The following is a 144,179-nucleotide window of genomic DNA, read 5'->3' as shown; positions in this document are numbered from 1 at the left end:
TAATGAAATCTGATTTGTGTTAATTTGGCCATTACTTAGTAATTTTATGTTAATTTTTTTTAAAAAATCAGTTTTGAAGGCAGTATTAGAATTTCATTTTCCATCTAACGTTTTAAAAATAAACAAGAAAAAAATTTTGATTCAGATGTTAAATAAAACGAAAGTTGTTTTACAAAGTAAGAATGCAGAATATTACTCAGAGAGAGTTTACGTAGAAATTTGTTTATAATAATCCAATTTTTAAAAATTCCATTGAACAATAGTCATGTCATAGAGCTGAATAGGGCTATTTTAGTCATATTTAAAATAGTCATTGCTAAATTCCCTTGTTGAAATCTCATCCACTCCTACCATTTTTATTTGTTGCAGAACATCATGAGGTTTGTCTTGTTACATGTGATGGTGAAGGTAGTGGTGGTGGCAGTAATATTTACATATATGTAAATCTATACATATTTGTATGTGTGTGTGTATATATATATATATATATATTTTTTTTTTTTTTTTTTTTTTTTGAGACGGAGTCTCACGCTGTTGCCCAGGCTGGAGTGCAGTGGCGCGATCTCGGCTCACTGCAAGCTCCGCCTCCCGGGTTCCCGCCATTCTCCTGCCTCAGCCTCCTGAGTAGCTGGGACTACAGGCGCCCGCCACCGCGCCCGGCTAATTTTTTTTTTTTGTATTTTTAGTAGAGACGGGGTTTCACTGTGGTCTCGATCTCCTGACCTTGTGATCCGCCCGCCTCGGCCTCCCAAAGTGCTGGGATTACAGGCTTGAACCACCGCGCCCGGCCTTGTATATATTATATATAATTGCATATATTAGGTCATTTATTTAAATAAAATCATTAGAAATCAAATTTGTTAAAAGAGAAAACATTTTTTTCTCTCTGAGCCATGCCAAATAAAATAAAGAAGATCTTCCTCGTAAGTTTGGTTTTGCACAGATAGATTCATGTTGAATATGAGCTTACATAAAAGCTAACAAACATGAATATTTTCTCTTTGATTTTTGTTGGAGTATAAAAAGAGTACAATAGAAGTTAAAGTCATTCCTACTCTTATGTGTATTATTCTTAAAATCTCATTTAACTTCATACAACTCTTTTTTCTCACACAGGAGTGGGATAATGGTAATTAACTCATACATCTCTGATGGGGATGTAATGAGCTAATATATGTGAAGTGTCTGGCAAATGGTAAAGATTAAAAAATGTTGGAAAGAAGTATCACTTAAATAGATAATATCCTTAATTGAGCACAGGTATCCCTTGCTTACATCTTTCAGTCCAGTCTCTATGTTTCAGCCAGAATGAAATATAAATCTGACTTTTTTTATGACCACTTTGCTTAAAATTCTGTTATGGATACATCTAGGATACAGGCCAGAATCGATGTCATGGAATACAAGGCACTTCACGTTTTGGCTTGTGCAATTTTCTTCTGCCACCTCTCTATTTTGGTGGTTCATGATTGTCAGTCTATCCACACTGAACTCTTTGTATTTACCTAAATGAATCATGATGTTGAATGTCCTCATGCCTATTTATATAATATTCTTTCCTTCTGAAAAGCTTACCCTAACATTGTTTGCTTGGGAATTACCTACTGATTCTTCTAGACTCTAGGATGTGATCATTAATACTCCTAGGTGAGTCATTTTATTCTCATTGTTCTCATAGTTGCTTTAATACCTCATACTTGAGAATATTACTGTATATAATGTATATTTATTTGCATATATCGCTCTCCCCCATAGACTCCTGGCATCACAGTGACTAGTGACATGTGTAATATATCTTTCTACACATAGTGCTTAATATCCTATCTAGCATTCAGTGAACTTTTAGTGACTATTTCTTAAACCTTATGTTGAAGATAATGCAACAATTGTGTTCATAAAATGATCTTCCAATAAGAGAAATTTATTTGAAGTACCCAAGATTTATTTATTATTTATTATTTATGAGCTAACATTTCTGTTTCTTAGCAGCTGTATTTTTATGTTCAATTTCATGAAATTCTAAATTCATCTTCATTCAATTATAAATATTAGAAACATTGCTTTATTTTACATAACACAATCTTTCTCATTTCCTGCAGTGGTGTCCATGTCACATTCACTCTGGTAAATTTCTTTTTTCATGGAAAGAACAGAATATATGGCAAGTTCATTTGGTGCTAATTAGGAGTTGGACATATTGATGATTTACTTCTTTCTCTAAGACAAAGTTAGAACTGCCGAAACAGTGACTTGTGACTTGTGAGTCTTTTTGCTGATTTAAAAACAGACACGGGAGATTAGAAAATACCCATGGCCCACGTACAAGTAGGTGAAAGATACTGAACTGCAATGTATTTAAGAACGTGAAATCCTAAACCTGATTTTTCTGATATTTACATTGGAATTTTTAGAATGGAAAATTGTATGCTGAACCAACATGCATTCTATTGTAGCTGAGGAAGACACCTTTCTGTGTGAGAAACCCCAGCGTTTCCCAGAGATTTGCACGTGTGTTCACATTGCTACAAAGTTGATTAGCACTTTATTATTAAGTATCTGCTGCATATATCATCATTTCAGTGAGACACTAAGGTTTTGGTTCTTATCTACTTTGACTGTTGGTGTCAAATAAAAGGTTTTCCATGTAATGTAGGGTGTTCTAACATTCCGAGGGGATAAGTGGCCATATTAGAATTTTTTTCTAGACAAATTATCATTTTCTAAAAGTATACAAACCACCTCTTCTTACAGCATATATAGATGCATTAAATGCTTTTTATTTATTTTATAAACATTCTAAATAATAAGAAAAAAATGGCTTGCTTTATCAAATTATTCACAAATTTCACATATTATAGTACACGTGTTTACCACTTTAGAGCACTTGCTAACTAAATGTTGAATCATTACAAGTTCTTTTCCTAGTTCACCATTATGTGACATTAAAACAAAATCAAACAAGTATGAGCTTGGGTGCCTATCGGGATTAAGATGTGTTGATCCAGTAACCTGGACTAAGAACCTAAGCAGAATAAGACCTGCTTATGTGTTTGAATGCATGAGATCGAGGAAGGCATTTCAATGATTGGAGAGTATTATTGGGGCATAAAGAAAACCAGAGTGAACTAGTCCAACTTCGACATTGATCTGAAGAGGCTAACGTATATAGGAGTACGCAGCTTATCAATTAAGCTGTATGAATAATAGCAAAAGAGGAAGATGTTGCCTCTGAAAGAGGAAAGATAAAAAGGCTTAGTTTTACTGTTTTGTGTTGCTTAGGGAAACACAACAAACATGTTTTATATACTCACATGTATATATTTAAAATATATGTGTATATATTTTATTACATATATAAATATACAAATAAATTTTTATATACAGAGGTTTTATATTATATGTATAAAATCTGACTAATGTTGTTACATCCTGATAAACCCAATATATGTTGAACATTATTAATTAATATATATTTAATTATTATAATATATATTTAAAGAGAGAGAAAGAGAGATTTATTGTAAAGAATTGGCTCAAGCAATTATGGGCTGGCAAGTCCTAAGATCTGCAGGGTGAGTCAGCAAGCTGGAGACCCAGGAGAGCCATTGGTGGAGTTCCAGGCCAAGTCCAAAGGCCTGAGAATCAGGAGAGCTGATGGTACGCTTCCAGTCTGGAGTCCAGCAGGCTTGAGATGCAATAAGAGATGATATTTTAGTTTGAATCATGACAGAAAAAAAGTAAATGTCATAGTTCAAAGGCTGTCAGGCAGAAACAATTCTCTCAGCCTTTTTTTCTCTATTAAGGCTTTCAACAATTTGAATGAGGCCCACACACACTGGGGAGGGCAATCTGCCTTACTTATTTTTCCAATGAAATGTTAATCACATCCAAAAACACAGAGACATGAGAGTAATATCTGGCCAAATATCTGGGCCTCTTGTGACCCAGTGAAATTGACACAAAATTAACCATCACATTTGTAGAAATGTATTTATGAAATCAGTGAATTAATAAATCACAGATCTCTGACACCTTGTGGAAATCAGACAAAATGGCCAAACAATTTAATTGAGCCTTAGACAGAGTTGTATTGGATCAAACTGAGTAGAACATTTACTGTGGCGGAATTGAACAGGTAGAATTCTCAATTGTTCAAGCAATGAGGCTCTCTCCCCATTGCAATGGCTTTATGATGAGAAAAAGAGGACACACATACTCCCAGGAGGAAGTAAACTATAATTACAAGGAGAGATACTTAGGGTCTAGTAGCTAATTTTACCCTGGGAGAAGGTCTTAGAAATTTGAGAGGGGGTTATCATGAAGTAAAAAAATTGGGAAATTTTCAAAAAGATTAACTTAAGCTAATGTACTCATAGTAATCATGTAAGACTGACTTTGTCCTACTAACTTCATTTGGTTGTATAACTGTATTATATCACCAAATTTATTTGTCAGTCTGTGAGGAAATTTAGAACTGGGGAAATACTGAAGCTTATTGTTTCCATATTCTTTGTAACCTGTTTTAAGATCAGGGACATTGTAGAATTTGGCGTCTTAGATTGCCCTTACCATTGCCGTTACTATGATTAGACTCCGTTAGGAGAGAGAGCAGAAATGGAATAGGGAGTCAGAACTGATAGGAAGCACCTTTTTCGAATCCAAAAGGAACAAATCAAGGTGAATAAGATTTTATAGTAGTGCAAAGCAATACACATTCAGTAGAAACTACTTCGAGTACCTACACAACCATTTCATTTTTCACGTTCAGTACCTTATGCAAAATTTACATGAGATATCAAACACTTTATTATGAAGTAGGCTTTGTATTGGATGATTTTGCCAAACCGTAAGCTAAAGTAAGGTAAGTTAGATTAAGCTATGATGTTCAATAGGTTAGGTGTTTTAAACACATTTTTCACTTACAAATTTTTCAATGTATAATGAGTTTATCAGGATGTAACAATATTACAAGTCAAGAAGCGTCTGTATTTGTTTTATCATAAAAAGTCTTAACTGACCTTTATTTAATCAACTCTTTAATTAGTTAATTATGTAGAAGAATGCCCATTGCATACTGAAGTCTTGGCTAAAAGGCCAGTGTGTTTGTACCATTTAAATTGAATCTTTGCTAAATAATTATCATTTTTTATTCATTTCCAAACCTATTCATTTCCATTAACATTGTCATTGCAATAATTAAGTACGCATGTTCAGATGAAATATGAGTGTGAAAAAGTGTTGATGCTTGTAGAAAAACAAAGTTGAATTAAAGTTAGGATAAATTTGATGAAGATAAGAGGAAAAGAAAATATGCTGAAAATAGGCAAAAATTGTAAAAAATGGGAGGAAATCACAAAAATCTGTGGACATTCTGCAATCACATTTTTTAGCAACTGTCTTAAATTTCGGTTCACCCTGAAGAAACTCAAGCTGAAATTCACACATTAGATCGTCATTTATGCAAGGAAGACAGCTCAGAACTTTAAACGTTTATAGATTTTAATGCTATCTTAAAAATAATTGGTTGACAGATGTGCATTTCACACTTTGTGTTAAATTTAAATGTTTTAGGTATTTATAGGTTTATAACTAATATAAGTAAATAATAATTCCGTTTTTAATCAATTAATTGACTAAGCAACTATACTAATATTTTTGGTTATGAAACATCTACTTTAGTTAATTAGTCTTTTCGGCATAAAATTTGAATGAATTCGTCATTATTAACTACATTCCTTGCAAGTTAACAATATTTGGGCCTTGTGGCTAATATAAATAAGCAAAACAATCATCAATTTCCAAGAAAATATTTGTATCCAATTACAGAGATGAGATTTTACTTATGTGATTCAGTAGACTAGAAAGTCCTCAGAGAGGAGGTGGGACTTGAATTGGAAGAAGCAAAATTAAAGCAGCATCACAGGAATGTGGGGATGGAAGCCAAGTTAGTTGAAGAGAAGTTTAAGGTATAAAAAAACCAAGAGTCTGTAATGAGAAGGAAAGCTTCAAGCCATGTCCTTGATGCAAACAATCTCACTGAAGAGTAGTAAATGATTAACCTGTGGAATAGAGATAAGTGGTGTCAGCTTTCAATGCCATGCCGAAATATATTATGATTTATATATGTGGATTTATTAAATTATTTAAAATAGCAAAAATGGCAAAGAGTAATCACCTATTTAAAGTCATATTTTATGTAAAATCAATCCATTATATCTAATGGTAGAAGGGGTAGAAAGATGAAAGATGAAAGATTTGGTAACCATTAAGAAGATTATTATGAACAAATCTGAAATATTTGGTCTTCAACACTAACTCTCCATAATTACTTACTAATATAAAATATGAAGTTTTTTTACTGATTTGAATGATGACTACTCTTTTATTATAATTATTTGGAGTCACTCATACTTTTCTAGCCTTTCATTTAAAATATTTTTAACTAGATTATTTTATACATATATACATATGCATATAATCTATTACGTAGTCATATATTTACTTTTTACTTTTATAAAACAAATATAATGATATGTTTTGAATGGTTTGTCCTGATTTGTCACTACAATAGTCTCTGTAATATTGAGACAGTTACAGATCAGCTGGCTTGATTCACTCAATTCCACAATATGAGTTGCTTGACCTTGATATATTTTCTAATGTTATTTCTATCTACTCCTCAATTTCTCTGATGTATATGTCTTCATTGTAACCCACGTTTTATCTCTCCTTAGCTGGTTTCATAAATCCTTCTCTTCTAGTCACCTGTCTAATGCTATCTCAATATACCATCTAATAGAGGATGCCCATTAATAGCAGTAGAAAACTCTAAACTGCAGTAAATTATATGACTAGGAATTTTTATCTAGGCTTTTCTCCTCATAAAATATGTGTTTTTTCCCCATGTCCCTCCTGAATAGGCTTCGTCAAATATGAACAGCACATACATATTTGATTTATTACATTCCTATCCATAGCACCAAAATTGAAATGCTAAACCTAAAGCACCATTTGTCATCAGGGTGGTAAATGTTCAACCAGACCATTTAATTCTTTTTCATGGGCATAGCTAGAACTAGAATTTATATAGCCAAACAAAACAAAACAAAATGAAACAAAAAGCTGAAAGCAATTACACAGGTTAGTGTTTTGCCTGAGTGAATATACTTCCCTCTCATTAAATGGCAAATATATAAAATAAACAACAATTTATTCTATTTCTAATCTCCAAACATCACTTTGAGCAATAAAGTCAACTTTCTTACCAAGAAAAACTTAACAGAGCTAACCATAAATATCACGTTTAACAAAAGTTCACATATATATATACACACACACACACTTACATATATAGTGTGTCCTCTATAAATTTATGTATAGCACATCCTCCTATACCTAACTCACTTCTATGAAGGGCCTGCTATGGATCTCATACTTGCACTCTGTGTGTTTTAGAGATGGATAAATGTATAGTAGAAGTACAGACATCTTCATTCTGTACTGTAATTGGATGACAGAATAAGCTATCCACAAGGCAGAAAATCGTCAATGGATAGACAACGATTTACTCCCTTAGCATTTATTGAGCTTTTACTATGGATTGTTTGGTCTACTGGGTCTGAAGTTACACATTTGGCTCCAGGTCACCCCGCACATTTGGTTTTCCTCTTACTTTGCTGTACAGTCCTTCTCTGATTTCTTTGCTGAATTTTCCACTCTTGCGTAGACTCTCACTGTTGGAGTATGCAAGGACTCATGCTTTGGTTTTCTTCTCTGATCTGTCTATCCTCCCTTTAATATCACCAACTGTCATGACCTTGAGTACTAGTTACGTGCCGATAACAATAAAATAAAATTTATATAAATTTTATTGTTTAGGATAGTAGTCTACAAACCTAGACTACTATCCTAAATTCTAGTCACATATCTAACTGTTTATGCAATATTTCCATTTGGAGTTGAGAAATAAAAATAAAATCTTAGCCGCTCAACCAACTGAACAAATCTCCTTTAACTGAAGGGGACCCAAGAGAAAACATGAAAACTGAGTTCCTGGCCGAGATGGAACACAAGGTTGGACATGCCTCAGTATACCCCTTTCTCTATTACTCTTTAACCAGAATTCCTTCCTTCCTATGGAGGAAGTAAAAACCATCTCTGGAAAACAAAAAGTGGATGACTCATTCCTTTAACACGTTTAGCCAATCATCTGAGGCCATGACAAGACTCCCCCTCCCTCCTTACAGTTTTGACATAACAGTTCACCAGTTATACAACGCATCCAATCCTAAAAACTGACCACTAACTCCAGGCCAGTTTTGACCATCTTATGGAGGATGCACAGTGAGGGATTTTATGCCCTTGGCTTCACTTTTTGATCAAAAACTTTACCCTTAGATCATGTTAATGCTACTGTAATCCATTGTTTGCCTGATGTACAGCAAAGTCACTATACTAAGACATCAAGGATTGTAGCTGTGAAAGGAAAATATCTTGGGCCCCCCAAATCACTAAGCTAAAAGGAAAGCTCAAGCTGGAAACTGCTCAGGGCAAACCTTACTCCCATTCTATTCAAAGTCATCCCTCTGCTCACTGAGATGGATGCACATTTTGATTTCTTCCTTTGGAAAGGCTTATCAGAAACTCAAAATGATGCAACAATTTGTCTCTCACCTGCCTGTGACCTGAAGACCCCTCCCTGCTTTGAGTTGTCTATGCCTTTCTGGACAGAACCAATGTGCTTCTTACATATATTGATTGATATCTCACGTCTCCCTAAAATGTATAAAATCAAGCAGTGGCACGACCAAATTGGGCACTTGTCATCAGGACTTCCTGAGTCTGTGTCATGGGTGCACATCTCCAACCTTGGCACAATGAACTTTTTAAGTTCACTGAGACCTGTCTCAGATTTTCTGGGGTTACACAGCAGAGAAAGAATAATAATTGTAAGACAGTCAAATGAGAAAATGAGAGGAAACCTCAAATCTGTCTCTTTGAGGAGTTTGTGTTTACGAGTTTTAGAGTGGGCTGAAGTGTTGGAATCTTGGAGTGGGCTGAAGTGTTGGAATTACAGATTGATCAGAGTGCAGGGTGAAGAGGATGAAGTCTTGGGATGGGGAAATTAAGATATTGCATTCTCATGCTGATTTAGTTCCTCTGTCAGGGTCTTTGACCTGGTTGACGTCAGTCATTCCACCAGAATTCAAGATCTAAAGAACATCTTAAGCAATTCTTAAACAAAAAGCCTTATGATTATTACATCAGTGACCCTATCTATGGGAATAATGGGGAAACAACTGGTCAGTATCTAGTGCTGTGTGACTTTTGGTTATAAGGAAGTGGGCCAAAATGAAGCTTAATTAATGCTTAATTATAAATAAATTTCCACCCAGAACCCAGCAAGTAAGCAAGTAATTCTTGTCAACCCTTTGAGGATGGCTTCACTGGCATTTTATTGAACATGCAACCCATGAAAAGACATGAGGCTCAATTATTCATGCACATATTTCTCCTTTCATAAATATTTATGACTGCTGGTATAGTTTATTAAATATGTAATTCAGCCACCACATTCAACATATCCTTTCCTCCTTCAAAGTACTTGATCTCAGCTTTTGCCAGAGGCTGTGCTTCCCAAACTGAAGGATGACCAGCATGCAGGCTGCAATCCTTTATGAGAAATAAACCTCTTCTTTTCAAATTTTTGAACCTTGTGATTCTTCAGTTGACAGAATCTATGATACTCTTTGAATCAATATGTCCAAAATCAAACTCCTGGCTTCTCAAAAACTTCCTTTATTTCTAACCTTCTTATTTCAGTTGAGGGAAACTCTATGCTTTTAGGTACTCAGGTCAAAATTGTCAGAGGTACATTCCTTGACTCTTTACTTTTTCTTATAGCTTTGCATCCAATCTGTTAGGAAATCCTGCCATCTTTCCTTTCAAATTATATTCAGAGTCTGACTCATTCTCACCACTGTGGAAGCCAAGGGAAAACTTCCCCTTTGCCCTCTGAAGGTTCACTGAAAATCAACAGACAAAAGGTAAATTAATAAAAGAAAAGGCATATAAATGTATTCGTGGGTATGGGAGTCTTACAAAATGTAAGATCTCCCTAAAATTGCCAAATAGTTGACACTTTCATATCTTCTTGAGAGTACAGAAGGAATAGTGGCTTGGAGCATGGCAAAACTGGTTATGTTGACAAAATAGGTTATGAGAAGAAGAGAAGACGAGGCCTGGCTAGCAAAGGTGGTCTTGTTATGTAGATGAAACATCACAGGTAGCAACCCTCATAAAGAACAGATGGTGTTTCTTTCAGAAATATTTGAAATATTTCAAATATTCTTGGGTAAATACTTTTGTTTCCTTCACCACCATTCATATCTAAACTACCATAACCTTCCACTTAAAAAAAATAAAATAAAATTCCAGCCAGAATTATGCTCTGCTAGAAGTGAGAATATGTTATTTTGCTCAAATGGAGTTGTTTGCAAAAGAACAAAGTCATTTTGATGGCCTGTAAGATCTGGTATAATCTGACTCCCGACTCCTGATCTTTCTTACCTCATTCCCTTTTTCTTTTCTTTTGCTCACACTTCCAGACGTTATTGGTTTCCCTGCTTTTCCTCAAACATCCCAGGCACACCCTTGCCTCAGGATATTTGCACAAGCTCTTCATTTCTGCCTGAAGTTGATACGGGAGAGTTAACTGATTCTCCTTGCAGGAAGTGTGACAGGAGTGTGGATCGCCTGCTTGGTTGCCCTGCAGCTCAAACCCCTACGGGAAGCATTCAGACAGGCAGGTACAGAGTCCAGGCAAGTGCTTTTGGGTTCCAGCCCACAGCAGCACCTAGGGGTGGTGTCTGACTCCTGAATTCCAAGTGACCATCTTTCAGATTTGCCATCTTCAGGCAGCTTGTGTATTAATCAGCTCAATGAACCCTCTGCCTTATAGCAAGGTAGGGGGACCACTGTGACAGTCTTCTGTATCCCAAGCTCTTACCCAGTGTCCTGAAAGGATCAGATCACATGTGGATTCAAATGATGGGCATAAGGTTTTATTGAGCAGTTGAGGTGGCTCTCAGTGAGATGGATGGGGAGTGGGAAGGAGGATGGAGTGGGAAGGTGGTGTTCCGTTGGAGTCAGGTAGTCCAGCAGCTGGACTCTTCTCTGTCCACACTGGCTGAACTCCTCTTGGTGTCCAGATGTCCCTCTTCTTCTCTCTTTCTCTACCGTGTTGTTTTGCCATCGCTGGTCTTCTGGCCTGCTGATCTTGGCGTTCAACTGCTTGTGTGTGTGCTCACTAAGGTCTCAGGTTTATATGGGCACATGATAGGGGGCCTGGCATGCTAGTGTGGTCTTGGAAAATGCAACATTTGGGTGTGAAAACAGGAGTGCCTGTTCTCACTCAGGTCTGTGGGGACAGGTCAGATGCTAGAGCCCTTGTCAGGGACCCTGTCCTTTTCTTGCCAGCACTTCCTTGCCCATCCCCCTTTATCAAAGTGATCAACCACCAAATATCTGCATAGAAAACCCACTTACTTTTAGTCTTTGCTCATATGTCATTATTGCAATTATTCCATCCTAACAACTCTGTTGTTACCAGCAGTGAATTTGTAGCACTCTGCGGCAAACTTGATCCTTGCTTCCTTGGGAGAAAAAACTTGTCTGAGGTGCAGAAGTAGGTTTAAGGTAGAGGGAAGGAGCAAGGAGACTTTTGGAAAAGGAGTGAGAGTTTATTAAATAGTCTTAGAGCAGGAGTGAAAGAAAGCAAAGTACACTTGAAAGTTAGCCAAGCGGGCAATCTGAGAGATCCATGTTCTCTCAGAACTTAGCTTTTAACTTGGGGTTTTATACACTGATATCACTCCAGGGTGTTTTTTTTTAATCCTCCCTTGATTCTTCCCTTGGGGTAACTGTTACCCAACTGCAGCATCTGAAGTGTCGGTTTGCAAGTTGGGATGGTGGCCACATGCAACTGAGGTTGTGCTCATGCTCTCTAGGGTCAATTTACCTCTACCGGTCAAATGCCCCCAGAGGAAGATCATACATCTGCCATTTTGCCTCTTAGTGCATGTGCTTGAGCTCGCTTGTCCAACTCCTGCGATCCTGTCGGGAAGCAGCCGATCTCCAACTCCAGGTGTTTTCTTTCTGTTGGGAGACAATCTTCCCCTGGCACTGGCTGTGACTAATTATCATTTTGGAAAGACAGTTTAACAACCACCTGACTATCACCTGATGGTTGCTTGACATTCCTGGGTGGGGGCCCTCTCCTGCCCTGCTCATGTGTGTCCGGCTACCTACTCTAACACTATTACGTGTTATAACCACCTCTCTTTTCTACTTTTATAGCAGATATAAATTTCTAACACACAATGTATTCATGTATGTGTATAGTTTTTTTATTTTTTTATTTTTTTGCCTTTTTTTCTTTCTGCAATGTACCCACCATGTGACAGGGAACTTATTTCTTTTTTTCACTGATACATACTAGGCCACCAAATCAACACTTGGTATATATCAAATTATTTATCTTCTGAAGTGTATATTTTTAAACTTGTTGAATATCTTTACAAACAAAATACACTTTATATTTGATAGTAGGTCATAGATCAACTGAAAAAATATTTTTATTTTTATTTGTGGATAAAATAATACATTATATTTTGCCATCTATGTGAAATAAATCAAAGTATTTTACTGCAAAACATGTGTATTTGACATATTTTGAGATGACTCTTCAGATGGCCTGCCAACAGAATTACCCCTGCAAAGGGAGATTTGCATCTCAAGAAAACCTGCAGTGATGCAGCCAGATTTTCTCTCAAACCCTCTCTTGGAGAGATTAACTGATAGTCTGACACCTTTAAAGGTCTCAAAGAAACACCACCTATTCTCTCTGAGGGCTGCTACCTGTGTGATTTTATCTACATAAAGAGAGCACCTTTTCCAGCCAAGCCTCCTTTTCTCTCCCCTCTCATAACCTATTTTGCCACCACAACCTGATTTACTGTCTTCCAATCCCATAATCTTTCTAAAACCTCAAGATAACATATGAACATCTGAACTTTATTAGGGGTAATGATTATTAGTAATCATTGTAATCATTGTATGGTTCTTCCCTGTGTGTTAATAAATTTGTATGCCTTTTCCCTGAATTATCTCCTTTTGCCGGTTGATTTTTCTCTGAACCTTCACTTCGATGTATAACATGTAAATTTTAATAAAACACGGTTGAAGACATTTTATACATATTTGTTGAATGAAATAATATGTGACTAAGAAAAAACAAAGCAAAGCTGTTTTTCCCTTAAGGTGTTTACACGCTAGTTGAGTAGAAATATTTGTAAAGGTGCATTTATAATAATGCACTCTGCAAACTGTCATAAAGGTAGTATTTGAATACAAAGGGATTTACTGTTATTGCTGAGTGAAGAATCGAAAAAGATAATCAAGGAAAGCTGTTGCCACCACCAGTAGGAAGGCAAGAAGTGTTGTTCATAAGGGGTAGAAAATGGTAGGTCAGAGAGAAAAGAAGCTAATTTGGAAAGTGATCTATGGGGTAACAGAGGATCATCTGCAATATATAATTATTAAAGTATAGAAGTTTTCCTGTTTTCTTTTTGAATACTTTCTTAAGGTTATTACAGTAAACCTTTGTCCTAATTGGGCATTGTATATATAAAATTCAAATGTATGTAGATTTACTTATATGTCGTCTTTCCTGATCATGAGGGTTTGATTCTGAAATCGGGGAAATATGATTTTAGTTATTTTCAGAATAATTAGAAAATAAGTCATATGAATTTGTGACTGTGTATTTCTCCAGGATGTCCTTAATATCTGGAAACAGAGTAAATATATATATATATGTATGTTCTTAAATTGAAGAGACGCCTGTTTCCTCACTTCATAAACACCTCTAGAGATGTTTGCAAAGCTTTTCAAAGGTTAAAGCTGAGATGGTATGGGTAAACCCAGGTCACAGAATTGCAACCTCAAGTGTATTATTAGAGAGAAAGAAAGAAACGGGAGAAAAGTGCAGTTAGGATTTTATTTGGCATTAAGTTGACTGTAAACAGTTTACCTTATCATAGCATGATAGTGTGAGGCTATCTTTGTTGGTGGTGGTGGTGGTGGTGTTTTGGTGGAGTGAAAGTGAGTTTGAGAAACATCTTTCTGCAGATAAAATTAACTGTCTAAATTACACCAAACTTTTAAATTAAGACTATCAGTTAGGCACATTGGAATTAGACAGAATATCAAACACATGTTGAAAATTTGGACAAAGAACCAAGCACACATTAAATACACAAACCCCTGACTTAATGTGTTAAATATAGCAAAAAACAAATTATAAATGTCACATAAATATGGGGAAAGAAAAATACTAGATATGTTCAAGGTACAGGAATAAAATAGTAAAATATCTATAAACACTAACTAGATTTAGCTTTAGTCAATCCATAAAAATAATGTGAACAAAGAAGTATAAGATATATTACAAAATATCCTTTCTGAAGAAGATGAAATTTCATCTAAATCAGTCATATAACATGAAATAATTGTTTTGACAAATCTAGATAGCCCACCAATATAGAGTTGACGATTGTTTCTTTTTCTTTTTTTTCTTTCTTTTTTTTTTTTTTTGTAAAACCTGAAGGAACACCTTTTGTATTCTAACCACAGGACAATATACTACATTAAATATGAAGTATATCTTCTTGTGAGAGCCTCTAGTTGACTGTAGTCTTCTTAAATAAAAAGTTGTTTATTTTATGTTATTGTTTATCACTGGAGCCCAATTATCTAGCAGTGTTTGACACATATTATGTATTATTAAATAAATATTTAGGAAATAAATATTGAATAATATCCTGCTGTTGATATAAGTTTTAATGAGGATCTATTTTGGAAATTTTGAGATTAAAGAATTAATGCCTGACATTTATCCTTAAATTCACCCTCACCAAAGCTCCATGTCCAACTGCTTCCTCCTACTACTGTGGGCCAAGGTATTGTCATTTTCAATAAGACGATTGCAATGATCTTTTAGCTGTTTTCTGCTTCCATTCTTGTGCATACTTCCAAAAAGTCTGTCTGTTCTCCATACAGCATTCAACATGATTATTTTTAAATTAAAATATGTTATTTCATTTACATTTAAGCAATAAAAATAAAAACTTCCAATGAATTCCCATGACATGGAGAAGAATGTGTAAATTTCTTACTACAAGACCCCAAGATCTGGCCCTACGCTATCTCTCCATTTGATCTTCTCTCCTGGCACTCATTCATGACTGGCACAGCTTCACTGGCCTTGTCATCTTTGATCTTGCTTAAATCTGCCAGAGCAACTGTTCCCACATGAGAAACTTTTCCACTGCTGCTCCTGCAATGCTCTTTTCTCCGATGTTAGTTTATTTTTATTCTCTTATCTGTTCAAATGATGCCTCACTATGGAGGTTTATCTTGACCGCCCTATTTGAAAAAGCATCCCCATGTTACTTCTTCATTTAATTTGTTTTCCATTTTTTGTCTCTATCTCTCTTTCTTTACCTAGACCATACTTATAGACTGAAAATAAAGGCATGGAAAAATACATGTTATGCAAATAAAAACCAAAATCATCAGGAGTAGCTATACTTATATCAGACAAAATAGGTTTCAAGACAAAAACTATAAAAAGAGAAAAAAAAAAACAAACAAACAAAGAGGTCAATTCAGCAAGAGGATATAACAATTATATGAGTATATGCACCTGGCCAGATATGGTGGCTCCCATTTGTAATCCCAGCACTTTGGGAGGACGAGGCGGGTGGATCACCTGAGGTCGGGAGTTCGAGACCAGCCTACATATATACACACACACACACATCTACACATATATACACATATACATATATACATATATACATATATATGTATGTGTGTATATATACACCCTTTTTTTTTTTTTGAGACAGAGTCTTATTCCATGACCTAGGCTGGAGTGCAGTGGTACAATCTTGGCAGTGGCACGATCTCAGCTCACTGCAGCCTCCACCTCCCAGGTTCAAGCAATTCTCCTGTCTCAGCCTCCCAAGTAGTTGAGACTACTGGAGCCTGCCACCACACCTGGCTAATTTTTTTGTATTTTTAGTAGAGAAGGAGTTTCACCTTGTTGGTGAATATGTGTTTGTATATATATATGTATACATATATATATGTGTGTGTATCTATATGTATACATATATATGTGTGTCCATATATATGTATACATATATATATGCACCAAACTTTGGAGTACCCAGATATATAAGGCAAATATTATCACAGCTAAAGGGAGAGATAGACCCCAATACAATAATAGCTAGAGAATCTAACATGCCACTTTCAGCATTGGACAGAAAATAAACAAAGAAACATCTGACTCAATCTTCACTACAGACCAAATGGACTTAATAGATATTTACAGAACAGCTTCAGAACACACATTCTTCTCCTCAGAATATGGATCATTTTCAAGGATAGACCATATAATAAACCACAAGTCTTAAAAATTCAAAAATATATAAAGTATTTTCTCTAACCACAATGAAATAAAACTAGAAATCAATATTGCTAAAATGTGCATACTACCCAAAGAAATGTACAGATTCAATACAATGCCTATCAAAATACCAATGGCATTCTTCACAGAAATAAGAAAAACAATCCTAACATTTATATGAAATCACAAAAGATTCAGAATAGCCAAAGCTATTTTAAACAAAAAGAACAAAACTGGAAGAATCACATTACCTAACTTTAAATTATACTACAGAGCTATAGTAACCAAAATGGCATGGTCCTGGAATAAAAACAGACACATAGACAATGGAACAGAATAGACAACCCAGAAACAAATCCACACACCTACAGTGAATTCATCTGTGACAAAGGTGCCAAGGACACACACTGGGGAAAAGATAGTCTCTTCAGTAAATGGTGCTGGGGAAACTGGAGATCCATATGCAAAATAGGGAAACTAGACTCCTGTCTCTCATCATATATAAAAATCAAATCAAAATGAATTAAACAATTAAATCTAAAACCTCAAACTATGAACCTACAAAAAGAAAACATTGAGGAAACTCTCCAGGACATTGGAGAGGGCAAAGCATTCTTGAGTAACACCCACAAGCACAGCAACCAAAGCAAAAATGGACAAATGAGAGTCACAACAAGTTAAAAAGCTTCTGCACACCGAAAGAAATAATCAGCAAAGTGAGGAGACAATCCACAGAAAGAGACAAAATATTTGTGAACTATCCATCTGACAAGAGATCAATAACCAGAATGGATTATATACAGAGTAAAAACAGCTCTATAGGAAAAAAAAAATCTAATAATCTAATCAGAAAATGGGTAAAGTATCTGAAGACACTCCTCAAAAGAAGACATACACATGGCAAACAGGTATGTTGAAAAATTTTTAGCATCACTGATTATCAAAGAAATGCAAATCAAAAGTACAATGAGACGTCATTTCACCCAATTAAAGTAGTTTTTATCCAAAAGACAGGCAAAAGAGGATGCTGGCAGGGATGCGGAGAAAAGAGAACCCTTGCACACTCTTGATGGAAATATATCTTAGTACAGTCACTATGGACACCAGTATGACAGTTCCTTAAAAAGCTAAAAGTAGAAGATCCATAAGATCCAGCAATCCCACTGCTCAGTATATACCCAAAATAAAAGAATTCAGCCTGGGCATGGTGGCTCACGTCTGTAATCCCAGCATTTTGGGAGGCCAAGGTAGGCAGAGCAGGAATTCAGGAATTCAGGACCAGTCTGGTTGTAGAGACATGGTGAAACCCCATCTCTACTAAAAATATAAAAACTAGTCGGGCGTGGTGGCACACACCTATAATCCCAGCTACGCAGGAGGCTGAGGCAAGAGAATTGCTCGAACCCAGGAGGTGAAGGTTGCAGTGAGTCCAGATCGCACAATTGCACTCCAGCTCTGGGTGACAGCAAGGCTCGGTCTCAGGAAAAAAAAAAAAAAAAGAAGAAGAAAAGAAATCAAAGAGATATCTACACTCCCGTGTTTATAGCAGCACTAGTCACAATATCCAAGATTTGGAAGCAATGTAAGTATTAATCAACAGATAAATAGATAAAGAAAATGTGTTACATATGCATAACGGAGTGAAATTCAGCCATAAAAAAGAATGAGATCCTGTCATTTGCAACAACATGGATGGAATTATGAGACATTACGTTAAGTGAAATAAGCCAGGCACAGAAAACTAAACTTTGCATGTTCTTACTCATTTGTGGGAGCTAAATATTAAAGCAATAGAACTCATGGAGATAGAAAGTAGAATGATGGTTACCAGATACTTGGAAGGGTACTGGTGGGGCAGGGATGTGGGCATAGTTGATGGGAACAAAAATTTAGTTAGACAGAATAAGTAAGATTTAATATTTGATAGCACAACAGGATGACTATGGCCAACAATAATTTGCTGTACATTTTCCAGTAACTAAAATAATATAATTGAAATGCTTGTAACACAAAGGAATTATAAATGCTTGAGGTGATGGATACCTCATTTATCCTGATGCTATTATTATTCATTGTATACCTGAATCAAAATATCTCATGTACTCCATAAATATACATACCTATATTTATATATATTTTAAAATATATAAAAAAGTTTCACAGGCAACCAAAAAATTGATAAATGTTCATTTATACCTAGAACTGTAAATTATCAATCATGGATCAGTTTGAACCAAGTCAAGTTTAAAACTTGTCTTTGCGATAATAACAGTAAGGAATGTAATGATCATGGGTACTAAGTATTAGCACCTTAGTAACTTATTAGGTGATATATTATACATAATCCCAAGATGATATATTATATAGAATCCCAAGATGATATATTTTATAGAATCCCAACATTTGTTGGCTAAAATAAAAACAAAAATTTTCTGACCATTTCTGTGGGCCAGGAATTCAGAAAGATTTTGCTGAGTCCCTTTGGCTTAGGTTCTCATGAAGTTGCAGTGATTATGTCATCAGGGCCGAGTGTCATTGGAAGACTTGATTAGGATGGAAAGTTTACATGGTTTTGGCAGGAGGCCTTGATTTCTCACCACAAAAACCTCTCCATAGCCTCACTTCCTTTAAATGTGAGCCTTTGTTAAGAATGCTCCTGCCACAACATCCAGCCTCCCCTAGAGCAAGTAACGAGAGAGAGGGGAAGAGAGAGAAAGAGAGAGAGAGATGTCTTCTATAATCAAGTCTCTAAAATGACAAAAGACCACTTCACACTTGATTCTATTAGAGGCCAGCCAATAATTTCAGTCCACACTCAGTGGAAAAAGTAGTTAGGCTCTACCTCTTAAAATGAGGAGTATCAAAAACTATGTAGCTGTTGTAAAACTACCACAGGTTTCTTAACATATGTGTCTTCAAGCCTCTAGGGATTCTCACTTCACTATTGTATTTTGGTATTGTCACAACTTGCATAGATTTTTAATTACATAAATAATTCAAGGTAATTGAAGGAAAGGTAAGTAGTAGTGATAGCAAAAATTAAAACTTTATAAGCTATAGGGAGTGAGTAGAAAGTAAAATTGAAAATACATATGACAGAGCAAACAGTAGACAGATCAGTGTTTTAAAGCAGATAAAGACAGATTTCAAGAGAAAAGTTATCTAAGAAAAATTTGTCCTTTGATACTAGAAGAAAAGATAAGAATCGTGAAGATATAAATGTCTTAGGAGGGGTGGGGGAACTAATTATGTTTTGCTTAATTATGTCTATTTTCTCAGTGAAGTACAAATAAAGATTCTTTGTTGAGAATTAGAAGACCACTGGTTAGTAGAAAATGTGCAGAGATGGGAGGACTTTTTTTTTAACAATGTCATAGGATAAAGGAAAGTTCTAGAATTAAAAATTAAACACTAGAGAAGCTTTCAAAGCTCGGTCGATGTTATAATTCACATATATGGTGGCATTTAGCATTTCAGGCTGTCATTTATTGAATGTTTATTTTGTGCAATGTACCGAACTAAGTCCTGTGCAGATACTAGCGTGTTACTGTCATCACAACCATTTGAGGTAGGTGTTATTGTTTTAGAATAAAGGAAACTGGAAATCCTGGAGATAATTTGCTTTCCAATGTCAAACAACTACATGCAGCGTAGGCAAAATTTAAACCCAGGTCTATGTGACATAAATATTTATGCTATTAACAACTACCTTGGGTACCAGGAGGTAACTTGCTTCAGTTTAGGAGGAGGGATGTGGAATCAGTCATCTGGAGCTAGATGCTATTAAATTTAACCAAGAAAGAAAGAATAGAAAACAAGGCAAACAAGGATGCTGATGATAATGTCATTTGGGATATTGATCATGAGGTTCAAGTTAGATCAGAAAAAGAAATGAGAAGAGGCTTGATAGACTGAGGAAACACGGAAGGGGTCAAGAAAGCATCATCCCGTTTCCTGTTAAGTTGCTGAAGCATCAATGAATATTGATTCACACTACTGCACACATGAGACCCTGCTTTTCTACCTCGAACTGTCAGAACTAGAGTTATCCCAGAGGTCATCTAACCAGTTTCATAATTTTTGAAATAAAAATCTAACATTCAGTAATATTAGAGACAAGATTGTTGAAACTGAGGTTAAGTGGAATTTTTCTTATTGCTTCATAATTGATACCTGAGTCTGCACTGGGACCTGATTAATCCTAAACGTTCATACATTCTTTTTTTTTTTTTTTTTTTTTTTTTTTTTTTGAGATGGAGTCTCGCTCTGTCACCCAGTCTGGAGTGCAGTGGCGTGATCTTGGCTCACTGCAACCTCCACCTCCTAGGTTCCAGTGATTCTCCTGCAAATGATCCACTCGCCTTGGCCTCCCAAAGTGCTGGGATTACAGGCATGAGCCACCGTGACCGGGCCTAGGTTCTTAAATTCTAAGGACACCTACAGTTGAAGACTGATGTCCAAGTGCATCTTTCACAAGTGTACCAGAGCATAAAACTAGCACAGAGAGAAGATAGAGTAGGATGTTCGATGGATCCAGGATTTATGAGACCGGAATTCATATAGTTTTGGAGTCCCACTTACAAATATACAAATACTTTTACTATTTGCATATTTTATAAATTCAGTAACTATGTGAATATAATTCTAGATCTTATCTCAAGACCTTTGTAAATAAGGGGTCCAGAAACTTAATCTTCAGGAATTTATGGTAAATTATTTCTTAGTAAGGAATCAGCCATATTCTTATGAGTTTAAGATTTGTAATGAGAGGTGATGTTCTGCCATTTCTTGGTGAAAGAAAGAAGCTTCATTGTCTACGTTCAAACCAAATGAGAAGAAAGTTCAAAAAATATGTTCCATAACTTATAATAATGTAAGCAACAGTACTGTTGATTTGCCCTGTATTTGGGGGTGCAGTGAATGAGAGTTAGGGGGATCCCAGTTTTTTACATGGGAATGACAGTGCATTCCATTGATGTATTGGAAGGTAATTGGGTTAAAACTATCCTGCGAACATTTATTTCAAGAGGGGCTTTCCACTTGGTGAGCAGACACCAGCGGGAAGAGACTCTGAGATGAACCACCTTAAGACCCTCCAAATAATTCATACATGTGCCCCAGTGAGGTCCTGTATTTGGATGCTTGATACAAGGAGGACACATATTGACAAGAATTAGAGAAGTATCTAGGAGCAACAAGGACGGTTTTATATCTGTGACCTGAATAAAGAGATACTAGTGCCTTTTCTTTAATCTTTCTGTCTCTAGACACAGAAGAGTTAAGGGAGGAAATAAAAGAGCTCCTCAAAATCTCCTCTTTATGTCCTCTTTAAATGGCCTTATTTGTCACAAAGAGATAAGTAAAAGGGTTTCACTAAAGTTCAGTAGAAAATAATAATGAGAGAAACACACACACACACACAAATTGTATCCCATTTTATTAGAACTTCTATGTAACCCATGTTGAGACCTCAAAAAATTGTACAATTAGAATGTGCTAGTATTAGGTGTAGAATTCAGGACTCCAAATCTGCTTTCATCTTTCCATAAAACTAAGCTGCTGACTTTGTAACTTGAATTCATATATCAACTATAATCTAATCACACTTATTAAATACATGGTTTTATGAAAGATAAATATTTCCTTTTATATTATTAAACTATGATGAAGTATTCACTGAGTCTGACACTACTCAAAAACCAAAGATGGATGGCCAAGCTCAACCTCTCACCTTTTCAGTTCTTCCTATGCAAATCAAAAAATCTCCTAAGCAACCTAAAATAGGACAGCTAATATAAATGTTCATTGCTCCAAAATCTCCATTTCTCTGTCTTTACCTTCCTGGGTTCATGTTATATTCATTTTGTTCATTTCTCAAGCCATTACCTTGTTTAATAACTTAGAATGGCATCATTGTGCATCAAGCAGTCTAACCCTGAATTGTTAATCTGGAATTAATTTCTCATCTCAACCAGCCTCATCTCATCCATCTAGTTATTGACCCCAGTTTTAATCCTCAATATTACTCTTCACAAAAATTACAGTCATTGTCACATTCTTCTTCTACACTCCAGGGTACTTGAAGAGGTGCTTTAAATCAGTATCTGCTTCAAATGAGTGTGCTTGGAATTTTTAGCGTCATGTTGGCACAATGTTTTTGCTTGCTGAAGAAATCTGGAAATTTGAAACTTAGATACATTTAAGCCTCAAAAAGATCATACATATAATATTAAATCAGCACTAGTTTTTAGAAAACTAAATTAAGGAGAATAAATTAATCTTTATTCTTATGTAATAGAAAGCCATGCTATTTATGAAACCATTTTACTTTAACTTACCAAATATTTACTAATCTCCTATTATATGTAAAATGTCAGGGGTACTATAGTAAATGTATAAGACAAAAACCCTTATGTCCACAGAACTTAAAGTTTAATTGATAGTGAGGAACAATAGGAAACATAAGTCAAGTGGTAGGGATTTAGTAGGCAATAATTGCTTTGTAGAACATTAGAGAAGGAAAGAATGATGGAGAATATGAGGCAGAGTGTTTAATTATAAGTCAAGGAATGCATCACTGAAAAGAGGACAGTGATAAAGGCTTAGAGAGGTAAGGGAGTGAGCCTGAAACTATCCTGGGAGAAGCATTCCAGTCAGAGAGAACAGACAATGCAAAGATTCAAAATGGTATTGGACGCATTGTGTTTTATGATTCATAAATTCAATTCTGGCCAACTTACTGATATGAAGTTTGATATTGTTGTTCTCAAGAGTATATTTTAAACACTTCATATGATGGTTAACTGTTATGCTGACTGTTTAGGGGACTATGTCTATCCAAAATTTGTACATGGATGTTCTAACCCCTAGTACATGAAAATGTGACTATTTGGAGATAAGGTATTTAAAGAAGCAATTGAGAGTAAATAGTATCAGGAAGGCATAAAGACATCCTCTACCCATTAAGCAGAGAGATCGTAAAATAAACAAACTTGGTAACATTTGATCTTAGACTCACCTCTAGCCTTCAGAACTGTGAGGAAATTAATTTCTATCATTGAACCCACAAAGTTTGTGGTATTTTGTTATGGCAGCCCTCACAAACTAATACATTCACCATTTAACAATTCTAAGATATAAATGAATAATTTTGCAAACCAAAAGTACATCTTTATGGGATACTGTTGTAGGACACGTAAATAAGTTGTTTTGCTTTCCAGAAAACCTATTAGTGCTATGGTGAGATATGGGGAATCATAGGAAGTACAAGTCACTGCGCAGTTATGGTTTATTGTATAGTCTGTTCTGATCATATTAGTCTGGATTAATAAGAATAAAAGTTATTCTGGAATCTTACCAAGGTCGACCTTGGTTACATAACACACAGCTGTGGAAATATTAATTTTCCTATAATACTGGATTATATTATAAAATCAAGCCAGTCAGAAAATCAAGATATTGGAAACATATTTCATTCAAATCTCTGCCTCTTTCTTGTAAGAGAGTCTAGTTTTTAAAGCAGTGCTTATAAAAGGCATACTTGGCAAGCACCCTGCACAATGACAAATATGCTTACCTCTTCAGGAGGACGTGACAGCCAGCAGGTGCTTTGGAGAGCCTGCAATTTGTGAGCGGGTAATTTTTTTTCACAAACCTTATAACCCATGAAGTAAACCATGCACAGATAATCTGCCTGTTCTCCAGGCTTCTTTTGATTAAGTGCATAAAAGAGCAAAGATTTATGAGGGGATGTTGTTTCTGCATTGACCTCTTGTGGTGCTCCTTTCAGAATATGAAAAATGGCACCACCTGATTCCAGAAGGGGGATACAGGACAGTGTTCTCATCAAAACCATTTTAGGGGTGAATTTGCAGATTCTTGCTGATTACTCTTCCAGGGAGCTTACACTCAGCAGAAATAGACCCATCTTGACTTCAGCTGTGCCTGTCATTAACACCTTCTGTGGAAAGAAAATTCCAACAAGTGTCTGTTAATTCCAATTTGTACCAAGAGTTTTCAAGAAGCTAGTGATGAACCTAGCTGGGTTCGGCATTGTATCTTCACCTGCAATGATTCTACAGCCTAAAATAGCTTACAGGAAATCAAGAGGAGAAAGCATCAAGATTCTGGATTGGTAGAGTTCATCCCTTGTACTCACTCTTCTTATTGCTAATGTGCCTAAAAATTATCATGATAATAGTAGCTGCTGCTTTTGAGATTGCTTTTAATTCTGCATATGGCATTTACACTTATCATCTTAAATGCTCAAAACACTTGTCTGAATTAGGACCTCTAATACTCTCACTAAGGAGATGAAGGAATTGATGTACAGAGAAGCTAAATAATTTGTGCAGTGTCACACAAATCAAGAGTTGATGTAGGATTCAAACCCAGACAGTTTAACTCCAAAATTTGCTAGCTTAGCTCCTAAAATATACTAAACAGCTGATATGCAATGGATACTTGGTACCTTTAAGTAGCTCTGTCTTTTCCAAATTAATTTTCTTCTTCAGAAAAACTATCAGAATTGACACATCTCGCAACTTAGTTCTAAATAGTTACATGTTCATTATGAAAGGATGACTTTGTCTTCTGATTTACATGCTGAATGTTTTCTTCTTCTCTCTCCCCAGGCCCCCACTTCTCATCTCTCTACCTGTATCATGTCCCAGAAAGATGACATAATGGACTACATGAAGAGGTTTCTTCTTTCAGGTTTCTGGTGGATAGCCATTGGGGGGTCAGGCAATACACTGGAAAAGGAGAATGAAGTAATAGTCCTTATTACTATTTTTCCATCCTTGTAATCCAGCCAGGATCCAGTTGAATCTCTTGACTATGTTCATCTTAAGAAGATTTCAACTCCTTAAGATGAACTTTCCACAAAGACTTTTCAGTCTTCAAACAGACCCCTTTCCGGTTCGGACCATTGGGTAGGAATGGTGCTCCACTCTTACTAACTGTAGGGTACTGTGCCATCTTTTGCACTTTTCCTTGTGTTTTAAAATTTGTATGTTATCCTTTACAAAACCCTCCTTGTCATAATTTGTCATAATTTGTATATGCTGTTTCTTTGGTGACCTGAATTGGTAGAGTTTGAAAAGTTGTTTGGCCTAATATGGAATGTTAAGCTTAAGCATGCTTGTCCATAGCCTTCAAGCATTTTCTGAATCTCTCTAAAAATCCATCTCTGCTGGATGCCTTTGACTTATGAAATGCCAGGGTCCAAATTGATCTAAAACTAAATTTGTGATTTGGGGAAAAAAACAAAACTAAACAAAAAATAAAAACAAAACAAACAAAAAACTCACAATGGCCTACAATTATGGATCTTGTCCTCTACATAGGAAAAAAAAAAAGTGCATCTCTATTTTCAAAATTCTCTAGTGATCATTAGTGTTTAAAATAGACTTGCCAGGGTGAGGCAAGAGAATCCCTCGAGCCCAGGACTTCAAGACCAGCCTGGGTAACATGACAAAACCTTGTCTCCTTAAATCATAAAAAAATTTTTAAAAATCTGGGCATGGTGGCACATGCCTGTGGTCCCAGCTACACGGGAGGCTGAGGTGAAAGAATTGCTTGAGCCCAGATGACTGAGGCTGCAGTGAGTCGTGATCACTTACTACACTCCAGCCTGGGCAATATAGTGAGAATTTGTCTCAATAAATAATAAATAAATATGAAACAAAATAGGTTTGAATATTTTTCAACCATATTTAATGTCTTAAAATTTTTTGGTTTTGAATAAAACAAGAAGATACAGATTATTCCTTGGCTAGAAAGCAAGAACTCCCCCAAAACAGTGAAATATTGATCAACTGTGCATTAGAATTATAATCATTATATTGAAGGAATATTGATGTAGGCCTCAATGAGTGTGCACAATAGTTTCTATGTTATAATCCATAAAGATACATATTGCTACCAAATGAAGCTGTTTGTAGTATGCCTTGCTCCAATCTCAGCCATATTCCCACTTTGGCATTTCTGGATTCTCTGTCGATTCTATTTCTATTTAGATAATTCTGTCAGATTACTGTTGTTATCTTCATTGTTCTGGCATTAATGCTGCCCACTTCATTTTGAACTCTTTAATATCAGTGTTAGAGATATCTTACATGAGCCAAGACCTGACTCTAACTAGGTTAATTAATTGGAATATCCATCTATTTGGGCCAACATTATATTTTTTAAATTTGTGCTTACTACTTCAACTTGTTCAATGGCCATGATGAAATTTCCAAGTAATGCCAAGAACCTTGCAAATGTGGGTCTAGTCTTGTATTCAAAGAGGAGGAGGGCAAGTGGGTAAAAGGACTCTAGCCCATTGCACAAGAGTAGGGAAAACCCCAAATGCATACCTTCTACTGATTGGGTTTAATTATACCACCTTTGTACTCAGAAAACAAGTTAATAGGAACTGCAATTTAAGATTTCTTACCTCAAAGTTGAATCACCACTCAAATTGCTTAAAAGTTACCTCACACATATATATCTATCTATTTATGTAGAACATTATTGAATTTCACATATCCAGGTAGATAGCTATGACACCAAGATTTTCAAGGTTGCTGAAAAGAAGCGAAGGTAAGGGTTAGTGGTTTTCAGACACTAATCACAGAAAAATCTGCTACTTTTATAACAGAAACAAGTTTGACCCTTAAACTACGATTGTTTTCTTTCAGTAGTGATAGAATTGGAGACTTGGCTCCATCCCCAAGAGAACACAATTTTATATTTTCCCTTTAGCTCAGACAAAAGTAATTTTCTTCATGCCAATATGTTTTTTTAGTTGGAACATTTTATGACTAGCTTACATTACCTCACCTTTGTACTATTCCCCCTTGAGAATAATAATAAAAAAAACTTTAACTCAAAATAATTTTTTTTTATTTTTTTCTCTTCTTTTTTCCTCTGTTAGTAAATCTATTTGAGAGAAAATGAGAATTGCTTAGACAACTCTAATGATTGCTATCATTTCAGAATAGTTTCTTGACTATTGATTAAATTGCAATGCTACATGTGAACACAGTTGTGATCAGATTTCAAATAACAGAGTTCTGATTTTGCTTTGGTAGACTATAAGTTACTTAAGGCAGTTATTTACTTGAAAATAAAGCCCAAGTCTGTCAAGATTTTTTTCTTTGCATATTTATACACAGCAAACAATAAAAACAAAATGCATTGTTTTCTGTACATTGTTAAAGTACCTACTCAGAGCAATATGACATACCTTTAGTGGCATGTGATGTATTCAACAAGATCAACTAGTTTCTTAAGGTTTGGGAGAATGTAAAGTGCCAAATCATAGTGTGGTTGCACCAGTCAAATAACAGTGATGAATGGGTAAGTTGTATTTATACTGGATCTTTTCTATTTTCCTAATGTACTCTCGTTTATTCTAAATTTATTTCCGTGCAACATTTTTCTCAAAAACTTGATCTATTAGTCACTAAGTCTAAGGACAAGTGAAAAGTTATCTCATACAAAAAGAGAAAGAAAAAGTTTGGAAATATCACCACCAGTGAAGTCCCAGGAACACATAAGAAATATATTACGGTGTTCTCTAATTAACTTGTGAGAAAAGAATTAATGCATAATATGAAAGAAATGTATTTTAATTTAGCATGTATGAAAATTACAAGTATATACTAGCTGTGCTTTAATTTAACTTTACCACTTAAAATTTCTGTCTAAATAATGACAATATTTAGGGCAAAAGAAAGAAAATGGTGTAAGCTCTGAAATTAACTAGAGTAAAATAAATAAACAAATGTTATAATTTGACCAACACGAAGAGGAAAAGGATAATTGACAAAGGCGTATAAGGTATGATTGCTAAGGTCCATCCTCTAAATTCTATCCTCTCATACCATGAAGAGCAGGGAAGACTCTCTCATCATAGTCAAAGGGAATATTTTGTCTTATTGAGAGATTACAAAGTGGTTACTATGATGGGTTTGATATAAGAAAGGAAGAAAGTCACTGGAGTACGGATAAGAAGCCTGGCTCTTCTATTACATGGTTGTATAAATCTTCAGAAATCATTTCACCTCTTTGTCTTACTTTCTTCATCCAGTAGTATACAGTAATGATTAAGATTGCTTGTTTAGAAAGCAATTTGCTAAGGTAAAAATTGCAGTCCATCATTCATGTGTGATGTTGGGCAAGTTTCCTAATGTCTCTGGAACTTCTTCCTCACTTTCACAATTAGATCATTAAAGTACCAGCTCATAGGATTTTTGTGAAGATTAAGTGAGAAAATACATTTCAGTCATTTAGATTGCTGTCTAGTCAGTTGTAAATTCTTAATGAAAGTTGCTTTTAACATTTCATGATACTGTCACAAATTAATTAAACTTTTAAATTTTATTTTGATTAACATTGTATTTTATTAACATACTGTATTTATTTAAGATTTGAATATTAAATGAGAACAGGGACTTCTTATATTTGGCTAGCTTGTTTATATGAAATTCTGCATTAATAAATGTTTTGCCAAAGTGTAAGGAAGAGAATAAACCATTTAAGGGATAATACATCTGGCTCAACTCAGATAAAAGCAACTGGACATGTGGGACCATCAACGCTCCTTCTTCCTTCTGACTGACCTGGCAGCCACTTTGCAAGATTCCATCAGCAGCAGAAATGTGATAAGTTGAAATGAGGAGGTTCTTGCGGTGCCCAAATAAAAGAGAAAGCTTATTTGCTTTAGAGATTAGCTTTTAATTCCCCAAAAATGTTTCACATAAAAGCTGTTTTGAAAATGGTCTTTGGAAAAACTAGGACCTGTGCAGAAAAATCTGGGCCTGTGAAGTAAGTGGTATTATGTAAGCCGCAGTTGTGGTGGTATGTTGTCCTTACTACAGGAAATCTGTAGAGCTCCAGAAACATAGCAGGGACTTGAGAGAGAGAGAGAGAGAGAGAGAGAGAGAGAGAGAGAGAGAGAGAGAGAGAATTAATTGTGATAAAATACACATAGTCTGAAATCTACTATCTTATTTTTTGTTTTTGAGACAGGCTCTCTGCTGCCCAGGCAAGAGTACAGTGGCATGAACATACATCACTACAGCCTTGAACGCCTAGCCTCAAGTGACCCTCCCACCTTAGCCTCTCAGGTAGCTGGGACTACAGGCGTGTGTCACCATGCCCAGCTAATTTTTAAATTTTTTGCAGAGACAGGGGTCTTGGCTCATTTCCCAGTTCAAAACCAAGTCTTGAACTCCTGGTCTTAAGTGGTCTTCCTGCCTCTACCTTGCAAAGCAGTGGGACTAAGGGTGTGAGCCCCCTCACCCAGGTTAACTGTTTTTCAGTGTACAGTTCAGTAGTGTTACATATATTCACATTGTTTAGGAACAAATGTCCAGAACTCTTTTCATCATACAAAACTGACACTCTATGCCCATTAAAGAACAACTCCTTATTTACCTCTTCCCACAGCCCTTGGTTACTCTTTCTATTCTCTATCTTTATGAATCTCACTATGCTAAGTACCTCGGATACATGAAATTATAAAATATTTGTCTTTTGGTGATGTTTCATTTTGGCATACTTTTTTAAAGTTTTGCCCATGTTGCGGCATATGTCAGGATTTGCTTCCTTTATAAGTTTGAATAATATTCCATTGTATGTATATACCATATTTTGTTTATCCTTCCATTCGTCAATAGACTGGACTTTTTCACCTTTTGGTTCTTGTGGATAATGCTTCTATGAACATGAGTGTACAAATGTCTCTTCAAGATCTTGACTTCAATTCTTTTGGATGTAACTTTACCCAGAAGTAAATTTGATGGATTACATGGTAGTTCTATATTTAATTTTTGGAGGAACGTACATACTGCTTTCAATAGCAGCTGCATTGTTTCACATTCCCACCAACAGGGCACAAGAGTTCCATTTTCTCCACATCTTCACTAACATTCTTTTTATGTTTGTTTTATTTTTTTTAAGTAGCCATTCTGATAGGTATGAACATAGAAGGAACTTTAAATTTTTCTTTCTTTTTCTCTATATTATAAGCTCCTCAAGTCAAGTCTCATAAGTGTCTTGTTTATTTCTATAACCCCTATACTTCATACAGTTCCAGAACTCAATAGAGCTTCCATAAAGGTGCATTAAATATAAGAATAAACGGAGCACCTTTTATTATGAGTTTTGGCACCTTGAGGGTTTGCAACTCTGTGATATACCAGGCAGCAGCGTTTCAGGCAAGGTGATTTTCCAGCAGATCAGAGGTGATGCACCTCTCTGGAGAGATTTATGAGCAGCAAATATCAACCAAATGGCTGCTAGGGAGGAATACAGATAGACAGGAATTTCTGTAAGGATACAGGGATTACCTGAATGCTTTTGAGAGCCTCTCTGGGACTCACTCAAATTATGAAGGGAGATATTTGACTTATGAGAGCTAAAAAGAAAGGATAGTACTGACTCTGACTTCTTACAACTAGGATAAGCCAACGCATTTTAGATAATATAGCTTAAATGACTATAATCTGGTTTAAGTTCTAAATAGTTATACTCTCATCCCCTTGATTGGCTAAACTTTCTATATTTATGATTTAGTATTTCTGAGTAAGTAGCTCATTATATCTTCACGTTATAAATAAATTGGTGGTAATACTATTTCTGGCATTACTAAAAATATTTGATGATAAAGAAGAATTGATAATGGACACCACCTATTAGCTTTCATGGCCTTGAAATGAGGTTGGTTTGACAAAGACTTCCACTAGATAATGCTTCTTTACATAAATAGGGTTTACTCAAAATATAGATGCACACAGATGCTAATTAACAATTGACAGGACATAAAGGAACGAACACAAGTTGTATGATTATCTCCAGTGCTTTGGCTTATTGTATCCTTTTATGAAACAGCCCAAACTTGGAGCTAAGTAAACTAAAAATGTGAAATTTGTTAATTGAGAATAAAGTAGGGACAAAAATAATAGAAGATCCAGAGAAAGCTGAAATTATGCGAGAGTAGAGGCTGTAAGTTTGCAGAGAAAACAAAGCAGTAAGGAGAGACAATAAAGCAGATGAGTGACAATTGATAGACAAAACAGAGAGGTTTCCCATGGTTCCAGAGAGCGGAGGAAAGAGTAGGTTGTGTGTATGGTTGACTCATTTTGTAATAAATTTTCTGTTCAACTTCAGCCTACAGGTGTCATTAAAATCATCTCACTTTTTCTTAAAGCAATCTGAGTCTCTATTTCATCCTTTGAAATGAGTCTAAGAAGAGAACAGTGTCTCCTTGGGAAACCTGATCCCAAACCTACTTTTATCTGCTGATAACAGTTTCATTGTCCATTAAGCTTTAATTTGTAAATTGATTAAATGCAATGGAAATTCAGGTGAAAACGTTTTGCATATCTTCTTATTACTCACTATATTATAAGTCATCTGCTTTTATCATGGAAAATTAATGCTGGAATTACATAGAAGTGCCATGTGTTGAGGACTTTTATGCAGTAGGCATAGAACAAGGCAAGTAAAGATTTAGACTTTGAAATAACTCTATAAAATAGGTCATAATATCTTATTTCAAATATTAAAAAAATATGCCTTGAACATTTAAAGATTTTTTCAGGAGTTACATTCAGGTCTATAAATAATTCAAAAACAAAAGCTCTGAAACATTATGGTAGAATAAAAGAAGACCCTTCCAGCTTCTGCATAGAAGAGGCTAGCTAAATCATGCCAAAGAAACATTTATCTTTAGTTTTCAAACATTCATAGCGTGTGGAACTACTAATAATTGGCATGGCAGTGAAAATTGAGAAGATTTTTAAAGATAGCAATAGGTTTTCATAAGTTTGGAAGGTGAGATCCTGTGAAGAGTGCCCGTAGAGCTGATGAAAGACAATGGCCTTGTTTGCCTCTATTAAAAACCAACTCTCTTCAGGGTTACCCAATGAATAAAACAAATTCTGACTTAAGTTGCTTTCCCTGAATTTGATTACAATTCCACAGACTACGTATCTTTGCAAATACAGATCAGTACATTTTCACTATATGTATATATTTTTCTATTATAATTGTTGCACTTGAAATATAATGACAGGATTTCTGTCTTCTCCCATTGTTCTCTTAGCTGATCTCCCTGTTTCGTAGGAGTCTTCACTGAAATCATTTGCAAAGTGCAACCAGGATGATCCTTTAAATCATTAACAGAAATATATCTACACGTCTACTTAAAACTCTTCGATGGCTATAGATTTTACTCGAACTACTGTGTCAAAATTCCCAGCATGTCCTAAAGGCTTCAATGTGAGCTTGTCTTGCTTTCCTTGCTGTTTGCTTGTTTTTAAGCCTCTGAATCCCAGGCTTTTTCTCTCTGTCTGGAACACTAGTAAGAATTTTCTTTATTCCCTGTGGGTTTTTTTCCCCCATATTTCTATTGTTAGAGAAAATGTTTCTGAACAAGACATTCAATATTTGTTCCAAGTTGCGTCCATCCTCTCCACTTCTACATATTTTCAAAGAGTAGTTGTGTTTATTCCAAACAACCTGACCTTCCCGATACAAGTAGTTATGGACCAAGATGGTCTCCTATTAAGTAACAGTCATTTCCTGAGACTTTGGAAGTGGGGCCAAAAACATTATGTCCTAGCCTTAATTTTCCAGGATTTAAAAATAAATAAATAAATAAACCCAGAAACGGAGTGGATTTCATTTTCTTTTAGGTGAACCAGATGTGAGGAAATTTCATTTGTGCTAAGATACATGTAAGTAGCAATACACAAACAGAAGCTGTCTGTGCCCACGCCACTGCTCCCCCACAGAAACTTCCTAGGTTTCCTTCAGTGCTTCTTGCAGTCAATGGTTCTGACATCTGCCTGAGTGCCAGCTGCACTCCTGATTTTATGTTTCACAAGGTACCATGGTATCCTAATCATCAGTAATATAATGGATGCCCTATTAAGCTACTTGCACTTTACTGATTCACAAAATTAAACGGCATTCTCAATTTCCTCTGAAAATCATATTGTATTGACTTCTCATTTCAGTCATGGCTGAGTATTCATGGCTAGTAAGATCCTGTCTCGTATCCCCCACTCACTCCTGGTCCTGCATTTCAGTTCAGTGCTTAACTAGAGTCAGCCTTGTTTGTGCCCCAATATGCCAGCTGATTGTTATTAAGTAGAATTACTCAATTCAATTACCTCTTTTGAAAACCAATAGAATTTGAGCACATAATTATAAACAATTGTCATTGCCATAAAAACGGAATTGAATATTTTGAAAAGAAAGAAAAAATATTTTTAGAAGTACTGGGAAATTAGGCATGGGCAAGTTAATTCTAAAAGGTTGAGGAACAAATAATATTCCATTCATATTTGGCTTTATATCAATATTTGGCAAACAAATATACACTTTTATATTTAAGTTGAAATAGAATATATAAGTTTTAAATGTGTTTTTCTCCCACAATTTAAAGTGGATTTTAATTAGTCTACCATTTTCCTAAGCCGTCTTGCATTGTATAATAGCACTTTTACTGACCTCTTACTGCTTAAAGCTGAACTAAAGTGAGTTATTAGTCCCCCTTTCCCTATCAAAAAATCCAAAAGCAATCCAAAAAACACACTTCCCCCCGCCCCGCCCCAAGACAGGGCCTTGCTCTGTTGCCCAGGCTAGAGTTCAGGAGTGGCCTGATCACTACTCTGCAGCCTTGACTTCCTGGGCTCAAGCAATCCTCCTACCTCAGCCTCCCAAGTAGCAGGAACCACAGATGCATGCCACCACATCTGGTTAATTATTTTATTTTATTTTTTTTGTAGAGACAGGATATCACATCTCACTATGTTGCCCAGGGTGGTTTCAAATTCTTGGGCTCAAGCAATCCACTGGCCTCAGCCTCCCAAAGTGTTGGGATTACAGGCATGAGCCATCATGCCTGAAGGAAAAAACAAAAAACAAAAACCAAACTACTTAATTTTACAATTTCTCATGGATTGTCTGATATTTTTGAATAGAGAGGCCAAGGTGAGGCAGAAAACATATTGGGAGGAGGTGTGTTCAGAGGTTCAAGTTTGCTAAGTGAGATTTGTTTGTTTTCTTACAAGAAGTGAATTCACTATTTAAGTAAGGAACATAAACCAGTGTTACAATGTCTCTTTTTATTTTAGTTACTTCTGCATTTATATTTCACCTTTTACTAAAAGGATTTAAAGCGGCTTATAGTAAAAACAATTCGCTAAGACTGAACTATTAACAGAGATTGTTGTTATGTAACGTTTATTCCATTCCAATTCTATGTTGTATTTGAAAATGTCCTTGTTTTCTAAAGAGATTGTAAACAGCTTGAAAGAAAAGTCAGCTCTATAAAACTGCATATGTATTTTCCTTTTTTCCTTCTCTTCACCTTTTAGTAATCTCAAAGAACAGAAACTTTATGATCGATGTTACAAACCTTCTTAAATCCATGAAGAACTTACCTCTAATAATTTTTTAACACATGATCTGATTTTATTTTGTTTAGATGTGTACACATATATGTGGGTATGAAAGGGAAGGTGACTGCTTTTAAAGATGATTTTGTGATACAGATTTTATCTTTTATGTGTGGCTAGAAGACTTATAAAAATAAAATTCAGGCCGGGCACAGTGGCTCTCGCCTGTAATCTCAGCACTTTGGGAGGCCGAGGCAGGTGAATCATTTGAGGTCAGGAGTTTGAGACCAGCCTAGCCAACATGGTAAAACCCTATCTCTACTATAAAATACAAACTTAACCAGGCGTGGTGGTGGGCACCTGTAATCCCAGCTACTGGGAGGCTGAGGCAGGAGAATCGCTCGAACCCGGGAGGCAGAGGTTGCAGTGAGCGGAGACCACCACTGCACTCCAGCCTGGACAACTGAGAAAGACTCCATTTCAAAAAAAAAAAAAAAAAAACCATAAATAAAATTAAAAAGTAAAATTCAGGGCTTGCCTGCTTATCAATTTCCTAATTTCAATCTGAAAACGTCATCACTATTTTTTTTGCCACACTACACCAAAAACGATGCCAGTTTAATAACTATAAATCTTTTTGTTCAGTTTTCTGCAATCGTTTCAAGGCTATAAAAATTCAACCACATTACTTATGGGTCTAATTTACTGACTCTGTAAATCTGCCCAAATGCTTGATTGACAACAGTGAATTCACTAATTTCTGGCAGACATTTTGTATGAAAGGGTAAGCTCAGTTCTCCTATTCTTGGATGAGGTCGCTGTGATAACCCTATACATACTTTAATCTGAGCTCCAATAGTGGCAATCTTGTCGTGCCCCTTAGTGTCCAGTAGAACCAAAAGAGATTGATTTAATATTATTTCTATAGTTATTACAAGTGTCCAATCTCTGTTGTAAAAGAGAGAAAAATTTCAGAATTTTAAATTTATTTTGGCCCTTGAGTCTAGTTCTGTTGAATCCTCAAAAATATCCAGTGTTTAGATCTGATTGATCAAAATAAAGAAAACTGTTTTATTAAATATTTGATACAATTGTGAGATTTTCAAAAACCGAATGCAAACACAGAGGAGCAAATATCTATTTTGCCTAATAAAATGTCTTTTAAAAAAAATTTGTAGAGGTTCATTATAGTTCTGATCTGCTCATTCCATTATGGAAATTATTAAAGATCGCTTCAGGATGTGGCCAAAGTAATGAAGTGCTCAGAGTAATAAATGTCATTTTTACAAATAATGGCTTCTGAGTAGCCATTTTAAACATTAAACCATTTAAACTTATCTTTTTGCATACTTATGATTTAGGGAAAGGCACTTTCTACTTATTGTGTGTCCTCTTCTGCATTTGTATGAATACATGTTTACCTGTATGTTTATTTGTGCAGGGCATTGACACTGTAACCCAGTGATTCAGGTTGATTCTAATTCTATCAACGTGCATTTGAATTTGGAACGAATAAATATTACTAAAATGTAACTAATGTCATACTTCTGATAGCCTTCTTTAATGTATTCTATTTAATTATCTTCAGGTTTTGGCAAAAAGGTCATATCCAAATAGAAGAAGTGTATATTTCATGGGGGCAGGGACCCATAAATATTTTGCCAGCCTTTGTATGCCCCCACTTTCAAGGAGGGTGTCTGGGGTATATTTTGGTCTTAAAGGAGCAAACTCCAGAGTAAGTATGCCTGAGTGGGAATCTGGTATTGCTACTTGCTTACTGTGTGATGTTTGGCCGGTTATTAACTGGTTCGTGCTTTAGTTTCTAAAAAGAAAAGAGAATAGATATGTTTTCCCTTGTACATGTAAGTAGGCTGTATCTACTCCGCTTTTTAGAATTAGTTCAGTTCCAGCAAAATGCTACATGCTTGACTAATTAGATAAGAAACTCAATCTTTTCATTTCCTTCCTTGAATCCATAGCCGATTTGAAAATTTTCAATTGAAATTGACCTCAAATCCTTTTCACGAATACTTAAATAACTGATCTTCTTATTTAGTGCGGGTTTTGCGTCACCCTTATTTTAAAATTTTTAATGTCCTCATAGTAGTATAAAAGTAGTTGGATCTTTTGAGTCAAATAGTGTGTATATTTGCGTTTGTACATGTGCATATGTGTGTGTATTTGTATCATATATGCGAGATGAAAAACAGTGACTGTAGTTTGTATGATGTAACAATGCTTTCCCTTTTTCTAAGATCAAGATGGGCATCTATCTGCTCCAACAAAATATCTTAATATCTTACATTTACTTGACTTTCTCAATGCAAACTCACATAATTCACATTATTCTTCAAAAAGATCTTTAAAAATCACGCCTTAATAGAAAGCAGTATATATTGCTTTCTGAATTAAAATATAAGCACTTTTTTGTTCTTTCTTTTAATTTTATAACATTCTCTGTTTCTCTGTAATTGGAATATTTATATGTCAGTTAGAATGGTGATCATTAAAAAGTCAGGAAACAACAGACGCTGGAGAGGATGTGGAGAAATAGGAACGCTTTTACATTGTTGGTGGGAGTGGAAACTAGTTCAACCATTGTGGAAGACAGTGTGGCGATTCCTCAAGGATCTAGAACTAGAATTACCATTTGACTCAGCGATCCCATCACTGGGTATATACCCAAAGGATTATAAATCCTTGTACTATAAAGACACATGCACATGTATGTTTATTGTGGCACTATTCACAATAGCAAAGACTTGGAACCAACCCAAATGTCCCTCAATAATAGACTGGATTAAGAAAATGTGGCACATATACACCATGGAATATTATGCAGTCATAAAAAAGGATGAGTTCCTGTCCTTTGTAGGGACATGGATGAAGGTGGAAACCATCACTCTTAGCAAACTATCACAAGGACAAGAAACCAAATGCCACATGTTCTCACTCATAGATGGGAACTGAACAATGAGAATACATGGACACAGGGCGGGGAACATCACACACTGGGGCCTGTCTGGGGGTGGAGGGCTGGGGGAAGGATAGCATTAGGAGAAATACCTAATGGAAATGACAAGTTGATGGGTGCAGCAAACCAACATGGCACATGTATACCTATGTAACAAACCTGCATGTTGTACACATGTACCCTAGAACTTAAAAGTATAATAAAAAAAATAAATACTTCTCAGAGGGGCTGTGTGTAAATTTAGTTTTAAAGGATGAAGAGAGATTAACCATGTGAAGGAATAAAGATGAAGAGGGAAGGAAATGCATGACTGTATGGGTGAGATGAAATCTCCTAAATTGCAGTGACACAAATTGGTCATGGTTTCACTTCCCTGCTGTGGAGTCCTGGTGATGGGGTGGCATTTATCTACATAGGCCCTCCTAATAATGGTTCCATCAACATTATTGACAATCAAAGGCTGAAGGGTTCACCAAAGTTAGAGACTGAAAAGTATCCATTAGATTCGACTATAAAGAGATTACTACAGCCCATGCAATGGAGTGGTGTGAATGTTGTACTATTATCTGAGCCTGATGGCAGAGGAGTAAGAGGTCAATGGGCAATAAACTCATGGTGACAGTACGTAGAGATTCTTGCTATAAAAATGATGATCTATGGACCATGGCATCAACCCCATCTAGGAGATACTTGTAAATGTAGAATCTCAGGTACCTCCTCACAACTATTGCATCAAACTCTGCACTGTAACAACATATTCATATGATTGCTCAGAACATTAATGTTTGAGAAGCATTGGTGTAGACATCCATTTTTAAAAGACTGTTTACAAAACAAGAGACAAAAATAAGGCAGTGGTTAGAGGAAGATAGATAATTTGTTAATTTTATTATTACTATAAAATAGATTGGGCATATGGAAAATGAAGATGGATAAGGTTTAAAGTGTATGATTTACAGGTAAGAGCAAATCAAATTTAAAAAATAATTTGTTATTCTCAGTGTATAGATTTGGAAAACAAATTTCAGAGAGGTTAAGATATAATGTTTTGTCAAAGTTATACAATAGGATGGATAACCATATTAAAATGTGAGTCTGCCTGTCTCCAAAGCTTATACCCCCTTTTCCTGAGTAGGTTGATTGTTAATGAGAATAAATATACTTAATTAAGCAACAAGTAAAAGCTATGGTGGTTGTGATTTTTAATTTTTGTATTATAATTGATGGTACCAAAGGGTGTCAGATTTACTTAATTTATTCATTTCCCAGTAATTTTATCTAGCAAATTTAGTAAATTTGGTTGATAAAATAATCAACAGCAATTTTTAGAAAATATTTTGTTAAATAATGGACTGACAACAGATACAGATACAATTGCTACCTATACGGACAGGAGACAGGGAAATACTGGATAGAAGGCTGCGGTTCCCTTGGCAAAGGCTCCATTCTAAAGCCTGAAGACCAGTGGTTCTAAATGAAGACAGGCATTTCTGTTTTTGCTCCCAAAAAGTTGCCTTATGGCTTGCCATGCCACCTATCCTGTCCCCATATAGAGCTCAAACCCCAAGCTCCAGAAGAGACCCACAAACAAGGAGACAAGGAGGCAAACAGAACCAGCACCAGCGGGCCAGCAGACCAGTGGACCAGTGATATTGAAACAATGTGGCATTGAAAGGGAGAAGAGCTGAGGGGAGTTCAGCTGTGGGTGGTCAGTCAGAGAAGAGTCGGGCCGCTGGGAGGCCCAACTCCAGGGGAAAGTCACTTCCCACTCCATCCCCTCTTTAAGCTCCCCATCCATCTCACTGTGAGCCACCTCCACCATTCAGCAAAAGCTTGCACTCATCCTTTGAGTCCAGGTGTGATCAGATTCTTTTGGGACATTGAGCAAGAGCTCAGATACAGAACACTGTCACACTGGCCCTCTGCCCTTGCCATAAGGCAGAGGGTGCATTGAGCTAATTAACACACAAGCCGTCTGCAGATGGTAAAGCTAAAGGAGCACACTGCACATGCCCACTTGGGCTTTGGGAGTTGCAGACACCCACTCCTAGATGCTACCCTGAGGCTGGAGCCCAAAAGCACTTGCCTTGGTTCCTGCACCTGCCCATCTGTGTGCTCCCCCTCCCATAAAGGGTATGAGCTGTGGGGCAATCCAACAGGCAAGTTGCACCCCTGTCGCACATCTTGCCAGGTGAATCAGGGAACTCTCCCATTTCACTACTGTAGTTGCTACTATTTTTGGAAGCTAAATATTGTGAAAAACTTGAATTAAAATGTAATTTTAGGCTGGGTGCAATGGCTTAGGCCTGTAATTCCAGCACTCTGGGAGGCCAAGGAGGGTGGATCACTTGAGGCCAGGAGTTCAAGACCAGCCAGGGCAACATGGTGAAACCCTGCCTCTACTGAAAACACAAAAATTAGCCAGGCATGGTGGTGTGTGCCTGTAATCCCAGCTACTCGGGAGGTGGAGGCATGAGAACCACTTGAACCCGGGAGGCAGAGGTTGCAACGAGCAGAGATCCTACCAGTACACTCCAGCCTGGGTGACAGAGTGAGACTCCATCTCCAAAAAAAAAAAAAAAAAAAAAGTAATTTTATACACATATATTCAGTCTCCCACCGGGAAGTCGATGGATACCATGGTTTCTAATCCTAGATAATTTTCATGGTTGAGACACTCTATCCTTTAGCCACAGAGCTAACTACTCTTTAGGAAGTACCCTTAGCTAAAGGGGTAATTTCTCACTGGGAAGCCCCCACTCAGTGACTACAAGGTTACAAAGACCTAGTCCCCTTACTTCAATTTGGTATAATATGGAAAGCATCTGATCTTCCAATGCCATGTTGGATCAGCTGCGGCCTCTGTTACAATTGCACTGCATTCCAATTCAACAGTCTGGGACAAGAGAAAAATTGTTGGATTTCTTTAGGGAAGATGTTTCATCATTTTGGTTTCTAATCTTTACTGAGCTTGAGGCAGACAACAAACTTAAATTCACATTTTTGGCATTTGCATGCCTTTGTTGTGGAATGGTTATGGGAGATTAAATAAATTATAAAAATGATATTTTAACAACTTTATCTTCTTATATCTTATCTTAAGATAAAGTTCCAAAAGTTTGTGTTTCCTGACATCTCAGCTGTTATAAGGTTGGACATAGCTCTCTAATTCAAAGGATTAAGTTGGTTTAAACAGAAAAAGTCAGGCTTGCTTTTCTTTCACAAATTGCCATGGGAACAAGAGTGCTGCAAAGCTATTATAACTCTCTTCTGAGGCATTCAAAAAATTTAGAATATCTCAAATAATGGCATTCAAAACCTCCCAAGCATGATCATCTAGAATATTAAGGTTAGAAAACTGGACTATTTTATAGTTAAGTACTATTCCAAATATTCCAGTGGCACTAAATTAACAAATCATGACTTCATTTGGAAGAACATTTGAATTAGTGGTATTTTCTAAAGGCCTTAATTAGCATAGACTATGTATGGTTGAAATGTAGCAAACCCAAAGATAAGATAACAAAGCACTAGGTGGGGCAAAACACTAGCAATATAATAGTTTTTCCTATGGTCACACAAGCATTAAAAACTTATTTTGGAAAAGAAGCCCATTGAAATTTTTTTCACTTTTTCTGCCACTGCTTAACAGAAGAACTAAAATTAGGTCTTTTTTTTTTTTTTTTTCTTTCAGGATGAAGCACAAATTTTATGATTTTCACCAGGCTTGTTGCTACTGCTGTCATAATAAAACTTCTATAGGCAAGTGTTTTTTTTTTTTTTTAATTGAGATATATTCATGTTTATTCTTACTTTAACTTCAATGTTGCTGAGAGTAATTTCACTTAAGATGAATAGAGAGACAGATTTTATAACAACAACAAAAAATCAAAACTGTTTCTTTTAACTGTCTTTTTTATATTTAGACAAAATAGCTGCTATTGACTGAATGTGTGTGTCCCCCAGCAAATTCATATGTTGAAACTCTACTTTTTGATATGATGGTGTTACAAGGTAGGATTTTTCAGAAGTAATTAGGATTAGATGAGGTCATGTGGGTGGCACCCTCATGAATGGGATTAATGTCCTATAAAAGAGATTCCAGAGAGCTCCTTTACCCCTTCTACCACATGAGGGCACAGTTCATGTATCTATGAACCAGTGAATGGTCCCTCACCAGATGTCAAGTCTGTTGGTGCCTTGATCTTAGACTTTCCAGTCTCTAGAACTGTGTAGAAATAGAAACAAAAATAAATTTCTGTTTTTATAAGTGATTTTTATAAGCCACTCAGTTTGTGGTATTTTGTTTAACAGACTAAGGCAATGACTATCTGAATACAATTCAAATGTCATGAGGCAAACATTCTCTCATGCAACCTTGATTTTTCTATTAATTAACCAGCTAGTTTTATTATTATCTTCCCTTGTTATTTTGTGAATACTTAAAGTTATTACCTTATCTTTAATAATCCATTGTGGACTATATTTTCAGTTTCCCAGTGCATAGGTAATATATATCTTCCCATTCAACTATAACAAAATGTATCATTTTTCTAATGATTTTAACACATTCTCTGACTTATGAGAAAGAATACCTGTTTCTCCTAAGTCAAAACTATATTTTATCTCTTTCTTAAACCTTTCACTTTTTCTACCTAACCAGGGCGAGGTTCCTTATGCCTTAAGAATATACATCTAAATGTTGGGTTATTCATTCTTACTGTAATGATCACAAACATTTCCTACAACGTTGCATCTTCCTCAGAGACAGTAACTGGAATTGTTTACAATGCTGTAGATAAACTGTAACTGAAGGATGCAGGGAAATCAGTCAGAAGAAACATAATATAAAATGTAACAACATGATTTATTTTATTTTGTCCTTAAAAGGGGAATAAATGTGTGAGGATAGTTACACTTTCAGCAATTAAAAAAGCTTGCATAAAAATAATTTTCACTTAATAGGAAATGATTCAGAATAGATACCTCATTGTTAGAAAAAGAAAAAGCTATTTCTGAGGTTTTTTTTTTTTAATCACAATCCAATTATTGTAAAAGACAATGTTGAAAACATTTTTATTATTTTTCTTCCTTGAAAACCTGAGACAAGGAAAAATTTGTGGTTGTACTTTAATTTTATTGCTACTGAATCTTTCCTAAAAATGAACTGGCAGATGCCATTAGTAGGTTAATTGATTTAATAATGTTTCTATGAATAAGCTAGCATTTCTGACTTGAATTACTTTCTCAGTTGATTGGTGCTCTATAATAGGATTCTATAAAATATACAAAAAAGAGCAACAAGGAATTTAGCTCTGGATTTTTCAGCTAATTCACCAGCATTTCGTAGTCCAGGAAATTATTGCATTTTCAATTTGCTAAATACACTCATTTGTTAGTAGTAATTAGGCACATGTATTACTTTTACAAAAGCTCTTTAAAAATGCAGTCTTATAAAAATGACTCTAGAAAAAAAAAAGTGTGTTAATAGCTCAGTAGAGTGTTTTTCAGTTGAGAGCAAGTAGTAGTACTGTCCAGGAATATATAAGATGGAAGAAGTCAGAGAATTGCTTAAGGTAACGTTCAGGGCAGCCTCAGTCCAGGGAAAAAAGGAAGAAAAGAGACTGCCGTGGAGAATAAGTAAGATTGGTGAATCCAGAGGAACAAGAAGGACCACTTTGGCTGTAATCCATTTTCAAAACAACAACAAAAGCACTGAGGTTTTGTGAAATGACTGCTACCTATTTTAGAGTTATTTAATTCAAAATGTAGCCAAAGGTCAAATGGTCCCATGTTGAAATGTATTTCCTTATTTGTTTAATTATTTTAAAATGATTAGATTATTTAATCTTAGTAATAAATGTATTGTTAATGTTAACTGACTGAATTTCAGCATATCAAAAAAATGCAATTTTTAAAATTTCACTTCGCAACTACTATGCTTACCTATATTTGAAAGAGATACGGAAATATTAACAAATATCTGAAGAATGTGCTTTGTTTGGTGTAGATATTGTTGCGCTGATGAAATATCATGGGAACCTATGTAACACAAAGTCCCAAATTAAGCATAGATGTATTTCTTCAATGCTACCATTTCCATAAGAAATTTCATTTGTCATTAGATATTGTCACTTCATTGTTGAAGTAAATTTATCCATTGTCCATTTTAATTAGAAAAATAACTAATCTTCTTAGGACTTATTTATTCATGAAAAGTTTATTGAATCTGTTTCATGTACTAGCCCCTGTTTCTGGCATCGGAGATAAAATAATGCATAAAACAGAATTAAGACTGTGTTCATAAAGCATATATTCCAGGAGATTTGATGAGTCTTGACCAATCCCTGCCTCTTAAGAAGTCCAGGACTAGGGCAAGGAGAATGAAGTACTCTCCACTGGTACAAAATGTAAAGAAATTCCCAAAACCTCAGTAACAAAGACAGGTAATACTTTAATACAGTAAATTTTCAAAATTAATGTAAGTAATTCATGATGAAGAAGAGAGAAACATAAGGAGTGTCTTGAACAGACATATTGCAGCGGAAGCAAATGAATAATGACACAAATTTCACCTTTCGCTGAGAGAGTGACGTGTACATACAAGGAGAAAAAAAAATATGATATACATGAGCCATCTTCCAGAAATTCAACACTGTGGTATTAGTTTTCTATTGCTGTGTAACAAATTACCATAATTGCAAAATACCCATTCATTAGTTCACAGTTCTGAGGTGCGAATTATGGCACAGCATGACTACATTCTCTGCTCGTGCTGAAATTAAGGTTCTGGCCAAATTTCATTCTGATCTGGAGGTTCTGGGGAAAATCCAGCTTCCAAGCTCATTCCTGTTTGCGGAATTCACGTCTTTGCTCTTGTAGGACTGAGATCTATGTTTCCTTGCTTGCTGTCAGCTGAAGCACACTCAGTTCCTAGGTGCCACCCTCTTTCTTTGACACTTGGGCCTTTCTGTCTTCAAGCCAGCAGTAGTGTATGGCATTGTTTTTATGCTTCAGATCTCTGACTTCCTCCTGTGCTAATAATGGGAGACAATTATCTGTTATTAAAGGGCTCATACAATTAGACTAGGGCTACCTAGATAATTTTTCCTTCTTAAGGTCAACTGTGTCATATAACATAACCTAATATGGGAGAAAAATTCATCAAATTCACAGTCTCACAGGATGGAAAAATCTTGGGAGCTGTCTTAGAATTTGGCCTACTACACTTCTGCATCTTAACAGTCCTAATAGGGAAACTTCCTATGAGTGCCAGGTATGTGGAAAGCTTTCAAGAGGTACCTTGCACTTCGTGACCTGCAGTGGGTCCTTTGTAGTGTCCTGTCACTGCCAGAGCCTGTGACAGAAGTCATATAGCTTCTACCAGCTGCCAGAATGAGTATCAGCCACCTAATGTGCTTACATTACACCTCAGTATTGCCTTTCTCATTTCCTAGACAAAACCGTAAGTGGTCTGAACTCTCTTTGAGTCCTCAGTAACAGGTGTAGCCATGGATATGACCCAGCCTTGGCCTAGAGGACCTGAACTGGGGTTCACTTAGACCTTACAGAGATCTCCCTTCTTCATGGACATGGCTGATCCCATACATGATGCTCCCAACCCTTCCAAACCAGAAATTACCTACTGCCTACTGCCCTAGATTATGTGAAGCCAAATGGCTTAAGCCATCTTTGATCCTGGGGTTTCTACTCATTGTGTGAGATGGATTCAAAACAGAATTGGGTACTTCCGACCTGAAGGGAATCGAAGACCTTTTGTGGGGACCCCTGTCTTTTCTTCAGAGAAGATAGCAGAATGGTAGGGAGTAGGCCTAAATTTAGGTTTGAACTCATTTGCATTGCTGTCCAACATCTCCTTGGAGAGAGTGAAGACCTCTGTGGGCAAGTCTTGTGGTCTCAACTTCAAGACTACCTTGATCCCAGAGCTCATCCTGAAGAACTGTAGTCATGACAACCTCAGCAGCTCCTGGAACAGGAAGAATTGGGTCTCTTGTTCACACAGAATGTGCTACATTCCTCAGCAATGCTGAGAAGAAACTGTCTCCAGGGCCTGTGTAAAGTCTAAAACCTAGTAATCAGGTCACTGAAAGTAAGATACAGTGACCTTCCCAAGACGGACTTAATATTTTACTAGGAAACAAGCATTCCTTAAACAGTCAAATATGAACTAGTAACTATAATAATGGTTAAAGGTGGCATCCTTGATGCTATTCACTAAGACTATACTTAATTCTCTACTTATCAGTACCTCTGGGTCTGTCCTCTTGTCTGTCTCCTGGGGGATGAGATCATCACTACAATCAGCTCTTACCTTGTAGTGGAGGGATCCTTTTCAGTCTGCTCCTCTCCCTTTATACTGTTACAACTAGCCTTAATGTATCTATTCTCCTCATTGTCACGGAGTGAACCTGAAGTCTGAGGGATGGAAGAGTAATGAATTGCTACAGTGCAAGGTCAGCCACTTCCATCTTAATGCTGCCCTGTGCAGGAAATGATCCCCATGTGGCAGCCAAGGGGACATTGTTTTTTTAAAAAACTTGATCTCTAGTCCTGTGGCTGCCATTTTTCTTCAAGAACCGGACTTCCATGCCTCTGTGCCCATCTCCATCTGGGACTACCTGGGAGTCTGGTTCCATTTCAGAGGAGACAGGCAGGGTTATTATAGTTTAATGTAAAATAACCAGAAAACAGAAATGACAAACTCTCTGTTGCCACAGGTGGATAAACATACTACTACATCCACATCATGGAATTCTAGTGGCCATTAAAAGTTATTCATACAGGAAACCACATGGATGCATTTTAAAAGCATTAAGTAAGTGAAAGGGGCCACGTACAAAAGATGTGAATCTTTAAAATTTTATTAGTATGAATTCTACTAAAGGCAATTTCACAGTGATGGAAATCTGGGTCTGGGCTTGAATGAGGGGATTGATTGCCAAGGCCATGATGAAACTTTATGTGATCACGAAATTGCTCTGTAACTTCATTTTGGCAGTGGTTTTATCAAATTCACTGACTTATACAGTTAACACTGGTGAATTTCCTCTCTCTATGTTTGTATGTGTGTGTGTGTGTATATATATATACACACACATATATATATGCTTTAATAAGGCTACTTTTAAAAATTAAAAAAAAATGAGTTTATAAAACAGATAAATATTGTATGTCTTTATACAATATAAAGAAAAAAAACTATGCATGATCTTATCTTCAATGGATACGTATAAAGTTACCAATAAGCATATTTTACATAAACAGCTTGAAGTAATTTCATACATGACAAAAATTTTCTTACATAACATGAAAATGAATCTTGCATAAAATTTCCATTATGCTTGTCAAGCATTTAAAGGAAAATGAGAATCTGTAACTATACCTTAAGTAAATTATGAATAAATAGCAAATATTTTTCAGTTGACAATGAAGGCTAAGTAACAGAGACAAAAAATAATAAGTAGTCTTGAAATCTGAATTTCCGTAAAATCTTACAAAAGCTCTTAGACTAAAATTTTGAGTACCTAATATCATTTAAACAAATTTAGAATTTAGAAGTTATTAAGCATAGGCAAATACAAACATTTATTTTGCACCCTAACAAACTCTTGCTTTCCCTTGATAAAATCAAGTACAACTATCTATTAATTAAATGAAACAATTTCTACTAATAAAAATGAATTATAAGCCTTGAAAAGAATGTCACCTGTTCAATTGATATGGTGAGTCATTTTTAATCAGAGCTTCTACTCAAATGGTTCAGTTTTTTTCATGTGTACAGAATGAAGAAATTGTTAGAAATTGACCTAGGTAATTAAGTTCTAAAGATGAAAAATTTTAGCAGTGACAGGTTGACAGAACTGAATGATTAACAAAGGAAAAACAAAGTTTATAGGAACTTACTGTACTTGAAATTTTCTCATTTGTAAGCTTGTCAGTTTACAACTTAATGAGAATTATTGTTCAGGAAAATAGAATGCTGTATGATTTTTCTTACTGTTAAAATGGAAAGAGATAACTACATATACTGAGATTAGAGAGTATTTGTACATTTAAAACTGGGTCAAGGAAAAGGAAAACGATGGGCACTAATCAGAAGGAGAAAGATATAGGCAAGGTGTTACCAAATTGTAAATAAAAATGGGGAAGAATTTGCATATCGATTTAACTGAATACTATTTAGTCAATATCTGGATTTTTTTATGGTTTTAAAAAGCATAGCAGAAAAATTTAGTTACAAACTGTACAATCTGCCAACTACTCAAAATATGTATGACACCTTAAAAACAAAAACTCCATGCTAGTTTTGAGGATAAGCCATCTTAAGTCACTTAGGCCAGCATTTCAGTCTACTATGTTTCCATAGGAATTCCTGAACGGAGGGTTTGAAATCACTTTCACGGAAATCTCTTGGAGAATAAGAGTGGGCAGGACTGTGACAACTGCTTTTCAGAACCAAAGACACTGTGGGGGCCTATCATGCAGAGCTTTGTAGTTCTTTTTCATTCCAGCCGCCTCCCAAAGCACCTTTCTCTCCTAAAAGTTCCAAGCCACATTGACACTCCCTGGAGAAGTGCTAATCATTAGCTAATCATCATAGCAGTCATTATCTGTAAACCTGGGCAATTTGAATTTCACTCCAACTTTCCTGGAATCAGCCAGTTATCTTTTCTTTCCCAAAGGAACCATTCCAGTCTCTACACTTCCTGCTCTCACTCCAGAATAAATCCCTTTCAATCCACACCGAGAAGTCCCAGGAAGGGCCAAGCTTGTCATGTAACTGGGTGAGTGAGTTGGTGCTCCTTTGTGCAATCTGTGTGATTCTGCACATAGGAGGAAAAACAAAATTATTAAATTAAAAACTGATTACAGAGTTTCTAGAAGAGACCTCTCTTTCCCTTTCTGTCTCTGGGCGAGAATGATGCTTAATGGACTTGTTTGGTGGAAATGGGCCCTCTAAATATGACTTGGAAGCTCAGTCACAAGTCAAAAAAAAAAAAAAAAAAAAACTTTTCTGAAAAATATTAAATGAGATTTTAGGGACTGGGATCAGGAATATTAGGGAGACAAATGAAGGAGGTAGGTACAGTTATAGGAACTATAACAACATGACAAAGGACTAAAGGTTGCACAGAAGAAAATTGCAGTGACGATTTTCCATGGGAAAGAATACCCAAGACACTTTTAACAGCACAGTTTATAACACTTATGCGCAAGCCCTTTTCCCCATCCAAGTCCCTGACATGCGTTGTAAAGGTGGAGAAATAAAGAAATTGAGTAGTATGTGGAAATTTAATGCAACTTTCTCCATCCTTCTCAATAGTTAGTTCTGGCTCATGGTTCCTCTTCCAGTAGAATGGCTAAAATCCAATAAACTGGCAATACCAATTACTAGTGAATGAATGACGCAACAGGAACTCTCACTCACTGCTAATGATAATGTACAATGGTAGTGCCACTTTGAAAGTCAGTTTGGCGATTTTTAAAAAGCTAAACAGAGCTCTACCATATGATCCAACAATTGCACTCCTGGGTGTTTACCCAATTTATTTGAAAACTTATGTCTGCACATGAACTGGTTTGCAAATGATAACATCTTTATACATAATTACCTCAAACCAGAAGCAATCAATAGGTCATTCAATAAGAGATGTATAAACAAACTCTGAAAATTGTAAAGTGAAAGAAGCTAGTACAAACGTGCTACAAAATACATGATTCGATTTACATAAAATTTTCAAAAGGTAAAGCCATAGAGAAGGTGCACAGATCAGTGTTTACAGGATTTTGAGTGGGGAAAGGTTAAATAGGTGAAACAGTAGAATTTTAGGATAGAGAAACTATCTCGTGTAATAATTATCGTAGCTCAGAGTGAATCCTACTTTACATAAATTTAAAAAATAAATTAGGAGGTCATGAGAACCTAGGGTAGAATGCTGACTGTGAAAAAATATATAACTGTAGTACAAACGTGTGAAACAGCCTCCCTCTTATAGGAAAAAGCATTGGAGAAAGCTACTGACCTTGAAACTGACCCAACATTCACATAGAGTTTTGTTTGTTTATTTATTTATTTTTTAGATAAACATAGAAATTGGCCATTTTGGTCTTGAAACTTACATTCATTTTATCTGAGTTCCTTCCTCAGGAAAGGAACCACAGGCTTCTCAAAAAGTATCAAAGAACTGAAACTCACCAGATTATTTCATCCAGATAATGAGACGCCAGGTCCCTCATTCATTCTGATTCCTTCCTTATCTCTCCCAAGTTCCTGTTCTCCTATAGATGGCTACATTTCTTCCCTGCTATATAAACCTCTTATTATAGTCAGTCAGAGAGAGGAATTTGAGGCTGTTCTCCCATATTCTCAGCTGCAGAACCCAATTAAAGACTTCTTCCTTGGCAACAATCATCTCAGTGACTGGCTTTCTGTGCAACAAACAGTGTTTCTAGAATTCATATTCATTTTTCAAATAAATAGGATATTCCAAATTTTATTCATTTAGAAATGAATAGAATTATAGGACTAAAAGAAAAGGGAAGTGTACATAATACTGTATTATAGTTGATAAAGTTTCACATGGGGTACCGATGAACAATTCTGAAATAGGTGTACACATATCTGCAATTGAACAGGTAAGTAAATGAATAACAGATAATGGGAGTGAGGTTTCTCACTGTTGAAGTTATAGGTTACAGACCAGCAGGGACAGCAGTCTAGAATGACTGATGCCATATAAGATTAATCTACAGGGAAATCATTACATAGGGAAATCATTACAGATATGTGTATACACATGGGATCATATACACACACAAATTTCCTTGCTCTGTCAGTTGGGGAAACCTAGAAAGAACACCGCAGCAGCAAAGAATACACAAAGTGACTAGATCTTGATTTCTAGTCATTCCATTGGAATTCTTGGAGAAATGGCTTATTAAAGACTGTGGCAGTAAATATAAATGAGTCCGGAGCAACTTATAATACCGGAAAACAGGTAGTGCTATTTTTTTTTTAAACCCATATACATAACAGTAAGGACCTAGAAACTTTCCTACTAAGATCAGAAACAAGGTAAGGATGTTCTCTCTTACCACTGCTTTGCAACATTACACTGGAAGTGCTAACTAAGGCACTAAGACAAGAAAAATAGATAAAAGGTATACTGAGTTGGTAAGAAAAATAAAATAAAATTATCTTTGTCTGTAGATGACAAACTTGTCTATGTAGAAATCCTAAAAAATATCTAAAAGCACTCTTGGAAATATGAGCCATTATAGAAAGTTTGCAGGCTATAAGGTTAATATACAGAAGTCAATCAATTTCCTACATACCAACAATTAACAAGTGGAATTTGAAATTAAAAACACATTTGCGTTATCATCCTCTCAAAATGAAATACTTATTTATAAATCTAACAAATTATATTAAAGATATATATGAGAAAAACTACAAAACTCTACTGAAATAAATAAAAGAAAAACTGAATAAATGGAGAGAGGTTTTGTGTTCATGGAGAGGTTTTGTGTTCAATCCTATCAAAATATCACTTCTTCCCAACTTGATCTATAAATCTAATGCAATCCCAGTAAAAAATTTATTTTGCAGTTATCAACAAACTGATTCTAAATGTAACATAAGGAAACCAAACCAAAAGAGCAAATATAGTTTTAAAGGAGAAGAACAAAGTTGGAGGACTGATGCTACCTAATTTTGAGACTTACCATAAAGTAAGTACAGTAATCAAGGTAGTGTGTACTAGTGAAAGAATTAACAAATGATTCAAAGTAACAGGATAGAGGTCAAAGAAAGTGTCCCACATAAGTAGACTCAAAGGACCTTTACAGAGGAGCAAAGGCAATACAAGGAACCAAAGAAAGATTTTTTTCAACAATTGTTCCATGTGCTAGAACAATTTGACATCTAAATGCCTAAGAAAAAGTATTTAGGCACAGACTTTTTTTTTTTTCCTACTGATTTGAAATTGCACTGTAAAGCTATTATAATCCAAAGTATATGGTATGGGCATGAAAGCACACATGGAATAGAAATCCCGGAAATAAACCCAAGTATATAATGAGGTCAACTAAACTTTGACAAAAGTATCAAGCGTATATATTGACATAGGATAATGTCTTCAATAAATGATCCTTGGAACACTGGATATCCACAAACAAAAAAAACTTAAATTGGAATTTGATCTTTGCTCCATACACACACACACACACACACACACACACACAAACAACTCAAAATGGAGCAATGACTCACATGTAAGATCTGAAACCGTGTAACTCCCAGAAGAAAACCTAGGGCAAAAGCTCCATGACATTGGTCTTGGTAATGGATTTTTTTGTTTGTTTGTTTTGTTTTGTTTTTAAATTTTGATTCAGATAGTACATATGCAGGTTTGTTACAAACACATACTGTGTAATGCTGGAGTTTGGGCTTCTATTTAACCTGTCACCGAAATAGTGAACACAGTTTCAGAGGCGTTTGAATGAAAGCAACTCCATTTTGAGTGAGGACTAGAAAAATAAGGCTGGGACTTGCTGGGCTGTATTCTCAGAAAATTAGACATCCCTAGCCTAAAAGCATTTATGGTTAAGGGAAAAAATTAATAATGTTTACTTAAAAGATCCAGACTTGGGAATGTCCAAATATCCTGATAACTGGGGAACAAAGGCATTCCTAATTTTGCTTTAAAGATAATGATATTGATTCTCACAAAATACAGTAATCAAGAAAATTAATCCTTTTTCACAAACTATTGTAGCAGAACACTTCTCCCTGTATAAACAAGTATTGTGCCTAGGGTGGATGCATTTCTCCTCTTATTTTCAGGAACATCCTACTCTGTCTATGGACTAGCTGTTCTTTCATTACTTTACTTTCATTTTATTATTATTTTTAAGTTATTGTAAGTTATTATTATTGTTATATTATATTATTATAAGTTATTATTATTGTACTTTAAGTTCTGGGATACATGTGCAGAACATGCAGGTTTGTTACATAGGAATACACATGCCATGGTGGTTTGCTGCACCCATCAACCTGTCATTTACATTAGGTATTTCTCCTAATGCTATCCTTCTGCTAGCCACCCACCCTCTGACAGGCCCCAGTGTGTGATGTTCCCCTCCCTGTGTCCATGTGTTCTCATTGTTCAAAACCCACTTACGAGTGAAAACATGCAGTGTTTGGTTTTCTGTTCTTGTGTTAGTTTACTGAGAATGACAGTTTCCAGCTTCATCCGTGTCCCTGCAAAGGACATTAACTCATTCTTTTTTATGGCTGCATAGTATTCCATGGTGTATATGTGCACATTTTCTTTATCCAATCTATCATTGATGGACATTTGGGTTGGTTCCATGTCTTTGCTATTGTGAACAGTGCTGCAATAAACATACTTTCTTAAATAAACTTACTTGAACTTTGCACTGCAGACTGGCCTGAATTCCTTTGTGCATAAGATCCAAGAACCCTCCCCTGGGGTCTGGATCAGGATCCTTTTCCTGTAACAATAGTACCCAACATGTAGTTTTACAGTTCTTTACCCCTATCTTTCATCCCCACTTTTGGAGTCACTTGAGTTTATTTTCTCCATCTTTATACAGATACAGACCTTGTTTTCTTCATAAAAGTTAAACCCCAAATAGATCACAGACCTCAACATAACATGCAAAACTATGAAACACCTAAAAGATAACATAGAAGAAAATCTAGACAATGTTAGGTTTGATGATGTCTTCTTAGACCCAACAGCAAAGGCATGATTAAAAAAAGAGAAAATAATAATAATTAGGACTTCATAAAAATTAAAATTTCTGCTCTGTGAAAGACATGGTAAAGCAAATAAGAAGATGAGACATAGACTGGGAGAAAATATTTGCAAAATATGAATCTGATGAAAGATAATTTCCCAAAATATATAAAAAACATGTAAAACTCAACAAATTAAAAAGAAATCTGATTTAAAAATTGGCCAAAGACTTTAACAAAGACCTCACTTAACAAGATATACATATGGAAAATTAACATATGAATAGAAGCTTCACATTCTTTGTTATTAAGAAAATACAAATTAAAACAACAAGATATGGAGGGACGCCCAAGATGGCCGAATAGGAACAGCTCCAGCCTCCAGCTCCCAGCTTGAGCAACACAGAAGATGGGTGATTTCTTCATTTTCAACTGAGGTACTGGGTTCATCTCACTGGGGTGTGTCAGACAGTTGGTGCTAGTCAGTGGGTGCAGCCCAACCAGTGAGAGCTGAAGCGGGACGAGGCATCGCCTCACTACGGAAGTACAAGAGGGAAGGGAATTCCTTTTCCTAGTCAAAGGAAATAGAGAACACAACACCTGGAAAATCGGGTAACTCACATCCTAATATTGCACTTTACCTAGGGTCTTAGCAGCGGCACACCAGGAGATTATATTCCACTCCTGACCCGGAGTCCCACACCCATGGAGCCTCCCTTGTTGCTAGCATGGCAATCTGAGATCTAACTGCAAGGCAGCAGCGAGGCTAGGGGAGGGGCACCCGCCATTGCTGAGGTTTAAATAGGTAAACAAAGCCGCCAGGAAGCTCAAACCAGGTGGAGCCCATCGCAGCTCAAGGAGGCCTGCCTGCTTCTGTAAACTCCACCTCTGGGGACGGGGATAGCTAAACAAAAAGCAGCAGAAACCTCTGCAGATGTAAATGTCCCTGTCTGACAGCTTTGAAGAGAGCAGTGGTTCTCCCAGCATGGAGGTTGAGATCTGAGAACAGACAGACTCCCTGCTCAAGTGGGTCCCTGACCCCTGAGTAGCCTAACTGGGAGACATCCCCCAATAGGTGCAGACTGACACCTCACACCTCACATGGCTGGTTACACCTCTGAGACAAAGCTTCCAGAGCAAGAATCAGACAGTAACACTTGCTGTTCAGCAATAGTCTATCTTCTGCAGCCTCCGCTTCTAATACCCAGGAAAACAGAGTCTGGAGTGGACCTCAAGCAAACTCCAACAGACCTGGAGCTGAGGGTCATGACTGTTAGAAGGAAAACTAACAATCAGAAAAGACATCCACACCAAAACCCCATAAGTACATCACCATCATCAAAGACCAAAGGCAGATAAAACAACAAAGATGGGGAAAATGCAGTGCAAAAAAGCTGGAAATTCAAAAAATCAGAGTGCATCTCCCCCTCCAAAGGAATGCAACTCATCGCCAGCAACGGAACAAAGTTGGATGGAGAATGACTTTGACGAGTTGAGAGAAGAAGGCTTAAGTCGATCAAACTTCTCAGAGCTAAAGAAGGAACTACGTACCCAGTGCAAAGAAGCTAAAAACCTGGAAAAAAGAATGGAAGAGTGGATAACTAGAATAACCAATTCAGAGAAGTCCATAAAGGAACTGATAGAGATGAAAACCATGACACGAGAACTATGTGACTAATGCACAAGCTTCAGTAACAGACTCGATCAACTGGAAGCAAGAGTATCAGTGATTGAAGATCAAATGAATGAAATGAAGCAAGAAGAGAAGTGTAGAGAAAAAAGAGTAAAAAGAAATGAACATAGCCTCAAAGAAATATGGGATTATGTGAAAAGACCAAATCTATGTCTGATTGGTGTGCCTGAAAGTGATGGGGAGAATGGAACCAAGTTGGAAAACACTCTTCAGGATATTATACAGAACTTCCCCAATCTAGCAAGGCAGGCCAACATTCAAATTCAGGAAATACAGAGAATTTCACAAACATACTCCTCAAGAAGAGCAACTCCAAGACACATAATTGTGATTCAACAAAGTTGAAATGAAGGAAAAAAATGTTAAGGACAGCCAGAGAGAAAGGTCAGGTTACCCACAAAGGGAAGCCCAGACATAGACTCCCACACAATAAAAATGGGAGACTTTAACACCCCACTGCCAACATTAGACAGGTCAATGAGACAGAAAGTTAACAAAGATATCCAGGAATTGAACTCAACTCTGCACCAAGTGGACCTAATAGACATCTACAAATCTCTCCACCACCAATCAACAGAATATACATTCTTCTCAGCACCATATTGAACTTATTGCAAAATTGACCACATAGTTGGAAGTAAAGCACTCCTCAGCAAATGTAAAAGAACAGAAATTTTAACAAACTGTCTCCCAGATCACAGTTCAATCAAACTAGAACTCAGGGACTAAGAAATTCAATCAAAACCACTTAACTACATGGAAACTGAACAACCTGCTCCTGAGTGACTACTGGGTACATAACAAAATGAAGACAGAAATAAACATGTTCTTTGAAACCAATAAGAACAAAGACACAACATACCAGAATCTCTGGGACACATTTAAAGCAGTGCATAGAGGGAAATTTATAGCACTAAATGCCCACAAGAGAAAGCTGGAAAGATATAAAGTTGACACTATAACATCACAATTAAAAGAACTAGAGAAGCAAGAGCAAACACATTCAAAAGCTAGCAGAAGGCAAGAAATAACTAAGATCAGAGCAGAACTGAAGGAGATAGAGACACAAAAAAACCCTCCAAAAAATCAATGAATCCAGGAGTTGGTTTTTTGAAAAGATCAACAAAATTGACAGACCGCTAGCAAGACTAATAAAGAAGAAATGAGAGAAGAATCAAATAGACGCAATAAAAAATGATAAAGGGGATATCACCACCGACCCCACAGAAATACAAACTACCATCAGAGAATACTATAAACACCTCTACGCAAATAAACTAGAAAATCTAGAAGAAATGGATAATTTCCTGGACACTTACACTCTTCCAAGACTAAACCAGGAAGAAGTTGAATCCCTGAATAGACCAATAGCAGGCTCTGAAATTGAGGCAATAATTAATAGCCTACCAACCAAAAAAAGTCCAGGACCAGATGGATTCACAGCTGAATTCTACCAGAGGTACAAGGAGGAGCTGGTACCATTCCTTCTGAAACTATTCCAATCAATAGAAAAAGAGGGAATCCTCCCTAACTCATTTTATGAGGCCAACATCATAAAACATAATATAAAACATGTATCTGTGTATCCAGATTAATATGAATAAGTGATTGAAGAAACAAACAAATGGGGAAGAATACACAAATCTCCAAGGCAGAAGACTTCCAAATAATTTGTGAAATACTTCACCCACAAGGAGGTAGACTATAACAGCCCACCCCTTAAGGGTGGGCTGTGTGTAAGCCTTACTTTCTAAAAATTTCAGTATGGAGAAGAGAAAAAGAGAGTAACTTTACCATGGAGGAATTTGAAATATTCTGTCTCAGCCAAGGTGTTGAAGTTTAACAGTGATAAGTCATATTGATAGTAGGCACCTTTGACCTGATGTAAGGAGATGAGCACTTGACCCCTGTGGTCTTCCTCCTCAAAACCGATTACAGTAGATCTAATGAGTCTCAAGGGGCATTCTATGAAATACCTGAGTCATACTCCTTAAAATTGTTAAGATCTTTAAATACAAGTCTGAGAAACGGTCACAGTCAAGAGGAGCCTAAGCAACATGATGATGAAATATGATATGGCATCCTACATGAAATCCTGGAGCAGAGGAAGAATGGTAGGTGCCGATAAAGAAATCTGAAGAGCATAAGGACTTTACCTCATAATAATGTATCAGTATTCCTTCATTAATTGTGACTATTGCTCTATACTATTGTAAGATGTTGACAAGAGGGGAAAGTGAATGTGGGGAATATGAAAACTTTCTGTACTATCTGCAAATTTTCTGTAAATTTAAAAATATTTTAAAATTTAAGAGTTCACAAATACATTAAATGTTTAGTGCTGAAATATGAAAATACCTTTCTTATAGTACTTTTCTAGATCCATAAACTTGTCAGTAAATATATAGACTTCCAATAGAAGCTGTTGAAAAATATTTTTATTAACATAAGGGTTGAATATAACAGATCCTGCTGTATAACTTAAAACATAATGTGAGCAAAATATAAATTTCTTTATACAGCTCAAAAAGATAGGATCAAGTCATTTTGCTACCAGTAAAATGTTCAGTCTCATATCTCAGTAGCATTGAAGGAGAAATCTTATTATCTAGCACCTATTAATCAACTTGGTGGGAAATACACACCAGAAAACATTAGTGTGATGAGGATTTTCTTAAGTATTTTAGAAGTCATCTTGGTAAAATAAAAATTTTGTCACACTGCTTGGAGGAAATGACACTTAGATTTCACTGCCATTATCATCAGAGGCAAGTCTTGTTTGGTTTTGTTGACAATTTATTTTGTTAGAATATTAATTGTTATCAGTCTCCTAAAAAGGAAGAAAGATCTATATTTAGGGAAAAGCCATTCGAGACAGAAATATATGTGACAACAGAGATGTAAAATCTCAGGTGGAAAACATGGTATTTGATTTAAAAATTTGCATAGAAACTGTGCTATTAACTTTGAGCATTTCAAATATAATCATTAACTCCATAAAGTCTATTTCTTACATTTTATTTTAATCTCAAACTTAGTTGGAGTATTCAGTATGAAATAGACAGTACACTTAAACACTTACAATATCTGTATAATTGTTAGCAACCTCATTATTACTGGCTAGGACTCTTTGTGTTCTTGATCAGTTATTATTTTTATGAGAATATTTTAAGATATTTTATTATTCAGTTCAGCAAAATGAAATGGTAGTGCCACCCTCTCAAATAACCACCACACCCACGCACATATCTAACAGACTGGAAGACAACAAAATTTTGCAATAAATAGAATTTGTGCTACTTCTTGCTACACACATCATGGTGAGAGTAAAAATGTTTCTTTGTACTCTTCTAGGTTCTTTGGCTGATCTATGAACTAAATCGACATAGAACTGATTAACAGAAGAAATACAATTTTAATTATGTATGTACACACAGGAGTCCCACAAATATATCAGGCCCAAATAGGAAGCCAGATAATTAAGGCTTACATCATCCTGAGCTACAGAAAGGAATAGGGATTTGGGGTGTTCTAGGAGTGCTGCAGGCAAATTATAGGAGAGGAAAGAAAGGGAATATGGTGAATAAAGTTTGCCTTCTTCTTCAGAAAAGTCTCTCAGGTGATGAAAGATGTCTCAGGGCAGCTCTCTTACTAATGAAAATTTTCTTTATAGACATAAATTTCCTTTATAGAAGGGGAGTTTTATACTTTATTTTAGGCAATTGAGGGGACTATAAAGAATGTTTCCTTTGCTGCCTGGATCTGTTTCTTTTAGCTCAAAGTAAGCAATATGCTAATGTTACATATTTTGAGGTGGCGTGTTCTGATCTCCTACAGTAATATTTCAGGGAAGCGTGTCCTGAATCCCATCAAAGGTAACATGATTTTATAATAAGTAGCATTTTTTAGACTTCTTGCTACATATAAGGGTTAAAGGAACGTTAGTAGAAGAATGTAGTCTGGGGAGAGGCAAGTGACTTGGGAAAATATATCTACATTTTAAAAATAGTATCTCTGGGGAAAAAGACCCCATTTATTAAAATGTTTGCATTTTATTGCTGTTTTCACGTTAACATCAATGGATATATACATAAAATCTTAATGATTTCAAAATAATATGACTTTCCAAGACATTGGGATTATTTTTGTGATTATAACATGGCAACTCAGTGTATAGAAACACATCTGTTTTTCCAATTATACCTGTTCCTAAACATTTCCATCATGCTAATTTCAGTTGCTGAGTGAGAATAATTGAATTTGCCTTTCCTTTCATTTCATATTTGTTTAAGAAAACACCTGGGAATTCCTGCCTATAGGGAGTAATAGAATGGGATGGTTCAAAGATGCAGCTTACAACCAAATCTTGTGTTTTCATTTGTTTTGCTGTTATTTACATGAAATTCAAATGTCCTTTTTCTTTCTCCAGAATCAAACTATTTATTCTCTTCAGCTAGATGCTATTGGTGATAAAAAAATGGAATATTACAAATTAAAAGACTTATCCAGAAAATAACTTTATTTTATAAGTAGAAGCTGAAAAGCAGCATATTTCTAATAAACTCATTTTTCCTATTAGTTGTTCAAATTCAAGCAAACTCATTATTTCCATTTTGATAACTTCCTCCAATGCCTCAGTGAATCATATTATCAGTCAGAGAATTTCAGAGCTTACTCTTTTCTCTTTGCCATGGTACATACTGTACATGACATGAATTTTGTTGTTATTGAATCTATAATCTATTTGAGGAGACGTGTTCTAACTGACAAACATATTGTTGCAGAAGGTGGGTACTCAGAAATGCGCAGCGTAGGAGAGGCCCTTCACCCTACCAGGAATGTCAGGCGACCATCAGGTAATGATCCGGCAGTTGTCACACTGTCTCTTTAAATTAATAATTGGTTGCAGCCCCTGCCAGTGAAAGGCAGTCTCACAATAGATAAAAACACCTGATTCTAGGTGATCAGCAGCTTCCCAATATGAACTCAGGAGCTGGGCAAGTAGGGTCAAGTATGTACACTAAAAGGCAAAAGGGTGGAGTTTTTACTGGTGTATGACCTTCTAGGAACATATGATTTGTAAGGGAAGAGGGTCTCAAGTGAGCCTGCATATAACTCTGGTAAACGCGCTGCATATGCTCCCCTCCCAAGCGCTATCAAGACACTGCACACCCCCAAAGGAAAAATCAGGGAAGCCCGGAAGTATGCCAACATATAAAGCCTGAAGTCAAAGGTCAAGCAGTGCATTTGATCTGTCAAGTCTCATGCTTGGTCCTCTTCCTTCTTCCTATAGTGTAGTTTACTTCTTTTTATTTCTTCTCTAAAGTTTTTAAATAAACCACTGCTGCTCTAAATTTGCTTCAATCTCCCCTTCTGCCTTATGCTCCTCAGTTGAATTTTTTCTTCTGAGGAGGCAAGAATTGAGGTTGCTGCAGGCCTGTGTGGATTTGCCACTGGTAACAATACTAGACAGTTAATACTATTACCAATAATAATCAAATATATCACATTATCTACATATAACTATATGACAGTGTTAAAGATTAGAGATATAAAGCTTCAAGAAAAAGATAGAATCATACATGAGTTTTAAAAACTGAGTAAAATTAAGACAGATTCCTGAGCACTTAAAACTATATTTCAAAAAATTAAAAAAATAGGAAGGCAAAACATGGCCAGATATGACTAAAAAGCTGTACTTCTACTTTGATCTAAAGTTGAAAATCAGTGATACAGACAGGGACTTTAAAAGCTTTCACATATATATATGAGGAATGTTAAGTGGAGTGTGAGGTAGATATAATTATGCTAGAAATAAACAAGTAAAAACCCCATTTATGCCCAGTAGAAATTTTAACTTTACTCAAAGCTGGAAATAAATCACCTAATAAAGGAGAATCAATCTTCTGTGACCCATTTCACATATTCCTTCTTATTTTCTCTTTAAAAGTGTCTATTTCCTTTTATTTCATGATTAATTGTCAGGGTGACAGTGTAGCTTTTTCCTGAACACTATAAATGTCAGTCACTGTAGGCATGGACTTCTCTTGAAACATGGTTGGCACCATTTCTTAGAAGCAGACTCTCTGACTCCAATACTGTTGTTCACAGCCAGAGAATTATAAACTATCATCCAACAGAGCAGCAGGGTCAAGCTTGTTGAGAATATATTTCCAAAATTAAGTTATACATGGTAGTTGGTATTTTGTTGTAGAAGTTGGCACACTAGTGAAAAGTTGCTAGAACATTTCACAATTAGGCTATTTTCATCCTACTTAAAATAACCCTTTGATGAACCAGAAAGCAGAAACTTCATTCCATTTGAGCATATTGGAATATTAATTCAACTCCAACCCCAAAAGTAATTTACTTAAGAAAACTATACACTACTTCTGTTGTTTAAAATGAAAGTTTTGATGCTGTGCTATAACACCCAGCCAGTGTAATATTCCCTTCAGGAATGAAGAGTCTATTATGTAAGCCACTGAGTAATACTTTTCAGTTATCCTCCCACTTTGAAGATTATATTATCTAAAGAATCACCTGAACTAAGGCCACACTTTCTTCTAGGGTAACAAGGATCCAGTGACTGAAGAATGCAGTGGTAAAGGCTGCTCCTTGTTTCATTCTGAAGTAATTATAAAGGACCTCCACAACTCTAGATCTCCCCGCTGGGGTGAGCAGAGACCTTTGCTGGAACTGAATTACCACTCAACCTCTCCCTCTGACTGATTTTGCTTCATTACCTATCATTTCAAAGATACTCATGCCAAGCATATTTCCTGAAAAAAAATTATCTTGCAGAGTGAGCTTCCTATGTATTCCAAATATTTATATTATGTTATTATATGTACCCAACATTTCTTAGGCAACTATCAAACCCATATTCCCATCTTTCCATAGAATCCTTACTTGAAAGTCCAATATTTGCTTCAAGTTCTTCATAATCAAAATGGCTCATCTCTTCTTCTTCTTCTTCTTTTTTTTTTTTTTTTTATTATACTTTAAGTTCTGGGGTACATGTGCAAAACATGCAGGTTTGTTACATATGTATACACGTGCCAGGTTGGTATGCTGCACCCATTAACTCGTCATATACATTAGGTATATCTCCTAACGCTATCACTCCCCCCTCCCCCCACCCCACGACAGGCCCTAGTGTGTGATGTTTCCCACCCTGTGTCCAAGTGTTCTCATTGTTCATTTCCCACCTATGAGTGAGAACATGCGGTGTTTGTTTCTTTTTGTGATGGTTTGCTGAGAATGATGGTTTCCAGTTTCATCCATGTCCCTACAAAGGGTATTAACTCATCCATTTTTATGGCTGCATAGTATTCCATGGTGTATATGTGCCACATTTTCTTAATCCAGTCTATCATTGATGGACATTTGGGTTGATTCCAAGTCTTTGCTTTTATGAATAGTGCCACAATAAACATATGTGTGCATATGTCTTTATAGCAGCATGGATTATAATCCTTTGGGTATATCCCCAGTAATGGGATGGCTGGGTCAAATGTATTTCTAGTTCTAGATCCTTGAGGACTCTCCACACTGTCTTTCACAATGGTTAAACTAGTTTACACTCCTACCAAGACTGTAAGGGTTCCTACTTCTCCACATCCTCTCCAGCGACTGTTGTTTCCTGACCTTTTAATGATTGCCATTCTAACTGGTGTGAGATGGTATCACATTGTAGTTTTGTTTTGCATTTCTCTGATGACCAGTGATGATGAGCATTTTATCATGTGTCTGTTGGCTGCATAAATGTCCTCTTTTGAGAATTGTCTCTTCATATCCTTTGCCCACTTTTTGATGGGGTTGTTTGATTTTTTTCTTGTAAATTTGTTTAAGTTCTTTGTAGACTCTGGATATTAGCCCTTTGTCAGATGGGTAAAGTGCAAAAATTTTCTCCCATTCTGTAGGTTGCCTGTTCACTCTGATGGTAGTTTCTTTTGCTGTGCAGAAACTCTTTAGTTTAATTAGATCCCATTTGTCAATTTTGGCTTTTGCCATTGCTTTTGGTGTTTTAGATATGAAGTCCTTGCCCATGCCTATGCCCTGAATGGTATTACCTAGGTTTTCTTCGAGGGTTTTTATGGTTTTAGGTCTAACAGTTAAGTCTTTAATCCGTCTTGAATTAATTTTTGTGTAAGGTGTAAGGAAGGGATCCAGTTTCAGTTTTCTACAAATGGCTAGCCAGTTTTCCCAGCGTCATTTACTAAATAGGTAATTGTTTCCCCATTTCTTGTTTTTGTCAGGTTTGTCAAAGATCAGATGGTTGTAGATGTGTGGTATTATTTCTGAGGGCTCTGTTCTGTTCCATTGGTCTATATCTCTGTTTTGGTACCAGTACCATGCTGTTTTGGTTACTGTAGCCTTGTATTATAGTTTAAAGTCAGGTAGCATGATGCCTCCAGCTTTGTTGTTTTGGCTTAGGATTGTCTTGGCAATGAGGGCTCTTTTTTGGTTCCATATGAACTTTAAAGTAGTTTTTTCCGCTTATGTGAAGAAAGTCATTGGTAGCTTGATGGGGATAGCATTGAATCTATAAATTACCTTGGGCAGTATGGCCATTTTCATGATATTGATTCTTCCTGTCCATGAGCATGGTGTGTTCTTCCATTTGTTTGTGTCCTCTTTTATTTCACTGAGCAGTGCTTTGTAGTTCTCCTTGAAGAGGTCCTTCACATCCCTTGTAAGTTGGATTCCTAGGTATTTCATTCTCTTTGAAGCAATTGTGAATGGGAGTTCACTCACGATTTGGCTCTCTGTTTGTCTGTTATTGTTGTATAAGAATGCTTGTGATTTTGTATCCCGAGTCTTTGCTGAAGTTGCTTATCAGCTTAAGGAGATTCTGGGCTGAGATGATGGGGTTTTCTAAATATACAATCATGTCATCTGCAAGCAGGGACAATTTGACTTCTTCTTTTCCTAATTGAATAACCTTTATTCCTTTCTCCTGCCTGATTGCCCTGGCCAGATGTTCCAACACTATGTTGAATAGGAGTGGTGAGAGAGGGCATCCCTGTCTTGTGACAGTTTTTAAAGGGAATGCTTCAGCTTTTGCCCATTCAGTATGATATTGGCTGTGAGTTTGTCACAAATAGCTCTTATTATTTTAAGATATGTCCCATCAATACCTAATTTATTGAGAGTTTTTAACATGAAGGGCTGTTGAATTTTGTTAAAGACCTTTTTCTGCATCTATTGAGATAATCATGTGGTTGTTGTCTTTGGTTCTGTTTATATGCTGAATTACATTTATTGATTTGCATATGTTGAACCAGCCTTGCATCCCAGGGATGAAACCTGCTTGATCATGGTGCATAAGCTTTTTGATGTGCTGCTGGATTCCGTTTGCCAGTATTTTATTGAGGAGTTTTGTATCAATGTTCGTCAGGGATATTGGTCTAAATTTTCTTTTTTTGTTGTGTTTCTGCCAGGCTTTGGTATCACGATGATGCTGGCCTCATAAAATGAGTTAGGGAGGATTCCTTCTTTTTCTATTGATTGGAATAGTTTTCAGAAGGAATGGTAGCAGCTCATTCTTGTACCTCTGGTAGAATTTGTCTGTGAATCCATCTTGTCCTGACATTTTTTGATTGGTAGGCTATTAATTATTGCCTCAATTTCAAAGCCTGCTATTGGTCTATTCAGGGATTCAATTTCTTACTGGTTTAGTATTGGTAGGGTGTATGTGTCCAGGAATTTATCCATTTCTTCTAGATTTTCTAGTTTATTTGCGTAGAGGTTTTTATAGTATTCTCTGATGGTAGTTTGTATTTCTGTGGGATCAGTGGTGATACCCCTTTATCTTTTTTTTATTGCATCTATTTGATTCTTTTCGCTTTTCTTCTTTATTAGTCTTGTTTGCAGTCTATCAATTTTTTTGGTCTTTAAAAAAAAAAAACAGCTCCTGAATTCATTGATTTTTTTGAAGTGGTTTTTATGTCTATCTCCTTCAGTTCTGCTCTGATCTGAGTTATTTCTTGCCTTCTGCTAGCTTTTGAATATGTTTGTTCTTGCTTCTCTAGTTCTTTTAATTGTGATGTTAGGGTGTCAACTTTAAATCTTTCCTGCTTTCTCTTGTGGTCATTTAGTTTTATAAATTTCCCTCTACACGCTGCTTTAAATGTGTCCCAGAGGGAAAAAAGAAAATCATCTCTTCAAGATGTAAATAACATTTAGTGTTCATTCTTCTTTTTTATTCCTAAAATTTGTCTTTGCTATGGTTCAAATGTGTTCTGTTTGAAATCCAGGTGTTGTCAGTGTGATAGTATTTAGAGAAGGGAACGTTAACAGGTGATAAGTCCTGATGACCTATCCCCTTTTGAATGATATTAATGCTCTTATAAAGGAATCTTCCTCCACAGCATTTTCAGTTAGCTTGCCCTTCTGCCTTCCACCATGTGAGGATATAGCATCCTTCTCCACTGGAGAACACAGCAATAAGGTGGCATCTTGGAAATGGAAAACAGCAGCCCTCACTAGCCAATTGAACCTGCCAGTACTTTGATCTTGAATTTCCCTGTCTCCAGAATTATAAGAAAAAATATGCATCTTCTTTGTGAATTATCCATTCTGTAGTATTTTGATACAGCATCACAAATGGGCTAGGACAATCTCCTTCCTAAATATCTATATAAATGATGACTGCTAACTGAATGAGCCTTCTGAAAATGCTGCTCATGTGATATTGGACATAAGATGATTTGATAGTCAACTATCTAACATTATTCCTCAATAGTTCAGGAGCAGTCAACAAGAAATGTATTTCAAGAAATTACATAATTATAGATTCATTTTTGGTTTACATTCCAAACACGACCTTGCCTGTCAAGGTGAGTTTTGCCGAATCACACTATACTAGTTTTGGCAGAAAGAAACTATCTACTAATGACATTCCTCACTTAATATTTATTCAACAATATTCTTACTGAATTCTTGTAATGTTTTGGTAAGCATTATAGTATAGTGAATAAAATAGATATGATCTCTACCTTATTAGTGCCATTAAGATAATAAGATTGGTAATTGGTAAAGGTGTACTTGGAACTGACTTACTTAGGAAGGCTTCAATGAGAAAGTGCCATTGAACTAAGATTGAATCATAAGGGATCAGCCATGTGAAGATCTGGAGAAAGCATGTTCCAAGGAGAAGTAAGAATATATGTAATGTCTCTGGATGTGGGATTGACTTTGTTTATCTGAAGATTTTTTTTTTAATGCAGTATAGCTACATCATGTAAACAGTGTATCTTTAGATCTCATTCCCTAGAAACAGACCTTGAGAAGAGATTATTATGCAAGATATTTAAAAAGTATTTGCAGAACACAGACAAGGTAAGAGGGACCTGAGGGAATCAGGGTAAAGTACAGATATTATCCTCTACAGAGGAAAACTAGGATGTGAATAGAAGACAGAGGATAAGAACATAATAAGGAACTGGATGATATTTCATTTGATGAGATGCTTTTGAAAAGTTTTGAGCATAGGAGTAACATAATTAGTACTTTATAATTATTACTCTGAAGACTGATGTGCCAAAAAAAAAAAAAAAAGGATTATACAAGGGCAAATCTGATATCAGAGAAGTTTGTTGTAAGTGATGGAAGTGGCTCAAGAAAGAGATGATGTTGGTTTGATCAATGCACAAATGAAGATAGGTAGCCAGATTCAGAACATATTTCACAAGTTGATTCCATATAGTTTGTTGGAGTTTAGATGTAGGGCGTACAGAAAAGAAAAAACAAAGAAAGAAATTAGGATATCACCTTGGATTTTGGCATGAATGAGTGAGTTGTGGTATTTGCTAAGATAAGTCATCCTTGCAAATGAATAGGAAAGAGAGAAAGAGAAAATCAAGAATTTAATTTGAAAAATTGTATATATCAAGTAATCAAAGACATCCAGAAGTTTGAAACTCCAAGAAAGGCTTGGTCTGGTAAATATATTTCAGAGTCTGGCATAGATGAAAAATATTTGTGATTACTTTATTGAATGAGATTACATAGAGAGTAGGGCCAAAACCAATAGAACACTTCAACATTCAGAGGGTAGGCAGAAGAAAATTGCTGATGAGGATGAATGAAAAAATAAGATGCATAAAACACTAAAAAAAAGCCTTTGAGGAAGAGCACAGTCAACAGTGACAAATGTTATTGAATGAACAAGAAAAAATGAATATTTGGACCATTAGCATTTTGAAGCTTCTCAGAAAGATGCAGAATATCAGAAACAGATCTATTACATGTCAGTGTCTATACAGCAAAAAAAACTTTTGTTTGTGCAGTGACCTCTGTTACCATGATTCTAATCAAAGAGAGCAAAAAGACAGAAGATTCTTGATATGTTTTGGCTATGTTCCCACCCAAGTCTCATCTTTAATTGTAACTCCCACAATTCCCACGTGTTGTGGGAAGGACCCAGTGGAAGGTAACTGAATTATGGGTGTGAGTCTTTCTTATGCTATTCTCATGATAGTGAATAGGTCCCGTGAGATGTGATGCTTTTATAAAGGGGAGTTTTCCTGCACAAACTCTCATCTCTTGTCTTCTACAATTTGAAACATGCCTTTCACCCTTTGTCATCATTGTGAGACCTCCTCAGCCACGTTGACTATTAGTTCATTAAATCTTTTTTTTTTCCTTGTAAATTACTCAGTCCCAAGTATGTCTTTATAAGCTGTATAAAAACAAGCTAATACAGTAAATTGGTACCAATAGACTGTGACACTGCTGAAAAACTAACTGAAAATGTGGAAGTGACACTGAAACTGGATAACAGGCAGAGGTTGGAACAGTTTGGAGGGCTCAGAAGAAGTCAGGAAAATGTGTGAAAGTTTGGAACCCCCTGGAGGCTTCTTGAATGGTTTTGACCAAAATGCTGATAATGAAATGGACAGTGAAATCCAGACTGAGGTAGTCTCAGATAGAGATAAGGAACTTGTTGGAAATTGGAATAAAAATGACCCTGGCCATGTTTTAGTAAAGAGACTGATGGCATTTTGCCCCTGACCTCGAGATTTGTGGAACTTTAATCTTAAGGGAGATGATTTAGGATATCTGGTGGAAAGTATTTCCAAGCAGCAAAGCATTCAAGATGTAACTTGGGTGCTGTTAAAAGCATTCCATTGTAAAAGAAAAGCAGAGCATAAAAGTTTGGAAAATTTGCAGCCTGACAATGCAATAGGAAAAAAAAAAAATTTTTTTTCTGGGAGAAATTCAAGTATGCAGCAGAAATTTGCACAAGTAATTAGAAACCAAATGTTAATCACCAAGACAATGGGGAAACTGTCTCCCGGGCATGTTAGAGAGCTTTGCAGCAACCCCTCCCATCACAGAGCCAGAGGTCTAGGAGGAAAAATGGTTTTGTAGGCCAGGCCCAGGGTCCCCCTGCTGTGTGCAGCCTAGGGACGTGGTTCCCTGCACCCCAGTTGACCTAGCCATGACTAAAAAGGGCCAAAGTACAGCCCAGGCCATAGCTTCAAGCCTTGTCAGCTTCCACGTGGTGTTGAATCTGTGAGTGCACAGAAGTCAAGAATTGAAGTTTGGGAACCTCCACCTAGATTTCAGAGGATGTTCAGGCAGAAGTTTGCTGTAGGGGTGGGGCCCTCATGGAGAACCTCTGCTGGGGCAGTGCTGAAGAGAAATGTGGGGTGGAAACCCCAAAAAGAGTCCTTACTGGGTCACTGCCTAATGGAGCTATGAGGGGAGGGCCACTGTCTTTCAGACCCCAGAATGGTAGATCCACTGACAGTTTTAAACTTATGTTTAAAAGAGAAGCAGAGCATAAAAGTTCAGAAAATTTGCAGCCTGATAATGCGATAGAAAAGAGAAACCCATTTTCTGAGGAGAAATTAAAGCTGGCTGCAGGAATATGCATAAGTAACTTGGAGCCAAATGTTAAAGATGGAGACAATGAGAAAAATGACTCCACAGTTCTTCAGAGGTCTTCATGGCATCCCCTCCCATCACAGGCCAGAGGCTTACAAGAAAAAAAATAGTTTTGTGGATCGGGCCCAGGGTCTTGCTGCTTTGTGCAGTCTCAGAAGTTGGTGCCCTGAGTCCCAGCCATGGCTAAAAGGATCCAATCTAGAGCTCAGGTCATTGCTTCAGAGGGTGCAAGCCCCAAGCCTTGGTGGTTTCCACATGTTGATCCTGCAGGTACACAGAAATCAAGAACTGAGGCATGGGAACCTCTGCTAGCTTTCAGAGGACGTATGGAAATACCTGGATGTCCAGGCCAAAGTTTGCTACAAGGGCACAGCCCTTATGGAGAATCTTTGCTAGAATTTGGAAGGGAAATTTGGGATTAAAGCCCCCACATGGAGTCCTGACTGGGGCACTGCTTAATGGAGATGTTGAGAAGAGGGACACCTTTCTCCAGCCCCCAGAATGGCAGATCCACCAACAGCTTGCACCGTGCACCTAGAAAAGCCACAGATACTCAATGCCAGCTCATGAAAGCAGCCATGAGGGAGGCTTTACCCACAAAGCTACAGGGGCAGAGCTGCCCAAGACCATGGGAACCCAACTCTTGCATTAACATGACCTAGATGTGAGACATGGAGTCAAAGGAGATTATTTTGGAGGTTTAAGATATGACTGCCCCGCTGGATTTTGGACATGCACGAGGCCTTCAGTCTCTTCATTTTCGCCAATTTCTCTCATTTGGAATGGGTGCATTTATCCAATGACTGCACACCAATTTTTTCAAGGAAGTAACTGGCTTGCTCTTGATTTCACTGGCTTATAAGTGGAAGAGAGTAGATTTTTCTCAGATGAGACTTTGGACTGTGTATTTATGAGTTAATGCTGAAATAAGTTAAGACTTTGGGGGACTGTTGGGAGAGCATGATTCATTTTAAAATGTGAGGACATGAGATTTGGGAGGGGTTGGAGTTGAATGATATGATTTGGTCATACCCCCACTCAAATCTCATCTTGAATTGTAACTCCCACAATTCCCGGGTGTTGTAGGAGAGACCTGGTGGAGGATAATTGAATCCTGAGGCTGGGTCTTTCTCCTGCTATTCTTGTGATAGTAAATAAGTCTCATGAGATTCTGATCGTTTCATAAAGGGGAGTTTCCCTTTACAAGTTCTCTTCTCTTGTCTGCCAGCGTGTAAGACATGGCTTTCATCTTCTGCCATGATTGTGAGACCTCCGCAGCCACATGGAACTGTGAGTCCATTAAACTTTTTTCCTTCTAAATTACCCAGTCTTTAGTATATCTTTATCAACAGCATGAAAATGGACTAATACAATGCCTAATGACAAATTATTTGTCACACCTTCTCCAACCTTTAATTAGAGAGTAAATTCTAATGGACATGAGTCATTGCAAATAATGTCTCTTCACGATATCCTGGAGATAAAGAATTTTAAAAAAGGGAATATTTCCAGTCTTACAGTATCCCAAATATTCTTTTGCATATTTTGGTACCTTTATGTGTATTTCTTTTCCTCACAGAAGAGCAATAGTATAGTGTAACACTAGTTAGACAACCAGAATTCCAAACTCCTTAAACACACTTTTGAGTTGTATGACTTGTGCCTCAGTATCTTAAATGCAAAATAGGGGAATAACAATGACTGCCTCCTGGGTTATTGTGAGGATCTGTTGAATGAATATGTGAAAAGCCTTTAGGACTATTGCCTGGCATAGGGTATTTGCTACCATTTTATTATTGCCTGAGAAAAATCTTATTAATTTTTTTCTAGATTCTCGTCTAGGAACTATTTTCTGATAGACTTGAACAGAATTAATCATTTCACCTCTGTGTGTCCACTGTATTTTCACTTATACTTTGCTGCTTTTTTGCTGCAATTCTTGCCTGGTTATCTCTCCACTACACAATGAGCTTCCTGAAGGCAAGATTATATTTTACATATCTTGAATTTCTGCAACAAAATGATGTGCCAAGCACATACTGCACCAATGATTATCACCCTTGGCTGCCTGACAGAATCACTAACAGGGGCTTTCGAAATATGCATGCCCTGAGATTTGGATGCAATAGGAATTTGGATTTTTTTAGAAGGCTCATGGATTTTCATATTTGGGCAAGCTGAGATTCTCTTTGGTAGGCACACAATAAAGAGGTAAATGAATGAGATATAGTTTATTTTTGCTCACTATTTACAACAGGAACTGTTTTTATTTTTCATTCATTCTGAATGCCTTGTCAAAAAATTTTAATATATTTCATATTTTTGTGTATTTATTAATAAAAAAACAGCTATACATGATATGTTTTAGGTAATAACATTTTTATCTGTATGTATGTATCACTTTTGAACTTTCTCTGGCAATGTCTAAATAATCAAATATAATGCCATTAGGTTTATTTATGAGGGTCTCTGAGTCTTCCCATCTTACACAAAAGAGAGTATAATTGTGCGGGGAAAAAAAAATCAAATATATATGAAAACAGTATCTAAACTTTGAATATGATTCTACTTTCAGGAAGTTCATTATTTGTATTATGGCTATTAAAATTTGTATAATGTTTCCACTGGCCAAATTAGCTAAAACATATACTACATCCCTCATTATCTCTAAATTTCCAAAATAGAGAAGAGTGTATGTCAATACATGAAATAAAATAACTTATTTAGGAATAACAGTGAAAAATAAACAGTAAATGAATATACAATGAAATGTTTAATTGAAATTGTTCAAGCTATTTATTAATGTATAGCATTCATTACCATGAATTCACTTTGTTGTTGAAAATACAAATACATTTTGATAGAAGTATATAATATTATTAATTGATTTTGCTAGTATTTTACTAATACTAGTTTTCTTATTACAGCCAGATTCATACAATATTTTTTCTTGTTGTTGGCAGAATTTCAAATTTTCCATTGCAGATTTTCAAAGGTTTTGAAATGGAAATCTATGCATCCATGTGCACACACACACAAACAAACACATTTGTTTGCTTTTAAATTTGGAAACAGTATATGAAGAGATATTTAGCAAAGTGCCAGTTGATGACCAGGTTAAAGTAAATGGATCTGTATCTGTGTAGTGGCCTTGGAACTTAAAGATAAAAGTGAACCAATGTGTCTTTCTGTAATCCTAGAACAAGTGTACTTTATCAAAAGGCACATGGTTGGTTAGAAATATATCACCTGCATAAAGAACATGAACGATAGCTTACCACTTCTCTGAACTGTAGTTAATACCCTAAGCATCATTTATTGATTTATTTGGCTGAAATTTTCATTTACCTTTCCAATTACTTGAATATTTAATTGATACCTATTGTTTTATGTTATGTGTTTACATATCTCTGGTATTTCTAATAGTCTATCTTTTCAACATTTAATAATTGCACAAAATTTTTGGAGGAAAAAAGACATCTAATAATATGGTCCTTCATTTGAAAATTGCTTGTATCATTTAAATATCATATTTTCTTTATCAAACTTAACATGCTCATGAACACATAACATTTTTCTACAGGACTTCTAGGTCATTTAGCTTGATACTTTGGTTTTCCACAGATATTACTGTAAAGATGTTTAAAGGATATTTTGCAATGTGTACTTGAAATATATTGATTTATTTGGTCTTCCGAATTTTTTTAAATGCCAGTTACAAGGAAAAGTCACTGAATTTTGGAGGCACAATGACGACTATCCTTGAGTTTTATTCAAACCTTCTATAACAGTGGTATTTCATCCCTTTCTTTCATAAAGCTGGAAGCCGATTTCCTGGAACTGTAAATTGGAAATCTACACTTGGAAGATTGATTTTCTCTTATACTCCCAAGGAGGATTCTTTTAAATCTTGATGCAACAGGAAATGTCTAAATAATTAATGATTATGAGCATACAACCCCTGCTCTAAGCCAGGATTGTGTCTTTGTTTACCTTGTCGTTTACTTTTGAATAAGGTCTCAGATTTTGAAACAATAGAATTCCAAACCATTTCTGATCAACATAAAAATAATCTGAGGCTGGAAGCAGTGGCTCATACTTGTAATCCCAGCACTTTGGGAGGCTGAGACGGTCAGATCACTTGAGGTCAGGAGTTTGAGACCAGCCTAGCCAACATAGTGAAACCCTGTCTCTACTAAAAATACATAAAATTAGCTGAGTGTGGCGGCTCACGCCTGTAATCCCAGCTACTGAGGAGGCTGAGGTGGGAGGAGCTTGAGGTGGGGCTGAGCTTGAACCCAGGAGGTGGAGGATGCAGTGAGTTGAGATCCTGTCACTGCACTCCAGCCTGGGTGACAGAGTGAGACTCTGTCTCAAAAAAAAAAAGGAAAAAAAAAAGAAAAAAATGCAAATGTTACATTATTTTTATTATTGTTAACATTGATCAGTTTTGTATCTTACCTAGTTTCCTAGTTCCCCAAATATCTAGTTTCTCAAAATGCTTTTTGCACTATTTTTTTTCATGTTTCCCCTTTAACACATTGAAAAATGTATATCATTTTGTATTTGAAAACAAAAAGGTCATGAGCATACTACTAATCTTTATACACCTTATTTGAGTAGGGCTGAACTTTGCTTATTTCACAAAACAGTTTAATGTTACTGTGATGTGCAGGCCACAGAAAACCTCAGTAGACTGTCGTAGAGCCAATGAGAGAACTCAAAGTTGAAGTGCTTATTTTCAAGACCAGTCTTTATGCTAAAATTTTATGAGTGATATCACCCTTTGAGTATCTTTTTAGTTAGGAAGTATAATGAGAAGATGCTGTTCATGCTAGTGTTTTTCCTAGTGTACTCTGGAAATTCCAACTCATTTACAGGTAATGGACTCCTTCAATTATTTTCCCAATGGTGAAAACTGGTAGGTCTAGACTGACACTGGAAATCACGATTGTACTATACTATCTCATAAATGAACTTAAAACATGTCTCACCCAATTTCACAATATTACTAGCTAATTGTACCAGCATTTTAAGATACTTTATATTTGAATTTGGTGCTAAGAAGAAGTAAAGCAACAATAATTAATTGCTATTCTTCTATACATTATTACTGTCACAAATTTTGAGCTATGTTTTGAAGATGAATGAAGCAACACTTAATTTTGAAATAAAGAATTGATTTTCTTATTTCATAGAGCTGTATAAGGATACGGGTATATGCTTATTTTCCTGAGTGCTTGCAAATTACTTAGATGTCCTTGGAAGAAGGCAGTTAACTTGGGAACAAAAACAAAACCCTAAGAAACATTTTCAGTCATCCGAGAAAAAGTAGGATAAAATCTTGAGTTATGTTGCAGGGATTAATCAACTAGAGTCCACTGCTTTTTAAAAAATATATTTTAAAATTCAATGTCCTTGTATTTCCTTTTATACTGCTCCTCGTGTTTGAGTTATGCACCATTGGTAGTGTTTTAAACCACAGCATCTACAACTGGTTTTTATTGAATACTTTATTGCATACTTAAACAGCATATTTCAAAGCCTGGAGGTTTTTCGTATTTGCTTTAGTGAGATTTATGCAACAGAATTTGTAGAGTCAGAAAAAGGGAACCAAGAAAAGAGGGTTGATGACTCTATTTAATGTAACCTTTGACTGCCACAGGCTAACTCAGACCTATGGAAAAAAATCAAGTATTCAACTTAAACCAATGAAGCTTTAATTTTTTTTTTCTAAGTCTACATTGAAGTTTCAGTTCCACCAAGTGACTGCTTGTGATGCCAGAATGCCTTCTGGTTTATTTTCCTCTTTTAATATCAAGAGCAACTTATATAAGGAAATATGCTCACCAGAGTTATAAAATGTCCCCCCAAAGTATTTACTGAATGCAAGGGCAATGGGAAAAAACCTGACTAGTCCTCAGGCTGTATAATTCCCTTAAGCAATGGAAGAATATCCTTCAGTATCTGAGGCAATCAATAAACTAGGATTGCCTCCACTGAGAGCTACATATTTTTTGGGCATCATAACAGTATAACATAAAGCAAAAAGGTTCCAAAACCAAATAGGCATAGATTTTATTTGTATTTATTTCCTAATGCTTGTATAATTGCAGAATCAAAAAGGCATAGATTTTAATCCCATCTCTATGTGGCTGTGGACACGTTATTCGACTTTCTGAATTTTAGTTTCCTCTTATGAATAAAAGAGACATGACCTTTGTATTTTGCTAACAGATTAAAGGGATATAGGGCATCAGGCACATAATAGGCATTGTATAATAACTATTAGTAAAAAATATCAAAACCCATATGGAAAGAATTGTCTTCTGTTCTAATTGTTCTTGGATAGTCTAACTGATTCTTGTTCTTGCCTCACAGGGTAAGGTAAGGAGTTGATCATGTATATCATGTTCTCCTTCAGTGAGGAGTTTATGTCATGTTCTCCCGGGAACTGGAACAGGAGCTTTTGTGTCAGGGCTTCATGCCAAGCTAAGACATTTTCTCTATTGGTCTGCCTCATTTTTCGTGATCTGAAGTCTTGTAATCAAATCTGTGCCTAACCAAGCTGTAAGGAGCTGGAAGTACAATGCTGAGTAAGATATAGGGTCCACATATTGCGGATCTTATAATCTCCCAAACCACTAATTCTCAGCCCCCCTTTAGAATGCTCAGGGCAGAGACCTTGGAGACCCTAAATGCTTCTAGTATTTTTAGTGAACTAATTAACATAAATTGAGATTCTCTTAATTTCATTTTCTCCCTATTAAAGTAAATTTTTAAACTATTAAAATAAGTCATATGCTACCATACAATTGACTATTGAGAACTTACTTTAGATTTTAAACCCAATATACATCGTCCTCTCCATCTCCCAACATGTACACCCTTTAAACCACTGTTGCAAAGGATTAATAAGCCATTTATTATTTAAGTGTTTACTGGGAGGCTACTGACAGGCTAGCGATACAGCAGTGACTAAAATAAGCAATATTCTTTCATGGACCACGCATTTGAGTCTGGGTCTTTTATGGAATGTGTGTGGTGGGAATAATTTTCTTAGAAGCATTTCCTTCTGTGTTCTGCAATTGTTTTCTTTAGAAATCATCAGTCATCTGCCAATTGGGCATCAGTGCAGGTAACGTAAACATTCATCATCAGAAATTTCAGATCTTATGGTTTCTTTTTTCTCTCAAGGGATAGTCAAGACCTAAAGTCCTATTTAGTCCAGAATAACAACTCCAGGTTAGAATTTCATCCACAACATTTATTATTATTTTATTTTTGAACTAGAAAGCTGGACCAGAGCTTATTTTGACAAAGGAAGAATATGAGCTTTTATTTTCATTCTGGCCACGAGACATCAACTTCTTTTCTGCCCAAAGCCATTTACTTGCTTGATTTAGTAACCTCCTCAGAATAACCAAAAAACAAAAATATTTCAAGATTAAAGTTATGAATTATTTTATCAGATATTTAATAATCTGGTCAGTAGGAGATGGATCCACTATAGCTGCGAAAGCTGTTTTGCATAAGAGAAGGAGAGAGCTCTCCTCCTTCTGTTAATTTCCCTCCTTTTCATTTTAAGTCATGTGTCACAGACATGAGTTAAACTATTGGCTTTGTCACCTGGCTGCCGTGTAGCCTTGGATAAGGGTCTCCTCTGCAATAAACTAAAATTTTCACATCTGTTGGACAAAGATGTTAGTTACCATACAGAATGTGTGGGGGGAAATGAACGCCACACACAAAACAACTAATACTGTGTCATGAACATGGTAAATATTCAAGGAGTGGTAATTATTCTCACTATTATTATCTCATAATTATTTTAGATAAGAGAATCAGAATTTGGAAAAAATTAAGGTGAGTAATATTGTGGAAATTTAGCATGAGATGTGGTATACTTGGTGACCTTGAAAAACTGGATCTGGAAGGAGTTTTCAAGATTTCTCTACTATTAGAATTTGCTTCTCTCTCAATCTGTCAGAGAATGTTGAGGACATCTTTGTTGAAGAACTGTAGTAGAGTATTCTCCACTTTTAATACTTATACTTACAATTATATTTATATATTTATATTTATACCTTTATTTTCTATATTTATAAAAATCACATTCAAACTTATGAAATCACCAGTTGGCTAGAAATTTTTATATGCAAAAATTGGTGTAGATGAGAAAAAGTTATGTAAATTAAGAGAAACAATAGTCTCAAAACATTACTATGTCATGGAGAAACTCCATCACTCACTTGTTGCAAAATATTGCAAGTGAGTAGTGGAGTTTATCCATGATATAGTAAAGTTTTGAGAATATGTATGTTTGCATTTATATTTTTATATTATACATCTTTATATTATACATTATTATATATCAAAATATATTTTAATATTACATTATATATTTATACTTTTAATGTATATATATGTAAATCTTTATATTATACATTATTATATATTAAAATATATTTTAATATTACATTATATATTTATACTTTTAATGTATATATATGTAAATCACATTCAAACTTATGAAATCACCACTTGGCTTACAATTTTTATACGCAAAAATTGGGGTAGATGAGAAAAAGTTATATAAAGAGAAACAAAACATTACTTTCTCATGGTTAAACTCTATCACTCACTTGCAAAATGTGATACATTTTTCAAAATGCTAAATATGCACATTTAAAATTAAATTTAATTTTTGGCTATTACTGTATAAGAAAAAAGTAATATTGATTAAAGTATTTCTCTAAAGAGAAATACTATAGGGTTTTACCCTTAAAGAAAAAAAAAAATGCCTTGAGACCTACCTCTTCTCATTTCACATTCTGCAAAGTCCACTTCAAAATGCCCAGTACAGCTTCCATAATTAAGAACAAATGACATTTTAAAATATGGTACATGACAGCTGAATGAAAAAAATCACAATTAGTAATCTTTAAGGATAATTTTTCTGTGTGAAAAGAGAAGAATCTAATGAGAGTTCCATTAATGACCAAGAGGTCCAACGAAGAAATGATCTTACAACCTTTCTCTGTTAACTCTACATTATTTTGACTTGGTTATGTAAGACAAGCTTTGCTTTGTACCGTAACATTTTACTCCTCTTATTATCATTTAGTGCTTCAAATCATTTATAAACTCGTGGAGATAAGATGAAATATAATGCCTGAAGGGGATAGAGAACACTTTTTTTTTTCTCTAACGTAATCTTGTTTTCTTTTTTCCCTTCAGTAGGAAGCTAAGTACTGCCTTTACCCTTGGGCAACTGGGAGCTATGCTTAAGCCTCTAAATTTAAAAATATCTTGTTAGTTTTCTATCTGTGAAAATATTAACAACTGTAAATGCTAAAGCCAGGGGGTAAAAAATGTTTTATTGAAATTCTTGTTGATCAAGGGTCTGTGGCTAAAGGAATCTCACTTTTCAAAAACTCTCTCATTGATCAAATCTTAGTTGGACTCCTCTGAACCCTCTTCTGGACTTAACCTTACCTTGGCCCCAGTACTTACTTGACCCACGTAATTAAGTCTTAGTAAAACTCCTGCTAGGCCAGTGACATGGTTTGGCTGTGTCCCCATCCAAATCTCAACTGAAATTGTAATAATCCCCATGTGTCAAGTGTGGGGCAGGTGGAGATAATGGAATCATGGGGGCAGTTTCCACCATACTATTCTCATGATAGTGAACAAGTCTCATTAGATCTCATGGTTTTTTTAAATGAGAGTTCCCCTGCACAAGCTCTCTTACCTGCTTCTATGTAAGAAGTCACTTTGCTCTTCCTTCCTCTTCCACCATGATTGTAAGGCCTCCGCAGCCATGCTGAACTATGAGTCAATTAAATCTCTTTCTTTTACAAATTACCTAGTGTCTGGTATGTCTTTACTAGCAGCCTGAGAACAGACTAATACAGTAAATTGGTACTAGTAGGGTGGGGTGCTGCTGCAAAGATATCTGAAAATGTGGAAGTGACTTTAGAACTGGGTAACAGGCAGAGGTTGAAACAGTTTGGAGGGCTCAGAAGACAGGACAATGTAGGAAAGTCTGGAAATTCCCAGAGACCTGTTGAATGGCTTTGACCAAAATACTGATATTGATTTGGACAATAAAGTCAAGGCTGAGGCTGTCTGAGATGGAGATGAGAAACTTGTCGGGAACTGGAGCAAAGGTGACTCTCTCTTCCTATGTATTAGCAAAAAGACTGGTGGCATATCACCACTGCCCTAGAGATCTGTGGAAATTTGAACTTGAGAGAGATGATTTAGGGCATCTGGTGGAAGAAATTCCTAAGCAGTGAAATGTTCAAGAGGTGACTTGGGTGCTATTAAAAGCATTCAGTTGTATGTATTCACAAAGATATGGTTCGAAATGGAAACTTACGTTTAAAAGGGAAGCAGAGCATAAAAGTTCAGAAAATTTGCAGCCTGATAATGTGATAGAAAATAAAAACCTATTTTCTGAGGAGAAATTAAAGCCAGCTACAGAAATCTTCATGAGTAACTTGGAGCGAAATGTTAAAGATGAAGACAATGGGGAAAATGTCTTCACAGCCTGTCAGAGGTCTTCATGGCATCCCCTCTCATCAAAGACCTGGTGGCTTACACAGAAAAAAATAGTTTTGGGGATCAGGCCTAGGGCCTTCCTGCTTTGTGCAGTCTCAGGACTTGGTGCTCTGTGTCCCAGCCATGGCTAAAAAGGTCAAATCTAGAGCTCAGGTCATTGCTTCAAAGGCTACAAGCCCCAAGCCTTGTGGTTTCCACATGGTGTTGGGCCTGCAGGTATACATAAGTCAATAACTGAGGTTTGGGAACCTCCACTTAGCTTTCAGATAATATATGGAAACACCTGGATGTCCAGGCCAAAGTTTGCTGTGGGGTGAAGCCCTTATGGAGAATCTTTGCTATGGTTTGGAAGGGAAATGTGGGATGAAAGCCCCAACAGAGTCCTGACTGGGACACTGCCTAGTGAAGATGTTGAAAAGAGGGACACCATTCTCCAGACCCCAGAATGGTAGATACACCAACAGTTTGCACTGTACACCTGGAAAAGCCACAGACATTCACTTCCAGCCTATTAAAGCAGCCAGGAAGAGGTCTGTACCCTGAAAAGTAACAGGGAAAGAGCTGCCCAAGACCATGGGAACCCACTTCTTGGATCAACATGACCTGGATGTGAGACATGGAGTAAAAGTAGATTATTTTGGAGCTTTGAGATTTAACCACATTGCTGGATTTTGGACTTGTATGGGGCCAGTAGCCCCTTTGTTTTGGCCAATTTCTCCCATTTGGAATTGATGTATTTACCCATTGCCTGTACCCGCATTATGTCTGAAAAGTAACTAACGTGTTTTTTATTTCACTGGCTTATAGGTGGAAGAGATTTACCTTTTCTCAGATAAGACTTTGGACTGTGTACTTTTGAGTTAATGTTGAAATGAGTTAAGATTCTGGGGGACTGTTGGGAAGGCATGACTGGTTTTGAAATGTGAGCACAAGAGATTTGAGAGGGGTCAGGGGCATAATGATATGGTTTGGTTGTGTCTCCACCCAAATCCCACCTTGAATTGTATTAATCTCCACTTTTCAAGGGTGGGGTCAGGTGGAGATTATTAAATCATGGAGGTAGTTTTCCCTATGCTGTTCTCGTGGTAGTGAATAAGACTCACTATATCTGATGGCTTTATAAATGGGAGTTCTTCTGTATAAGTTCCCTTGCACAGGGGAACTCCTCTTGCCCAATACCATATAAAAGTCTGTTTGTTCTCCCTTTGTCTTTGCCATGATTGTGAGACCTCCCCAGCCATATGGAACTGTGAGTCAATTAAACCTATTTCCTTTGTAAATTTCCGAGTCTCAGGCATGTCTTTATTGGTAGCATGAAAACAGACTAATACAGCCAGTTTAGAGATAATTTCTTCCCTCCATATCTGATTAAATTTCTCATTCTTCACTTTTGATTCATAAGTCCTAGGCCTGCCTTCAGCATGAATCCTGTTCAGTCAGTTTAGCAAGAATACTCCCTACCCTTGATGTCTTCTTTTAGTGATTTTGATCTGCTGACCCTTGAATCTGCTCTTTGGCTATATAGCTATACATCTCCACTTTCTGTATTTGCATTTGGAGTTTATTAACAAAATATCATAACATCTGCAGAGGAAAGGGGGAGAGCTTTATTTTCCATATAAAAAGAAATCTGCAGATTGGTAAGACTCTGCTTTTGGTACAAGGCACTGTCTCAGTAAAGTCCATTTGTGCAAATGAAGGACACAACCATGTTCAGTTATGATTGGTCAACATAGTCAAGCTCTCATTGGATAGTTTCCAAGTCCCAAAATATTAGTCTCTGTCAGGTATTTCTTTCAAACAGCTGGTGGGGGTAGGAGTGGTGTTCCAGCTACAGTTTTGCTTGACATGGACAACAAGGACTGATTTGGCTTGGTTGTAAAAAGGGAGGTTTCTGTGAAACTTTTACATTATAATGTCTGTCTGAGGAAAAAGAGTAAGTAATTGCTCTCTCACCCATTCATGACCTCCTGTCTCTGTTTTAACTTTTAGCATCTCTGTTGGCCACAGGTATCCATTTTTGTCGACTGGTCAGGACACTTTAACAAGGTGAACCTGATTTGTCCGCCCTATTGTTACAGGCTTGACACTTATCATGATAGCTCTGAGTAAATTATTTCTTGCCATTTCAATGTGTCAAAATATATTTTTTCTGCAACAATGGTAAAACCAAGTATGCAACCAGGTTCGATGAACTCAAAATCTTAGTTCCTTCCCTTAGATTATTATATCTCATTATTTGATACTTTTATTCATTATTATTAAATTTACATTTTCTTAAACCAGACAAATTAAAATATCTTTAATAAAAAAGTAGCAGACAGGCAATTCTATGCGTGGTTAGTAATGACCAAGAGGCACTCAAGAGATTTTCAAAACCAATTTTTTCTTCATGTAATAAAGTATTTATAATATGACCTTTACATATATCTATATAAAGTATATATATATAGATTCTATATATACACATACATATGTAGTATATAGAATATACATATGTATATATATAGAATCTATGTATATATAGAATTTATGTATATCCTTTATATAGATATATATACACATAAAGATTATTATATATATATAATAATCTGTGTAGTCTCAGAATGTCACATATCGTCTATGGGCCCAGCAGTTGCTCTAAACCATCCAATAAACTTACCTGTTTTAAAAAGTATTTAATATTAACAAGAAGATAATTAGCAGAGTTTTTTTTTTTTTTAATTCAGATAGGGTCTTATTTTGTCACCCAGGCTGGAGTGCAATGCTGCCATCTCAGCTCACTGCAGCCTCTGCCTCCCAGGCTTAAGCAATCCTCCCACATTAGCTTCTCAAGTAGCTAGAACCACAGACATTTGCCACCACACTTGGCTAATTTTTCTCTATTTTTTGGTGGAGGCAAGGTTTTGCCATGTTGCCCAAGCTGGTCTCAAACTCCTGGGCTCAAGTGATCCAACTGCCTTCACCTCCTGTAATCTCCTGGGATTACAGGTGTGAGCCATCACAAATGGCAAGTAGAGTATTTTTTTATTGACTTAACTTTTTAGAACTTTCATAGTTAAGCCTGAACATTAGCTAATATGTTGCATGGGATTGGTTTGCATTATATTCATTAATTAAAGGTTCGATTAAATGTTGAACAGTTATATGAAAGTATGCTTTCAAATAAAGTTTTCAATTGAATTAATACATCCATTTATTCATTAAGTAGTCATATCTGGTACTATTATTCTTATTGCTAACACAGAAAATATAACAAAAATTCTTATTAGAAAATTTTTTATTTTTTTGAGGTAGCTCTGATTTCTTGGTTTCAACACAAGTAAGTATACAACTAGAGGTGATTTTTAAAATTCGAGGTCTTACACATTGGCTGTTTTTAAAAAGGACTTTTTATTTATTACCTAAAGAAAAGAGACAAGAATATTTTTCTTTTCCTTCATAGTTGATGCTTTCCTTCTGCCTCATCAGAAACTTTAACTTGCCTGACGTTATTGCTGTATAATGGCTGCACTACATTGTCTTCTGCCCTTAATTGCTCATCTGCATTTCATTACCTGTATAAAACCACACCAGAATCTGTTCTTTGCTATGTTACATGAACAATGAGTTTTTAAAGACTTTCTTATTCACTTTAATTTGTTTTTTGGTCAACTTAAGAAGAAAATTACATAAACTAGCCATCTTCAGTCACAAATGTTTTACTCGTATTATTTTTGAAATTCTATGAAAAGTAACATTCATAATACCAAATAAAATAATTACTGGTGTCCTAAAAAGATATTATCATTTTAACAGCCACTTCATGAAGTACTTAATTATAACAATGCTCAAATTTCAATTTGAAAAGTTTAATTTACTTCTCTGAATTATCATAAACAGTGAATAATAAAGCCTGGACCCCTATTTTTAACTCCAAACTTAGAGAATTTTCTACTCTTTCTTACAAATTTTCTCTCTAAGTCATAGATAGATAGTGTTGGCACTTTATTATGGTTTTTGTATCTAGGAATCTATTTCTATACACTTCAGAAATGTTCTCACTGTACTTTGAAGAATATTAAAACTGAAACTCAAATGTTGCAACAGTAAATCCAAAAAATATTTAGGTTTAATTTAAGGGTATCTATTTCAACATAGAAAAAAGGACATTTTTAATGTAAATTTAAGTGTATATTGATGAAAGCTAGTCCAATATCAAAAATCTTCCACATATATGTACTCTGTTAGAGAGTCGTTTGCTTTAATTATTTTGAATATTTACTCTCTTTTGGTTATTAACATTGTGAGATAGATACCGTATCTTTAAAATCATTCTTAAAAAATCCAGGTTTATAATATGTATATTTGATCTGCCAAAAATTCATTCAGCCCACCCCTGATTATCAATAGCACCCCTTAATCCATACCTCCCAGTGTTCCTTGTTCCAATAAGCTAAGGCAACACTAGCATCTGCAACAAATATGCTCAGAATTCGCTAACAGATTCTGATGAAAACCAAATAGGCAAAGAATAGAATGTGAAGACTGAAGTGTTTTAGATTTCTTTTTTGGCTTGCTACTTCATTCTTGTTAGCCCCCTGCCTGACTCCCATCAAGCTCAGCTCAATTTTATTTAAGCCTTTTGTGTACAGACTGCATTTGTCATCACAACTTATAAAAGCAGAATTTATATGATTTTACTGATTTTGCAACCTTTCTACTGAACTCAATTTGAAGTCAAATCTATTACAACGTATGAAATATGCAAAGAAATACGGCCTCAAAATACAAATTTATAGCATTTGGTATTAAACATCTTGAGTGAGAATGAGCTGTCTTACTGGGTAGAGTTGATATTAGTATTGCAAAAATTCATAAGGCATTTGGACTGGGCCCAAGTTATGTTCAGCACTGCATTTGGGCCTGAAATCTCCATTTCAGCCTATAGCCAGCCTTACCTGTGTTTATCATTTGTTTTTTTAAGTCTCACTGAAAACAACCTCAAGTTTCAAAGATTAATCTTCCTGAAAATTTTCAAAGCAGATTTTATCATAAAATATTTATTTTTATTCACGGTTGAATGGAAAGCAAATAAACCACATAGTGCTTTTCAAGTAAATGACAAAGACGCTGTATTCCAAGAATGTACCATCCAGATTAGATCCACTGTGTAATCCAAACATTGGCTTACTAATGAGTGATCAAGTTGGCTTCTTTTATACTTCTTTTTTTTAAATGGTTCAAAAATGCTATGAAAAACAAAGTAGTAGAAAAATATATTAGATACTGCATTGTGAGTGAACGGTTGTATAAAATAGAAAAATACATTGAATAGTTAATGTAGAAAAGAAAAATAATCTTGAAGGAAACATATCAACACTTTTAAGTGGTTGCTAATGAGAGTTCTTACATATTTTACTGTAAATTTATTTGACTTTCTATTTTCCTAGGAAATATATTTGAGATACTAGAATTATTACTTTTCTAACAGATATTTTGAGCTGCTTTTATAAAAATTGATGAGTATTAAAATCAAATTGACTGGCAAACAAAATGTTAAGTGTTGTGAAGGTGATCAAACTAACACTTGATTTTTATAATAAGTAAGGGTTGGATTTCCAACAACCCTATTGCCCAAACTACTAATGAGAAATGCTGTTGAAATCCTTCATGATTACTCTTGTTTAATTTTCATTTGTATCTCTAAAAATATCTGAAAGATTGTTGACAATCAAATTTTGAATGTGTCATAATGTTAAACAGTCAATGTCAATGATATGGTATTAAAAAATCCTATATAAACTGAAGTATTTGTTTTTACCCCTTCCCTTCCTCCCTTCCTCCCTTCCTCTTGGTCTTTCTTTCTCCCTTCCTCCCTTCTCTCTCTCTCTCTTTCAACCTCTCTTCTTCCTTTCTTCCTTCTTTGTTTCTTTTCTTTCTTTCCACTTCTTGAAATATGAGATTAAAATGAATATATACTCTATTAATATCAAATTATTTTATGCAATATAAGTTGCAGTGGCTAAAATGCTTAAAGTAAGACAAAATCTGAAATAACATTTTTAATCTATTATTTTAATTGTTCATCTCTAAAAAATGTTAACATAAAAATAAATATAAATATAGTTGATATATATAAAATATAGTTTTAAAAAATATACCAATTTAGAAAGAAAATTTGTTATTTTTAAAGCCAGAAATATCTATAGATTTGTATCTATATAGATATTTGCAAATAAATATTGGGAAAAACTTGCAAACTAAGACTTCTTTTAAAACCTTGTTTTTATTGTCTCTGCTTGATTTTCATCTCTCCTACTGTCACCATCCAAGGTCTATTTTCTTTCGTCTTGAAGAGATTGCTGTTGCTATGTTCTGTTCTGCACTTCAGATTGAACTTCCGCTATCCCATATCATATTCCATGAGGTCACAACTTCTAGGTGATACATAAGCAATGTGTTGATAGCTAATGTCACATTGGGATAAAGGCAGAAAAAGAAATCACTGAAGTGTTTGATAAAGATCACCTGTTAAGGGAGATTTTTTCCCCTTCATTTTAGCAAGATAATGTATTTACCATTGGTGTATTTTCTTCTCAAGGTTTCCAGAAAACCAGTCTCAGTCACCTCACCCCCTGCTTTTTCAGTACTTTGTAGATTGAACATCATGATCATCTTCCTTATGCTCAGCTGAATCCTCTACTGACTTTAAGTTAATTTCTTCAGTTGTTCCTCTGAAAAGAATGCAATAAATAGCAGCTTTCTTAAGCATGAAAAGGAAAGTCTTTATTTGTGAAAATTGACAAAATTACACAAATTCCCTTAGAAGAAAAATTGTGGGTCATAAGCGCAGGAATGAATGCCACCGAATAGAAGAGTACCAAGTATTAAAAGCTAAGCTAGATTTTAGTACACAGATATCTTTTCTTACACAAAACCAGACAATTGTAGGTTTGAACAGCTTATTATATAGTCATTGCTGCCTCTTCAATAACTCATTTTGATATTTTGTAATTTGCCAAAATGTGCCTTTGTGATCCCACAGGCTCTTAACTACTTTGTAATGAGTGTGTATGAACAGATGGAAAATGTTTTCAATTTCAGAGAAAACCACTAATGGATGTCACCAGCTATTAGAAAAGCTCAGGTGGCTCCATTTTCCAAGGAAAGGTATTGTCATAAAACTCTTCATTTTTTAATGAAATGTTTGCTCATTTATATCTAGATGGTAATTTAAGACTTCAAAGTCTAAACAGATTAGAACTATAGTTGGAAATTATTCAGTGTTAAATAGTCTGGAAATCCAATCTCAAGAATCTCACCTGAAAACAGTAACGCTAATTCAGGTCATTTTATTAGAACAACATGAACTACTATAAAAACAATTTCCCTAAAGAAGTAGATAAAGCAATTTAACTAAAAAGTTAAATGTATGCTTGAGCTTTGGTGATGATCCCTTTCCAAAAGAAAAAAGAAGTATGCCTTCTGTCCTCAATTTGCATTCCAAGCAAATGCATCTTCTCAAAGAAAAACACATCAAAGGAATGATTATAACAGAGGTTGTTTCCAAAACATAGTCTATGTTACACTCAAAGATATTTACTAATTTTCCAAAATGCAAAACCATTGGTCTTTTAATTCTCCCCTAAAAGCTCATACCAGTTTCTTTTACAATGCTGTTAGTCTAACAGCCTGCTAAAGAGACAGGCATACTTCTGATCTAATTAGTTTATTTTAGGTTACTGTTACTATCTTTTTTGTCTAATAAAATTGTGGTAAAAAATAAATGCAATACTATCTGTACAATGATTGATCTAGCATGTGTTTATTTACTTGGGGCTCCAACAACAGGAATTATCCATAGATAAGTTAGGAATGAATGGAGTTAGTACTTATTTCCCAGGAAAAACAAATTCTGTTAATTTTAGGATGGCTCTGATTCCATTTCTTTCTTACTTGGATATGTGTGTTCAGTATTCAGTATGTATTTCAAATAAGCTCTATCCTCTTATCATGGAAAATAGGTAAGCAGACACCACCCAAAATGCTGAAACTATAGATCACTTTTAGTGTCATGCACATCATAATAGGTATGTTTTAATAAAAGTACTTTAATACAGAAAAAAACTTTTAAAATCTATAGCTCTAAGGCATATGTTTTTTGTACATTGAAGATTGTTTGTATTTTATTTCACAATGGAGATAAACACAAACAGTGGCACTTCTAGTGCTGAACTACAGAGCAGTGGCAATGTAGCAATGTGGCAATAGCAATGTGCATAAAAGGAATCACTATGGCCAGGTGCAGTGGCTCACGCCTGTAATCCCATCACTTTGGGAGGCCAAGGTGGGCGGATGACAAGATCAGGAGACCGAGACCATCCTGGATAATATGGTGAAACCCTGTCTCTATTAGAAATACAAAACAAAATTAGCCAGTTGTGGTGGTGGGCACCTGTAGTTCCAGCTACTCGGAAGGCTGAGGCAGGAGAATGGCATGAACCCAGGAGGCAGAGCTCGCAGTGAACTGAGATTGTGCCACTGCACTCCAGCCTGGGCAACAAAGTGAGAATCCATCTCAAAAAAAAAAAAAAAAAAAAAAAAAAAAAAAAAAAAAGAAATCACTACTTTTAAAATCAAAATTATTATCTCTTTTGTTAAAACAAAATTACTATCTGTTTTGTTCTCAATGACCTTTATGTACAGATTCACATATTTAATATAATTCTTTAAACAAGACAAATGGCATGTACCTCTTTTTGTTATATTTTTTTGTTATAGATGCTGGAAAGTTTTCACTTGGGGTTCCATTCTTAAACCAGAGATTGTGTATATAAATTTTTCTATCTTCACTCTATATCTTTTATGAGTTGGGTCTGATTTTTTATTATGTTCTAATAGATATTGGTCATATAGTATGTAACACATTTTGTTTTAATTTCAAATGAAATTGCCTTTCATCATTTGTTTATATAGATGCAGTTTTAAGTAAAAATGATTTATTATTCATAATAAGATGGCCTTACTCATCTCATAGTATTTTAAATTCACCAAAGAATAGAATATAAAATAGATAGAAAAATATTGTCATGAAAATGACTCAACATTAAACATAGAAAGAAAAGCTGTGGAAGCAACTTCAAGTTGTCTAATATATATGTAATTGGAGCCCTTTAAAAAGATGTGGGGCAAGAAGAGTAAAAGTAGTGAAAGTGATAGGGGCTACAATTTTTCCAAATAAAAATATAACATCCACACATAATCTCAGCAAACACCAAACAAAGAAACATGAAGAAAAACTTCAAGTTACGTTCTGAGTTATTATGTAAAGAGGAGTGAAAATACTAGGGTGCTAGCACATTTCTCGTGAGAAACAACGCAAATGAGAAGACAAGAGAGCCATGTTCCTCAGCCTTTCCTTTGTTATCACCCTCATCCAGACATTTTAAATAATTGTTTCCTTAATCACTTCCACCTGATTAAATTTCAATACTGAAGATACTATTTATGTACTGTGTTTCAATAGTGTTTTTGTACTGTGTTTCAATACTGCTTATGTATCATGCCTCTTTTGAGGGCTAAAAACCTACTGTAATGTGATTTTTATCCCCTCTTTCCAAAAATTCTATTTTCACTTCCTTGATGATGATACTGCCCTTGAGGATGCATGCAGTGAGCATCTTAATAATGGAGGGGGCTATCCACCAGGAATTCTATACCCAGCAAAATTCTTTCTGTTATATGTCTCCATGTGAAGAGACCACCAAACAGGCTTTGTGTGAGCAATAAAGTTTTTTTTTGTTTGTTTGTTTTGTTTTTTTAATTTATTTTTTATTTATTATTATTATTATACTTTAAGTTCTAGGGTACATGTGCATAACGTGCAGGTTTGTTACATATGTATACTTGTGCCGTGTTGGTGTGCTGCACCCATCAACTCGTCAGCACCCATCAACTCGTCATTTACATCAGGTATAACTCGTTGGGAGCAATAAAGTTTTTTAGTCACCTGGGTGCAGGTGGGCTGAGTCCAAAAAGAGAGTCAGCAAAGGGAGATAAGGGTGGGGGCCATTTTATAGAATTTGGGTAGGTAATGGAAAATTAGAGTCAAAGGGAGTTGTTCTCTGGTGGGCAGGGGCAGAGGTCACAAGGTGCTCAATGGCAAAGTTTCTGAGCCAGAAGGAATTTCACAAAGTAATGTCATCAATTAAAGCAGGAACCAGCCATTTTCACTTCTTTTGTGATTCTTCAATTGCTTCAGGCCATCTGGATGTATATGTGCAGGTCACAGGGGATAGGCTTAGCTTGGGCTCAGAGGCCTGACATTCCTGTCTTCTTATATTAATAAGAAAAATAACAAAAAATAGTGTTGAAATGTTGGGGCAGCAACAATTTTGGGGGGTACTATGGAGAGATAATGGGCAATGTTTCTCAGGGCTGCTTTGAGTGGGATTAGGGGTGGTGTGGGAACCTAGAGTGGGAGAGATTAAGCTGACAGAAGATTTTGTGTAAAGGAGTGATATTGTGGGGTTGTGAGAAGGAGCATTTATTGTACAGAATGATTGGTGATGGCCTGGATATGGTTTTGGATGAGTTGAGAAACTAAATGGAAGACACAAGATCCAAATAAGAGAAGGAGAAAAACAGGTATTAAAGGATTAAGAACTGGGAGGACCCAGGACATCTAATTAGAGAGTGCCCAAGGTGGTTCAGCATAATTACTTGCTTGGTTGACAAGTTTTTTTTGCTCTATCTTTGAGTTTTTTTATGTTGTCATATACCAGACCAGATTGATTTGGGTAAAAGCAACACTTTTGATTTAAAAATATACAGACACCTTTTTTTTTTTTTCCTCTCTCTCTTTTTTTTTTTTTTTAGCAGTGAGTAAGTTGAGGCCTTGATGATTTTGTAGGAAAGAGAAATGCAAAGCCAGCAATTGTTTGTCAAAAGATTAGAAATGACTAGGAGAGAGTAAGATTGATAGTGTGGTAGAAATAGCTGGGGAGAGGTAGAGGATGGCATAAAAATGGAAAGCAGAATAAGAATGAGTATAAAAGTAAATAATAGGACTTCATCAGGGTGAAAGTATTATAGGGTACCCTGCCAGCAAAGGTTATTCACTTTAAGAAGGAGTTAAGAGTGGTGGTTTGGGGACAGCACCAGAAGATATCAGTTGTGATGGCTTGGGGAAACAGTGTAAACCAGAAATGTAAACAAGAGCAGGGCATTTATGAGCAGTTAAGAACAGTGACTAGGAGTATGACTAGAGAGAAGGTAGTAGGGATGACAAGTTTTTGGGATGCAGTCCAAGTTGGACTAATGTCTGGAATGAGACTGGGGCCTAATAAAAAGGAGCATCCATATAGGAGCTCAAAAGGGCTGTACCCTGTAGCATCCTGAGGACAGGCCCGAATTCTGAGAAGGGCAAGTGGTAAAAGTATTGTCCAGTCCTTTTTAAATTGGAGGCTGAACTTGGTGAGGTGTGTTTTTAAAAAGTAAAATCCGTTTTACATTTCCTGAAGATTGAGGATGGTAAGGGGTATGAAGGTTCCACTGAATACCAAGAGCCTGAGAAACTGCTTGGGTGATTTGACTAATAAAGGTCAGTCCATTACCAAATTGTGTAGAGATGGGAGGGCCAAACCAAGGAATTATGTGTGACAGAAGGGAAGAAATGACCTTGGTGGCCTTTTCAGACCGTGTGGGAAAGGCCTCTACCCATCCAGTGAAACTGTCTACCCAGAACAAGAGGTATTTTCATTACCTGACTTGGGGCATGCAAGTAAAGTCAGTTTCAGTGGGGGAGTAGGTAGGAGTGACTGATGAGAAGGAGAAAAATTGGCCATGAGGGATAGAAGTTGGAATGCCAATTGCTTCTTTAGCTACCTTATTAGAGTAAACGTTGCCCTGAGTGATGGGATCTGATGCCTTTGATGGCCTTTGCAGTGATGATTCCAGCTTCCTTTGAAAGTAAAGCAGCCTTGAGAAGGGTTTTTATTAAAGAGGCATTACTGATGGAGGACCTTTGTGTAGTAAGGAAACCTTTTTCAGTCCATATAACAGCATGGTGGTGCAGGGTATGGAAGGCATATTTAAAGTCAGTAAAAATATTGACATGTAGTCCCTTTGCAAGAGTGAGGGCTCAAGTTAAGGCAATGAGTTCGGCTTGCTGAGAGGTAGTAGAGGGGAGCAGAGTGGTAATCTCAATTATAGGTGTGGAAGATACTATAGCATAGCCTGTTTTTGCTGGTGAGTGGCAATTAGGCCTGGTAGAACTGCCATCAATAAACCAGGTGTGATTAGGGTGAGGAAAAGGAAAGAAGGAAATATGGGGAAATGGAGTGAATGCCAAGTGTATCAGAGAGATACAGTCATGGGGATCAGGTGTGGTATAAGGAATAATGTAGGGGCCAGCCTAAGACAGTAAGATCAAGTTGTTTGGACAGAAAGGCTACAGGGCATGGTCCCAGCTCTTGTGTAAGAATTTTGACAACACAGCCTTGTACTTTGACTGTGTGTAATAAAATGGGTTGGGATGAGTTAGGGAAAGCTAGTGTGGGAGCAGCTTCTAGGGTTGTTTTTTAAGGAATGGAAATGGGAGTGGGAAAAGGATTTAGGATCTATGGGGTCAGCTAGGTTTCTTTTTGTGAGTTTATGTAATGGTTTAGTCAGGATGGTAAAACTAGGTATCCAAAGGTGGAAGTACCTAACCATGCCTAGGAAGGAAAGTTGTTGTTTTGTAGAAGAGGTTGAGGTTCAGGAGATTAGCTGGACATGATCAGCAGGGAGAGCACATTTGCATTGATGAAGAATTGTGCTGAGATAGGTAACATATGAGGAAGAAATTTGGGCTTGACTGAAGTAATGAGGGCTGTCCATGAAGCCTTGCAGTAGTACAGCCCAGATAATTTGCTGAGACTGATGGGTGTCAGGGTCAGTCCAAGTGAAAGCAAAGAGATGCCAGGATGAAAGGTGCAAGGAATAGTAAAGAAAGCATGTTTGAGATCCAGAACAGAATAATGGGTTGTGGAGGGGTTGTGGAGGGAGGTATTGAGGACAGAAGAGTATGTGGGTTTGGCACCATGGTGTTGATAGGCAAAATAATTTGGCTGATTAGGTGCAGATCATGAACTAACCTGTAAGGCTTGTCTGGTTTTTGGACAGGTAAAATGAGGGAATTTTAAGGAGAGATTATAGGCTTTAAAAGGCCATACTGTAACAGGTGAGTGATAACGGGCTTCAATCCTTTTAAAGCATGCTGTGGGATGGGATATTGGTGTTGTGCAGGGTAAGGGTGATTAGGTTTTAATGGGATGGTAAGAGGTGCATGATCGGTCACTAAGGAGGGAGTAGAGGTGTCCTATACTTGTGGATTAAGGTGGGGAGATATAAGGGGAGGATGCAAAGGAGGCTTTGAACTGGGGAAAAGGGTGGCAATGAAGTGTGGCTGTAGCCCAGGAATAGTCAGGGAAGCAGATAATTTGGTTAAAAAGTTTCGGCCTAATAAGGGAACTGGGCAGGTGGGGATAACGAAAAAGGAGTGCATAAAAGAATAATGTCCAAGTTGGCACCAGAGTTGAGGAGTCTTAAGAGGTTTAGAAGCCTCGTCATCAATACCCACAACAGTTATGGAGGCAAGGGAAACATGCCCTTGAAAAGAAGGTAATGTGGAGTGGGTAGGATCCATATTGATTAAGAAGGAGAAGGACTTACTTTTCACTGTAAGTGTTACCCAAAGCTTCTGTGATGGTCCAGGAGGCTTCCAACACGATTGGGCAGCATCAATCTTCAACTGCTAAGCTGAGAAGATCTGGGAAAGAGTCAGTCAGAGAGCCTTGGGTCAGAGTTCCAGGGGCTCTGGGAGTGGCTGCTGGGTGAGTTGGACAGTCCGATTTCCAGTGGGGTACCGCACAGATGGGACATAGCTTAGGAGGAATCCCGGGCTGCAGGCATTCCTTGGCCCAGTGGCTAGATTTCTGGCACTTGAAGAAAGATCCTGATGGAGGAAGTCCTGTAGGAATGCTTTACCACTGTGGCTTAGGCATTTTGAAGTTCTTGTGTGCTGGAGATATGGCTGGGGTTTCTCTCACAGTGGAGGCAAGGAACTGCAACTCAGAAATATGTTGCTACTTGGCTGCCTCTACTCTATTATTGTACACCTTGAAGGCAAGGTTAATAAAGTCCTGTTGTGGGGTTTGAGGGCTGAAATCTAATTTTTGGAGCTTTATTTAATGTTGGGAGTGGATTTGGTAATAAAATGCATATTGAGGATAAAACGCCTTTCTGACCCTTTTGGGTTGAGGGCTGTAAAGCATTTCAGGGTTGCTGCCAAACAAGCCATGAACTGGGCTGGGTTTTTATATTTGATGAAAAAGAGCCTAAATGCTAACTGAGTTGGGAGAGGTCAGATAAAGAAAAAGGAGCATTAACCTTGACTGTAAATTAGCTACAGCCACCTCTTTAAGAGGAAATTGTTGGGCAGGTGGGGGAGGACTAGTTGCAGAATGAAACTGTAAGCCAGATCGGGTGTGAGGAGTGAAGGTGATAGAAGGATTATAGGGTGGGGGAGCAGAGACTGAGGAAGAACTGGAGCCTGATTCAGCCTGGCAGGGAGCGACCTGAGAAGGAGCAGTCTGGGGAGGAGGGAAGAGGTCAGAAGGGTCGGTAGGAAAGGAAGATTGAAAAGACTAAGTGACGCTTGGGGTTGGGACTGAGGGGACAGGCAGGAGGGAAGAAAGGAGGATTTGGGACAAGTCACATTGGAAACAGAGACTAGGGAGGGACCAAGGTATAAAATAATGCCTGGACGTCAGGCACGTCAGACTGTTTGCCCATTTTACAACAAGAATTACCTAGATCTTGTAGGATGGAAAAATCAAAATTGCCATTTTCTGGCTATTTAGAACCATTGTTGAGTTTGTATTGGGGTTCAGTGGCATTGCAGAAGAAAATAAGGTGTTTAAGTTTTAGGCCGGGTGTGAGTTGAAGAGGTTTTAAGTTCTTGAGAACACAGGCTAAGAGAGAAGAAGGAGGAATGGAGGGTGGAAGTTTGCCTATAGTGAAGGAGGGAAGCCCAGAGAAAAGAGAGGGTAGAGACACAGAGAGAAGGTGCGGGGGGTGCTTGCCCCCCAGGAAAGTGGTGCTTGCCACTAAGGGTGAAGGATCAAGGCAGGCATCCCCATGGTGATCAGACACCTCTGAAACATGGGTGAATAATCAAGCATATGTCCCCGCAGTGATTAAACACCAAGAGAACACTGTCTTCCTGAGTCCGTGCCCGGCGCCAGAGGTTTGGATTCATGGATAAAGTGCCTCTCCTCTGTCTCTACCAGAAAAGGAAAGGAATTGAAATTAAGAGAAGGAAGAGACTGAAGGATGGTGCCAAGATTGAAAGGAGAAAGAGGTTGAGGGATAGTAAGAGAGGTTGGAGAAGACAGTAGAAATAGTCTGCTTACACGATTTAAAATTGGTGAGATATTCCTTGGGCTGGTTGGTCTGAGGACCAGGTCATAGGTGGATCTTTCCCACGGAGCAAAGAGCAGGAGGACAAGGGATTGATCTCCCAAGGGAGGTCCCCGAATCTGAGTCACAACACAAAATGTTACATGCATCTGTGTGAAGAGACCAGCAAACAGGCTTTGTGTGAGTAATAAAGCTGTTTATTTCACCTGGGTGCAGGCGGGCTGAGTCTGCAAAAAGAGTCAGAGAAGGGAGACAGGGGTGAGGCCGTTTTATAGGATTTGGGTAGGTAGTGAAAATTTACAGTCAAAGGGAGTTGTTCTCTGACAGGCAAGGGTGGGGGTCACAAGGTATTCAGTGGGGAGGCTTCTGTGCCAGGAGAAGGAATTTCAGAAGATAATGTCATCGGTTAAGGCAGGAACTTGCCATTTTCACTTCTTTTGTGATTCTTCACTTGCTTCAGGCCTTATGGATGTATATTTGCAGGTCACAGGGGATATGATGGCTTAGCTTGGGCTCAGAGACCTGAAAGTTTCAAAAATCAAAGTCATAATAAGTACTATTTTAGACACATAGGAAAGGCTGAAAGGTTTTTATCCCCAGTACTGCAATAAATATTAAAGGAAGAGCAGAAGAAAGATAATATCACATCAAATCTACAACAAGGATTGAAGCATAAAAAAAATGGTAACTGCATTTGAAAATATGAAGACTTCCCACTTTTTATTTACATCTCTTTGAAAGATAATTGACTATTTTAAGAAAACTAATAAGATTATTTTTTGAGGTTTAGAATTTAACTTCAGTAGAAAAATATAGAAAATGAATGTTAATGACCCTTAACAATAATGACCATTAATTATTTATATGAATAGAACAAGATGATGTGATGATATAGTGATCATAATGGGTGTGGGTAGGCATTTTTGTTGGAATAACAAAGTTTTCTTTGAAGAGCTGAAGAAGTTGACCATAGAAAATTTCTAAGGTCAGGGTATTGAGGCAGAAAAAAATAGTATAAAGGTGATTTTAAAAATCTACAGAGTCAGACTATAGTGTAATAAGTTGTGGTAGAGTGATACAAAATGTGGTTAAAAATGTAAGCAAAAGTCTGAAATTCCTTGCAGCCCAGTAAAAGGAGTTTGTATTTTACTCTGACTATAGGAGTCAGTCAATACAAGAATCTATCCAGAGTAGTTAGATGGTCTGATTTATATCATTAACGTTAACTAAGTCTTCAATGCATTGAATTCTGACAACATTGAAATCTGTCAAGCTTTCTCCTGCATATTTTCTAAGCCTTCTCAAGGCTTCTACTCTAGAAAGAGAGAAAGACAGTATTAAATACTGCATTTGATAATGTTTTAAGACATTACTTATATGAGAACAGTGCTAACAAGATCTACAGTCACTATTGGGAGACCATGAAAATTTTCCAGAAGTAATAATTGAGCTAAAATCAGAATGATAATTAGGTGCCAACAATAGACAAAGAATGCAGGTTGTGGGGAGTGTTCAAGGCAAGAGGAGAAATATTTAATAAATCTCTGAAATTGAAAGGACCTTGTCTTGAAGATAAAGAAAAAAAAATAAAAAACTGGTAAGTAGTAATTAGACATTTAAGGGAATATTATTTCAACATATCTCATTATTATGATATACTTAAGGGTGTCATAACAACATGGTTTAATTCTAAACGTATGCATTATTACATCTAAAAAGTACATTGTCTTATCTTCCTGTTGATTATTATATTCATTAATCAACTACTTGAGAATGTGACAATCAATCATTTATTGCTGTGACTCCAGTACTAGTATATAGCTTTAATATTAAAATATTGCACCCTATGCCATAGCCTTATGACATGGTCAAATCTAGCTCACCTATTCTGTTTAAGCAACTTGTTACTTAAGCACAGATTATCACATGGCACAAAAATACAGTATTAATTACCCATTAGACAGCACAGATAATCTAATATACTTACTTGTATTTTTGGGTAAGACTTAATAATTTTTAGTTAAAATTGGCATAATATAATAGCATATGTTTTCTTCCATGTACCATATTCATTATTTTCTACTGGTCTGTACTTTTCTACTCTCATAACCTTAGCCTCTACAGCTTATTTAAAAAAAAAAAATGTTAAAAATATTTCTAATGATTCTTCACAGAATTCTGGGGTTGCTTAAAGATTATTTGAAAAGATTTCTTTAAGCAGTGCTGTTCTGTATTATCACATTATAAGGCACAATTTCAAAATATTAATCCATTTTTTTCAATATTTTCTTGTATGACATGACCCTTTCCTCACTCAAAGAAAGGCTAATACAGATAAGATAATATGGTGGCTAAATATTGCTGTTTGTGTTCCAAAAACCTAATAATTGGAGGAAAACATAAAAAAACTCATATCATGAAAATTATATGTAAAGAGAATGTTGGTGTTATAAGAACTAGGGTTTTCTGGGTGTCAGACTAGTTAAAGATTGGAAAAATAAAGTATGAGAGTAGAAACAGGGAAAGCTTAGATTTGGGAGGGTCCATTTGAAAAGGGGTTTAAGCCTCAAGTGGGATATGAATCAAGTGGAATGGAACAGAAGAAAGCCAGTTAGGTTTATGAAATCTAAAAGCAAAAACACATATGCACTTCTATATCTTGGTAGACTTTAGGAAGATGGCAGAACTCTTACATATATATAAATACATATAACTTTAAATAGATGTAAAAAGTCATATATATAACTTTAGATATATAGATTAGATATATGATTTTAGAGATAGATAGATAGATAGATAGATAGATAGATAGATAGATAGATAGAACTAGAAATGAACTTAATTAGCTCTTTCTGGCAACAGCTAAGCATGGCATTGATTTAGACATCTTGTAACATCCTCACAGATATCCTCATGTCCTGGTAGGGTATGTAAGCAGTGCAGGTAATGCTATCAAGAAGTTTTTCTAAAAGTAAGAAAACTATTCAAACGTTAACATGGGATAAAGCACAGGCACTGAAATGGAACAATGATAGTGAATCAGATAGAATAATAAATGTTTCAGTGGATGTCAAAAGGGATTGAAGAACCAGATGTTATCTATGAAATTCTTGCCAATATTTAAGACAACAGAAGTTACACACACTATCAGGAATTAGGGATAGGGAATTTAAATGGACTGGGAGTAAGTTTTGCCCTCCCCATTTGGGGTTTAAAATGAATATTATATTAAATTACAAAAGAAGGAAAGAAGGAAGGGAGGGAGGGATTGAGGGAGAGAAAGAAAGGAAGACAGACAGAAAATTACATTTCTTGCACATCTACATTTGTGGAGTGAAACTTGTACCTGCTCTGAGTGTACTCTATGGTCCTTCTGATGAGGCACACCTTTCTAGTTGATAATCCCCACAAATAATTCTGATTTCTCCAATTGTTCTGTGTATGAATTAGTTCATTCTCATGCTGTTAATAAAGACATACTTAAGACCATTTGTAATTTATAGAGGAAAAAGATTTAATGGGCCTACAGTTTTATAAAGATAGTTTATAAAGGAAAGAGGTTTAATGGGCCTACAGTTCTTCAAGGCTGGGAAGGTCTCAGGAAGCCTCCAATCATAATGGAAAGGGAAGCAAACATGTCTTTCTTCTCGTGGCAGCAGGACAATGAGAGCCAAGGGAAGTGGGAAGCCCCTTATAAAACCATCAGATCTTGTGAGAACTTAATCACTCTCATGAAAATAGCATGAGGGAAATCATCCCCATAATTTGAATACCTCCCACTGTGTCCCTCCCATGACACATGGGGACTAGGGGAACTACAGTTCAAGATGAGATTTGGGTGGGGACACAGCCAAACCTGTATCAGTGTAGTCCACATCCCTTCCAGTTGGCAGCATTTATATGACCTGATTTATTGATAGACTTCTTAAATGATTTGTTTCACAAGGAGCTTTTATTTCTTCATCTGTCAGTCTTCCTTCCTCCCCTTAAAGTCTGACTCCACCCTCTATCATTCCACTGACTATTCTTTTGTCAAGGTCATCACTGACATTTATACTACAGGGCTCAAGAAATGCCTTTTTTCCTTCTTGAAATATTCTTTCTTTATTGACTTCTACAAACATTTACTCTTTTGAGTTTCCCTCTACCATTTACCCAATCTTGTTTTACAGCTTATCCTCCCAAACCAAATAATTAATTTTTGAGATCTTCAGGATTTGGTCTTGTGCCTTTTACTCATTTCTCTCTAATTATTTCTTCTCAGTCAGTTTCATTGATTCCAGTGAATTCTAGTGTCATCTTTATGCTGATGACTCACAATTCTGTTTTCTCGGCACAGGTGTCTCCTTTGACTGCCTGTTTCTCTCTAATTGTATTGCATGTCTCACAGAGAACTTCCTCTTAGACAACATCTGAAGTTCTTGATATTCCACCTTCATCCCGACATTTTCTTGTTCATTTCAATAACTGCCACTATCATCCACCTAAAACCAGAAATTCAAGAGCAATTCATTATTATTGATAGTACTAATTTATATTAGTAACTATATGAGTAATTCTCAGCTTCTATTAGCAATTACTCTCCTTTAATCCTTTTACCAGCAAGTTCTATTTATTATATCTCTAAAATATATTGAGTACATCTTTTAATTGTGTATAGATGATATCTCAAAAAATTTCCCATTTATGGATTTCTTTATGATATCATTGCTTTTTCTTGGATTGCCATTAACAATTATGGAAATTACTATGACTACCCCTTGACAATTTGCTTCAATTTTTTCTATATGTGGCAGTAAAAATGATCTTTTGAAATATAAGTTGGATCACATTGTTTCACTACATAAACGTTGTAGGTTCCCAAAGCACTTAGAATAAAATTTAACACCTCTGCTGTGGTCACAGTTGGGCATGATTCACCTTTGTTGAATAACTAAATTCATTTCACAGTTATGTCTTCCTACCTACTTGTCTTTTCCCAGTTGCTAGAATAAGTAAAACTATTTTCATTTCAGCGGAAATGTACATGTTGGATGTACATTCAGTGAAATGTACATGTTGGATCCCTGTCCCCACTAGATGTGCTGCCAACTCCCTTTTCACCTGATTACTTCCTTTTTATTTCGGTCTCCTCTTATGTAACAACTGCTCAAAGGGACTCTTCTTAACTACTTATCTAAAGTAGCATTTTCCCCAGTGATCTCTAATCTGTTTCTTAGTTCTTATTTACCCGAATTTTATTTGTCTCATTATTTGTTCTTTCGGCCCTCTTTTTTATTACAATGTATATTCCATGAGGTCCAATGCATATTCCAAGGGACTCTTTCTCCTAGTTTGTCATTTTGTTTTCTTGATCTCCAGCATCTTTTATAGTAATATATTTGTTGGTTAAATGGCTTCTCATTGAAGGTATTTTACATAAATAGCTATCATTAGATTGAATGTAAACAGAGCTCAGCAGGACATTTTAAAGTGATTATGTTATTTTTTGTAATAATAACTCCACAAAGGTGAGAGAATGGCTAGACTCCTGAAGATCTTTTAGTCTCCCTATTTTTAGTAAGTTTTGCTAATTTATTTATGCTTTCCAAATAATATCACTGGAATTGTGGCATAATCACAAATTGTAAAACATATTTGCAGAGTAAATATACTTTCTTCCATTTTGGAAAGGGGTGGTTTTATTAAGAGAATACCTTAAGTAGATGTCTTTTTTTTTTTTTTGCTCCTTAAATAATTGAGAAAAATGATCAATAGGAGATAATGAAATTGCATATGAGATTAAGAAATTTTCTAATCTTAATGAGTGAAATCAGAAGGCCATCCCTCACATGTATGCTATTATACTGGATTAAGTCTTAATTTTGATTCTGCAGGTAAAAAGCCGTTAATATTGGACAATTGGTAGGTTAGCTAAAACTCCATGACACCTTAAATTTTTGAAAGAGAAACAATGACTTTTGAAGATCATGAGAAAATTATTTTTATTGTTAGTTAAATCATGCTTTAAAATAGATGGCAAACTGGGCCGGGTGCAGTGGCTTATGCCTGTAATTCCAGCACTTTGAGAGGCCAACGCAGGCGGATCACCAGGTCAGGAGATCAAGACCATCCTGGCTAACACGGTGAAACCCTGTCTCTACTAAAAACACAAAAAAATCAGTGGGGTGTGGTGGTGGGTGCCTGTACTCCCAGCTGCTCGGGAGGCTGAGGTGGGAGAATGATGTGAATCCAGGAGGCGGAGCTTGCAGTGAGCCAAGATCAAGATCACGCCACTGCACTCCAGCCTGGGCAACACAGGGAGACTTCATCTCAACAAAACAAAACAAAACAAAACAATACATGGCAGACTGGAAAACAGGACTTACAATGAAAGTTCCTTGATGGTAATTTTTCTTTCTTATGCCTATAAATGACTGTTCATGACCTTTTAATCCATTCTCGCTCTTGATCGACTTTTTGAGGCATATTCCCATTTTCATGAAATTTAGCACATGTTTACAGCTCAATAGTTTTCTCAACCTGCTTCCTTCCAGTTAATTTTGGGGGTCTAAAGGACTCTTTTCACTTTGTGCTTTCTGTTTCTTTCAGTTCAAACTGGCAGGTTGCTAAACATGGAAATATTTTAAAACTGTTGGTCTCCTATGAATCTTATTTCTGTATACTCCATTAAACAAATACTAAAACATTTCTTTGAAACAAACTGTTTTCTAACTTATATTTCTCCTGAGGAACAAAGCCCTTACACTTTTTAGAAACCCTGTTTTTTTAATTGAGAGAATCTGAGAGTCATAGTTTCTAACATCATTAAAAGATTTTTTTGTCTGACTAAAGAGTACTTTCAGGGACCACTTTTGATCTTTCACAGGATTTTGTGGTCATACAATTAGCTTCAGCTTTAAATCATGTAATTGTATTACTTAGCAATTGATCTATAACAATCTAAAAATTGTGTCACTTAAAACAAACAATTGTTATCTCATGTAATTTCTGAGACTTAGAAATCCAATTGTGACTTAGTTGGGTGGTTTCATCAGGGTGTCTCGTGAGGTTACAGTTAAGCTATTGATAGAGTTGTAGTTATTTAAAAGAGCTGAACCATGTGCAAGCTTACAACCATGGAAGCTGGCAGGGGTTTGGTTTCTTGTAGGTCTCTTGCAGCTGACTTCCCCAGAATGAGTGGTTAAGAGGAGGAGAGAAAATGAGAGAGAGAGAGAGAGCACAAGATGCCATACCGCCTTTTTATGGCTTAGACTTAGAGTCAGAAACCATCATTTCTTCATCACATTATTATTTAGAAGTGAATCACTAAGTCCAGCAAATACTCAACAGTAGGGCATGGATACCAGGAATTGGGGAACACTAGATGTCATCATGGAGGCAGGCTATCACAATGAATTTTATCAATTTTGGATTGTTCTTGGGAAATACGACCTCATTATTACTTTTGATTTATTTTTCTCTTCTCTTTCTGTAACTCCAATTACAGCTATTTTATATTTTTAAATCATGTCCCATTTACCATCTCCACCCTTTCTCTGTTTCCATCACCTTTTTTGCTTGTGCTTCAACCTGTATTAGTTCTATTGACTTACATTCTAGTTTAAATATTCTCTTTCCTGTTATGTCTAATCAGATGCTAAATCCATTTGTCAAATGATACTTTCAACTACTGAATTGTTAGTTTTAGGATTTACCTTTTGTATTTTTAATTTATTTCTGTTCTGTGTGAAACTCTATTATCTTTTTCATTTCCTTTAATAAACATTATAATCCTTGTTATTTAAAGGTTCCATATCTTTAATTTTCTCTGTTCATTCTCCCTAATTTTTGGTATTTGGATTTTCTTTCATTGTATGACAGGTAAGTTTTATCTCACATGCTGGATATTGTATACAAATATATACCATACATATATATATATATATATATATATATATAGTGTATTTCTCCTCTCTGGAGAAAGATACCACCATCCACAGGCTGTATTTTACATATTTGTATAAATAATATAAATATATAAATTTATATAAATTCAGTAAATTTTTTAATATTATTTGTATAAATTTATGTATTTATATTATTTATATATTATATTACATATACTATATTATATTCCACTGGAATTGTCACCTAATCTGGAATTGTAAGACATATTTGCAATTTAAATACACTTTCTTCCATTTGCGGGAGGGGTGGTATTATTAAGAGAATACCATAATTAGACGCCTTTTCTTCTTTCTTAAATAATTGAGAAAAATATTTAATAGGTGATATTATATATTATGTTATACTATATAGTATTATATAATATAGCATATAATATATAGTATAATATATAATATGTAATATAGTATATATTACATATTTTATTATAATATATAGTATAATATATAATATAGTATATATTATGTATTGTTTGTATATTTATATAAATATATAAATCTATAATAAATAATTAAAATACAACCTCTGGATGATGGTATCTTTCTCCAGAGATGATTTAATTTTCTTCCAGTAGCTAGAGTATGGGCATATCATCTTGACCTAGACAATGCTAGTAATTTTTCAGTTTTTCTTTCCTTCCAGAACACTCGTATGTTTCAACTAAAGTAATAGGCTATTTACTTGGCTCCCTCATATTTGGAAGGCCCTAAACTCCAACTTTTATCTATCCAATGTAATAAGGCTGCTAAAGTTTCTGCTTAGCTTTTAGAAGTTCCTGCAGATTTGATTCATGTGAATCCTGCCCCAAGAATGAGCAATCTTTGGAGTTAAGAAATAAAAATAAATTGCATTCAAAATGTTGGACTTCCTTCTCTCTGGTTTCTCTTCCTCTGCCTCTTGGTTCACACAGTCATAATTCATTTATTAGATCTCAATGCCAATTTTTATCTTCCCAATAGAGCGTGATTATCCTAACGTCTAGATCACTGCTGTATGGCTCTCCTCTTTGCCTATATACCATAAATCCCTAGATGCCAACACAGGGAATAAGGAGAAATTTGGCATTCATATTCAATGTATTTCCCTTCTGTTAGAACCTTTACTTAACCAATACTGGCTACTGTGTTTAATTTCTGATGCCTTCAAATACTGTTTTTGTCTTTTAACAAAATTTTATAGTAGTTATTATTGGGATATTTCATCTGATACCAGTTATTTCATCTTTGCCAGATCCAGAATTCACTTAGTTCAATGTATTACAGTATATATGTATACTTAATACAGAAATATGTAGTTTCCATTTTTTTCTCAAATGCATAATCAGTGAAATGTTCAGAGTATAGAAACCCAGATATGTTCATGGTTCTCTAGAATACTAGGGACCAGAGGATAGATATGCTTGCTGGTGAGAGCATCGTGATACTATCTGAGGAAAGACAGAAGAAAGTTTTTCTGATAGTAGAACATTAGTTTCACTGGCTCCTGCCACACTAGATGACCTCAAGTCAAACCCTGCTGAGATAGTATAAGACCACAAAATAGCAGATTAAAATTTGTTTTCTTTTTTAAAGAAAATTTTGCTTGAAACTACTAAAGCCCAGAGGAAAAATATATTTTACAGGGATTAATGGATAATGTCTATTGAATGCAGAGTTAAAACTATATTACATTTACTGTTTGGAAAACTTTAGCCAAGAGAGGATGGGATGTGATTTTATTTATAGATTCTTGCTTTGCAGTGCTTATAACTTTCTCATAAGTCTCTTTGGGCAATAAAACTTTGGGTGATTGCCTGAAAATAATTTTATTTTTTGTTCTGATTTTTTAAATAGAAGAAAAATAATACAATAATTATATCATTTTATATTATTTATATAACTTTAAAGAATTAAAGGTAGGATACATTACAAAATGGAAAATATACTTTAAGAAAATGTCACATATTTATAATTTTTGCACTCAAGATTTGATTTTCTTTTGAAAAGAATTATTCTGTCAATTCATTTATAATTGATTATGAAACTTGGAATTTATTGGCACACTTAACGGAAGCTCTAGTCCTTTTGTACCTAACTTAGAGCAAAATCTAAATATATTACCATGTCCTACAAAATTGTGTATTCTGACTTCTCATTCTTAGATGAAATGATCAACTTTCCATCCCGATCTTCTACCTCTACTTTTGCTCACTTCTTCTGAGCTGCTGTAATTGTACTGTTCTTTCAAATTGTCATGTTTTTTCCGCCTAGTGGGGTTTGCCCTGGACCTTGCCAGTTGAAATGCTCTTCTCCCAGATTTTAAAAATTTTCTCTCTCATTTCACTTATGTCTTGCCTCAATTTGTATATTTTCAGAGTTACCTTCCCTCATCATTCTACCAAAATAAATAGCATTACCATCTCGGGCCCTGTCATTGTTTATCCCCTCTCTCAGCTGGCTATTTCTAATATCCTCTAATACTATAAATTTTTAATTTTACTTGTATAATATCCAGTTATCCCACCATAATATAAATTCCATGAAGAGCTGTATTCTTAGTGCAAATATTAGTGCTTAAAATATATTAAGTAGTTGATAGCTATTGAATGAAGGAATACAAGCCCCCCCTGCACACACATACAAGCAGTAAAAGACACAAATATAACAAGTATACACTCAAGTATATTTAACAAGTATATACATTTATAGTTGCAAATAATATTATTTATACAATTAATAATCTGACAAAGTTTTCATGTTTCCATTGATTTTTTGCTCATACCTTTCTTGAGAAGCAAACTGATTTTTAGAGATAGTTAGACTCTCTGGCCTAAGAATTAAGTATAAGTAATCTAGTGAAGCTACATAGCTAGTAGTCAGATATGTGTTCCCTGGAGGGTTGGAGACATGGGTTCAAATCCTGGGTTTGGCTTTTATAACTCCTGTGCTGTTGAACAAGTAACTCTGTACACCTCAGTTTGTCATGTATACAATTGAAATGATAATAATTATACATACTTCATGGGGTATGAAAAACTTTATACATGGCCTGAAACAAAATAACTAACTAATAAAAATTGGCTCTTATTTCTAAGAGTTCTTAATTCATGACATACAGGCTATGAATGACTTCTTAAGTCTCTGAAACTCACTTTCCTCATTTATAAAATTTACATTTTCATTTACATTTATGACATTTTCAAATGTGTTTCTCTTTTGTGGTAGAGAACGTTAGTGGTTGCCCTCACCATATAGAGTCACCTAATACTGAAAAAAAATTACTAGGATTCTATTCTATCTTCTTTTTCCCAAAGCAAGTGAACAATCTCAAGACTCTTAGTAACTTCAGGATTAACATTTTTCATTTCATTCCCACGAGAGACCACTTCCTGAACAGCACAAGACCTGATTCTGCTGTTATTAATGAACATTTTCAAACATGCAACTCTAAGATTACTAGGTCTTTTCCTTGTCATGTTGATGGGTCAAGGTTAGTGGAAAACAGCTACTTTTTCATTTGTCTTATTCTACCATGGTGCATATGGAGCAAGCAAAGTTGGTATCTCTGAATTTTTACCATATTATCTATGTTCTTAAGTCAGACTAAATTTATAATAAGAGATTTTCAAAATCAGTTAAAAAAAAAAGAAAAAGAAATAAGCAAACAAAATCAACTTAAACTAGTTCAAATAAGAAGAGTTGTTTTGGCTTGTCTGACAATAAAGCAATTCATACTGGATCCAGCAACTCACACAATTTCTCCTAACTCTTTGTGTCTCTGTCTCTCTGTTCTACTTTTAATGGCCTCATTTTCTATAGCAGAATTCTACATTCTCCTGTTAGAATAAAAAGCACTAGAGCAGATTCAGACCAAATATTTTACACGGATAATCCAGGAGACATAGCATGTATCTTCTTCTACACCTTTGTGTCTTGGGCTTTACTCTTTCCTGTTGACTTGAATCAATTTTCAATGTCCAGGGAAGTTCATATCAGGCAATCAATCCCACTCAAGTCATGGAGCCAAGAATGGGTTTGGAGTATGCACATCAACATAAGATCAAAAAACTATTGATGTAAGAAAAAAAATTGGAATTGAAGAGACAATCAACAGCTGTTTACTACCTTGCTTCAAGTGCATGCTTTTACCTTGAGAAAGTCTATCTGATAAATATCACCAGGAATACACTTGCAGTAAAATAAAGTCAGGTTTATTTACTCTTTGCAGCAAGGGAGAACTTCTGCTCAAGGAAAAATGGAAGCAGATGGCTGAAAGGGATTTGAAAGGGACTTATAACAGAACTGTATTTGTGCCTAATGACTGTTTCTAAGGCAAAATTTGGAGATTCAAGAACAGCTCTGGTTGTTTATCACATTAGTCTTATTCAGAAGGCAGGAGAAACAAAGCAGGACTTAGGAAATCATTTGATAAAGAAGCAATCATTGCTCAAACTATGTGGCCTTGGCAATGTCTCATTGGAAACATTCTTTGTGTTAGAAATGCCATTGTCTGATTGCTAGCAGCACTGAGCAGTGGAATTAGAATTCTATTTCTTTAACTACAAAGTTAAGATAAATGAGAAGTGTTGTGGAAACAAACAAACAAATAAAATCTTTTTATATGAAGAACCTAGGTTGAAACAGGAAATTGAGGCTGCTTTGTATGTCACAGCGATTTAAATGGTTCAGATCTTTTAAGCAAGGACAGAATATTCCATTCTCACTAATATGACTTCAAACAGTGAAGTTTCTCATATCCTAGGGTTTTAGTCAACAAGGTTTCTCAGCACTATGTGTTTGAATTTAATTAATAAAAAAAGTGTTTACATATTCAAAATACATAACTGCTACACTTTTACTTTAGGATTTTAATTTTCATACAGAAAAAAGTGACTTTTCTAATAGGAAAAAATGGTTAAATATTATATAGTTATTTTCATAATAAGCAAAGAAAAGAATCATGCCAAAAATAAACAATGATAATCATCAATATTATTGAGTATTTGTCCTCTAAATTACCCTTGTAGGCCCTTGAATAACTTCTTAGACATCTATGGCAAAAAAGTGGCTTATTATTTTTGTTCTATTTTGTTTAATTTATTTTAATTTTTCTACAGTTTTAGATATAAAAAATTACTTTAAGTATTTTTTGGTCAAATAGTTTTTCAGGTAAGACACAGGAGATGCATATTGCTAAGAAAAAAAAGCTTGCTCGTGTTCATAAGCCAGTTAGTGCTGATGCTGGCCATAAAGCACCAATACTGTGCTCTTTCTGCACACTGCACTATTACCAGCTAAGTGCCAGCCATTAGAAAAGGCCTGTGCAGAAAGGTGCATGCTGCATTGCTATAGTTGTAAGAACTGACCAAAAGTGAGTTCCTTCCTTTAAATAACCCATTGATAATCCAATACAAAAGTTCTTTCTCTTAAATAATGCATCATCTTCTTCCATATGTCTGCTACTGTTGTGCCAGTTATCTAAACACTGTTACTATTGATAAAGTCATTTCAGGTGCCATTGGAAACAACACTCTTCATGCTTTTAGTAGAAAAATATTAGCTGTAGGTTTTGCCATCTGATAATTCTAAATTTTTTAGTTTAGTATAGACTGAAATATGAAAATTTTTCCATTTTTTGCCACTGAAAATTCCTTTAGTATTTGAATTTGACGAGATAAGCCTTGGGAAGTAATTTTCGAATTCAAATTTGAATTTGGGGAGATAAGCCTTGGGAAATCATTTTTATTGCAGAGGGTTGGGTGCTCTCTCTCTTTCTCCACATAAATGAATAAATAAATTAAGTAATTACATTTATTTATTAAGCAGACATATACATAAAATCATAAATACTTTATATATAATAAATTATATATAATGCATTTATGTGATATTGAGTTTATAGACAAATTAAGCAAGTATATACCTAGAATTGAATTTCTGTGATAGATATCGAGTAAAGTAATATTCATATTGAATTTTATAAAGCAGTGCATCTTGAGCAAGTCACATTAGTTGACATAGTGACAATTCAGAATTAAATAAATATTTGATCCTTACCACTTGAGTCTCTTGCTAGAAAGTTTTTTTTTTTTTAAATGTTATTATTATTTTGCCTGAGTTTATCATTTGTTTTTCAAGTGATTGGTGGGTATTTCTGTCTTTCTTTGATAGGTAACATGAAGTTTTTAGGATTTGAAATTATGTTTTTTTTTTAAAAAAAATCTTCATTCCATACAATTGTCTTTGTCTTTTTAAATTTACCCTGTTCTAATTTTTAATCAATGATTCTGATCTTTGATTTAGATAGTCTGTAATATAATCAAAATAAACAAACCTCTTTCTTCATAGATGTGAGGCTGACCTTTATTATAAAAAGATGCATAGTAAAATCTATTAACTTACATCAGGAAATGAACATATATTATTTATTTTCACCTAGTTGTCAGAGATGTTTGAACCAGAATGATTCTTGAATAGGTGCTGGCTAAAATAAGGTTGAGACCTATGGGGCCATATTCCCAGGAGGTTAGGCATTCTTAGTCACAGGATAAAATAGGAGGTTTGCACAAAATACAGGTCAACAAGACCTTGCTGATAAAATAGGTTGTAGTAAAGAAGTTGGCCCAAACCCACCAAAACAAGATGAATAAAACAGTGACCTCTGGTCATCCTCACTGCTAAGTAACAACAAGTATAAGCAGTTGAGCAGCCCATGCTACTCTTCCTATAGAGTAGCCATTCTTTATTCCTTTACTTTCTTAATAAACTTGAATTCACTTTATGGATTCACCCCTAATTCTTTCTTTTATGAGAATCAAGACCCTCTCTAGGAGTCTGCATTGAGACCCCTTTCTGGTAATATAGTCACGCTTATTGATAATAAGTATTTAAATGGGATAGTTCCCTTGACCCCTTCACAGGACTCACAATGGTGTTGGCGTGTTTACTCAGCCCAAAACTCTCAACTCCTCATGGGAGGCGAAGTACACAGATGAGTGGGTGCAGGGGCTGGGATGAGTGCTTCTGGGCACTAACAGGAAAAGTGGCCTGGCAGCAGCATCTAGGGGTGTCCCATGACCCCTGGAGCCACAGAGGGTGTGTGTTACAGTGTGTTCTTTTAGCTTTGCCATCATCCACAGACAGATTAAGTGTTTAACAGCTCAGTGGAGAGTCAGGGTCACAGCCTTTTGCACCCACTCTCTTGGAACCCAGGTTTTTGTCTCATGTCCAGGAAGACTCAGGTTGCATGAATGAATTGAAGGGTGGTGAATATGGAGGATTTTAGTGAGGGGTGGAAGTGGCTCTCAGTGGGATAAGGAGATGGGAAGGGGATGGTGAGAAGGTGGTCTTACTCTGGAGTTCAGCCATCCCTGTAAACTCCTGCCATGAAGCCATCCCCGTGAAGTAAAGGTGTTTCTCTCCAAAATCTGGCTGCAACTTCTCTTCACTCCATCTCTGCTACTCTGCCACGCTCCTACTCTGCTGCACTGCCAGTGGACCCTAGGGTTTTTATGGATACAAGATGGTTGGTGGGGTGGGCCAAAAACAACATCCAAGCAGGAAAATAAGCACACATTTTCCCACTTTGAGCCGTGGGTCCAGGCTTGAAGATAGGGCTTTATCAGGTGAGAGGTGACAACATGCTAGCAGCCCTCACTCTCGGTGCCTCCTTGGCCTCTGTGTCCACTCTTGTGGCGCGTGAGGAGCCCTTCAGCCCTCCATGACACTGTGGGAGCCCCCCTCTGGGCTAGCTGAGGCTGCAGCCGGCTCCCTCTGCTTGCAGGGAGGTGTGGAGGGAGAGGCACCTGCAGGAGCCAGAGCTGTATGTGACGCTTGCAGGCCAGCCCGAATTCCAGGTGGGCGTGGGCTCCATCGGCCTGCACTCAGAGCAGCTGGCCAGTGCTGCCAGCCCCGGGCAGTGAGGGGCTTAGGGCCTGGGCCAGCAGCTGCAGAGGGTGTGCCAGGTCCCCCAGCAGTGCCGGCCAGCTGGTGCTGCTCTCAAATTCTCACCAGGCGTCAGCTGCCTTCCCTTGGGGCAGGGCTTGGGACCTGCAACCCGCCATTCCCAAGCCTCCCCCACCCTGCCATGGGCTCCTGCATGGCCCCAGCCTCCCTTGCCACAGTCCCCTATGGCATGGCACCCAGTCCCATTGACCGCCCAAGGGCTGAGGAGTGTGAGCACATAGCAGGGGACTGGCAGGCAGATCTGCCTGCAGCCCCTGTGTGGGATCCACTGGGTAAAGCCAGCTGGGCTCCTGAGTCCAGTGGGGACTTGGAGAAACTTTATGTCTAGCTAAGGGATTGTAAATACACCAATCAGTACTCTGCCTCTAGCTCAAGGTTTGTAAATACACCAATCAGTACTCTGTATCTAGCTAACCTAGTGGGGACTTGGAGAACTTTTTTGTCTAGCACTCTGTGTACAGCTAAAGGATTGTAAATGCACCAATCAGCACCCTGTCAAAACGGACCAATCAGCTCTCTGTAAAATGGACCAATCAGTTCTCTGTAAAATGGACCAATCAGCAGGATGTGGGTGGGGACAGATAAGGGAATAAAAGCAGGCTGTGCAGCAAGTGGTGGCAACCCACTGGGGTCCAATTCCACACTGTGGAAGCTTTTTTTTTTTTCGCTCTTTGTAGTAAATCTTGCTGCTGCTCACTCTTTGGGTCCATGCTTTCTTTAAGAGCTGTAACACTCACTACGAAGGTTTGCAGCTTCACTCTTGTTAGCAAGACCACGAACCCACCAGAAGGAAGAAGCTCCAGACACATCTGAACATCTGAAAGGAACAAACTCTGGACATACCATCTTTAAGAACTGTAACACTCACTGTGAGGGTCTGCAGCTTCATTCTTGAAGTCAGCGAGATCAAGAGCCCACCAATTGTAGACACATATGGACCTCGCCACTTTCTACCTAGTATTTCCCTGCCTTCTGTCTGTATCAACATGGTGTTTAGGGCCCTTGTCCATTCTTCCAAACATACGTTTACCATAGAAATGTTGTTGAAGAACTTCAAGAATCCTTTCACAGGTATCTTATTTGATGTCTTTGATAATGATGAATGTTGTCTTTAAATAAATTTTCTTTGTTCAAGGAACCAAAGGCTAGCCTGAAATGGAACAGAGGTAAAGCAAAGTTGAGACAACTTTATTTACATTAAAATATTGATTTGGTAACCTCTGGGAGAAGTGCTCTAACTTTACTGACATTTATATTTTGACCCTTAAAACAGACAATATGGGGTAGGATGTTCAATTAGAACACAAAAAAATTGGGGAAAAGACAAATCTCTGCTATCAAAAAGATGTTGGAGGGCTATCTTCGTGAATAAAATTACTTGGGATATAAAATCTCACATGGAAAGAAAGAAAAAGAAGGTTCAGGCCAGGTGCAGTCGCTCACGCCTGTAATCCCAGCACTTTGGGAAGCCGAGGTGGGGAGATCACGAGGTCAGGAGAGCGAGACCATGCTGGCTAACAGTGAAATCCCGTCTCTAATAAAAAATACAAAAACATTAGCTGGGCGTGGTGGTGGGCGCCTGTAGTCCTAGCTACTGGGGAGGCTGAGGCAGGAGAATGGCATGAACCTGAGAGGTGGAGCTTGCAGTGAGCTGAGATCACCCCACTGCACCCCAGCCTGGGAAACAGAGCAAGACTCTGTTTCAAAAAAAAAAAAAATGTTCTTTGCCTGGCTGACTGGAATTAATTCTTCACTCTCCAGTTGCTCTTTAAGAATCTATTTTCATTCATTCAGCAGACAATTTTGAGTATCACTTTGTGTCAGACATGATTCTTAACTTTAGAAATCTACAATAATGATCATTATGAAAGTAGACAAATTCCTTGCTTTTAGGGAACTTACTTTGTAGTGAAAGATGGCAGAAATAAATAAGAAAATAAATATATAACATTCCAAACAAAATTTGGAGTGAGGGTTAGGAACATTCATTCAACATAATTATTTCACATTTATTATGTGCCAAGTGCTATCTCAGATCTTGAAAATATAAAGAAGAAAAAAAAAAGTTCTACCCTTGGGAATTTATAGTGGGAAACATACTCAGGAAAGGTAAAAATAAATAAATGAATGAAAAAAAAAGTTGTGCAGAAGAACAGATGTAAAATACAGGAATTTATGACATTCTGGTTACTCAGCTTCTATCCTATTATGATAATTGGGAGGAGACCATCAGAGTGAGCCATCTTTGATTCATCCTCAAGGCTGGGGGCAATGTTGTAGTCCAGTAAATACAGTACTTTATCAATTGACTGCCACATGCTTGATGATATGATTCTCATTATTGAATTTAGATATATTTTTAGATTGTCAAAGTAACTAAGTGAAAGAGCTATGGGTATTCTGTAGAGCAGCACTGTCCAATAGAAATACAATACAAGTCACAAATAAAAAGATACATATATAATATAAAATTTTCCAGTTACCTGGTAAGAAGTGAAATACATTTTTATAATACATTTTTAACTAAATATGTTGAATATATGATCATTTCAAAATTTAACAGTGTAAAACCTATTAGTGAGATGTATACATTTTTTTTCACACTGAGTTTTCGAAATTGAGAATTTCCACTTAAGCATAATTCAATTTGGACTAGTGATATTTCAATTACTCTGTAGCTCATGGTTACCATATTACACAGAAATATGTCATTTTTTTTTTTCTCACAGTGTTCCTAGATGTCTATGTCAGAGAATAAAAATATATAGAGAGATAGATAGATTTCAGTATGGTTAGAGTATAGATCTTCCCGGTTATTTTTAATACTGCACCTGGCAATTTTGGGGGACTTTTCTGCTTGTTATGTTAAATATTTGGTAAGTATCTACAATGAGTTACAAGGTAGTAGATATGAGTATGTGGAAAATAATGGAGCCACAGATAAATTAAAAGGTGAATTACTAAATTTCTGAGCATCTCCCATCCCCACTAAATTATTGTAAAACTTTGAGTTATTTTATGAATCAGGCACAAAAAACGATGTTTTCTTTTTTCCCTTCTTTCTTTCTTTCTTTCTTTCTTTCTTTCTTTCTTTCTTTCTTTCTTTCTTTCTTTCTTTCTTTCTTTCTTTCTTCTTTCTTTCTTTTTCTTTCTTTCTTTCTTTCTTTCTTTTTGTCTCCATAGCAATGAGAATATTAACGGTGAGGCTTATGTGTCCCAAGATTTTCTGAAATTGCAAAGTACAATGTAACAAACTAGAAACTGCATTTTTCCTGATTCCTCATTGAATTACATAGTCAGTAAGCGCTGCCAACTTGCTGACTATATATATTTTTAAGTCCAAAAGGCAAAAGGTGGGTATTTACCATTGATCTGTTTGTCAAAAACACTGAACAGTTTTTCTAGATGTTGACAGTTTATCTAATTTTTTCTTCCTGTGTTGTCCTTACCTCCTTCTCTCTCAGGTGTTTTCTATCTGTGCCTTTCAGAATGTTTGTTCAGATGATGCCTGGATTTACAAAGTCACTAAAAAATAAGATTTAACTTTGTGAATCCAGAGCTGAGAGCCTATTATCTGGAAAGTTAAATTGTAGTTGTCACAGTCCTTTATAACATTAAAAAAAAAAATCTATGTTTGATATTCAATTAATATATTATTGGTAATTATGATCCTTGTTGTATATTGAAAATACTAAGAATGAATTGTCCTCCAAATCTAATGTAGTGATATTAATATAGGATTCAGATTAAAAAGTTATTTTTCTATGTATATAATTTGATTCATTAAATGAAAAAGTTAATTGCATTATTCTTCACAGCAATAATTTATGACTAACTTCAATTTTTAATTCTTTAACTGAATATTTCATTGATAGCAATATAAAAAATTTTTCTTGTTGCTAACCATACCCCTGCTTTTGTTTCAGGTCAATCAATATTGAAGCATTGATCTTATCTAGGTTACAACTTTCTCCTCATTAATACAACTTGAGGACACTCAATAAACAAACTGAAAATGCAGCCATGAAATATACACAACAGAATACATCATAAAACTTTTAACTTTCCTCTTTGTTGATTTACTGATGAAATGTTCAAACCCCTCAAAAGCTCTTAGTATTGCCTAATATATTTACTTCTATTTGCATCATATTGATGCACTTTACCCAAAGTATTGACTTGAGAAGAAAAAGTTCTGCCAAATTCCTCTAAACATCATCATTTGTTGGTTACTGTACACAGTTTTAAGTGAATTTTCTTCTAAATACAATTTATTTTGCTTTAAATTTTTGAGTCATTATTTGAAATTTAGGGATTAACCAAGTTTACTAGCTGATATTTTTATGATTCTATTATAAAGTTCTTTAAACAAGTCTGTGAATTTCATTTTATTTTTTCACTGACACTATACATTCTTACTTAAATCTGTATTCTATACTACTGAACTGTACCTTTCTTTGAAGTTATCATAATTAGTTTTTTAAATGTATATAACACTTTTGTTTTCCTTTGGTATTGGAATCCATAGGTTTAACAATGTTAGTATTTTGTCCCCTATATTTTATTTGTTATAGCATGCTATAAAAGCTTTGTGTAGATGTTTAAAATTTCATTAGATGTTTTATTAGTTATGCCTCATGCTATTTTTTAAGGTAAGAAAAGCATTACTATTCTATAGCTAAAAATATGACACAATAAAGAGTCAATTATAGAAATTTCAGATGATCTATTTAAAATTTACAGGCTTTTGCAGTGGACCATGTTGCCTCCAGAGATCCAGTGCCCCAGTTGCCTAGACAGACAGATAGATTAATAAAATGGAATTTCTTGGCATCATTTTAATCTACTTATTATAAACCTATTCATTAAGTAGTTAGACAATAAAACAAAAGCTTGGTAATGGGATGAACACAATAAAGGTAGGATATCTTACTGTCAGCAGGCTAAAGTACAGAGCTTACATAGGTTCTCAGGATGTTTATTGTGGCAAAGATTCACAACAAATAATTTTGACCAAATGAGAAACATTTAAAATAAAACCAAATTAAGATATAGAGAGTGGGCCAAATTATATGAAAGAGTTTTCATTTAACATTCTCTTAACTTTTTATTTCAAAATTAATTTAGTTCCACACTACATTGAAAGAAAAAAAAAAAAAAAAAAGGCACAGAGAGGTTCTGTGCATGCTCCACCATTTCCCCAATGGTAACCTCTTGAGTCACTATAGGACAACATTAAAACCAGGAAATTGTCATTGGTACATCCCACTAAATTTACTACATATGTTCATTTGTGATACATGAATGTGACAAGGGGATGGTATGTAGCGCTATAAATGCACATCACATGTATAGACTAATGTAACTACCACCACAGGCTCCATCATGTTAAGCTTTTGTGGCCACACCCAACCTCTCTCTCACTCCCATCCCTAACCCCTCAAAACCACCAATGTTGCTCATCTTCATAATGTTGCTATTTAACAATGTTAAATAAGGGAAAAACGATAGTATCTAGCCTTTTGAGGTTAGCTTTTTTTCCCACTCAGCATAATGCCCTTGACATTTATCTGAGTTATTCTATCAGCCCTATATTTTTTCCAATCTTTCTCCTCTCTTTCTGTGATTTCAGTGATATGAATGCTAGATAACCCTGCTTTGGTCTACCAGTCCTTGAGGCTTTGTGTTTTTTCTTAGTTTATGTTCTCTCTGTTGTTCAGATTGAGTAATACCTGTTCATCTGTCTTTGCGTTTGCCAATTTTTTCTGTCATCTCTACCCTGCTATTAAGCCTATCCATCGAGGTGATTTATAGTTTTGTTTTTCTTCAGTTACTATATTTTTCAGATCTGTGATTTCTTTTTTAAATATCCTTTATACTTTTGAGAAGATTTTCTACTTTTTAAATTCACTTCAACAATGTTCATACTTGTTCACTTAAGATTTTTATAATGGCTGTTTTAAGATTCTTATCAAGGTATCTTGTTGATTTCAAAGTTGGTATATCTTCATTGTATTTTTTCACACAAGCTGTGATTGTCCTAGTTATTGGTATGATGAGTGATTTTTTTATTGTATTGTGGAAATTTGGGGTATCGTGAGACCCTGAATCCTATACACTGGTGGTTGTTTTTTTTTTTTTTTTTTTTTTTTTTTTCCTTAACAGGTAATTTCCCTAATTAGGTGCAGTGTGCAGGTTCCATTATGCGAGTGTGTTCAGATTCCTGTTGGGACTCACTGACATCATCCAAGCAAAATTAGAGTAGTAAATGATACTCCTGTATTCAGTCAGGTGGGGAACAAGTTCAATTTTCCCTAGTCCCTACTCACACACTATTGGTGAATGCTGAACATGAACTTACACTACCTTGTTCTTCTAAAGTGGGATGTAATCTCAGCTCACCCCTTAGCCACTGACATCATTAAGGGCAGAAGTAAAGGACCAACTTCTACCACCTCATTGCCACATAGTAAGAATGGTAGTTCAGGTTTCACCAGTCCCCCTGATATCAAGGAGGTGTAGAAGTTGAATATACACTAACCCCGCACTTTACCATCTTGGTCTCCTCATGCTGTTGGGTGGGAGTGGAGGATCAGCTCCCAGCTGGATCCTACTGTCACCAGCTACATAGGAGAGCACAGCCTTATGAGTCCCCGCCAGGTCTGACCCACAAATGCTGGCGAACGATGGATGAACAAATGCACTCTGACACTGATATCCAGTGAAAGAGCAGGCTAGGGGACTGGGCTGCCAACAGACACCAAGGAGGGTTCTGTAAAGAGTCAGCAGCTGCAGCCCTGACCAGTTGGCATTCTGGGTGTTTATTTAGTATAGATCTAATGACAAAGACCTTGAGTCAACACACTTGTGGATAATTAACATGGTCGCCCTCCCCGGAGAGAGCAGTCCTGCACAAGAATGATCAAAGGTCAGTCTTAGGAAAACATGAGTAAACAAACTATTTAGATAAACTCCTCTACATTCCCTTGTTATTTGCTTTTAACTATTAGCTCAAGGTAAGAGTATCAAGCTGCCTTCAGCCATAACCCTTTCCTAAAGTTTTTGCAGAACGTTTTGGCCTTCCAAGAAGGTTTGCATTTTTCCTATAATTTTCTTTTGTAATTTCTCCCACCGCCCTGACCAAACTCCTACAAGGCCCACCTTATATTGTCTCACAATCTCGTGGCTTCTGGATGGGGATGGGGCCCATTTCTCCACCAGGTTCTGCTTTCACCAGGACAAGATAAGTGGAGTATTGACTATCCACTTTGTCAAGTCTCACTGATGCTGAATGGAGTTGGAAGCTCAGCTCCCTACTGGACCACCACAACACTATCCCTGCAGGTAAATTAGAGCACTCCCTGATTCTGCTGAGCAGAGGACTAAAAATCAGCTCTCTAGGACACACTGACACTACTCTGGCAGTAACATTAGGGGATTTTTTTTTTTTAATGTTAAATGGTAGATGGAAAAACAACTCTTATGGTAGGCAAATTTAAAAAATTTCCCCTAAGATTTCCCTTCTTAATCCCTATGTCCATGATATAATGAGACATCTTGCCCATGATTACGTTATGTTACATGGCAATATGGATTTTTCAGATATAATTAAGGGTGCTAATCAGTTCACATTGAGTTAATCTAAAAGGAAATTATCTTAGTGGGCCTAATCTAATTACATGAGCTCTTTAAAAGTAGACACATTTCTTCTATCTGGTAGCAGAATAGGAAAGTCAAAAATAGTCAAAGCAAAAGTAATGCATATATTTGTGCTGGCTTTAAAGATGGAAGTGCAATGTTCAAGGACAATAGTGTCTAGGAGCTGAATGCAACCCCCTAATCAGTAGCCAGCATGAAAATGGGGACCTCATTTATATAACCACACAGAAATTAACTCTATCAACATAAAGCAGATTGTTTTCTAGCACCCAGCTTAGAGCCTATTTTAGCCAACACCTTGATTTCAGCTTTGTGAGCTCCTTAGACCAGAACTTAGTTGAATCAAACAGACTCCTATACTCCGAACTGAGTTAATAAATGGATTTTTTAATCTACCAAATTTGAGGCAATTTGTTATTCTGAAATAAGAAATGAATACAAATGTGGTCCATGGAAGTTGCTGCTGCCATGACAAATATATACAAATGTGGAAGTGACAGTAAAAAGCCGATATACTTCTATATTCAGTACCAAAAGCAATACCCATAGAGGGGAATCTGAGTGCTGCCTGTTTTTACTAAGTAAGAGATGTAAGATCAGCTTCCCTCTAGGCTCCACCAATATTGATAAATACAAGAATCTAAATGTTACCTCTTGGTCCTGAGTTGTGAGAGTAAGATGGAAGATTATTTCTCTCCTTAACCCTACTGAAACAAATGAGGGCGCAAAATCAGTTTCTGTATGATATTCTACACTGTTAGACCACTCTTTTGCTGGTTTCCTGGGTAGAAGGAACAGACTGATACTGATGTGTGTGGGTGTGTGTGTGTGTGTGTGTGCTGATATTGATACTGTGTGTTTGTGATTTTGTGACCTTTTATTTCTGTGTGTATGTGTGTGTACTTTTTGGTGGTTCCAAGTTGTAGGCAACTCCAGCACTCTTGTACGATATATGAAAAGCATAAAGGAAACCAGGGAACTCACCCTTAGGTTGTTCCTTAAATCTGGAGGTCCGTGGGAAGTTTATCTTCTTCTTTGCATGTTGTAATTGTTAATTTTATGTGTTAAGTTGACTGGGAAATGGGGTGTCCAGATATTTGGTTAAACATTATTTGGGTGTTTCTAGATGAGATTAATATTTGCATTAGCAGACTGAGTAGAGCAGATTGTGTTTCCAGTGTGGAACATTTTGTGCTTTGTTTTGCCTGATAGACACAGTGAGTCCTATCCAGAAATAGGACCAGAAGAATTGTGAAGTAAGCCACATAATGTTTTTCACCATACATTCAATAATATTTTTTTTAATCAAGGTAGCATAGATGACAAAGGCAGCTTTAAATGGAGGAAAAATTCCTAAGAGATGGTAGGAAATGGGGGAGTGGTAATGACAAACCAATAGCAATAATTAAAAGTAGAGTGAGGGCAATTGATTATATGAATAAGAGGTTCAGAGGTCTTTCTAAGACAGGTTTATTAAACTACATGATTATGTCCCTTGAGTGTCATCCCTGGATCACTACCAAAGTCATCCATAGTATAGCACTTTACAATATGCGAATCTCATGATGGTGACCTTAATTTAATAACTGAGGGATGGCCCAGGTCATCAAATAATTACTAGAATTTAGATTAGGACAATGTATGATTTCTGATTTATCCTAATTCACAGTGGTATTTTGAAAGTAAAATCAATTTGTTTGCTCTAATTGAATGCTATGGTAGCAGAATATAAATGAACAAAATCATAAATGAAGATGATCTGTGGAGATGACTCCGGTTTTATGCTGGATGTAGAGAACATGGATTTAAACAATTTGGCATTTTAAAAATTCTCTGAATCCCTTTATTTGTGATATGAATCACAGTTTGAAAGCTTTGTTACTGTATGGAATTTGCAGCTATGATTCTTTGTTATCACAAAGACTGGATAATGGAGCTGAGGAGAAGTATAAAAGAAAGCTCTAATGGATTTTCCCGCCTCCATATCTTTGATGGTAAGTAAGTGAGCAGCAGTATTAACAATACATAGGTCAGGAAGAGGAGAGAGAACCTCCTGTTAAAGGATTCTTAGATAAATTTCATCTCAAAGTTGATTTCATGGAAATGCAAAGAATGCCCACAGGGATCCTTAGGATTTCAGGGCTGCTCTTTCAAAGTTTTAAAACTTTTAGAGTACAAAAATGAAATATAGACTTCAGTGAAGGAAGCAATAATTTCCTGAATGTTAAAGGAAAACACTAAATGGTTATATAAAACTGGAAGTAAACTTTGTTTACAAATGCAGCCATATTGTTCTCAAATTCAGTATCAAAATCAATCAAGACAGAAAAGCTAAAGTGTCATTTACGAGCTATTCCCTCACGGTTCCTTTTTACTCAAATCACATTTGGAACCTGAGTTGTGTTCTGTGATAGAAAGTAACATTTGTTTAATGTATTGGGTGGCATTTGCAATATGTCCTTACTGAAACCTCAAATAATATTTATAAAAAAAGGTTCAATCAAAAAACATTTTCGACCCATTTACTGATAATACTATATAATCTTCATGATAATATTTATAAAAAAAGTTCAATCAAAAAACATTTTCAACCCATTTACTGATAATACTATATAATCTTCATTACTTTTCTTATTTCCAAATGTATGAGTTTTTCCCCAAATGACTATGGTAAAAAGGAAAAAAAAAAAACAGTAATTTTTATAGAGCAGGCACCCAAGGTTTTAAGGTGTTTCTTACGTTGATGAATATGTATTGTTGACTAGGTTGGTTGTAAGCAGTGTCTAAAATGAGCTCAAGTCTGTTTTCAGGTAAGAAACAAAAGAAACATATGTAAGAAAAGGGAGCCTGTATTTATATTTCAAATGAAGCTTTATTTCCTATATAGATTTTTACAAATAAAAAAGTAAAATTCCAAATAAAGTTAAAAAAAAACACAATATTTTCTGAACTCCTGGAAAATTTAAGTTTGTCATTGCCTTTCCAACACCAGATGTTTTTTGCTGCCATAAAAAATGTTTATACATGAGCAAAGATTTTCAAATTGGGGAAAGATACGAGAGGTGGAGAAATGGACATATGTATTCAATACAATGACATACAGCTAATTATTTTTCAAAATAAACTAGTTTGTTTCTTTTTTTTTGCCTGAAATGGCTTAAATTTTGCTACAATCTACAAAATAAAAAAGAATTTTGTAACCACAGATGGTGTTGATGTTGCAGTGAACTCTGATGTTGCCACTGTTCTCCTCTCCAGCCTGGATGACAGAGCAAGACCCCATCTCAATTTAAAAAAAAAAAAAAAAAAGAAGGCTTTAAATGTAAATGATTTATATTTAATATATGATAAAAACTATCAAATTCATAGAAAAAAGATGTCTTACTCAATACATGTTGTTATGATGACTGGCTAGCCATTTGGAAAATACAGTGAAAGTGGATTTCCCACTCCCTACACCAAAAATAATTCCAGCTGAATTAAATTTTTTAAAGACAAATAATAAATCATGGATGAATATTCATATTATAAATGAATAACAAAATCCTAGAAGTTATGCAGCCTTATATTGAAATAAAATTATTAAAAATAAATTCAAGAAGACAAATTCAAAAGCTAGTGTTATTTTTATATTTTATGGATAAAATAGACAAAAAACAAATTACTTTTATTATGAAAGGAACATTAATAAATCAATCCATTAAAGAGAAATATCTCAAATAAAAGGAGAGCAGAAAAGTGAAAAACGAATTCTCAAATGATCAAACTTGCTAATAATGAGATTAAAAACACTTTTAAAAGTATGTGTCTATCTAATTTATATATAGCAATAGATCAATATATTTATGTTAGATTAGCAAAAATAATTGAAATTATTGTTAGCATAAAGAAAAAAGGATTCTATCATATGATTTGTTACATCATTTAGGAGGACCATTTAATAGCCAGAAGTTTTACAGTGTGCTTTACTAAACCCTCAGCCTTAAGAATCAGCATGATACAGTAACATGAATGCGGGATGGGACAACTGTGGCATATGCATAGAAAGGTTTCAGTGTTTTGAACAATTTTTTGAATTTTTTTGCAATTTTCTTCATTAGCAGATTAGTAATACTGGAAATATGAACTACCCATAAGACTGCATATGTTTGTGGCAACAGCAAGAAATATTCTAAATGAATATTTAGAATTTACTGTGAAAAAACAACAAAAAATTATAAAATATTAAACAATATGATTCTGTTTATTAAAAATATAATATAATTTATCAAAAACATTTAAACTATATATAAAAATAAATTAGCCATGTTTAGTCATTTATTAAACAAATATTTTGAAAACCTACTCTGAGACAGTTATGAGATGCTTTCTGTTTTTTATTCAGTAATTATTTTACAATAATTAATTATTGATTATTATGTAATAATTGGTATGCCAACAGTTGGCACACATATATCTACACAGTGAAAATAAACAATAAAATGAACACCTATAAATCCACAACCCAAGTTAACTAGAATGTTGCCAATAGCATTACATCATCTTCTATGCTTCTCCATACTACCATCCAAAGCCTTCTTTCAAGTTTAATTGTCACCCCCAAATTTGTGTTCATGATTCTCTTGCTTCTCACTTTTATATTTCACTGAAGTATAATATATATACAGAAAACAGTAAATATTGATCTATGTTGTTCATAAGTCACGAGTTTACTCATTCCCATTGTTTGATAGCATTCTATGATATGCATGTACAGAAATTTATATATTACATTGTTCCTGTTCTATATGCTTATTATTTAATTATATATATACTTTGGTCAACACATATATATGCATTATGTTTCATATATAGCTAGAATTAATGGGCCAAAAACTATAACTTGGTTCAACTTTTTCAGGCAGTATCAAATAGTTATCAAAAATGACTACATCAATTTACACTTTGACTATCATTGTGAAAGTTCCAGGAAATTCACATGCACACTAATATTTGATAGTGTCATCACCACAATAGGTTAAATTATTAATAAAAATATCTACTCCATTTACCTCATGTCATTACATGTAGTCTAATTATCCGTAATTACATTCTAGGCTTATTCATGTGAATTGCTTTGGTCAATCAAATGTCATTAGGTAAGTGCAAAAGTAATTGCGGTTTTTGCCATTATTTTTAATGGTTAAAAACCCCAATTACTTTTGCACTAACCTAATACCTTTGCCATGTAAGTAGATTAATGAGAAACACTTTCCTGGTTGGGTTCCCTATCTTGTGATTCAATAGTTTCCATAACAAGAATATGGCCAGGTTAGCCTTACTATCTCAGAAGAATGAGGTACGTGTGAAGCAGAGCAGAACTAGCCATGGAGCCTATCTTGGAATAGCCAACCTGAAATCTAGTGAGCTAAATAAATGTTTGCTGTTTTATCATGCTGACATTATGTGATTATTTCTTACGTAGCACTATTTTTTATTTTTTTCTGAAAAAAGACTTTGTTAGGAACATGACATTATTATGACGATATATAGTTAACTAATATTTTAACCATTATTTTGTGTAAAAAGTGATATTATATTGCATTGGTTTGGGTTTCTATTTTCCTGGTAACTAATGAAGTAGAACACATTTTCTTATCATGATTAGCCATTCGGACATCCTGTTTTGTGACATGCCCATTCAAGTCTTTTCCTCACTTTTCCACTGTGTTATCTGTGTTTTTGTAGGAGTTCTCTGTATATACTAATAATATATACATGTATACTATATTCATAAGTATTATATCTGTGTAGTATAGATAAATAGAACTACATTATTATTCATATTCTGTAAATGAATTATTTATTTGTATTATATAGATTATTTTCCTCTATAGAATACCTTTTCACGTACATATTGTTGTTTTTAATAGGTAGCTGTTAGTCACAATGTGGCTTAATTTATTTTTTTTTCATTTACCAAAAGCTTTTGTGTTTTGGTTTCAAAATATTTTAATACCCTATGAATATGAAGATAGCATACACTTTAATTTTTTATTCTATGAGTTAGCTTCACAAGTCTCATGGATTTCCATATTTAATAGACCAATTTTCCATATTGAAAAACTCACATTTTCATGACTACAGTCTTATGTTACTTTAAACAAAAATCAATGTATATAATTACAGATCTGCTGTGGTTGCATAAAGTGGATTCAGCCTCTTCTGCTAGCTTTTTTATTTTAAGGAAGAACTTTAAGTATTGGTTTGATTATTTAATACTTATAAACAGTATATTTTTCTAGTTTTTGTATTAGGTTTGACAAGTTATTTTTCTAGCAAGTTGGACATTTTGTTTGTCTTCAAATTTATATCATTTAGATTTTCATAACATCTTGTAATGATGATACTATAAAATTTATGCTAATTTTATTTCTTCAGACTTTTTGTTTATTCTTTGATTTATGCTGCCAGAAGATAGCACTTTATTAGTTTTATCAAGAAAAAATCCTTTAGGTCTATATTTAATATTTCCTTGAGATTTTTGCTTTACTTGTTTGTTTTTTTCTTGGTTATTTAGAGTTTTATATTGTTAATCTAGATTTCAAATTGAATGTTAATTTCATTTATTCAAAAATTGTGGTGTTTTAATAGCTACATTTAATGTTATCATTTCTAAGTGTTTAGCCACATTCTATAGTTTTGAAATGTATAGTGGTTATTTCAAATAATATGTAACTTATGTTATAATTTTTTCACCCAAAAGTTATGTATATACAAGTTGTGTATTCCCTTTTGCATTACTTTGGTTTCTCCCTTTATGGATTTGATCCCTTTAAGTATATTTGTTAATGGACCCCGTGAACTCCGGATTGTATTCCTGAATGTTTGAATTTTCCATTGTTGATTTACCATCCATGGATCTTTACTGTGGTCATCATTTGTGGCCTTGAAGAAGCTACTTGCTATCTTTTATGAAATTTGCCAAGATGTCACTCTCATGGGGCCAATTTGATGGTCTAGGATCATAAATTAAAGATCAACAAACACACATTTCAACAAGTAGTAGCAAATACTCCATACAAAATTGATGAGAAGTTGGGGCAAGTTTGGCATTACACAATTCTAGGCTAGTATATTGGTAGCAATTATACCGTAGGGGAAAGAAGAAAAAAAATGGATGAAGTAGGTAGTTAGAAAGGTAATCCAACAGGGCAAAGCAAGAAAGGAAACATACATATTCTAGGAAAGTCTATTAGTTAGACATGAGATCACCATATATTATAATGCTGTTGAAATTAGCTCTATCCTCCATCAAATTTTAGGTAAATGGGTGAAGGCCCTAGCTGGTTTGAGCTGAAAAAATAGATTTTCAAAATATGTTGACGTCCAAGCAATAAATTCTCAGTGATAACAGTATGACTATTAAACAAAATGAGTCTGAACTTCAAATCAAACAATTATTTATCTTCATTATTACTTACATCTTCCTTTATATGCCTCTCTTTACTCTTTTTCTCTAACTTCACCAATCTTCTCTTCTTTAATTTTATAAATCACTCTTTCCCTAATATGTTTTTCTTTCCTCTTTATTTTATCTGAGTCATTACTTTACGCATTTTTTTCAGGGAATTATACATATTGGCTCTAGAAATATCCCAAGTCCTCCCAACCCCTACCACCTGCCACCAGTATCTTGTCTCTAGTCACACATAAATATTTCAAGGTTACTTCTGGCAGCCCACAATGGGGAGATTTCTCATAGAATGTCCATCCTAAGTAAAGGACAAATGAAATAATCTTCTGTAGTTTATAATTTCTATTTTGGAGTTCCTACATTTTCTTACAAGCTATCTGTTTTACTTGTAAATAGGCTTTCTTATTTAGTTGAAGTGAAGGGATTGAGTAGTATGAGGCTGCCACTGGCATAATTCATTGTTTGCAAGCATGCCTACAGGTTTAAAAACTTTAGCAGTTTGAAAACCAGAGCAATTCAAAAACTAAAAATTATATATATATATATATATATATATATATATATATATATATATATATATATATATATGATAGAGTATTTTTCTTATATATTTTTATCTTTTCTGGGGCAATCCACAAATTATATGATTTGAATCTAAAAGTGTATCTTTGTTTTGGATATTAAACTTTCATATCTTACAACCCAAAGAAAATTCTCTAAATTCTCACTATCACTTTGCTGATTGTCATTTCTCGAATTATCAGACACACACAAAGGCATCTGTGAAGACGACGGCAGAGACAAACAATATATTGGAAGATAGTGGAGCACTGTATTCAACAGCTCTGTGCTGTTTTCACCAACCATGACACCATGTTCAGTACTTCAAATCTTTGTCCTTAGATCTCATCAGAACTTTTCAAAATGTCTTTTGGTTATTTTTTCTAACCAACACCCTGGTGAGACAAAAAATCTGAAACCCTACTCACCTGTAGTCTTACATTGTTTCTTGTAACCATGTGTATTCTGCTGTAATTCCATACATAGAAAGTACTAGGAATAAAATCAATACTGACATTTGTCTGCAAGCTATGTAGAATGTCTGACAAGTCATGCGATTACTTTACAAAGTAAAAAACAGACATTTTGATAACTGAAGTGATTACCTTCCATTCCTCTCTGCCATCAAAGCTGTTAGTTGCCAGCCTTCATCTTAAGGATGGAATTCAGCTGTTCATAGAAACCTCGCTTAATGAGGAATGGCTGGGCTGGTGACAAATGATCATTACGCTTCCTTCTTTGCAAAAAAATGCCATGACATGATGAAGTGCTCTAATCGATTTCAGCCTCTCTTTTGTTGTCAAAAAATCTATTAACCTGTAAGGAACTCTGGCCTTAAAGGCCAAAGAGTCTGCATTGCTGATTGAGGAAGATCCATATTTTTTGTTTGTCAGTTTTGCCCAAATTAAAGGAATAAAAAAAGCAGGCTGTAATCTTTTTTTTTTCATTTTACAAATGGCATGCTTTCATTTTCACTCTGTCTGATTACTCATCCTGAGGTGATAGGGTTTTTAGATAGCTCAAAGTGTTCTGTCTGGACCCTTCCTATATCGGAGATGCTTTTAGAATTTTACACTCAATGCAGCACAAGCTACCACTTAATTCTCCTTGGCAATATCTCAAATATTTATCTGAGGAATGAAGGTTTAATATTTCCACCAGAATCCTTGATTGTATCAATCTTTGGGCCAACCAACCTTACTTTTCCAAAGAGTAAAAGCCAGTTTAAATCAAGACTCATAATAGCAGGATTCTGGGATATTACTGTAGAATGATTGAAGTATTGAAATTATTAAATGAATTCAATATTATTGACATCTTTGACGAATGTTATCTTTCAAAGTTCTTATGATACTGTCAAATAAAAAAACGGTAAAGTTCATCTTGAGTAAATAAGTCATCACATATTTTTGCAAGGACAAAATACGTTTATGTTAATTTTCTAGTTGGATAGAAATTAGTGTCTTGAAAGATTTTTATGTATCTATTTATAGATATATATCTAGATTTATATGTGTTATATAAATATATATGTATTTACATATGTAGTATGTATTATGTATTAAGAGATATGTGTCTGTATATTATTTATATAAGTATTATATAAAATGTATTACATATATATTTGTATATGTATTATTTATTTTCATGTGTCTATATGTAATATATATTTTTATATAGACATATATAAACACATATATAAATCAAGAAATATATTTTATATAAACACACACACATGCATACACACACACGTACACACACACACACACACTATTTGAAAATTGTAGCACATACACACACATAGTATTTGCAAATTGTAGCTCTGGGCATTCTATATCATGGGTAAGGGAGAATAAATATTTTAGGGTTGTGAAATGAACCCTAACAGCCAACATATAGCCATGTGTCAGAAACTTCCTTGTTTTGGGGTTCTTCCCTTTACGGACCATCTGAAGTATCTCCCTTTGCTCATGGATAGAGTCCTCTCTCACATGCTTTCGTAGAGTAACGATGGGAAGGGCATGCTAGGAAATGTAGATGTGAGCAAAAGCAAGTCCTAAGGAACATCTTCTGCTGGTCATTATTAACTTAGGTCTTCGTTTTCCATACTTTCCTAATCTACTTCTGGCCTTATAATCCATACTCTTTTAGATTAAAATATATTCAATGAATTTCTGCTCTCTTTTTTGTTTTTCATTAAACCTTACTTTCAGAAAATAACTGTTTATAACCAGAGAAAATCTTCAAAATATTAATAATAGTGGTAGAGCATAGTGGTTTTCCAATCAGAATGGATGGCAGCTATGGTGCTAGAACAGGGGTGTGGGGACCCTTGACTTAATAAGACACAACCCCTTGAGGATTAAGTATTGGGGAATGGGATTGCTTCCCAGCACCTTTAAAATCACACTACAGCTAAGCTGTTTTTCCTCAGGTCATTAATAAAACAATTTAACAATTAGATTCATTTCTTTAGCTAATTTGCCTCTGAACACTTTACAGATGTTTTATTTGGGAAATTTAGGGAATCTACATTTCTATGGCTTGAAGTAAACTGGTCCTGGGGTTATGTGCTAAAGGAACCACTAAGCACAAAATCAATGAATTTCAAATTTCTTTACCTTGGTGATTGTTGAAATGCTGTTGGTTATTGCAGTCTCAGTAAAAGTGAGTGTCAAAATACTTTATTACTGTAAATTAGTTTAAGATATATTGTAAAATAACAAATTGTTAGATATAGTTTGCTAACATCATAAATGTGCTTTTTATTACTTATGAAAATATATGTAAAATTCTGAATAAGATATTAGCAACATAACTCAACAATATATCAAGAGTAATACAATATGGCCAAATAGATTTAACTTCAGAAATGAAAGGGTGATTTCAATACAAGTATATCTGTCTATATAGTCAATTACATCAGCATATAAAGGGGAAAAAAAGCTTAAGAATAAACATAAAAATATGGAACGAGGCTGGGAGCAGTGGCTCACACCTATAATCCCAGACCTTTGGAAGGGTGAGGCATGCAAGCAGATCACTTGAGGTCAGGAGTTCAAGACCAGCCTGGTCAACATGGCAAAACCCCATCTCTACTACAAATACAAAATTAGCTGGGTGTGGTGGCACACGCCTGTAATCCTAGCTACTCAGGAGGCTAGGACAGGAGAATCCCTTGAACCCAGGAGGTGGAGGTTGCAGTGAGTTGAGATCATGCCATTGAACTCAAGCCTAGGTGACAAGAGTGAAACTCTCTCTCACAAAAAAGAAAAAAAAAAAAAAAATATATATATATATATTCACACACACACACACACACACACGGAACAGACATTTGATAACATTTAGTCACTATCATAAATAAGACACTAAACATAAATAATAGAAGAAAACTATAAAAATATTATAAGCTATTTAAAATTAATTAATAAAAATATGCCAATGTAAAATCTTAAACACGTTTTAATTAAAATCATGGGCTAGCCGGGCGCGGTGGCTCAAGCCTGTAATCCCAGCACTTTGGGAGGCCGAGACGGGCGGATCACGAGGTCAGGAGTTCGAGACCATCCTGGCTAACACGGTGAAACCCTGTCTCTACTAAATAATACAAAAAACTAGCTGGGCGAGGTGGCGGGCGCCTGTAGTCCCAGCTACTCGGGAGGCTGAGGCAGGAGAATGGCGTAAAAACCCGGGAGGCGGAGCTTGCAGTGAGCTGAGATCTGGCCACTGCACTCCACCCTGGGCGACACAGTGGGACTCCGTCTCAAAAAAAAAAAAAAAAAAAAAAAAAAAAAAAAAAAATCATGGGCTAGCCAGGGATACCAGCTGTCACCTGTATTTGTTTAATAATGTCTTGGAAGCGCCAACAGATGCATTAAAAAAGAAAACTAAATAAGCAGCATAAACATTGGGGAAAAAGAAGCAAATCTAGTTGCTTTCATTTTTCTTTTTCTTTCTTTTTTTTTTTTTTTAGACAGAGTCTCATTCTGTCCCCTAGGATGGAGTGCAGTGGCATGATCTCGGCTCACTGCAACCTCCATCTCCTGGGTTCAAGCAATCCTCATGCCTCAGCCTCCCTAGTAGCTGGAACTACAGGCTCACCCGGCTAATGTTCGTATTTTTAGTAGAGACGGGGTTTCACCATGTTGGTCAGGCTGGTCTCGACCTCCGACCTCAAGTTATCCACCCGCCTTGGCCTCCCAAAGTGCTGGGATTACAGGCATGTGCTACAATGCCTGGCCTGCTTTCCTTCTATTGAATTATTTTATGTTTGAATTCTTACAAAAACCTCAGAGATTTCAGCAAAAAGCTTTCAGAAAATATTTTAAAACATAAGTTGATAGTTTGGTTGCATACAATATTAACATATAAAGTCAATTATTATTATGTCATCAATATACTCCTAGTAATAAAAATTGGAAAAAATTCCATTCACAATATCTCATAAACTCTAAAATCTTAGAAATGTGTGATAAGATGAAAGATACAGGAATCTTATTTAAAATCTTAGTGAAACATATAAAAGGATTCTAAACCAATTATAAGACATACATCCTTATATATGAAACCAGTGTCCTACAGATATGAATTCTTCAATTACCTTTCGGTCTTTAAAATAATTTCTCCACCCTGGATAAGATAACTTTCACATTCAGATGGCAAAGTAATGCATTATAATGTCTAAGAAGACATTTTTATAAAAGGAAGACTGATAAGTTGTCATTATGATGTTACGCTATTAATATAATCATAATGAGATCCATGTGGCACTGGCATTGAAATAGATGAGTGGAGCAGAGCCACACAATACAGCATGCAGAAATAGATCTTGAATGTATTATATGAAAAGTGGTCATTTAATTCAGTGGAAAACAGACGCATTTTGTGTCAAATAGTTAGGCCCAAATGACTATACATCAAGAAGAAAATGAAGTTTTGTCCCTATATTACACTATAAATGAAAGATATTAAGGATGATAAAAATGTACATAATTAAAAAATTTAAATCAATACTCACGCAGTCTGGGACGTAGAAAACATTACTAACCAAAACCGGAATACTAGAAACAAAAATATGTACAAGCATACCTACATAGGAAAATCATATACATATTTGCATGTGTGTGTGTATGTGTGTGTGTGTATTTCAATGTAGAAATTATTTAAATGGTAAGAGCCTAAATTCTAGAATACAAAAAGAGCTCTTAGATCATACAGATTGACAAAGAAAAGAAAAGCAACCAGTACACAAATAGACCAAGATTTTAAAGAAGAAATTGTGAGAAGAGCATATCAAGTAGTTAGAAAATGTGAAAAAAATAGTTTAATTCACTAATAATAAGATGAATGCCAAATCAGGTAACATGGCATAGTTTTACATCCATCAGACTGGAAAATATTAAAAAGAGGCAAACAACTTTTGCCAGCTGGCAGAGTAGGAAAACAGTATTTTCATACATAGAGTGTTGTAGAGTGTGAAATTACAAATACTTTGAAAATCAATCTGGAAAAAATATATTAAAGTTTCAAATTACTTTACCTACATCTTGGCAAACTGAACTCTAGAAATCTATCTCTCCAAGCCCTAGAACAAAAAGACAAACATATAAGGAAGTTTACTACAGCATTTTTGTAGGAGTAATATACTAGCTTATCATTATTTGTGGTGGTTTACCAAATTGTGTAATATTCACGCCATCAGATAATATGCAGCAATTAGAATTGTTCAAGTTCAAACAGTAGACTTTAAGGGCATTATCAAAAGTATTGTGGAGAGAGAAATGTAAGATGCATAAGAATGTATCAAACACATTTTTTGCAAAATTGTGACAAATATTCTCATTAAAATCTATAGATTTATGTAGAAGCATAGAAAAACGTAGGAATACACATATTATTAACTTGGTTTACACAGAGGGTTAGAAGGATATGAGAATAATGAGAAGGATAAGACAGATATTTCAAAAACAACTCTATAAGGTCAACCTAGACTTGTGTAAAATTTAGTATGTGTGCATGAATGACTTTAAATTTATGAATAATAGGAAATTATTGAAAAAACCTAAGGAAGAAGTTTAAAGAAGATATCCCAGACTAAGTATGAGTAGTTAAAAAAAAGTAAAACCCCTTATACTTTATCTTTTCCTTCAATATACTTATCAAGCTTATTCAAATGCAGTAAGGAAGTCTCACTTTATAGTGTTAACAAAATCACTTTATTGCTTAACTTTGCATGTAATGTATATGCCAAGTGAATTTCTTGAAAGATAATAACTAAGAAAAAGAAATACTAAATTGCAAAGTGATGTCATTTATAGTTTGGATACATGATGGCGCTTTCATTTTTGCTACAATGGCTGTTATCTTCCTGTCTACCTGAGAAGTTTCACTTCATCTGTGATAGACTGATAAATTGCAGGTGTATTACTATTTTCTTTATGAATTTTCACTTTAGGGTAAATTAACAATAAATATATTATTATCAGAAAATATGGAAGACATTATATAATACACAAGGGTATTTAGTTTATACGTGATAATAAATGCTTCACCTTTGGATAAAGCTAAAGGGAATGCTGTACTATGATCATCTCTTCCTTGCAACTGATTCTTTAATTTATTTTTTTGAGATGGGTTTTGATCTTGTTGCCTAGGCTGGAGTGCAATGGCACAACCTCGGCTCACTGCAACCTCCACTCACTGGGTTCAAGGCATTCTTCTGCCTCAGACTCCTGAGTAGCTGGGATTGCAGGCATGTGTCACCATGCCTGGATAATTTTGTATTTTTATTAGAGATGGGGTTTCTCCATGTTGGTCAGGCTGGTCTCGAACTCCCAGCCTCAGGTGATCCACCCGCCAAAGTGTTGGAAATGCAGGCATGAGCCACCACACCTAGTGCAACTGATTCTTTAGTCAGAACTCAATTGACAGAGAAATACAATAAGAATCATTACTCCTCAAAGAAAGAAAAAATTTCCACCTGACATTACAGTAAAACTATTAGCATATTGTAGGAGTAATAAAGATGATAAAAACTAAGAACATCCACTGAAATTGTCAGCCTTCATTCTTTTATAATTTAGATCCAGTAGAAAATAATTTAATTATGTTCATGTGATACACAAGTATGCCACACTAGAAGCAAAATTAAGGTTACATCGAATTTTTAGTATTATATTTGTACTATCGGGACAGTTGTAATGGTTGAGAGAATTTCTGAAGAGTGTCTTTTTTAATTTTAGAAATTTACATTTTCAAAGTTTAAGTAAGAAACACATGGCTATTAAACATATAAGTAGCATAAATTAATCTCAAATTAAAATCTGTATGTTGAATGTGTAAGAAAAATATTTCATTTTTTTAAAATGGTTAGTCATTTCTCTATGTAATGCTATGAAAAATTATACCTTCATAGTAAAGACAAATTTTGTATAGAATACGGAGTAGTGAAAAGGTCAATGGAACCAGGAAACCTATTTTATTTACTTTTTGATAGAAAGGAGGCATCTGGCTTTGGGAAAATTACCATGCATTTCCATTCTGTGTCCTATAACCATAGCCCAGCTTATGCTGGATAGTCCTAGTTTGTGCCTATGTCTTAGCAAAATACTAGTCATGTACTTTTCAGTGTTAAGTGTGCCTTGCTTTGGATAATACATTGTCACCTTGTTTATGTACATTAGCTTTTCTAAAGTCTAGCCATAGAAACCCATAGTGAACTGCATTCCAGGATGGTCAAATTGGAACAGCTTTGGTCTGCAGCTCCCAGCTTGATCGACATAGAAGACGAGTGATTTCTGCATTTCTAACTGAGTGATTTCTAAGTGAGTGATTTCTGCATTTCTAACTGCATTTCTTCTGGTTCATCTCACTGGGACTGGTTGGACAGTGGGTGCAGTCCATGGAGAGTGAGCTGAAGCAGGATGAGGCATTGTCTCATCCTGGAAGTGCAAGGGGTCAGGATTTTTCCATTTCTAAGCCAAGGGAAGCCATGACAGATTGTACCTGGAAAAAGAGTACATTTCTGCCCAAATACTGTACTTTTCCCCTGGTCTTAGGAACTTGGCAGACCAGGAGATTCCCTCTGGTGTGGGGTTCAGCAGGTCTCACACTCGTGGAGCCATGCTCACTGCTAGCACAGCAGTCTGAGATCAACCTGCAAGGCTGCAGCCTGGCTTGGAGAGGGTGGTTGGCCATTCCTGAGGCTTGAGTAGGTAAACAAAGTGGCTAGGAAGCTTGAACTGGGTGGGGCCCAAGGCAGCTCAGTCTATATCCTTCATATCCAGCCAAACTAAGCTTCATAAGTGAAGGAGAATTAAAATCCTTTACAGACAAGCAAATGCTGAGAGATTTTGTCACCACCAGGCCTGCCTTGCAAGAGCTCCTGAAGGAAGCACTAAACATGGAAAGGAACAACCAGTGCCAGCCACTGCAAAACCATGCCAAATTGTAAAGACCATCAATGCTATGAAGAAACTGCATCAATAAATGGGCAAAATAGCCAGCTAACATCATAATGACAGGATCAAATTCACACATAACAATATTAACCTTAAATTTAAATGGGCTAAATGTCCCAATTAAAAGACACAGACTAGCAAATTGGATAAAGAGTCAAGACCGATTAGTGTGCTATATTCAGAAGACCCATCTCACATGCAGAGACACACATAGGCTCAAAATAAAGGGATGGAAGAAGAACTACAAAGCAAATGGAAACAAACAACAACAACAACAACAAAAAACAAAAACAAAAACAAAAAACAGGGGTTGCAATCCTACTCTCTGGTAAAGCAGATTTTAAACCAACAAAGATCAAAAGAGACAAAGAAGGGTGAGAGGTTCCAAGATGGCCGAATAGGAACAGCTCCGGTCTGCAGCTCCCAGTGTGAGTGATGCAAACGACGGGTGATTTCTGCATTACCAACTGAGGTACCAGGTTCATCTCACTGGGGCCTGTCAGACAGTGGGTGCAGCTCATGGAGCAGGGCAGGGCATCGCCTTACCTGGTAAGCACAAGGGATCAGGGAATTCCTTTCGTAGCAAAGGGAAGCCATGACAGATGGTACCTGGAAAATCAGGACACTGCCCCCCTAATACTGCGCTTTTCCAATGGCCTTAATGAATGGCACACCAGGAGATTATATACCACTCCTGGTTCAGAGGGTCCCATGCCCACAGAGACTCACTCACTGCTAGCACAGCAGTCTGAGATTGAACTGCAAGGTGGCAGCATGGCTGGGAGAGGGGTGTCTGCCATTGTTGAGGCTTGAGGAGGTAAACAAAGCAGCTGGAAATTTCGAACTGGGTGGAGCCCACCACAGTTCAAGGAGGCTCACCTGCCTCTGTAGACTACACCTCTGGGGGCAGGGCATAGCTGAACAAAAGGCAGGAGAAACTTCTGCAGATTTAAACGTCCCTGTATGACAGCTTTGAAAAGAGTAGTGGTTCTCCCAGCACAGAGTTTGAGATCTGAGAACGGACAGACTGCCTTCTCAGGTGGGTCCCTGACCCCCGAGTAGTCTAACTGGGAGGCACCTCCCAGTAGGGGCTGACTGACACCTCATGCAGCCAGGTGCCCCTCTGAGATGAAGCTTCCAGAGGAAGGATCAGACAACAACATCTGCCGTTCTGCAATATTTGCTGTTCTGCAACCTCTGCTGGTGATACTCAGGCAAACAGGGTCTGGAGTGGACCTCCAAAAAACTCCAACAGACCTGCAGCTGAGGGTCCTGACTGTTAGAAGGAAAACTAACAAACAGAAAGGACATCCACACAAAAACCCCATTTGTATGTCACCATCATCAAAGACTAAATGTAGATAAAACCACAAAGATGGGGAGAAACCAGAGCAGAAAAGCTGAAAATTCTAAAACTCAGAGAGTCTCTTCTCCTCCAAAAGAACTCAGCTCCTCGCCAGCAACAGAACAGAAGAAAGCTGGATGGAAAATGACTTTGATGAGTTGAGAGAAGAAGGCTTCAGACAATCAGTAATAAAAAACTTCTCCAAGCTAAAGGAGTTTGAACCCATCACAAAGAAGCTAAAAACCTTGAAAAAAGATTAGATAAATGGCTAACTAGAATAAACAGTGTAGAGAAGTCCTTAAATGACCTGATGAAGTTGAAAACTATGACATGAGAACTACATGATGCAGGCACAAGCTTCAGTAGCCGATTTGATCAAGAGAAGAAAGGATATCAGTGATTGAAGATCAAATGAATGAAATGAAGTGAGAAGTTTAGAGAAAAAAGAGTGAAAAGAAATGAACAAAGCCTCCAAGAAACATGGGACTATGTGAAAAGATCAAATCTACCTATGATTGGTGTACCTGAAAGTGACAGGGAGAGTGGAACCAAGTGGAAAAACTCTATAGGATATTATCCAGGAGAACTTCCCCAACCTAGCGAGGCAGGCCAACATTCAAATTCAGGAAATACAGACAATGCGACAAAGATACTCCTTGAGAAGAGCAACTCTAACACACATAATTGTCATATTCATCATAGTTGAAATGAAAGAAAAAATGTTAAGGGCAGCCAAAGACAAAGGTTGGGTTACCCACAAAGAGAAACCCATCAGACTAACAGCAGATCTCTCGGTAGAAACTCTATAAGCCAGAAGAGAGTGGTGGCCAATGTTCAACATTCTTAAATGAAAGAATATTCAAACCAGAATTTCATATCCAGCCAAACTAAGTTTCATAAGTGAAGAAAAAATAAAATCCTCTGCAGAAAAACAAATGCTGAGAGATTTTGTCACCACCAGGCCTGCCTTACAAGAGCTCCTGAAGGAAGTGCTAAACATGGAAAGGAACAACTGGTACCAGGCACTGCAAAAACATGCCAAAATATAAAGACCATCAATGCAAGTAAGAAACTGCATCAAATAATGAGCAAAATAGCCAGCTAACAGCATAATGACAGGGTCAAATTACACATAACAATACTAACCTTAAATGTAAATGGACTAAATGCTCCAATTAAAAGACACAGACTGGCAAATTGGATAAAGAGTCAAGACCCATCAATGTGCTGTGTTCAGGAGACCCATCTCACATGCAGAGACACATATAGGCTCAAAATAAAGGGATGGAGGAAGATCTACCAAGTAAATGGAAAACAAAACAAAATCAGGGGTTGCAATCCTAGTCTCCGATAAAGCAGACTTTAAACAAACAAAGATCAAAAAAGATAAAGAAGGCCATTATGTAAAGGGATCAACTCAAGAAGAAGAGCTAATTATCCTAACTATATATGCACCCAATACAGGAGCACCCAGATTCATAGTCCTTAGAGACCTACAAAGAGACTTAGACTTCCACACAATTATAATGGGAGACTTTAACACCCCACTGTCAACATTAGACAGATCAACAAAACAGAAAGTTAACAAGGATATCCAGGAATTGACCTCAGCTCTGCACCAAGCAGACCTAATAGACATCTACAGAAATCTTCACCCGAAATCAACAGAATATTCATTCTTCTCAGCACCACATCACACTTATTACAAAATTGATCATATAGTTGGAAGTAAAGCTGTCCTCCAGAAATGTAAAAGAACAGAAATTATAACAAACTGTTCCTCAGACCACAGTGCAATCAAACTAGAACTCAGGATTAAGAAACTCAATCAAAACCGCTCAACTATATGGAAACTGAACAATCTGCTCCTGAATGACACTAGGTAAATAATGAAATGAAGGCAGAAAAAAAGATCTTCTTTGAAAACAATGAGAACAGAGACACAACGTGCCAGAATCTTTAGGACATATTTAAAGCAGTGTGTCGAAGGAAATTTATAGCACTAAATGCCCACAAGGGAAAGCAGGAAAGATCTAAAACTGACACCCTAACATCACAATTGAAAGAACTAGAGAAGCAAGAGCAAATACATTCAAAAGCTAGCAGAAGGCAAGAAATAGTTAACTAAGATCAGAGCAGAACTGAAGGAGACAGGGACACAAAAACCCTTCAAAAAAGTCAGTGAATCCAGTAGTTGTTTTTTTGAAAAGATCAACAAAAGTGATAGACCGCTAGCAAGACTAATAAAGAAGAAAAGAGAGAAGAATCAAACAGACACAATAAAAAAAGATAAAGGGGTTATCACCACCAATCCCACATAAATACAAACTGCCATCGGAGAATACTATAAATACCTCTACACAAATACACTAGAAAATATAGAAGAAATGGATAAATTCCTGGACACATACACCCTCCCAAGATTAAACCAGGAAGAAGTTGAATCCCTGAATAGACCAATAACAGGTTCTGAAATTGAGGCAATAATTAATATCCGGCCAACCAAAAAAAGTCCAGGACCAGACAGATTCACAGCCAAATTCCACCAGAGGTACAAAGAGGAGCTGATACCATTCCTTCTGAAATTATTCCAATCAATAGGAAAAAAGGGAATCTCCCTAATTCATTTTATGAGGCCAGCATCATCCTGATACCAAAGCCTGGCAGAGACACAACAAAAAAAGAGAATTTTATACCAATGTCCCTGATGAACATCAATGAGAAAATCCTCAGTAAAATACTGACAAACCAAATCCAGCAGCATATCAAAAAGCTTATCCATCACAATCAAGTTGGCTTCATCCCTGGGATGCAAGGCTGGTTCAACATATGTAAATCAATAAACGTAATTCATTATATAAACAGAACCAAAGACAACAACCACATGATCGGGCCGGGTGCGGTGGCTCAAGCCTGTAATCCCAGCACTTTGGGAGGCCGAGACGGGCGGATCACGAGGTCAGGAGATCGAGACCATCCTGGCGAACACGGTGAAACCCCGTCTCTACTAAAAAATACAAAAAACTAGCCGGGCGAGGCAGCGGGCGCCTGTAGTCCTAGCTACTCCGGAGGCTGAGGCAGGAGAATGGCGTAAACCCAGGGGGCAGAGCTTGCAGTGAGCTGAGATCCGGCCACTGCACTCTAGCCCGGGCGACAGAGCCAGACTCCGTCTCAAAAAAAAAAAAAACGACAACCACATGATTATCTCAATAGATACAGAAAAGGCCTTCAGCAAAATTCAACAGTCCTTCATGCTAAAAACTCTCAATAAACCAGGTATTGATGTATCTCAAAATAATAAGAGTTATTTATGACAGACCCACAGCCAATACCATGTTGAATGGGCAAAAACTGGAAGCATTCTCTTTGAAAACTGATACAAGACAGGGATACCTTCTCTCACCACTCCTTTTCAACATAGTTTTGGAAGTTCTGGCTAGGGCAATCAGGCAAGAGAAAGAAATAAATGGTATTCAGTTAGGAAAAGAGAAAGTCAAATTGTCCCTGTTTGCAGATGACATGATTGTGTATTTAGAAAACCCCATCATCTGAGCCCAAAATCTCTTTAGGCTGATAAGCCACTTCAGCAAAGTCTCAGGATACAAAATCAATGTGTAGAAATCACAAGCATTCCTATACACCAATAACAGACAAACAGAGAGCCAAATCATGAGTGAGCTCCAATTCACAATTGCTTCAAAGAGAATAAAATACCTAGGAATCCAACTTACAAGGGATATGAAGGACCTCTTCAAGGAGAACTGCAAACCACAGCTCAACAAATGGAAGAACACTCCATGCTCATGGATAGGAAGAATCAACATTGTGAAAATGGCAATACTGCCCAAGGAAATTTACAGATTCAATGCCATCCCCATCAAACTACTAATGACGTTCTTCACAGAATCGAAAAAAACTACTTTAAAGTTCATATGGAACCAAAAAAGAGCCCTCATTGCCAAGACAATCCCAAGAAAAAAGAACAAAGCTGGATGCATCATGCTACCTGACTTCAAACTACACTACAAGGCTACAGTATCCAAAACAGCATGGTACTGGTACAAAAACAGAGATTAGACCAAAGGAACAGAACAGAGGTCTCAGAAATAATGCCACACATCTACAACCATCTGATCTTTGACAGATCTGACAAAAACAAGAAATGGGGAAAGGATTCCCTATTTAATAAATGGTGCTGGGAAAACTGGCTAGCTATATGTAGAAAGTTGAAACTGGATCCCTTCCTTACACCTTAAACAAAAATTAATTCAAGATGGATTAAAGACTTAAATGTAAGACCTAAAACCATACAAACCCTAGAAGAAAACCTAGGTAATACCATTCAGAACATAAGCATGGGCAAGGACTTCATGACTAAAACACCAAAAGCAATGGCAACAAAAGCCAAAATTGACAAATGGGATCTAATTAAACTAAAGAGCTTCTGCACAGCAAAAGAAATTACCGTCAGAGTGAACAGGCAACCTACAGAATGGGAGAAAACTTTCACAATCTACCCATCTGACAAAGGGCTAATACCCAGAATCTACAAAGAACTTAAACAAATTTACAAGGAAAAATCAAACAACCTCATCAAAAAGTGGGCAAAGTATACGAACAGACACTTCTCAAAAAAAGACATTTATGCAGCCAACAGACACATGAAAAAATGTTCATCATCACAGGTCATCAGAGAAATGCAAATCAAAACCACAATGAGATATCATCTCACACCAGTTACAATGGTGATCATTAAAAATTCAGGAAACAACAGGTGCTGGAGAGGACCTGGAGAGATAGGAATGCTTTTACACTGTTGGCAGGACTGTAAAATAGTTCAACCATTGTGGAAGACAGTGTGGCCATTCCTCAAAGATCTAGAACTAGAAATACCATTGAACCCAGCCATCCCATTACTGGGTATATACCCAAAGGATTATATATCATGCTGCTATAAAAACACATGCACACATATGTTTATTGTGGTACTATTCACAATAGCAAAGACTTGAAACCAACCCAAATATCCATCAATGATAAACTGGATTAAGAAAACATGGCACATACACACCATGGAATACTATGCAGCCATAAAAAAGGATGAGTTCATGTCCTTTGTAGGGACATGGATGAAGCTGGAAGCCATCATTCTGAGCAAACTATCACAAGGACAGGAAACCAAGCACCACATGTTCTTACTCATAGATGGGAATTGAACAATGAGAACACCTGGACACTCAGTGGGGAACGTCACACACCAGGGCCTGTTGTGGGATGGTGGGGGGGGGGGGGAGGGATTGCATTAGTAGATATAACTAATGTAAGTGACGAGTTAACAGGTGCAGCACAGCAACATGGCACATGTATACATATGTAACAAACCTGCACGTTGTGCACATGTACCCTACAACTTAAAGTATAAAAAAAAGAGACAAAGAAGTCCATGTGTATGATAAAGAGATCAATCCAAAAAGAAGAGCTAATTATCCTAAATATATGTGCACCCAATACAGGAGCACCCAGATTCATTCAAGCAAGTCCTTAGAGACGTAAAAAGAGATTTAGACTTCCACACAACAATGGGAGATTTTAACACCCCCTGTCAATATTAGATAGATCAATGAGACAGAAGGCTAACAAGGATATCTAGGACTTGAACTCAGCTCTGCATCAAGCAGACCTAATAGACATCTACAGAAATCTCCACCCCAAATCAACAGAATACACATTCTTCTCAGCACTACATTGCACTTATTCTAAAATTGACCACATAATTGGAAGTAAAGCAGTCTTCATCAAATGTAAAAGAACAGATATCACAACAAACTGTGTCTCAGACCACAGTGCAATCAAACTAGAACTAAAGATTAAGAAACTCACTCAAAACCACACAACTACACGGAAACTGAACAACTTTCTCCTGAATGACTACTGTGTACAGAACAAAATGAAGGCAGAAATAAAGATGCTCTTTGAAACCAATGAGAACAAAGACACAACATGACAGAATCTCTGGGACATATTTAAAGCAGTGTGTAGAGGGAAATTTATAACACCAAATGCCCACAAGGTGGGAAATATCTAAAATTGATACCCTAACATCACAATTGAAAGAATTAGAGAAGCAAGAGCAAATACATTCAGAAGCTAGAAGAAGGCAAGAAATAACTAAGATCAGAGCAAAACTGAAGGGGACAGAGACACAAAAACCCTTCAAAAAAAATCAATGAATCCAGGTGTTGGTTGTTTGAAAAGATCAACAAAAGTGATAGACCACTAGCAAGACTAATGAAGAAGAAAAGAGAGAAGAATCAAATAGATGCAATAAAAAAAAGATAAACGGGTTATCACCACCAGACCCACATAAATACAAACTGCCATTGGAGAATACTATAAACACCTTTACACAAATACACTAGAAAATATAGAAGAAATTGATATATTCCTGGACACATACACCCTCCCAAGACTAAACCAGGAAGAAGTTGGACCTCTGAATAGATAAAGAACAGGCTCTGAAATTGAGGCAATAATTAATAATCTACCAATCAAAAATAAAGTCCAGGACAAGATGGATTCACAGCCAAATTCTACCAGAGGTGCAAAGAGGAGCTGGTATCATTCCTTCTGAAACTATTCCAATCAATAGAAAAAGAGGGAATCCTTCCTAATTCATTTTATGAGACCAGCATCATCCTGATACTGAAGCCTGGCAGAGATACAACAACAACAAAAAAGAGAATTTTAGACCAATATCCCTGATGAACATCGATGAGAAAATCCTCAATAAAATACTGGCAGACCGAATCCAGCAGCACATCAAAAAGCTTATACACCACCACCAAGTAGGCTGGCTCCCTGGGATGCAAAGCAGGTTCAACATATGCAAATCAATAACCATAATCCATCACATAAATAGAACCAATGACAAAAACCACATGATTATCTCAATAGATGCAGAAAAGGCCTTTGACAAAATTCAACAGCCCTTCATGCTAAAAACTCTCAATAAACTAGGTATTGATGGAATGTATCTCAAAATAATAAGAGCTGTTTATGACAAACCCACAGCCAATATCATACTGAATGGGCAAACCTGGACGTATTCCCTTTGAAAACTGGCACAAGACAAGAACACCCTCTCTCACCACTCCTATACAATATAGGTTGGAAGTTCTGGCTAGGGCAATCAGGCAAGAGAAAGAAACAAAGGGTATTCAATTAGGAAAGAGGAAACTGTCCCTGTTTGCAGATGACATGATTGTATATTTAGAAAACCCCATCGTCTTAAATCTTAAAATCTTCTTAAGCTGATAAGCCATTTCAGCAAAGTCTCAGTATATAAATCAATGTGCGAACATCACAAGCATTCCTATACACCAATAACAAACAGCCAAATCATGAGTGAACTCCCATTCACATTCACTAAAAAGAGAATAAAATACCTAGGAATCCAACTTGCAATGGATGTAAAGGACATCTTCAAGGAGAACTACAAACCACTG

This window comes from Macaca fascicularis, chromosome 5, assembly GCF_037993035.2.
Source record: "Macaca fascicularis isolate 582-1 chromosome 5, T2T-MFA8v1.1".
NCBI lineage: Eukaryota > Metazoa > Chordata > Mammalia > Primates > Cercopithecidae > Macaca > Macaca fascicularis.
This window is presented reverse-complemented; position numbering follows the sequence as displayed.